At 45.1% G+C, this 128,411-nt stretch overlaps 3 protein-coding genes and 2 long non-coding RNA genes across 14 annotated transcripts; 3 read left to right on the forward strand and 2 right to left on the reverse strand.

The window, feature by feature from the left end:
* Positions 1–3,910: 3,910 nt before the first annotated feature.
* LOC148656970 (hepatic and glial cell adhesion molecule-like) lies at positions 3,911–14,973 on the reverse strand. The gene is made up of 4 exons (XM_088644406.1): positions 14,839–14,973; positions 4,603–4,914; positions 4,108–4,371; positions 3,911–3,924 (listed from the first exon to the last, which is right to left on the reverse strand). The coding sequence occupies exons 1-4, from the start codon at positions 14,873–14,875 to the stop codon at positions 3,911–3,913; spliced, it is 627 nt and encodes a 208-aa protein (XP_088500532.1). The 5' UTR covers positions 14,876–14,973.
* Positions 14,974–21,380: 6,407 nt separating this feature from the next.
* LOC148656971 (neural cell adhesion molecule 1-like) lies at positions 21,381–98,769 on the forward strand. 10 transcript variants are annotated; one of them, XM_088644277.1, is made up of 15 exons: positions 21,383–21,559; positions 24,163–24,474; positions 24,701–24,964; positions 25,915–26,178; positions 26,872–27,135; positions 61,776–62,039; positions 72,611–72,874; positions 74,141–74,404; positions 82,821–83,084; positions 84,363–84,626; positions 85,660–85,923; positions 94,863–95,126; positions 97,391–97,654; positions 97,942–98,082; positions 98,341–98,769. In XM_088644277.1, the coding sequence occupies exons 1-14, from the start codon at positions 21,523–21,525 to the stop codon at positions 98,073–98,075; spliced, it is 3,387 nt and encodes a 1,128-aa protein (XP_088500403.1). In that variant the 5' UTR covers positions 21,383–21,522; the 3' UTR covers positions 98,076–98,082; positions 98,341–98,769. The 10 variants fall into 10 exon arrangements, with proteins under 10 accessions (XP_088500412.1, XP_088500405.1, XP_088500409.1 ...); XM_088644279.1 differs by lacking the exon at positions 82,821–83,084 and having other exon boundaries at positions 21,382–21,559; XM_088644283.1 differs by lacking the exon at positions 25,915–26,178 and having other exon boundaries at positions 21,382–21,559.
* On the forward strand, positions 66,000–70,293 carry LOC148656972 (uncharacterized). Its single transcript, XR_015941054.1, has 3 exons — positions 66,000–66,152; positions 66,573–66,714; positions 69,453–70,293. It is a non-coding gene; the product is annotated as an uncharacterized LOC148656972 (long non-coding RNA).
* A 5,715-nt stretch (positions 98,770–104,484) lies between the features above and the next one.
* On the forward strand, positions 104,485–108,146 carry LOC148656973 (uncharacterized). The gene is made up of 2 exons (XR_015941062.1): positions 104,485–104,818; positions 107,160–108,146. It is a non-coding gene; the product is annotated as an uncharacterized LOC148656973 (long non-coding RNA).
* tmem132a (transmembrane protein 132A) lies at positions 107,836–118,586 on the reverse strand. The gene is made up of 11 exons (XM_088644291.1): positions 116,782–118,586; positions 115,341–115,549; positions 113,977–114,162; positions 113,350–113,885; positions 112,794–112,946; positions 112,304–112,502; positions 111,538–111,681; positions 110,491–110,693; positions 110,067–110,292; positions 109,712–109,903; positions 107,836–109,224 (listed from the first exon to the last, which is right to left on the reverse strand). The coding sequence occupies exons 1-11, from the start codon at positions 116,894–116,896 to the stop codon at positions 108,478–108,480; spliced, it is 2,910 nt and encodes a 969-aa protein (XP_088500417.1). The 5' UTR covers positions 116,897–118,586; the 3' UTR covers positions 107,836–108,477.
* Between the last annotated feature and the right edge of the window lie 9,825 nt (positions 118,587–128,411).

The following is a 128,411-nucleotide window of genomic DNA, read 5'->3' on the forward strand; positions in this document are numbered from 1 at the left end:
AGTCTCACAAAACCCCAAGGTCACATTCATAGATCTACAGGCCTCTCTTGCTGTGGTAAATTTCAGAGTTCATGAGTCCATCATCAGGAAAAAAACTGAGTAAAAATGGCTTTGATGGAAGGATGGTGTCACGACCACCAGCCAGCAGAGATCAGCTTGCAAAAGAGCTAACCAGTACCAGCAGTGGGTTAATAATAACAAGCGAGCAGCATTATTTAAACCATCCTAACCCACTTCCCACTGCTCGGTATCGAGTTAACTCCCTGAGAGCTCTACCTGGCGATTCCTAACTGTGTGTCACTCTGGATTTTGGACTACCCTTTTTTGCCTTTTGACTTCGTACCTCGCCTCTTGATTCGGATTGTTTGCCTCCAGTGACTGACCTGGATATCAACCTTCCTTCCTCTCATTGACCACGATCTCGCCTCTCAATTCGGTTTGTTTGTTGCCGCTACTCTATTCTGCAAGAAGAACATTGCTGCATGGATTACATTTGCAAAGCAGCACTTGAACAAAGAACATGACTCCTGGAACAATGTGCTCTGGCCAGATGAGCACAAAGCGGAGTTCTTCGGCTATAATGCAAATTGCCATGTTGGGCAAGAAAAAAAAACTATTTAACCAGAAGAACTGCGTACCCACCATCAGGTGCAGTTGTTGTGGGAAAAATGTGGAGTTGAACTGAAAATGGATCATGCAACAGGGCAATGATCCGAAACACACAAACAAATCTGACAGACTGACCCAAAAAGAAGATATCCAGGATTTGTGGAATCCTGAATGGTCAAGTCAAAGTCCAGACCTAAACTACATAGAAATGCTGTGGTGGGACCTATACCTACAAGAAAACATCACTGTTCTGTATGAAAGAGTGGGCTATGACCCCAGTGATATGAGAGACTGACCACCTCTTTCAGTAGATATTTGATTCAAGTTATGGTTTCTAAATGAGGAGCAAAAAGATTTATATATAGCAGGCATCATTTGCTTTTTTGCCTGAATATATTTAATACTGGTACTTTTTTTTTTTAAATATCCCACACAAAGTAGAATTTCTCTGTATTTGTCCAATAAGGTACAGCAGTTGTCAGGGAACCTAATCAGTAGAATAGGAGGATCCTTATGCATGACAGGAATCCCACAGAATGCAGAGTAGCAAAGGGACGATCCAAAAGACAAAATCCAAAGGCTGGGTCGATAAGGGAGGCAGAGAGTCCGGTAACAAGAGATGTCCAGAAACAATCCAGAAGTCAAAATCCAGGAGGCAAGATCGATAAGGGAGGCTAAGGGTCCAGCAATGAAAGATATCCAAAACAATCCAGAAGGCAAGGTCAATAGGCAGAAGCAGAAGATTCATAACAGGAGAACAGTCAAAAGGCTTAGAAACACACACTGGAGAATACTACAAGAGGCTTCTCAATAGTGAGTGTGGGAAGGTGTGTGAGGGGAGTTTAAATACTGAAAGGAGAGGGGTGTGATTGGATGATTGGCTAGGGAGTGAGAATTTGAGGAATCTGATGCATGTGAGAATGTGATGGGTTCAATCAGGGATGAGATTGTGAAGCAGAGGTTCCGGGAATGTAACGTCGTTTGCGAGGGAGAGTGTGGAATGTGACAGGGACAGAACGGTGTTTCCGAGGTAGAGTGTGGGGCGTGACAGTAGTTTTATCTACTATTATGACTTGGTGAGGATTAGGTGAATTTCACAAAGAGCTAAATACAGTATGTTTTTTGCACCACACTGTAACTATATCACTTATTCTTTAATTACATTGTTAACGGATATTCTTGGTAAGAAGACTGGCATCTACCTTGCTGGTGACTCTCTGTCAGTCTCTTCAGGATGAGCTCATTCCTCATCACAACCAGGACTGCGAACACAGTCAGCACTCCAAACACTGACACAGTTACAAAGTGGACAGCTGCTGAAATCACACTCCCACTGCTCCCAGTACCTGTGAAACAGCAGAGAGAGAGAGTAATACACAACACTACAGTACATTAACACTGCACTGAGAGAGAGGGGTTAATACAGTCCAGACACACTGACTGGACACTCCAGGACATTAACACTGCACTGAGAGAGAGGGGTTAATACAGTCCAGACACACTGACTGGACACTCCAGGACATTAACACTGCACTGAGAGAGAGGGGTTAATACAGTCCAGACACACTGACTGGACACTACAGGACATTAACACTGCACTGAGAGAGAGGGGTTAATACAGTCCAGACACACTGACTGGACACTCCAGGACATTAACACTGCACTGAGAGAGAGGGGTTAATACAGTCCAGACACACTGACTGGACACTACAGGACATTAACACTGCACTGAGAGAGAGGGGTTAATACAGTACAGACACTATGACAAATCCTTTGAATCAGTATCGCAGCCACACAGTCAAGTAGATATTGTGTCCACAGTATCTTACCAAAGCAGTGATCCTCAGGTATGACTGGGAGTGTCTCATTGCTGACTGGGTTAGAGGCCACACAGCTGTAGGAGTGAGAGAGTCCTTCTGTCTCCAGAGGGAGAGTCAGGGGGGTGTTGAGATCAGGGTTGCTGGTGTGGTTGAGTGTCTCTCCCTCTCTCTGCCAGGACAGGGTCACCTCTCTCCCGTTACTCACAGAGCACAGCAGAGAGCAGCTCTTAATGCCCCCGATTTCTTGGAATATGTGAGGTTTGGACACTCTTTCTGCAGAAACATAAAGTGCAGTGAGACCCTTCAACACTGTCAAATACTAATCAGTCTGATAGGTGCTGCTACTCAATTTCACTATAAAGACTACACTAAGTGAAGCAAGAAGAAACACAATGGATCAGCTTTTGAGCTCTTGTTTCATGTAATGAAGAGCTATAAAGCAAATGAGAACAGAGTATCTGAGTAAATAGAGGGCTGGGTGGTGTGAAGAGCTGAAATCTGTTAATGTTTTTTAAAAGAACATTAAGAGAAGAGGTAATGTCACAGATGTTGGAAGGGATAAACCGTGGAATGGCAGGAGAGTGGAAAAAGACCCTATGCGTAGCGGCGGGACGGGGGTTAACCTGCTCAGCTGTTCAGAAAATGCCATATAGAAACATATGCCCTCAGGCAGCGGATGTGGGGCGACCTGATGCTAGGTGGGTTCCTGGACATCTGAACATCAATGCTGAGCGAGAAGAAAAGCGTGACCCGGAAATATACAGCCCCAGAGAGACACACTGGAAGGACAAGCAAAGCACAGGAAATGAAACTAGGGACAGGACAGAATAGGAGTGCCCCCTAGCTGCAGAGGGCGTGACAGTACCCCCACCCTTCATGAGCGGCTCCTGACGCCCAACAAGTAAATGAGCTGCACAGCACACTGGGGGGAGGAAAAACCTCATTTAACTGAAAGGAAACCTCCTGGAGTCCATGGATGAGAGCTGCCCCCTCCTCCAGGGTAGAAACCTTTATTAGGTGGGGGGGGGGGCGGATAGAGCTCCGGAGCGTCAACAAAAAACAAGTACAAAAGCACAAACAACAAAAATAAACTTGGGAGACCAGGGTAACACACCACTCAAAACAGATAGGAACCAAGAGTGCCACGACACAGGGGTCTGGGGAACCAGAGAGAAGGGGAAACCAGGAAGTGAAAAACCAAAACACCAAAAAAAATCAATGTAAAAACACAAAAACCCGGGAATAAAAACTAGAAAAACACCGAAAACTGAGCAAAATACACGTTCAACATTCTACCACTGATATCGGAGTGGACAACCCGAGGAAAGTCAGGCAATAGACCCGTTTACAGACACGGATGTCAGGAAATGATATTCAGCAATGAGAATGGGAGAGAAAAAAAAAGCTCAACATGCTATCACTGATATCGGAGTGGACAACCTGAGGAAAGCCAGGCCGAGGCCCACTCACAGACACGGATGTCAGGAGAAGCATCCTACAATTAGAATAGAAGAACTGAAAAAAGAGCCCCCAATACTGCTGGAAAAACAAAAAGCGCTGCTCGTGGGGTCAGGAGGTGGCTCAGCATTCTGTCACGGAATACAGTACAGATTCAATTACAAATTCATTGGCTCAGTCTGGCAGCTGTCAAGAAAATGTCTTGACTCCAGTATCTCACCAAAGCAGTGAACCTCAGGTCTGACTGTGAGAGTCTCAGTGCTGACTGGGTTAGAGGCCACACAGCTGTAGGAGTGAGAGAGTCCTTCTGTCTCCAGAGGGAGAGTCAGGGGGGTGTTGAGATCAGGGTTGCTGGTGTTTGTCAGTGTCTCTCCCTCTCTCTGCCAGGACAGGGTCACCTCTCTCCCGTTACTCACAGAGCACAGAAGAGAGCACCTGTCACTGACCTGAGACACTCTGGACACCTGAGGTCTGGACACTCTATCTGTAGAGACATGACCTGAAATGTAAACTCTGTCTGTAAAGATACAACAGCTGTCAATTCGGACTTAATTCTTCACTTGCTGACAAAAAGCTGCGGTGCTCTGTACACAGAATACAGAACACTGTGGACACAAGCAACACACTGACTGACCACTGTCAGGTTAAACACTGTTAGAGACAGGACTCTTTCAGAGTGAATTTCATGCACACAGGAGATACAGGGGATACTCACTGAACACTGTCAGGTTAAAGGTTGTGGAAGTCTTCTGGGTACCCAGGCTCATCACTGTATAAACCCCACTGTCACTTGTTCTCAGATCCCTGATTTGGAAGAATCCAGATTGATTGTCCCAGGTCACTCTGTCTTTGAAGTCTGGTTGAGTGTTAGTTATCGTCCCATTAAATACTTCTGCAACCGTGCGGACAGAAGCACTATCTCCTTGTTTTAGATCTATGATCTGTGACACTTGGACACTTGGAAACGTGACAGACTCTCCCACAATGCCTTTCACTTCCCGCTGCAGAGTGGGAGACAGATGTGTCCCTGTGGAGGAGAGAGAAAGAGATAAGACTTTCTGTTCAGTCTGAACAAGCTTCAATAAAAGTCAAATACAGCACCTCTCTGTTACAAATTTACATGCCTGATTTTACATTTAACACACTGACTGGACAGGTACAAAATTCATTTGTTGGAATGAACTTTGTGAACTGCTGTACCTCTACTGACCCTCCTGCTGGCGTGTTAGATTCTCTTCATAGGCAGTGTGACTTTTTTCTCCAATGTTTTTCTTTTCATTTTTAATCCATAGTTCCTTATGAGCACTGTTTATCCAGTTGGCCTTGTTTCAACTGTGACCAGTATTGGTAGCTCCATACCAGTTTGGCCCGCTGTGGTCTGGGCTGCTGCTGTGTATAACATTGACAGTGTCTTGTCTTCATCATGGACTTTGCTGTACGTACTTCTGACTTAATGTGGCAGAAGACCTTGCTCTGGACTGGCAGTGCATCTTCAGATCACTATTGTGTTTATTTAACAGATGTAGTATTGATTGACACTTATATTAACATGTTGATTGATTACCGATTATAATTGTTTCAATCATTATATACCTTTTATGTCCTGCAATATACTGCATACAGTATGTTTGTCCTTCTTTTGTAATGCTGCTGCTTAACATTCAAATTATGAACAAGTTATGTGAAAGCTGATCAACTCTCACTGTATTATACCCATTACTGTGAGAAGGTTTAGAAATGTTGAGTTGACCTTGATGGAAACAGTATGAGTGGTACAGTAGTTGTATGGAAATATACCGGTAAGGGCTAGTAGAGACTGGTCTCATTCAATCCTCTAGAAGGGGGTATATTACCCATACAGGTTCCGGTAAGGGACATCAACATCATCAGCCCTGATCTCTGGTTGTGAACATCAAGAATAAAGATGGACAATTCACCTCACTACTGTCTCTAGTCTGATCCGTCTCTGGAGCTGTCTAGACTGCTTGCATCCAATTCTAACAAGATCAGCAACAATAATCTGATATTCTGTTTTAATAATAATAATAATAATAATTGCTTACACTTATATAGCGCTTTTCTGGACACTCCACTTAAAGCGCTTTACAGGTAATGGGGACTCCCCTCCACCACCACCAATGTGCAGCATCCGCCTGGATGATGCGACGGCAGCCATAGTGCGCCAGAACGCTCACCACACATCAGCTATCAGTGGGGAGGAGAGCAGAGTAATGTAGCCAATTCATAGAGGGGGATTATTAGGAGGCCATGACTGATAAGGGCCAATGGGAAATTTGGCCAAGACGCCGGGGTTACACCCCTACTCTTTTCGAGAAACGCCCTGGGATTTTTAACGACCACAGAGAGTCAGGACCTCGGTTTTACGTCTCATCCGAAGGACGGCGCCTGTTTACAGTGTAGTGTCCCCGTCACTATACTGGGGCATTAGGACCCACACAGACTGCAGGGTGAGCGCCCCCTGCTGGCCCCACTAACACCTCTTCCAGCAGCAACTCTTCCAGTTTTTCCAAGGAGGTCTCCCACCCAGGTACTGACCAGGCTCACACCTGCTTAGCTTAGCTTTAGCTTTAAAACTAAATTCCAGCTTAGTTTTAAAATTATTGAGTTGTATCTTCAAGGCATACTGTTACACATAGAAAAATCTTTTTATTGCCTTGACAAAGCGGCTTAGGCCTCTGTGTCAAATACAGTTAAAGCCCATTTAGTAAGAAAGACATTCCAGGACTGGAACACAGACCAGAACACAGTGAAACTGTACACTAATGCTGTTGGTGCAGCCTGGCTCCCTGCTATTTATCCCTCTTTTGGGCCAGAGGTTACGGTCCATCATCCAACAGACAATCCACCAATGAGAGACCTGTAGGATTACACCTGAAAACATCCTTACCAATCACCAACTGTGATGTCATGCCTTAAAAAGTAGCATCCAACTCATTTTTGTTGGTTATCTCCCCAACTTCTCTTCTCTTTCCAGCTGAGCTGTCAGTCAGGTTTTTCCAACCATGTGCCTGTAAGCAGTCCAACTCAGGACTTTAAATTTGTCCAGAAAGCCAGGTCAAAAGAGTGAATCAAATAGTTTTACCTGATCAACAGACAGTTGAAATATTTTTTTTGATATTCTAGATATTCAGCAAAAAGCTACAGCCTGGATGAACTGAGATTCTCTCCTCTCGTCTCACACGTGACAGGACCCAGGCAAGAAGAGTAAAGTTCACGAACGCTAACGTCTGGAAAAACTGCCCTTAGCAATATTAGACAAAGCTCTGTGTCTTCTCTTTGCACCAGGGCTAAGTGAGCAGTTGCCAAGACAGACTATGGCTCAACCCAACACTGTTTTTCCAGCTGGAAGTGTTAACATGTTAACTTGTGTTTCAGCATTAATAATGGAATTTTTATTCACGTGACGTATTAGAAAAATATTCCTTAGTAAGAATTTTGAACTAAGTTTATTAACTTTTCTTCTTTCACCACAACAGATACACAAAATAAAAAGAGACCAAACAGAAAATGATAAAAGGGGAGAAGGGGGGCTCTGTTCAAAAACACACACATTTCTTTTACAGATACTGAATTCGTGGCATTAGGAGACAGGCATATAGTACACATCATAAATACAGGCTAGCTTATCACATTTTGTAAATCACCTAATCTGCATGGCTGAGAGGTTTGGAAGAATGTTTAACAAGAAAGGTTCCTATACATCATAAAATAAGTTTTGAGTGTAATAAACAAGTGATCTGAAAAGATGTACCCCAGTCCAATCCAATGCCATCTTGCTAAGGTACAGTATCTTATCCAAGATTCACAACAAATGTTAGCATTTTGTAGTCTTTTCTTAGCCTTATTAGTTACAGATGCAGCCATTTAGAATGTTCGAGGTGCTCAGCAAGATATATAAAATAGTTTACTGTTATTACGTGTTGTGACATGATGGGTCAATTGCAACAACCTTAAAGCAGCATATTAACTGTCCAACCCATGGTTAGCTCCATGCTTAACCAGGGCGCTACCTTAAGACAAATTAGTCCGTAACACCATACTAAACCTGTTCTCATTAGCAACAAACCGAAAGTAACAGCTCCTGCCCTCTAGATGTTACTGAAGTATGGAACTAACTTAAACCACCTCTTCATGTGGTTTAAACAGCTTAGTAGCAGACTAAACGGAACTGTGGATCACATTAGTTCATTCCTGCATATAGTGAAAATAATATTGTCACTAACATATGCATCTGCCACTTAAAAATTATTGTAATATTTAATTAAAGGTGTTTTCCAGACACACCACAATTATTCATAATGAGGTTTATTAATAAAAGTGTAATTTATGAATAATGAAGTTTAATGTCTGCTTTATTAGTAGCTGTATGTAGAGCCTTTAGTATGCAGTGGTGACATTTTCTGATAACCTGGGGAGTGAAGACAACTGCAATTAAGGAAATACATATTTAAATGCATTATAAGTCTTAAATGTGTTCCGTCACATCTGGGTGTTAATTTAATATGATTTTTTTTGTGATGTGACTCTACACTTGTGATCCTCCGGGAAAAGCAGGGATATTGGAAATTCAGGAGTACAGAGAATAACTGGTGTGGGCCAATGTAAGGGTGTATTAAAGGAAAAAAAGCTTAACGTCATCTTTCTAAAAATGTTTATTTTCTACTGCTTTTTGGAACAGTGTCCCTTCTCGTATCTGTGGTTGCAGTCCCTTGATATTTGTGGTGAAACAGTCAGAAAATGCCAAAAGTCTTGAAGACGGAATAGGAGGCTCATCCAGTCAGTAGCAATGTTGTGTAGGACTGACATGCCACAGTGACTACAGTATGCTCTTACTGGACTAGTACACAGACCAGATGACAGGCAAAACGCTGTTTTAAAATGGTAAAGTCAGAGGAACAGCAATGAACACATTTATACTCTTGCAGACACAAATGCAGCTTATACATAAAACAATGTATTGGCTTATTCCTCTGAAGGATCTCTATGTGAATCTATATCATTTATCAAAGGAAATAAAAGTGTCTATAATACAAGACATGTTCAAACTTAAACCCACAGCTACTGACCGCATTCGTTTCATGATTAGTTGCGATTGAGTATTGATTGAGTGTCACATTAGTAGTTATATAACCTTATCTGGTATATTTTAACATAAATGCCATACTTAAAAAAACATTAATGCCAGGGACATTCAGTTATACATAAATTGAAGACAGAAAAAGTTATAATTCTATATTAACATGGCTGAAATGTTAATTTACTGATCATTTGAAATGAGAGAGTTTTATTGTGTAAACACTGTAGTTTTTTCCCTTTTAAAGGGTGTTTTTGAGTGGACAATCAAGAGTCAGAATCTCAGGGCTGCAGGTTCACAGGAAGAGTGAGTAACATTTGCCAACACCCCATGTTATTAAGGGGAGAGGGTGGAGGAGGTTAAAGACACAGTCCCAGAAGCTCTGCTGGAAACTGTTACAATGCACACAATGGAAACAAGGCTTTTTCTTCAAGAGAAGCATTTAATCTAGTAGCCCACTAAAAGACGATCTGGAACACTTCTATAGCTCTGGGCATTACTGCTTGTGATTGACTGCAATGCAGCTAATAAACCAGAGTACAGTACATTGTTCTTATATCTCATATGGATACAGGATGACAAAGCAGACAGGGAAAGAACCATTTTAATTTTCCTAAATAGGAGCACATCACTGGAGCCATTTTCATGAAAAAGATGAAAAAGACATACAGAGAAATCTAATCTGCATTTCAGTGAATTGTTGCTTTTTTAGTTTGGATTCCCCTTGAACACAAAATGGGATGTATAACAAAATAGAATACAACACAAACTACTGAATACATTCTCCAGAGCACCGAATAAATCTTAAAATACAGAATATGATCCACAGAATTCATCACAAGATGACACAAATTATAGAAGACATAATATACCATACAGACTACATCATACAGAATATAACACAAACTACTACACACAGTATAGAATATAACCCACAAAATATATATTTTGACACAAAAAGAGGCAGGTCCTGGTATCTCCATGTAAAAAACAGCCAGGTGTGTGAATAAACAGCAGTGAGCAGTCTGCAGTGTACAGTGTACAGTGAGCAGTATGTAGTCTGCAGTCAGTAGTCTGCAGTGTACAGTGACAGTGAGCAGTATGCAGTGTGCAGTCAGTAGTCTGCAGTGTACAGTGACAGTGAGCAGTATGCAGTGTGCAGTCAGTAGTCTGCAGTGTACAGTGACAGTGAGCAGTATGCAGTGTGCAGTCAGTAGTCTGCAGTGTACAGTGACAGTGAGCAGTATGCAGTGTGCAGTCAGTAGTCTGCAGTGTACAGTGAGCAGTATGTAGTGTGCAGTCAGTAGTCTGCAGTGTACAGTGACAGTGAGCAGTATGTAGTGTGCAGTCAGTAGTCTGCAGTGTACAGTGACAGTGAGCAGTATGCAGTGTGCAGTCAGTAGTCTGCAGTGTACAGTGACAGTGAGCAGTATGTAGTGTGCAGTCAGTAGTCTGCAGTGTACAGTGACAGTGAGCAGTATGTAGTGTGCAGTCAGTAGTCTGCAGTGTACAGTGACAGTGAGCAGTATGCAGTGTGCAGTCAGTAGTCTGCAGTGTACAGTGACAGTGAGCAGTATGTAGTGTGCAGTCAGTAGTCTGCAGTGTACAGTGACAGTGAGCAGTATGCAGTGTGCAGTCAGTAGTCTGCAGTGTACAGTGACAGTGAGCAGTATGCAGTGTGCAGTCAGTAGTCTGCAGTGTACAGTGACAGTGAGCAGTATGTAGTGTGCAGTCAGTAGTCTGCAGTGTACAGTGACAGTGAGCAGTATGCAGTGTGCAGTCAGTAGTCTGCAGTGTACAGTGACAGTGAGCAGTATGCAGTGTGCAGTCAGTAGTCTGCAGTGTACAGTGACAGTGAGCAGTATGCAGTGTGCAGTCAGTAGTCTGCAGTGTACAGTGACAGTGAGCAGTATGTAGTGTGCAGTCAGTAGTCTGCAGTGTACAGTGACAGTGAGCAGTATGTAGTGTGCAGTCAGTAGTCTGCAGTGTACAGTGACAGTGAGCAGTATGCAGTGTGCAGTCAGTAGTCTGCAGTGTACAGTGACAGTGAGCAGTATGCAGTGTGCAGTCAGTAGTCTGCAGTGTACAGTGACAGTGAGCAGTATGTAGTGTGCAGTCAGTAGTCTGCAGTGTACAGTGACAGTGAGCAGTATGTAGTGTGCAGTCAGTAGTCTGCAGTGTACAGTGACAGTGAGCAGTATGCAGTGTGCAGTCAGTAGTCTGCAGTGTACAGTGACAGTGAGCAGTATGTAGTGTGCAGTCAGTAGTCTGCAGTGTACAGTGACAGTGAGCAGTATGCAGTGTGCAGTCAGTAGTCTGCAGTGTACAGTGACAGTGAGCAGTATGCAGTGTGCAGTCAGTAGTCTGCAGTGTACAGTGACAGTGAGCAGTATGCAGTGTGCAGTCAGTAGTCTGCAGTGTACAGTGACAGTGAGCAGTATGCAGTGTGCAGTCAGTAGTCTGCAGTGTACAGTGACAGTGAGCAGTATGCAGTGTGCAGTCAGTAGTCTGCAGTGTACAGTGACAGTGAGCAGTATGCAGTGTGCAGTCAGTAGTCTGCAGTGTACAGTGACAGTGAGCAGTATGTAGTGTGCAGTCAGTAGTCTGCAGTGTACAGTGACAGTGAGCAGTATGTAGTGTGCAGTCAGTAGTCTGCAGTGTACAGTGACAGTGAGCAGTATGCAGTGTGCAGTCAGTAGTCTGCAGTGTACAGTGACAGTGAGCAGTATGTAGTGTGCAGTCAGTAGTCTGCAGTGTACAGTGACAGTGAGCAGTATGCAGTGTGCAGTCAGTAGTCTGCAGTGTACAGTGACAGTGAGCAGTATGCAGTGTGCAGTCAGTAGTCTGCAGTGTACAGTGACAGTGAGCAGTATGTAGTGTGCAGTCAGTAGTCTGCAGTGTACAGTGACAGTGAGCAGTATGTAGTGTGCAGTCAGTAGTCTGCAGTGTACAGTGACAGTGAGCAGTATGTAGTGTGCAGTCAGTAGTCTGCAGTGTACAGTGACAGTGAGCAGTATGTAGTGTGCAGTCAGTAGTCTGCAGTGTACAGTGACAGTGAGCAGTATGTAGTGTGCAGTCAGTAGTCTGCAGTGTACAGTGACAGTGAGCAGTATGCAGTGTGCAGTCAGTAGTCTGCAGTGTACAGTGACAGTGAGCAGTATGCAGTGTGCAGTCAGTAGTCTGCAGTGTACAGTGACAGTGAGCAGTATGCAGTGTGCAGTCAGTAGTCTGCAGTGTACAGTGACAGTGAGCAGTATGTAGTGTGCAGTCAGTAGTCTGCAGTGTACAGTGACAGTGAGCAGTATGCAGTGTGCAGTCAGTAGTCTGCAGTGTACAGTGACAGTGAGCAGTATGCAGTGTGCAGTCAGTAGTCTGCAGTGTACAGTGAGCAGTATGTAGTGTGCAGTCAGTAGTCTGCAGTGTACAGTGACAGTGAGCAGTATGCAGTGTGCAGTCAGTAGTCTGCAGTGTACAGTGAGCAGTATGTAGTGTGCAGTCAGTAGTCTGCAGTGTACAGTGACAGTGAGCAGTATGCAGTGTGCAGTCAGTAGTCTGCAGTGTACAGTGACAGTGAGCAGTATGCAGTGTGCAGTCAGTAGTCTGCAGTGTACAGTGACAGTGAGCAGTATGTAGTGTGCAGTCAGTAGTCTGCAGTGTACAGTGACAGTGAGCAGTATGTAGTGTGCAGTCAGTAGTCTGCAGTGTACAGTGACAGTGAGCAGTATGTAGTGTGCAGTCAGTAGTCTGCAGTGTACAGTGAGCAGTATGTAGTGTGCAGTCAGTAGTCTGCAGTGTACAGTGACAGTGAGCAGTATGCAGTGTGCAGTCAGTAGTCTGCAGTGTACAGTGACAGTGAGCAGTATGTAGTGTGCAGTCAGTAGTCTGCAGTGTACAGTGACAGTGAGCAGTATGTAGTGTGCAGTCAGTAGTCTGCAGTGTACAGTGACAGTGAGCAGTATGCAGTGTGCAGTCAGTAGTCTGCAGTGTACAGTGACAGTGAGCAGTATGTAGTGTGCAGTCAGTAGTCTGCAGTGTACAGTGACAGTGAGCAGTATGCAGTGTGCAGTCAGTAGTCTGCAGTGTACAGTGACAGTGAGCAGTATGCAGTGTGCAGTCAGTAGTCTGCAGTGTACAGTGACAGTGAGCAGTATGTAGTGTGCAGTCAGTAGTCTGCAGTGTACAGTGACAGTGAGCAGTATGCAGTGTGCAGTCAGTAGTCTGCAGTGTACAGTGACAGTGAGCAGTATGCAGTGTGCAGTCAGTAGTCTGCAGTGTACAGTGACAGTGAGCAGTATGTAGTGTGCAGTCAGTAGTCTGCAGTGTACAGTGACAGTGAGCAGTATGCAGTGTGCAGTCAGTAGTCTGCAGTGTACAGTGACAGTGAGCAGTATGCAGTGTGCAGTCAGTAGTCTGCAGTGTACAGTGAGCAGTATGTAGTGTGCAGTCAGTAGTCTGCAGTGTACAGTGACAGTGAGCAGTATGCAGTGTGCAGTCAGTAGTCTGCAGTGTACAGTGACAGTGAGCAGTATGTAGTGTGCAGTCAGTAGTCTGCAGTGTACAGTGACAGTGAGCAGTATGTAGTGTGCAGTCAGTAGTCTGCAGTGTACAGTGACAGTGAGCAGTATGTAGTGTGCAGTCAGTAGTCTGCAGTGTACAGTGAGCAGTATGTAGTGTGCAGTCAGTAGTCTGCAGTGTACAGTGAGCAGTATGTAGTGTGCAGTCAGTAGTCTGCAGTGTACAGTGAGCAGTATGTAGTGTGCAGTCAGTAGTCTGCAGTGTACAGTGACAGTGAGCAGTATGCAGTGTGCAGTCAGTAGTCTGCAGTGTACAGTGACAGTGAGCAGTATGCAGTGTGCAGTCAGTAGTCTGCAGTGTACAGTGACAGTGAGCAGTATGTAGTGTGCAGTCAGTAGTCTGCAGTGTACAGTGACAGTGAGCAGTATGTAGTGTGCAGTCAGTAGTCTGCAGTGTACAGTGACAGTGAGCAGTATGTAGTGTGCAGTCAGTAGTCTGCAGTGTACAGTGACAGTGAGCAGTATGCAGTGTGCAGTCAGTAGTCTGCAGTGTACAGTGACAGTGAGCAGTATGTAGTGTGCAGTCAGTAGTCTGCAGTGTACAGTGACAGTGAGCAGTATGCAGTGTGCAGTCAGTAGTCTGCAGTGTACAGTGACAGTGAGCAGTATGTAGTGTGCAGTCAGTAGTCTGCAGTGTACAGTGACAGTGAGCAGTATGCAGTGTGCAGTCAGTAGTCTGCAGTGTACAGTGACAGTGAGCAGTATGTAGTGTGCAGTCAGTAGTCTGCAGTGTACAGTGACAGTGAGCAGTATGTAGTGTGCAGTCAGTAGTCTGCAGTGTACAGTGACAGTGAGCAGTATGTAGTGTGCAGTCAGTAGTCTGCAGTGTACAGTGACAGTGAGCAGTATGCAGTGTGCAGTCAATAGTCTGCGGTGCACAATAAGCAGTATTTTGTGTGCAGTCAATAGTCTGTGGTAGTTTATAACAAGCAGTATGTAGTTTATAACAAGCAGTATGTAGTTTACAGTGTACAATGAGCTGTGTGCAGTGTGTAGTGTAAAATGAGCAGAGTGTACTATGTAGGGTATGATTTAGCTATGGCAGTAAAATGATTGGAAAGCAATTACTATCCTAGCGCTGTACCTACTCATACAGATAGTGCTAATAAATACATGCTTCTGTAAAGCATCACCTTGAGTTTAAGTTGCTTAAACTTAAAGAAAGAAACTTAAAGAAACTTAAAGAAGCTGTGGAAATTGTAAGCAGTGTGACAGGAGCTCATGCTGGAGTAGTTTTGCAGGTGATAGCTTAGACACAGGTAGAGGCTGTACTGTGACTTACCCAGCAGGACCAGAAAGGACAAAACCAGACAGATCATCTCTCCAGCTTAACAGTAATTCTTCAGTCACAGAAGAGAGGGCGGCAGTCTGAACACGTTGTATTGAGGCACTGACACTGAATACTGTGCGTACGCACTGACACTACACACCATACTGATGTAATGACACTGCACAATGACACTAAACACTCTACTGATGCACTTCCGCTAAATTCTTAACTGATGCACCGAAAGTGACATACTGCTGACAATTGCTGCTAACCCTCTGGTGAATATTGACACACTGAGTGTTTGATCATATGGGTGTGTGTTTCAAGAAAATAACCCAGAAACACGCTTTGGGTATGAGCTCCACCAAGTGCAGAATTACTGCTCCTACCTCGGTGGCTGTTCTGCTTCTTTGTTTTTTCTTTCAGTCTCCTGTCCACTTGTATGTGTTTATTACTGACGGATTCTATGTTATCTCCTCTCTCTCAGTGTCTCCTGTCCTGTTGTGTGTTTATTATTAAGTGATTCTCTGTTATCTCTTCTCTCTCACTGTGTCTCCTGTCCTGTTATGTTTATACCTGACAGATTCTATAATACTCACTAAGTTGCTTCAAAAAAGTATAAATGAGATCTGTGTATATAGTAACGTCACTAAGCTGTGTTTCAGTACTGTACTCATGCAGACCCTACATGTTTCACCGATGAGACCTGTGTCAGGTATTTACTAATGTCTCCAAGCTGTGTTTCAGTACTGTATACCCCACCCACATACTGTATATATAGTGCAGTATGGAATAAGCAGTATATAGTGTGCAGTAAGGAGTGTGTAGTCTCTAGTATTATCACGAACACGGACTGAAATCCATGTCAGATCTTGTAGAAGACCCTATGCGATGCGGTAAGAGCTGGAGAAAACAGGAGGCGTGGTGAAAGGGAACACACAAGGGTTTAATAGTGCACAAAATAATGGTGACAGTCCGTGAGACAGTGTACGGGGAAGACAGAACGGCATCCAAATCCAAACGGGTCCAAGGGCAGGTCAAAGCACAGTCCGAGAGCCCATCAACAAGGAATCCATCCTGGGACGCGACAAAGTTCAAATCCCCGGGAGGGGGGAGCACACGGAGAGACAAAACATGGAGGTCCAAGGGTGACGGGGCGAGATCCTCCAGACCCCGGGCTCAGGAAGCGGGAGGTGTCGGGGATGAGGCCTGTGCCCTCAGGAGACGGACGTAGGGTTTCCTGGTGCCAGGCGGGCCTCGCGGCATCTTACCCTAATGATGAGCCCCGAGGACTGGAGGAGCTGGTCTTTAAATAATAACACTAAAAGGGTACACCTGGAGAGCTTAATCACACGGACAATAATAATAATGGGAGCAGTGGAGCGCCCTCTAGGGAGGGATGTCGGGCGTGACAAGTATGTTGTAAACAGTGGGCAATGAGCAGGGTAAAGACACAAACACAACTGTAGACACAAATGTAGACACATAAATACACAAACACAAATGTAACTAGTCACAAACATACTGTCACCTGTAAAGGTATTCAAACCTTTGCCCAGTTTTCAGTCATTTAGGAGAGACAGATCTAGGTAGTATCTGAATGGCACATTACACCTTGCTATAACCAAATGATCAACTTCATTGTGTTCAATAGGATACTAAGTGACTTCATCATTACCACCATTATTTGAAGGTATATGTATAGTATACTGTGTATTGTACATAAATCCTTCTCTTTTCACATTTTTCTGCATTTTTTTGCAATAATCCATCATTTGTCCACAAACACAAGAAGAAAATTTCTTACCAGGTTTTACCACCATAAATTCTCAGAAGTTCTCCTCTTCACTAAGGGTCTCCATATTGCTGCTATGATGAAGATCTTTGTGGACTCGAACACAATCCTCCAGTACCTCATAACCAGCCAGCCATTTCTTCTCCACTCCAGTTTCTCATTTTCAACCAGCTTCGTAACTGAGTCTATTTTCTCTCATTCCTTCATCAAAGATCCAGATCTTCATGGTTCGTCAGTCTGTCGCAGGACCTAGACCTAGCAAGAGGCTGCTGTAGATGAAGCAGAGCAGGGCAAAGGCTGAGACCTGAAAAAGAAGGCTATGTAGATTTTTGCAGTCAGTGAAGCAAAGAGCCTTCTGATGTCTGGAAGCACTGCGAGGAGCTGATGGGCAAGCAGTGTCAAAGGTGGAAATTCAGGATCACAGTCTGTGCTCAGATGGACGTGCAGTGAGCAAATCATTATTCAGGACTCAATGTGGGAGCACATCCAGAGTGGTGCTTTGTACATTTATAGGGACCTGGAGAGAGACGAAAAGAAACTGGGGGACGGAAAGAAATGTCTGAGGTGGACTGTCTGAAAGGAGGTGAGTCAGACCAAGAGGCATCCACATTCTCAGCTCCATGGGAGACCCACCATTTCTCATGGGAATGTTATGGATTCCTAGGGCAACTGAGGGCTGTGAGCAGCCGCCACCCAGGCATAACAGGAGTCTAGTTAATTTTTTTTAATGCAGTATATGCTGCAGGTGCAGTACTTTGTTATTGTCCACTGGTGGGGTACCTGGAGTGGAGGTTCAGTGCACATTTCAGTAAACAGACATGAAATATTGGAGAGATCTGCCACGTCAGGGACTGAGGTAAGTCAAGGTGGTACTGTAGGTGACAGCTCTTCCTCTTTTCAGAAAAATTACATAGGCCAATATAACTGGAAGCCAGCTTCCAAGATGGCAGGTGGATGCTACAGTATGCTGCTATTCCTGGTTTGGCCCATAAAATGTGCCATGTGCCCTCTAAGTCTCAGGTGGCTTGGTTGTCGACCGAAACATTCACAGAGTCTGAGGAGAGTCAGACTGTGGTCGGAGACAATAGACGTCAAGTATCCATGAAAGACATCTGTGACACAGCAGAGAAAAATTTACTTCTATTACTACGATACCACTAGTCACCACAATAGGGCCCAAGACACCAGCAATTACAGCTCTCTAGTTTTGATCCCCGAAAGCCGTGTGAAAATCAATTTTCTTGCATCAGCACCACTGACTAAGTTGCTCATCGCAGAACCATGCCGAAAGCTCATTAGCTTGGGCACAATTTTTTTTCGCTCTCAAACTAGAGAATAATTTTGTTCCTCTCTTGATCGAGCTTTAATGCTCGCTCCTAAAACATATAAGAAGACTCAGCCACTTTGAGAATTAATCCACTACTCACAAGGTGACTGAATGGTCTCGGAAGCAGGGGGAGACTGGTGATGAGGTCTGTCTTGAACTGTTGCCAGGGTCGGTCTGGAATAGGGAGAAACTGCAGGAGTCCCACCAGGGCCAGAGGGGAGTCCTTTCCCTTGTTGCTCACAGTAATGCCACCACAAAGGCCTTCACGTCCCGTCTCAAGAACGGCCACCAGAACAATCTGTCAGTCACCTCCAATTACTCTCTCCGCACTTGTCCACTTATAACACTGAGCTCTGCAAGCACCCCCAACTCACTGTGCTTCCAGTTCCAGGTCTTTCTGACATTTTATCTATTTATCTATTCTCTTCCAGTTGCCCTTCTACCTCTATCCCTGGCACCCAATATGGTCCAATAAAAACAACATTCAGCTCATTTCCTCCTTTTTGGCCCCTGCTGCTTCTCAGCCCCAGGTCTGTCCGATGTCCTCCAGCTGTGTCAGCAGGTGTTCTACCACACCTTCTCTTTCCTGCCCCTTTTTCCAAGTTACTGTATTTTCTGTATTAGTTCCATTGGGATCACTATTTGCAATTATTTAAGGAAGAACATTTAAAAATCCACCTAATACCCCCCCTTACTACTCCACTATGAATCATGCTATTTTATACTTTTCTCCAATGCTTTTAAAATCATGCCTCTTGACTCTGGTATTTTTTTAGAACATATCCTGGTGAAATAAATTGTACTTACTGTTTGAGACCCTTTTAGCCAATGTCTGCTTGGAATTTCCTCCCCTTAAACATTTTGTCATATCTCTGCAGCAGAACACAGCAGGAGTCTGGTTCAGGTCTTAAATTGAAGCTAACCCCCTTGGCTTTGAGTGTGAGCAAATTTCTTTTATTTCTTAATGTGTTCACTCAGCAGACAAACATATGAAAAAAACATAAAAACAGCAGGTGAAAAATTGTTCAGAAGTTTCAATACTGAATACTGAAAATGCTTGTAGGCCTTGTCCTAGGTGTCTACTAACATTTGCATAAACATTTGGGACAAATTGATCAATTTGAAAAAATTCTACATAATGTTTTCTGAATACTGGAACTGGAATGAAATTTCTTGCATCCCAAAATAAATTATAAAAATAGTTGAAAGCAATAACAATAAAAGTCATTGCAATTGCTATAAAACCTTTAGACACTGCTAGAGAGCCTTTTTCTGCTGTCAGGCATTGGAAAAAAAACTCATTGCCTTCTGGTGTGAAAAAAGGACCACTGATAAGAAACTGATTGATTACCCCTTCTGAGTCAATGATTGACAGATAGAAGGCAGGTGGAATATAGCCTGAGGCTTCTAGAGGAAGTCTCACCCCCTAAGGGCTCTGAATGGCTGAAAATACAATGAATGACAGCGTTAATTCCAATCAGATTGCCTAATTTTTGGCGGTCCAGTTTCAAATATCTATTCCAAAGCCAATAACATTCAGTTTCCGCCAGGTCTGGAGTTCTGGAGGTGGGTTAGTCCAGCCTGTCGTACTTCCAAATAAGGTAAAAACATGGGATATATTCTTTTTTTTTTTTGCGGTTTTGGCTTTTGTGGTCATGTTTTGCTGGCTAATTGATTACCTTATTGATGCACTTTGGAAGTTTGCTGAAGTGCATAATCAGATAAAAAGTGTCCTTGTGATTGATTGCCTTGGTGTTTTTCGGTTCTGAAAGCGGTTTTGTAAAACTCAGAATGCCTTTTTTGATTGATAACAGGTTTTGTGTTTTGTATTGTTAAGGTTTTGTGGTTTTGTTGGTGAAAAACGATTAAATATGACATAGGTCTCAAAAGTAAATAATCACTTAGCCTGTGGTCGCAGGTGGCAACGCAGCGCACAATCATTTTTTGATTAATTACCTTGGTGTTTTTCGGTTCTGAAAAAGGTTTTGTGTAGCTCCGGTTGTCCCTTTTCGATTGATAAAAGATTTTCTGTAAAGGTTAAGTTGATGAGACGCGTCTTAAGTAAATGCTTACTTAGCCTGTAGTCGCACGCAACCATGCTGGACAGCACTAGGTACACTGGTTACAGGAGCAAATATTCAACATCTTAGCTGAAACAGTGCTGAATCCTATTCTAGACTCTTCCCTATACTCATCATTTTCTTGACAGTTTCTTTCATTCGACTATTTTCTACCTCAAGGGTCTTATTAACTCTCAACTTTGTTTTACAGTATATGTTTTACCACTGAGGGCACCTCTTGCTGTGGTGACAAATCTGGTCCATCATTGGTCTTGGAATTTTTCTCAGTTCTGAAAAATGTTTCTGCCTATGTGCTTGTGATAGAACGGATTACATTCATTTTAAAACTTTCCACAAACCTGTCATCAAAATCTTGTGCAAAGTATTGTACAGTAGGTCAGTGTATCATGTTAAACAGGATTGATTCAAAGTGAACAAAGTAAACTAAATAAGGTAAACTTGGCTACACTTGAAAGCTTTGTAGTGTTAAAATATTTTGTTTTTCCATGTACAAAATACTGTAGGAAAACAAATATTCCTCAGTCAAAATGAGATGACGAAATAATTGCTTTATGTCAACACTTCGTGGATAGAATATATATGAATCTAACATAATGAAATTTAGTTTCTACATAAAATTATTTTCAAATATGTAAAAAGTTCATTTTAATAGGATGTGAACATTTTATTCTCCATCCCAACTTCTCTCTGCTGTTACAGGCTAGTTCCTGAAACGTCACTACTTTGCGAGGAAGGACTCCTTCAGTGGAGTCCACTCTGATGCGGACTTCAGAGAAGGGATCATTAAGGGCGCATTGGGGGCGCTTGTGAGAACCCTTATGGGACACCCTAAGCTCTTGCAGAGCAGAGGAAGAATGCACATATCACATACAGTATGAAGAGCACAAGACTACAAGTGTGCACAGTGAGACACCGCCCTAGATAAACCTTCACCACAGTCAAGGAAAGGTTGAAGTGCAGAACCAAAGTACCTGCAGATGCTTCCAAGAACAACACCTCATCTGTGAAGCATGGTGGAGGTTATGTCCTGGTCTGGTCATGCATGGTCACCTCTGGAACTGGCTCTCTCGGTTTAATTGATGACGTAACTAATGATGCTGGCAGTAAGATGAGTTCTGAAGCTTACGGAAACATTTGATCTGTTTAAGGAGACGACAGCTCTGCCATATTTAATTGGAAGTATAAATGAATATACTGTAAAATAAAAATTACAGTGTACTATATAATATTTATTATTCATATTAACCTCATAATCATAAATACAAATTGTTTGACTGTAAAGTAGGAGTTTTTGCGGTCCCGTTGCATCTACACATGGTACATAAACATATTTCTGACAGAAATGTATCGTGACAGCATGTGAAGGAGGAGTCTGCAGAGCGGAGAGCAGGTTACAGAAAGCAGAAGTGCAGTGGGAGCTCTGTTCCCCTGGGGTTACTAAGCTTAGTGTCTGTGTAGAGAACTGTGCTGGAGTCACATATACATTTGATACAATGATTGTTATTCTGCTGTATGTCTGCTGGATCTCCGGTAAGAGCTCATTATTGTTGTTGTTAGCAATAGCAGCAGAGCAAGAAGTAGCAATAGTCATAGCACTCATTTCAAATACAGATTTTCATGACATTTTACAATTTTTATTTCAAAAGCTACTATGTAATATTTTAGGTAAACAATTTGGACTTCTTTGTTGTTTTTTAACAATAGAAAAACTACATATAAGTAGTTTTACATTGAAACTGCTTTAACTGCTAATAACCGCTTCACTTACTAAGAACAATTCATATTTCGAGGGCATTTTTATATCCCTGCATTCTGTAATATTATAAATATTTTTTTAATTTAAACTTTGATTTGCCCAAATAAGTCAAAGTATTGTCTAACCACAATGTCTGGATCTGTGAATGTCTTAGTAAAGAGTTGGTTCTCCAGCCGACTGATCTAGTTCTGGTCCTCCAGTTTCTTACTTACTCTGCACATAAATATCTTTGTATTTCTAGCAGCCGACAGTAAACTAAAGTGAGTTTAATGTACAGTATGATTAATGTTGGATGTATGCTCTGTTCAGTTTAAATTAATTTTGTGACAACAGATTTTTCATTACTCCAGTTCGAGCCAAGTGAATGTGATAGAGGGATGAATACTGTATGTAAGTGTAGAGTATTTGGAGTGTCTCACCCACATGTGGGAATGGCAGTCCAGCCATGAGGACAAGGCTGCCCCAACCCCCTCACTATTGATGGTGGAGGGGGAGTGAGAGAGAAAAACTAAGGGAAGACCTGGGCGCATGATTTATTCTGTATACTGTACATAGGCGAGCAGAAATGTGTGAGATTAAGATCTAACCTTCCTCCCAAATGTCTGTTATAAATTCCATCTTTGTGTATTATATCTATCAATCTTACTTTGTTATGTTAAAAGGTTTTTTGTACTTCACCGATTGCTCTACTAGTCGTAGACAGTGAAGTCATTATGAAACAAAGACAGAGATGTAGCAATCTGGGCATGACGGAGAGAAAAGTAAATTCTCCCAGGGGAGAAAATAACCCTCTGGGGCTGTAGGCCTATTGGTTTCTACCCTCTCCCCTTTGGGCAGTAAGATTAGGTAGATTATGAATTATGGACCCTCAGGCTGGCCTTCGGTAGCTCAGAAGTGACTGCACTGACGTGGAAGGAGGACTGGGGCTGGAGGACAGATGAAACAACCATGATACAGTAGGTGCAGTGGCTAGGAGCTCAACCAGTGGAGAAGAATACAGTGCAAACAGAGATTTCAGAAGAGACAAAGGAAGGGGCGAGGAAGCAGCCCTAGGGTTCCAAGGCAAGAAATAAAATCAGAAGAACTACTGTAGAAGAAAGAGCAGACACCATGGCCGGTACAGCGTCTTGGTTTTTTTCCATGCTGGTCTTATGCAATGAGAAAACTACTCCTAGCATGGAGGATGTATTCAGATCACTGAATTTGATTGTGCTAGTAAAGGCAGAGAGCATGAGGATGATGATACTGGAGCTAAAAGAAGAAAACTAGAGGAGCACAAGAGCAACAAATGTAAGTTCTCTCGAAGAAGCCCGTCTCTGCCCAGAATACATGCTAGTGTGAGAGACAATCACAAAGGGATATCCAGAAGACAGTAGAAGGCGAGATTAGAATCAAACCTTCCTCCTGAACCTCTGCTATAAACTCCATTAAGTGCGGTAAATTTTCACAAACTATTCATGTACAGTAACAGGATCCGTCAGGCTGTTTCATAAGTTTGAAAATGAACCTGATACTAAAGCATATTGACTTTGATATTAGGTGTGTCAGGTGTGTGAGGTGGGTAGAGTTCAAATTGTAGCCTCACACGTTCACTCTCCTACTTGCTGGAAGCACACAATACTCTGAGCATCTTTTCCAAGACACTCTATGTGTGAGTCTCAATGGTGACATGATGTCTCTCACACTTGGCTTTACTAAGTCCTTTTCATATTCGCCTCCTTCAAGCCAGGACAGGAGTTGTTTGTTGCCACATCTCGATCAAGCAGCTCTTCAACCTCAGATTATCCACAGAAAACAATTGTTTGCACCTCTCATGTTGTGAGCTTTTCTCTTCTAGTTCTGATGTCATCCACCTTTGCTGGAAATTTAATCAACTGTAACTGCTTCCGCTCTCTGTTTTCACTTTCTTCTCTCTTCTGCAAATCCTTCTCTCCCCTATCTCCTTTTCTCTGCTGTTTGTGGTTGAGCATCTTGACCACTGCACCTTGAGCCCCAGTCCATCTTTGTTATGTCCTCTTTCCCCCTTCCCCAGTTTTCTTTATGTGGTCACCCAAGGAGCCTCCCCTTCCCAGTCACTGACACTACAGTATGTGAGCCCACAGCATCAGTCTGTACTTCCATGACTGTAAGGGGTGACGTTATCATTATTTATAATTTGCTGCATCGCAAGCGTCAGGACCATATTTTTCATCTGATGGATACTTATTTTGTTAGTTAAAACAATTAACCCAGTACAAGGAAATGAATATAAATTTAAGTTTCACTGGAGCATTCTATACAGTACATTATTATTAAAAACAGAGAAACAATATTTGAATGTTTTTAAAGCTTGTTCAGATTAAACAGAAAGTCTCACCTCCTTCTCTCTCCTCCACAGGGACACAACTGTCTCCCACTCTGCAGCGGGAAGTGAAAGGCATTGTGGGAGAGTCTGTCACGTTTCAAAGTGTCCAAGTGTCACAGTTCATAGATCTAAAACAAGGAGATAGTGCTACTGTCCGCACGGTTGCAGGAGTATTTAATGGGACGATAACTATCACTCAACCAGACTTCAAAGACAGAGTGACCTGGGACAATCAATCTGGATTCTTCCAAATCTGGGATCTGAGAACAAATGACAGTGGGGTTTATACAGTGCAGAGCCTGGGTACCCAGAAGAATTCCACAACCTTTAACCTGACAGTGTTCAGTGAGTATCCCCTGTATCCCCTGTGTGCATGAAATTCACTCTGAAAGAGTCCTGTCTCTAACAGTGTTTAACCTGACAGTGGTCAGTCAGTGTGTTGCTTGTGTCCACAGTGTTCTGTATTCTGTGTACAGAGCACCGCAGCTTTTTGTCAGCAGGTGAAGAATTAGGTCTGAACTGTCTGCTGTTGTTCTCTGCAGAGTTTACATTTCAGTTCATGTCTCTACAGACAGAGTGTCCAAGCCTCAGGTGTCCAGAGTGTCCCAGGTCAGTGAGAGCTGCTCTCTGCTGTGCTCTGTGAGTAACGGGAGAGAGGTGACCCTGTCCTGGCAGAGAGAGGGAGAGACACTGACAAACACCAGCAACCCTGATCTCAACACAACCCTGACTCTCCCTCTGGAGACAGAAGGACTCTCTCACTCCTACAGCTGTGTGGCCTCTAACCCAGTCAGCAATGAGACAGTACCAGTCAGACCTGAGGAGCACTGCTTTGGTGAGATACAGTAGTTGAATAAAATTCATGATAGTAGCTGCCAGACTGAGTCACTTCATTTCCCCTTTGTGCATTAAACTTGCTGTGAAAGAGTAATGTCTGAAACAGTGTTTAATGTGACAGTGGACAGGCAATGTCGCCATTGTGTCCTCAGTGTTTAAATTAACAGTGGAAAGTCATTGTCTCCATTGTGTCCACAGTGTTTAACCTGTCAGTGTCTAGTCAGGGTGTCATTTGTGTCCACAGAGTTTAACCTGACAGTCCATTGTGTCCAGTGTTTAACCTGATAGTGGACAGTCAGTGTGTTCATTGTGTCCACAGAGTTTTACCTGACAGAGGACAGTAAGTGTTCCATTGTGTCCACAGAGTTTAACCTGACAGACTACAGTCAGTGTGTCCATTGTGTCCAGTGTTTAATCTGACAGTGGACAGTCAGTTTGTCCATAGTGTTTAACCTGACAGTGGACAGTCAGTGTCTCCATTGTGTCCACACTTGTTTAACCTGACAGAGGACAATAAGGGTGTCATTTGTATCCACCGTGTTTAATCTGACAGTGGACAGTCAGTTTGTCCACAGCGTTTAACTTGACAGAGGATAGTCATTGTCTCCATTGTGTCCACAGTGTTTAACCTGATAGTGAACAATCAGGGTGTCATTTGAGTCCACAGTGTTTGGCCTGACAGAGGACAGTCGGAGCGTCATTTGTGTTCAGAGTGTTATACCTGACAGAGGACAGTCAGTGTCTACATTGTGTCCCCTATGTGCATGAAAGTCTGACCGAATCCTGTCTCTTACAGTGTTTAAGCTATGCATCACTTGTGTCCACAGTGTTCTGTATTCTGTGTACAGAGCACCGCAGCTTTTTGTCAGCAGGTCCAGAACTGGGTCTGTACTGTCTGCTGTTGTCTCTCTGCAGACAGAGTTTACATTTCAGGTCATGTCTCTATAGACAGAGTCTCCAAGCCTCAGGTGTCCAGAGTGTCTCAGGTCAGTGACAGGTGCTCTCTGCTGTGCTCTGTGAGTAACGGGAGAAAGGTGACCCTGTCCTGGCAGAGAGAGGGAGAGACACTGTCCCACACCAGCAACCCTGATCTCAACACCACCCTGACTCTCCCTCTGGAGACAGAAGGACTCTCTCACTCCTACAGCTGTGTGGCCTCTAACCCAGTCAGCAATGAGACAGTCCCAGTCAGACCTGAGGATCACTGCCTCGGTGAGACACGGTAGTTTATTAAAATTCATGACAGTATCTGCCAGACTGTATCACTTCATTTCCCCTTTGTGCATTAAATTTACTGTGAAAGAGTAATGTCTGAAACAGTGTTTAACGTGACAGTGGACAGTCATTGTCTCCATTGTGTCCACAGTGTTTAACCTGTCAGTGTCCAGTCAGGGTGTCATTTGTGTCCACAGAGTTTAACCTGACAGTGGACAGTCAGTCTGTCCATAGTGTTTAACCTGATAGTGGACAGTCAGTGTCTCTATTGTGTCCACAGAGTTTAACCCGACAGTGGACAGTCAGTGTGTTCATTGTGTCCACAGTTTTACCTGATAGAGGACAGTAAGTGTCTCCATTGTGTCCACAGAGTTTAACCTGACAGACTACAGTCAGTGTGTCCATTGTGTCCAGTGTTTAATCTGACAGTGGACAGTCAGTTTGTCCACCGTGTTTAAACTGACAGAGGACAGTAAGTGTCTCCATTGTGTCCCCTGTGTGCATGAAAATCAGTCTGGCAGAATCCTGTCTCTTACAGTGTTTAAGCTATGCATCACTTGTGTCCACAGTGTTCTGTATTCTTTGTACAGAGCACTGCAGCAATTTGTCAGCAGGTCCAGAATTGGGTCTGTACTGTCTGCTGTTGTCTCTCTGCAGACAGAGTTTACAGTTCAGGTCATGTCTCTACAGACAGAGTATCCAGACCTCAGGTGTCCAGAGTGTCACAGGTCAGTGAGAGCTGCTCTCTGCTGTGCTCTGTGAGTAACGGGAGAGAGGTGACCCTGTCCTGGCAGAGAGAGGGAGAGACACTGACAAACACCAGCAACCCTGATCTCAACACAACCCTGACTCTCCCTCTGGAGACAGAAGGACTCTCTCACTCCTACAGCTGTGTGGCCTCTAACCCAGTCAGCAATGAGACACTCCCAGTCAGACCTGAGGAGCACTGCTTTGGTGAGATACTGTAGTCAAATAAATCAACTTGTACAATGCTGCAATGAGACCTGTTAGTACCTGTTTGTGTGCTATGTATATTTGTTGGGTTTTACTTGTGTAGTGCAATACAGAACCATTTTCCTTTTTATTGCTGCCTGGTTTCATCTCTTAGCACTGAGACAGTCACACTCAGATATCACAGTGACTGCTCGGGTAAGTTAATCTGAATACAGAAACAGAGGCCACAATGTGAAAGGCTTGTTTCTTGTTTACAGAGCCATTCTCCAAGTCCTACATCCAATCTCCAATCTCCATATTGTTTTTCTTGTGCACTGCTTGGTTTTGAATTGTCTTGCTTGAAGGAGTGAAAATCCTATTTGTATTGCTTAACAGAAAAGCTGTGTCAATCTACTGTATGCAACAGATGTTTTCTGTAAAACTAAAATAGTTTCTGCTGCCCCGGTGGTTGGATTGAACAACACAACACTATTCAGCACTACACAGCACAACACAACACATACTGTCTTTTGTCAAGTCTGTCAAAGTCCAATCAGCTAAATAAAACTATCATTCTCTCTTCATCATCCTCCTGTTCTGACTGACAGAGAGTGTTGTCATAACCAGGAACATTGCTAGGTAGCTTTTCTGTCCAGGTAAACAAGATGTAAAGCAGCTCTGAGTTAAAGAGAAGTGGCTCTTTTATTTACAGTGTGAGACAAAGTAAATTCCAGAACACAAACTACAGCCTATGGGCCTTTGAAGACAGACTTTGAGTCTAGGCAGAATCTCAAAGAGAACATTGAGCTTTTGCTTGGACCTCTTCAAAGCCCCTCTCTGATAATGATCAAGCAGCTACGGCTCTTTGAGAGTTTTACAAAACCCTTAAATGGCTTCTTAAAACTCACAAGCTTTCTTGGTCCCCTGGCTGGTCACTTCCTGCACATTTCTTCACTGGGGTGAATTCGCAGCATGTAGGATCTGACCTTAGTCCCCAACGGCAGGTTTTTAAGCTCCACCTGAGGACGGTAGCTCAGTCCACAAAGCATTCTGGGGATTGTGGCTCAGACCACAATCTCCATCTTGTCTGAATCTACTGCCTCCTCACAAGGTCATGCTTTCAACATTATAAATGCTAAATAATGTCATTTTCAATTATTTAGTTATTAGCTAAATTAAACTAGTTTACTGAGTAATTAGTTTCCTAGTTCAGCCAAATCCTCCTCCAGATTCATCCGCCTACTATTTTGTATGTTGTATGTTCCAGTATGAGCCAATAAATCATGTCTAATCCTGTTCATCCCAGCACTGACAGGAGTTAGTCCATTTGCTCAGAGAGGTCTGCAACACACAGAACAAGACTGTAAACAGAACTGTCTAATAACTCACTATCACTGTGGCCCTTTTAATGGGGGGCAGATTCTTGTTTGTTCCTGGAGGTATTTTCCCCTACGATGTCAGTGACACAGCAGTGTTTGGAGATGCCACACCTGTGGATTTGCCTTTACCCGAAAAGTGTAGTCTACAGTCAGCCAGTTACCTGCTTCCTGGCCCCAGTTTCCCCAGACTGACCTGAAAATAAGTGATCAAAACAGTACACTGTACTAAACAAGGATGCCACGATCAATGTGTTTTCTCAAGTTAGGAAGTTCATCATCACTTGCTTGGAGTGACAGTTTGTTGTTGTTGTTGATAAGAACACTGTTGCTCTGCAGTTCTGTTATTTAAATTTAATACTTTTCAGCTTCATCCTCTGCTACAGTACTGAAGGCTGAATAAATGTTTTAATTCCTGTTTCAGCTGAGCAGATGTGGGAGTGATTATAGTTTGACCTCCTCCTGAATTTCTATTTAACCTTCCACAGGTCACTATATTCTGATTCAAGGCTTTACAACAGCTCTTCAAACTGACAGCTGTTTAAACCTAATTTTAATAGATTTAATGGTGGATTTGTCAATGACTGTTGACAATATATTGTTCACTCACAAACCCATTTTTTCTTAAAGAATAAGGCAACGACTTAGCTTCTGGGAAGCACAGGTTAGCAGTGCTGCCTTGTAGCACTGGGGCCCTGAGTTCAATTCACATGATCTACTGGAGAGGCGTACAGGGACAGAAACAACTGCTACTACAGGACTGTCTTGCTTATTGTGTACAGAGCTCTTCTACAAACTCAGCTTCTGATTGTGGAAAGATACAGTAATAATACAGTGATGTTGTACTGGAGTGTCCAGTCAGTGTGTCTGGACTGTATTAACCCCTCTCTCTCAGTGCAGTGTTAATGTCCTGTAGTGTCCAGTCAGTGTGTCTGGACTGTATTAACCCCTCTCTCTCAGTGCAGTGTTAATGTCCTGGAGTGTCCAGTCAGTGTGTCTGGACTGTATTAACCCCTCTCTCTCAGTGCAGTGTTAATGTACTGGAGTGTCCAGTCAGTGTGTCTGGACTGTATTAACCCCTCTCTCTCAGTGCAGTGTTAATGTCCTGGAGTGTCCAGTCAGTGTGTCTGGACTGTATTAACCCCTCTCTCTCAGTGCAGTGTTAATGTACTGGAGTGTCCAGTCAGTGTGTCTGGACTGTATTAACCCCTCTCTCTCAGCGCAGTGTTAATGTCCTGTAGTGTCCAGTCAGTGTGTCTGGACTGTATTAACCCCTCTCTCTCAGTGCAGTGTTAATGTCCTGTAGTGTTCAGTCAGTGTGTCTGGTCTGTATTAACCCCTCTCTCTCAGTGCAGTGTTAATGTACTGGAGTGTCCAGTCAGTGTGTCTGGACTGTATTAACCCCTCTCTCTCAGTGCAGTGTTAATGTACTGGAGTGTCCAGTCAGTGTGTCTGGACTGTATTAACCCCTCTCTCTCAGTGCAGTGTTAATGTACTGGAGTGTCCAGTCAGTGTGTCTGGACTGTATTAACCTTTCTGTCTCAGTCAGTGTTAAAGAGGAACTGCAACCCTATTTTTAGATATCAGGGATATAACAAATCGACAATGATGGGTGAATTTCAAAGTATAAGAAAACTATCTAGTACACAGTAAGTGTACAGCTTCCAATTTACATCACAAAAGGATTAGGTTTCAATGCATGCATGGCACCATATTGCTGTCATTGTCTGTGATTCAGAACAAGGCAACTAAACTTCTGGTAATTGGAAATCAGCCCTATTACATTCTAAACATGCTGTACAACATGCAATTTTCAATATTTAATATTAACAGTAAACATTTTCATGAAATGGGCACAAACAAGGCAACATGTTTGTTAGATACTTTTAAATATTGCAAGAAAAGAGAAACCTGCCAGCCAACTAAATCTCAGACTTGCAGTGCTGCTATATGTGTGGAGTTTGTACGTTCTCACCGTGTTTGTGAGGGTTTCCAAACGATATAACTGGTCCTGGTGAGAGTCTGTGACTGTGTGAGTCCTGTGATGGACTGGCTTCTTTTAGAATGTATTCTGCAATCATTTTTGCAATAAATTCACCTACCAAATAATTGGCATAACATCATCCATCTTTTCTCAGTTTTATGAAAATCATATATATAAAATTTTAAATTATTAAAAAATAAACTAATAATTCCTGGCTTTACAGTGCCCTCCAAAAGTATTGGGGCAACAAAGTCAAAACTTTTTCTGTAATCTTGATCTTAATACAGATAGGTAAAATAGCAGGTGAAATAGACATTTGAGTCAATAACTGCACTAAGTCTGTTACCCACTCAGCTCACTGAATGATATGTGTGATAAGAAAAGATGCAGCTTCTAAGAGTTCCTGCCTGTTCTTAGGCTCTGTCCTGACATTTTTTTCCAAGTATAAAATGCTGCTAAATTGTATTTTATCTGGAGATGGATTTGGCCACTCTAAGATTTTTTGATTGTTTCTCCTTATGAACCCTTTTGCACTGGACTGACATGCTACATCTTAAAGCACCTCATAGCAAGTATGAAAACATCCAAACTCCTCAGTAAAGATGAGTGAACCAGTTCCAAAGGTAGCCATCATGACCTTGCCTTCACCATGGGCTCATCTGTCCATAAAATTATTTCAGAACCCTCTTGGCTCATCTTTGTTCTTCCCACCAAATTCTGAAGTATAATGGACATCCATGGCCACCTGTGAAACTTGCACAAGCTAAAAGCAAGTTTTCCCCAGACCCAGAGTCTTTAAGCTGCATGGGCCTGCCCTGGGATCCATGTAGCTATACTGGCTGTGTACACACCAGGATGACCTACCGGCAACAAACCAAAGTGACAAACATGGGGGTGACTGTATCTGTCAGTCCTGATGACAGTCAGTGTGGAGAGTCTAGAGAGGAGCTGCAGTAATGTGTCTCTGTGTTACAGGGGCTGATGACAGAGTCCTTCTATACGCTGGGGCAGCTGGTGGAGGAGCTGTGTGTTTGGGAATTGTGGCTCTAGTGCTGTACTGCAGACTCCGAGGTAATCATCATCATCATCATGTTACTAAGGACAAGTTTTATTAAACTTATATAGCAAAAACACAATGAAGATATGTGTTCATTGAACACCTACACTGGCCAACAAGAAAGACAAACCTGTCTTCTAAACCAAACTGAATAAAACCTACAGTTAATTCTCTCTCTATATAAATTCCACAATCTCTATTTATATCTAAAAATACATCAACCTATCAGGAGAAACTGTCTTTAACCTAGAGATCTTTTATAAAAGAAAACAGTTTCCTAAAACAACAGAATGGCAAGCATACAAATAAAAAGTACTTTCTTTGATCAATGTGTCCCGGCCCCCCTACAACTCAGCAGAGCCCTTGTCACCCCTCACACTTCTGTGTTCAGGCTCTCTGAACCAACAGCTAGTCACCAGTCCAGACCCTGGTCGCTCCTCACACTGTTGTGTTCAGGATCACTTAACCCTCAGCATCTCACCAGTCCAGAGCCCTTGTCACTCCTCACACTGCTGTGTTCAGGATCACTTAACCCTCAGCAGCTCACCGTTCAATAGCCCTTATCACTCCTCACACTGCTGTGTTCAGGGTCTGTGAACCCTCAGCATCTCACCAGTCCAGAGCCCTTGTCACTCCTCACACTGCTGTGTTCGGGATCACTTGCAGACTATTGCTGTTTAACTGTGTGTTCAGCTACATTCTCCAGAATCACTCACTCAGGTCTCTTTTCTCTTGACAGGTAAAAAGCCCAGAGATGAAGACAGGTACTGTGTAACAGGTCACACAGAGAATGTTCATATTAATTTGCTCACTATTTAATAAAAATGGCAAATTGGCTTCAGTATTCTGCCTGATATTGATATGAATTAGCTTAGAAAGCAGAATTGTCAAAGGCAATGTCTAATTGTGCTTTGTATATATGAATTCCAAGTAAGTGGCAATGGAAATGCTGTAGAAATGACCAGATTTAATATTAATATATCCCATAATTCATAGAGAATGCTCTTGCTCTTAAAAACAACATGACCCTGAAATATCTCCTTGTAAGATACATGGACAGATGGGTGACTAGATAATTTGACAGGATTTGGAGAGGGGGCTATGAGCTCCCTTTAGCATCATTCATGCAGTGATTCCCAGTTTGTTATTTTGAAAGGAATTGTGGTTTAAAGGAATAATGTTCATTTAATAAAATATTTATCTTTTATTTTTGTCTTTTTTCACAGTTCTCCTACCAATAATGGAGCTTTGGGAAGTGTAAGTACTGTATATGGTCTCTGCTCTAATTACAGACTCTGGATTAGGACCCTGACTGTGATATCCAGGCATTAAGGGATTGAGATCTCTACACTCTAGACTTTATACTGGAGAGAAACAGGCAAAGGTCAAAATAAAAGATTTATCTGCTGGTTCCCCTCTCTCACACACACCTGAAGAGGGCTCCACAACCGAAGCGTTGTGTTTCTTTTATTTTCCTTTCAGCATGGAATAAACCCCTATCCGTTCCTTTAGAAATCACCAAAATCTTCTAAATCTGCCTTAAAAGAGCTCAAGAAAGAGCATTGAAAGATCGTGATCAGGAATGAGCTCCTGCTTCAGTCCTAAGAAGAACCATCGCTGGGATGTTTCACATTAGCAACATGAATGAACTTCACTTTGTTTAATTTCTGAACACTGAAGATTGAAATGGCCTGATCAAAGTGTTTCACTTAATCAAAGACATGGATCAAGTAATCAAAGAAATGGATCAAGTCAAACCAGTGGACATCTTCAGAATCAACAGTGATAAATGAACTACAATATCAAGCATCTTGAGGATCATCTGGGTTTTAGAAAGGAAGGCAGAGGTGAAAACACAGCAGAACAATCACCAATGGTGAAAGTGAGAGAACCATATTACTCATCTGATCTGAGGGCAGCATCCACAGACAGCCACAACCAGATATCAGAGTCCTACAGTCTTCTCGGGACCAGACTCCTAGCAGCCAGTGCAATAATACCATAATACCTTGCACTATCACACCTCTCACACTTAGGGTTACAGAGGGGAACTGTTTCACATTAAGTGTAGGTTAATTACAGGTTAATTACACACTAGAAAAAAGGTGTTTTGGAGCCTCTTCAGGTGTTTTGTATACTAACATCAGTGACGGGACAGGAATGATGCTCCCTTGACTCCTTTTTTTCTTTGATCACTAAGTGGACCAACAATCCTAGACTCTCATCCAGTCTTGCTTGAGGGATCCCAGAGAGCCAGCCTGAGTGGAGGGACAGGCAGTGTGTTCTCTCAGCCCACAGCTCTCTGGGTAAAGAGCAGCTGTGGGTCTGGTCTTGGTTCTGCTCCTATTCACGGACTCTCTGGGCCCTCTAGGGCCGTCTCACTGCCGGGCTCTGAAATAGTGGAGACCAGAAGACCATTCAAGATTTGAATCAGTGTTCTTCTGAATTGTGGAATGATTATCTAAATTCAGAATCTTCTGAATTGTGCAGTGATTATCTCCTTTATTTCTCTGTGTTTGGGGGCCCTGCAGGGTCCAGCAGAGGTGACCTATGCAGCTTTGGACATGAAGAGACTGAAAAAGCCCACCTCAGTGCCCCCTGCTGGAGAGGACCACACAGTGTATGCAGAGGTAACGGGTGGAGGGAGGATGCAGGGGAGCCATTACGCACCAGAACCCCCTCCTGCTGCTGGAACCCTGGCCAGCGAGTGCACAGAGTATGCCAGGGTGAACTTCAGGAGGAAGACCAGGAGAGCGCAGGATGCAGTCCTGTACTACTGAGATGCAGCACACTGTCAGGTTTCTGTATCACTCTCATTGTCTAGTGAATGACATGGTGAGATCAGTCCCCTGTTCTTTTCTACTTGGGTACAGTGTGTCTCACTGTCATCTCATTTTTACAAGAAAACCTGAGGAGAACGGGAATCTGTTCTTGTCCACTGAGACAACACAGTCGAAAGAAACCCAATCAGATATAAAGAAAGTGGATATATCCACAATTTTCACTGGGTTTTCATATGTGCCTCAATATATTTTTTAGTCCATGTTTTTTTTATGTTTTGCGAACTTTGTAGAAATACGTTACAGAAGTGTCTCTTCCAGGGGCTGAACACCTCTGTCACTGCTGCATTGAATGCATATCAGCAAGCTGCTGGGTCTCTTTGCTTTATGGACCAACATCATTTACTTATGTTCTTTACATCAGTGTGATTTTAATAAAAAAACTGATCTGAACAGATCTTCACTGAGATTTTTCATTGGTGAGACCAAACAATTCCTCCCCAAACGTTTTTTGTTGACACAATGAAACCTAAGCAACACACTCAACGTGGAAAGGCTTGCCCACTGCCATCAGAATCCATTCAGCCTTTTCATGACCTAGTTTTAGATCACTAAAACCATCATCATCCATCAGTGTGTAGCTGTCTCCATCATGTTCTTATTTTCAGGGAATAATACTGAAGCTGTTTGGGATCTGGATATGAAGTGCAATCTGCCTCTTGGGAATTCAGGGTGTAGAAACACATCTTTTAACATCCTGAGGCATGTTCTTGATTCATTATTTGGTGAACATCATAGGTTAATGTTCATTTTATAACATGAGGTGTGTTGGAGGGTATCACCATGTTTAACTTCACATCACAGTACCCCATTCTTTACAAAATAAGATAATCAGATGTAGAGCATTCTCTGGAAGATTTACTCAGCTTCCCTGGTCCTATCCTGTCCTTGAGTTGGTCACAACAGCCTATAATCCAAGTGGTTTGATCTTGTCCTTGAAGCAGTAAAAATGGTCTACATTTCAGACAATTGCTCTCATTCTGAACCTCTGGTAGATCACGAAGTCAGCCTACTTACAGAGCTGGTGCAGGAGGTGAAGGGTTAAAATCCAGCATGTGGTAAGAATGACAGAGGACCTTGAGACCCAGACAGACAGCAGAGGCAAGCAAACTGGTTACCAGTATGGGCCTTATTCTCTTATGCGCCTTAACAAATCCAGCCTTAGTAGGAATGCAGGTAAAAGATAAATGTATACAAGCTGAAGAAAACATTTATTCTGTAGAGTTATGATGCTGCAGTGGCTCAAACACATTGTAAAATTGTCAAGTTTTGGGGTAATTTACTAGATAGTAGCCTCTCCAAGTGAATCTGGGTGGGGTGAAAGTCAGTCAAGCTACTGTACCTCTACACAGTTCCAGTAAATACAGGTGAAGAGTTTCCATATTCCTGTGTCCTAAAATTAATCCTTCCTACAACACTGCATAGGAAAAATCATCCCAGAGACAGTATAGAATACAATAATCAATAATACAATACAGTAATCAGGATGAAGGATTCAGAGTAGACAGGAAAAAAAGAAGAACAATGTTATGGCTCTTTCATAGCGAACCAAACAACAGAACACCAGTCCAGGTACTCTGAGTACTGTAAATTACAACACTAGTTTTAGTTGAGGGATTGTTGGCTTTTATCAATTGTAGAATAGCCCTGATGTAGCCAATAGCCTTCCAAATCACACAACATCTCCACCTGTGTAAACGTTTAATGATTATGATGCTTTCAGAACAAAAGCAGCTGTAAATTTAGGTCTCTTCTGCTGGTTGGTCCATCTCAAAGAGTTTTTCTTTGAAGGTCTTAAAGGCTTTTCTGACAGAGACTGGTCAGTGTGTACATGTCACAACACTATCCCAGGCTCTGCAAAAGCCTGAGCTGTAGGGGCAGGAAGAAAACCACAACTCCAAAAAGCCCAGATTGATTCATGTGAGAGGTGTGCCAAGCAGCACTGTGGCGATTCTGAAGCCCTGTGTTTTTATGGTCTGATGAAACCAGGTTGGGACTTTTTGGCCTAAATCCAAAATGTTGAGCTTGGTGAAAACTCGGAATTCACTGCTTTCCTTCATTCTTTGTTAATTAATAAACAAGGCCAGAGCTGATTTCTCCCTACCTTCCCAGGCCATGAGCAGATCCCTCATCAGGCCCTCGAGTACAGTTTCCAGGAGACACTGATCACTGATATCTAACCCCCAAACCCTTCAGTGTCAGTATTGTGGACGAGAGGACAGGGCTCTGGATACAAGATTGGAAGGTTGTGGGTTCAGATCCCAGATGCTGTTGTATTGCTCAACAAAGTTCTTCACTCAGAGTAGGCTTATCAAATTTCTTGCTCTAATATGTGTACAAAATTAGCTAAATGAATAATATTTCAGTCTTTTGTTTTTACTAATATGCATGTTTATACCTGGACATTTATTTTCGCAAGTGGTAAATGTTTTTACAATATTAGTTTTCAACAGGTAGCAGATGTATGCAGTTTACAATAAACACATTTACAATATTTATATTTTATTAAAATATCATATGATATATATAGCAAATATATGTATTTGCTATATATAGCAAAGCTCAGTGCGTTTGTGTGAAAGAACCCACTTCTGTTTAACTGGACCCCATCAAGGCAGCAGCAGTTTATTTCTGTGAACAGAACTGGGAAGTGGTCACACTGCAGGCTTGAACAGGAAATGATCTGACAGAATCAGCTTTTAGACGGGCAGAAAACAAGCCCACACTCCAGCCTCTACAGTAAAACGTGTAAGAGGAACTGCTTTCCCAGTTTCACAGACCAGTAATTAAAGCTCAGAAACAAAATAAAATTCATTGACAGTATAGAAAAAAATTACAAATTTCAAATTAAGTACAAAATCATGAACTTTGTGAAAGGACTGTAATTTGTCATGTCATCGCAAACCCCTGGTCTCACCACAGGCAAGAGCAAGAGTTTGCACGAATTGCGATGTGATGTGGCCCTTCCTGCTCCCTAGTCACTGTAATGACTAATGTAAGGTGATGTTCAAGCGAAGTAAGTATAGGTTGTGCAGCAGATTCTGACTTGAGGGCTGTAAGACCATCATTGTGGGGAATTCCTTTTATAACAGCCGATAAATTAATTACATTGCACATACTACAGTACAGTGTTGAGCAGAGAACAGGCCCATAGATTAAAATACACTATAAAACACTGTACTGAAGTAAACAACACAAAAAATGGGTTTAGTGAAGTGGCAATGTAACATATTGGAATAAATGGGTAAAGTGAAAGTACAGTAAAATAGTTCTGCTAGAACATTCTAGGATTCTGTTTGACCACTTTCAGGGCAGACTGAGTTTTGTGGCACTGCACATACCATTGGAAATTACATCTATTTTGTGATGTAAATTGGGGGTTTTCTAACCTCCAATGTAAAAGTACATTTTACTTTTATTGAGGTTTGAAATGCACTCATCAATGCCAATTCTTTCCAATCCCAAAAGATAAAAATAACATTGCAGTTCCCCTTTTAACATTCCCCTTACAACACCTGATCAATCAATTGCACTGCACATACTACAGTACAGTGTTGCACTTGAGAACAGACCCATAGTAAAAGACTTAATAAATTACAGAACTGGGCTTTTGTGAAGTGGCAATGTAACATATATAGGAATATATGGGTAAAGTGACAATACAGTTAGCAATTCTGCCACAGCGTACTAGCATTCTGTTTTAACCACTTTCAGGGAAGACTGAGGGTACTCCTGTCACCTTCAGGTCTTCTCTGGTCTTTTGCCTCATACACAGCCCCTAACTCATCATACTCACACTTAGAGCACTAACAGTTCACTGGGCACAGAAAGGTTCACACTCAAAACTCACTACATGATGTCCAATTTTCTTGCTCTCTTCAATAACTTCTTACATCAGGAGGTATAGATGTACTCTCTTACGCCAGCTCTCTTACTCTTCACTATTTATTCACATCACTAGGCATAGACTTAATCTGCAATTGAATTTAATAATAATAATAATGTTTCTTTATTAGCCCTATACAATTTCTTGCATTAGGAATGCGTCTTTTCACATACCCCAGCTTTTCTCCAGGGAGACACAGACACAGAGACAGGGAGAGAAGCTTGGGGTCAGAGCACAGGGTCTGCCATTGTACGGCGCCCCTGGAGCAGTTGGGGTTAAGGGCCTTGCTCAGGGGCCCAACGGAGTAGGATTCCTCTGCCGGCCGCGGGATTTGAACCGGCAACCTTCCGGTCACAGGCGCAGATCCTGAGCCACAGAGCCACCTCTCCGCCCGTTTGTATATATAAAGCATCCCAGTTATTTAAAAAAGATTGATTTCAATTAAACAAGGGCATTGTGGTAATAAATTGTAATTTCCATAATTATTTGTATGTTTTTGGTCAAATTGTTTTTGGTGAAAAAATAGGCTGATGAATAATAAGGTTTTGTGTTTATTACTTTGGCTTTAAGTTCCCTGGCTAAGGAAATGAGAGTGCTGGTTGGAGATGAGTGCTGTCACATCCCCCAAATACTGATGGAGATTTCAAACACTAATCTCAGAGCAAGTCAGTTCAGCTGTGCTTTCACCCAAACTGAGCAGAAAATGATGACTGAAAAACATGTGGGCAGTGGAAGATGCTCCGGCAGCAGGAAAAGTAGACTAATGCGGAAAATGGAAGAGAACTGAGGCTACACAATTGTGTTCACTACACAATAAGAATGTATTTGAGCTGTACCCCCGAAAATAATAGGAATATCGGCTACAGCTGAAGGCTTTAGGAGAGGGGAAAGAGTTAAGGGCCAACACCAGCCAGTTAGACACCAAACGAAAAGGGGAGGGTAAAAGAGGGAGATGCCCTTAATGGCAGCCTCATAGGCCCACACTAGGGACAGTATGGGGGTTAATAATAATAATAATAACAATTGCTTACACTAATACAGCGCTTTTCTGGACACTCCACTCAAAGTGCTTTACAGGTAATGGGGACTCCCCTCCACCACCACCAATGTGCAGCATCCACCTGGATGATGCGACGGCAGCCATAGTGCGCCAGAACGCTCACCACACATCAGCTATCAGTGGGGAGGAGAGCAGAGTAAAGTAGCCAATTCATAGAGTGAATTAACTTAATGAGAAAGCCCAGATCCAGTGCAGACTGACACCATGCACGTGTACCCGTGAGACGGAGTGTGTATCGGTGACCAGGGGCTCCTGAGGTGGATACTGAAAAGAAGTGGGGGAGTGAGGAAGAAATGAAACAACAGATATAGGCTGGGGCAGCAGGTGCAGTGGGTTAGACGCTCAACCAAAAATAAAGAAGTGGGAGGAAGGAGAAAGGAATGGGTGATATTAAGAAGAGAAAGAGAAGGGGACAAGGGACAAAACTGACGCAGTTTCCCTGAAGCTTCTGGAAGGTTTGCTGACATCAGGAGGCCTGTAAAAAAGAACACAGATGGTATGGTGGACACAAAGCCACTTGTTTCTGGACACTGAGACACTACCTCACTAAGGGAGAAAACCTTAAAATCTCACTAAAGATACTAAGAAAAATAACCACTGATGCCTCTGGGGACTCAGAGGATATGACTTTATTATTAAACTGTGTCACATATGTCTGTAATTTGTGTTTTACAATTATTGCAAAATTCTATTAATATGAGATTCTTATTTATATGCATATCTGTTAACAGTCATGGGTAGTGGCCACACTCCAATTGCAGAATTGAAACTGCTCTTTAGTGTGTAGTGGAAAGGCATATTATTACACATAGAATGAAACATTGTGAAAATTGTCTAATAATCTTTCTGCTGCCTTGCCAATCAGCACAGGCCACTGTGTGAAAGCAGAGAGATGCAGCTAAAGAGGCCCATCTGATAAGAGACATCGTAAAGCTGTGTCCATGCTGAACCACCCTCATGATATACAGTGTAGCCTGGCTACTCTCAGTCTGCTCTTCCCTTTGTGACAAAGACAATGGTCAGAGGTCACTGCCCATCACCCAAAGGGTGATTCACCAATGAGGGAGCTGCAGAGTGAATAGCAGAATTATACTTCATAACATCCTAACCAATCAGCTGTCATATTGTACCTTAAAAGCCAGCATTAAACTCAGTTTTGTTGGTTAACTCACTCGTTTTCTCTCTCCAGCTGAACTGACGATTTCATTTTACCAACAACGTACCTGCAAATAGTCTGTCAGTACTTTAACTTTCTCCGAGACACCAGTATGAATTGTGGCTGCGAACCCACTGATATTTTTGTCTGACCAAAACAATGACAACAGTTTGGCTCTTTTTGTCGACATCCTGAATATCCAGGTACAGCATATTCAGCAAAAAACTATAGCCAAGACAAACCTGTTTACTCCCACCTGTCTTACCAGAGGTGGACTCAAGCAGACAAATGAGCACAGACTGTTTTAAAGCCTGAAGTTCGAAACGTTAACTTCTTGCAGTTCTGTCCTGAGCAATGCTAGGCAACGATCTCTCTTTTGTTTGCACCGGGATACTAACAGCACAGAGCAAGCAGCTGCCACCTCAGACCACTGACCCACAGAACCCAACTCCATCTTTCCAGCAGGAAACTTATCAAGGATATTCCATCAACGGATCTTTGAATATAAAACTTCTCCACTCACATTCTCAAGAGCTGAGATTATTATCCTATTATCCCAAACACAGGTGATAATTTGTTCATGATAGTAAGTGCATATTTACTTGTATCTGAGAATAATAATATGATTTAACTATATGAGACTGATAAAATCTATGTGTTTGACACATTATAGCTGATAATATGTATTTTAACTCTGAATTTATTAAGTCTGATATTTTTAATCCCTGAAAGAACGATCAACCTGTCGTATCCCAGCAAATCATTTCACAAATATATTCTATTACATTTGTTGTTTGTTAGGCCTGTTTTGGTGTAATATCAATGAATAGTGTATTGTATACATACTGTACAATCCATTCTGAGTCTGTGGATTATTATGTTTGATTAATTCCTAACAATTGTCAAAGCACTCTCGCAATGTTCTGTTCAAATTAATCATTTTTGTCTTAAAACCTTCACATATGTACAATTGGCACAACTGCACTGGTCACAGGCACCAGTGTCCACACAGAGAAGACTCACACACTCATCTCAAAGGACAGGCAGGTCACAGGCACCAGTGTCCACACAGAGAAGACTCACACACTCATCTCAAAGGACAGGCAGGTCACAGGCACCAGTGTCCACACAGAGAAGACTCATACACTCATCTCAAAGGACAGGTAGGTCACAGGCACCAGTGTCCACACAGAGAAGACACACACAGCTCATCTCAAAGGACAGGCAGGTCACAGGCACCAGTGTCCACACAAAGAAGACACACACAGCTCATCTAAAAGGACAGGCGGGTTACAGGAAGCCAAAGGCAGGGTCTTGAAGATTTTATCTGGACATGGGTCAGAACTGTTGCTAAACACTCAAGAGTTTCTCTAAACTGTGTTTCTCTAGGTAGTAGAGTTTTTCCTTGCTGGGCAGATTAATTTTTATTTTTTATTTTTAATAAAGTCTAATATAACCTTGTGTGATTTGTGATACTCCATGGAGCGATAACAGTAAAGTTTATCACACCAACATATTAAATATAATATTTACTCCCATCATCCACCCTTATGACTGAAAATAAAGCAAAAAGCTTGAAATGTATAATAACTGTGTATCAGAGCCTGATGCTGTTCAAACAAAGTGTTTTGTTTTTATTAAAATTGTTTTAGAAAATACTTGAATTATTTACTGTTACTATTACTGTGGCACCAAAAGTTAAATTAATAGGACTTGCCCAATGGACAAGGCACTCTACATCCATATAGAGGCAAAAACGATTCTGTAAATATAATTTTACACACTTTAAAAAGTATTTACTGAAGTATTGATTCTTGCAGTGGTCAGCTTTGTTCCCACCGTCGTGAACTAAACAAGACACTTGGACAGCTGTCAGCAGGAACCACAGAGAAAAGCAGTTGGTAAAAAGAAAGAACACAAAAGCAGAAGTGAAACTAAGAAGAGCGAGACATGGAAGAAGAGCTGCTGGGTCACATACACTGTACCCGTGTGATGGAAACACTTATTGTTGCCAATGGGAGGTTATGAAAAAAGAGAAAATCAGGAAGCAACCAAGCGGAATAGTTCAAAATATGATATTCATAAATATCAACTTGTAAATAATTCATCTAAAACTATAACCGAGAGGTCGGTACAATTAGAGGCGTGTGAATTCTCATTCTCTGTTCTCTGTCACAGCTGTGGTGAAAAGAGTAATAATCCAGGCACACTTGGTTAAGCAAATATCTATTAACAATGACAGAGACACACAGTACACTGCACACAACGTAAACATACAACACACCAGTTACTGTATTTACGAGTTTACAGACAAGGCATTTCAGAGACCTTCAGTTAGTCCACCCAGAAAACCCCAGGCTGCTACCGAGTATCTGACTCTTTAATAATACCTACAGAGGCCAGAGACGAGAAGCTGCCTTCTAAACTAAATGCAATACAGCCTGCAGTTAAATCTCTCTCTGCAAATCTGGATTCCAAAAAATAAATCAGGAACCTATCTCCCTATTCTAAAAATGCACTCCCGTGCAGGAAAAAACGCCTTTAACCAAAATACTCTTTACTCAGGAAACCTAATTTCCCCAGAAACACAGAACTACAGGCTCTCTCTAACAAGGTTAAAATACTTTGGTCCAATTGTTTTGTTCAGAGGATCATGGCGTAGGGACTCTAACCTGGCACAAGCTTCAAATTCCTCACCTCTTCTCTCTCTCTTGTGGCGTGACCTTCTTTCCTCCTTTTTCTCTCTCCTTTGCTTCTCCTGATCTGATCTTATACGGTGTGTTTCTGGACTGTTGATTGACACTTAATCATTTACCCAGATCATTAATCAATCATTAATTAAGGTCAACTTCATGATTTGCTGGACTCCCTACATCTCAGCAAACATCCCCTCTGCTTTGAAGCTAGCAATGTTTACACTACGAGGTGTCACAAACTTTATCTAGATTCTTAGACACCTCCCTTGTGGACTAAAGTACCTAAGCTTGTACCGGTTACTCCTCCCTTAAAAAATAATTATTGTCTCAATAATTGCTTTCATCAAGTGATAAAGTTGAGAGGTCATTAAAGGGGTGAAGGGAAGGTAACAGATCTCTGCTTTTACCTGAAATATATTTCAGTATTAAGACTTGTAATTTTAAATCTCCCAGTTAAGAGAAAACCAGTAGCTCTTACTGACAGAAAAAGTGTTTCTTTATATGTTTTTCCAATTGATTCCCCTTAATCACAGGCTCATCATGAGGATGTCCAATCGGCAGCATTAGGACAAACACTTTCGTTCTCTTGCGAGTGGTTTTTGCAAAACATAAATGCGAAACCTTTGCATAAAGTTTCCCCAAGTGCACCCAACCAAACTGTACTGAACAGTGGAAGACACCGTTATTTAAGCGATTCACACAGATCGGGGTCCGGTACAGGAACGGGGAGATTAAAAGGGGTCACGAGGCCAGGCGCTCCAAGGCACAATGTCACGCCCAGTGCACCTAGAGGGCGCTCTCCTTCTCTCCTGTTCCTAGTTCCCTGTGATTATTCATGTCTTTCTGGTGTCTCTTGTTGTGTAGCCTATTTACTTCCTGCTTCTGCTCTGCTCCTTCGCTCAGCATTGACGTTCGGATGTCCTGAGACCCCCCTAGCACCAGGTCACTCCTGTCCATGGCCTGAGGGCATAGGTTTCTTACCGACATCGTCTGACCCCCTGAGCCTGGGCTGACCCCCGTGTGGCCCCTTTTACCACTACGCATACTGCTCTCCTGCCATTCCACAGCTTGCCCTTCCGACATCCGTGACCCACAGGGCACACTGGTGCAGTGATCAGCATTGCTGCCTCACAGCACTGGGGACCTGGGCTCAATCCCAGACCTGGGGTGCTGTCTGTGTGAAGTCTGTATGTTTCCCCCTGTTCCTCCAGATGCTCTGGTTCCCTCCCACAGTCCAGAGACAAATTGGCAGATTCATTTGCTTCTGGGAAAACTGTCCCTGGTGTGACTGTGACTGTGTCTGTGTCTGTGTGTGTCCTGTGATGGGCTGGCATCCCATCCAGGATCTATCCTACCTTCCTCCCACTGCTTGCCAGGAAAGACTCCAGCTCCCCCACAGATGAAAACATCTTTAAAAATCAACAAAATGGTCAAAGAACAGATACAGAGAGTAGGGTGTGATGAAGTGTGACAAGAACTAACAGTCTGTATGAGGCTGGGTGAGTGTGGTCTAGAGGTGTCTGAGGGTTTCACTGGTATCTCTGCTTCAGACTGGGCAGTTTCACATGTTGAAGGAGCAGTGAGGTCACAGTGGTGATTTGGTCAAGACCAGAGCTTTTATACAGACCTGACCACTATTTCAACATGATAAGAAAAGACAGATTGGAGTAATCTTCCAAATAAGATCAAGTTCAAATTCCAGTCATGCAATTAACTGAATGTCAAAGACTGGATAAAGAAGGTCATCAACAGGCATATGAACAGAGCTGTGCTTCACGCAATATCCCTGCTATTTCTGTATTAAACTGGACACAGTGACCTGACAGTGTCTGGACATCACTAATCACACACAGGACACACTGCTGTGGAGCTGGGCCAGTCTGAGATCAGACTCCTGTGCAGTCCTGTACTACACTGGACACAGTGACCTGACAGTGTCTGGACATCACTAATCACACACAGGACACACTGCTGTGGAGCTGGGCCAGTCTGAGATCAGACTCCTGTACAATCCTGTACTACACTGGACACAGTGACCTGACAGTGTCTGGACATCACTAATCATACACAGGACACACTGCTGTGGAGCTGGGCCAGTGTGAGATGAGTGTCACTGTGTCCAGGTTAATACAGAGACAGCAGGGATATTGCATGAAGCACAGCTTTGTTCTTACAGCCATTACAACAGTAACGGGTAAAAGAAGAACAGCTGTTTTTCTGCATGACTGAAATTTCATTTTCATCTTAGTAGGAAAATGACTCATGTGTCTTTTTTGTCGTGTTGAAATAGCGGTCAGTTTTGTGTAAAAGCTCTGGTCTTGACCAAAATAACACTGTGTCCTCACTGCTCCTTCAACATGTGAAACTGCCCCAGCTTGAAGCAGAAATACCAGTGAAACCCTCAGACACCTCCAGACCACACTCACCCAGCCTTATGCAGACTGTTAATTCCCACCCCACTTCGCAGGTTCACACTTCATCACCCCTGCTATCTACTGTACATCTCTCTCTTCACAAGGCTTCAGACAATTTAAATGTATTTTTATTAGTGAGTTCAGGCCCAGGCCTTCACATAATGCTGATGGAGAAAGTAGAAGATAGAGAACAACACAATATCTGAAGCACAACCAGTAATACAGAGTTGTTTCTTCTGGAGGTGTCCAGTTCATAATTCATCACTCTCGCTCACTAATGGCCAGATCATGTTTAAAGAGTGTGGTCAAGGCTCTGAACGTGGGACTGGAGGATTGTGGGTTCAAACCCACAGCCAGCTCTGTAGTTTAAAGGACACTGAAAACATGGACGCGGGGATACTGAACATACTGAACAAGGCCTTCCTGTACAGTGCTATATAGTACTGGACAGAGGAACATTGACCACAGTGAACAAGGTCTTCCAGTACAGTTCTGTACTGTACTGAACACAGAGACACTGGGCACAGTGAACAAGGTCTTTCTGTACAGCTCTCTACTGAACACACCGAACAAGGTCTTCCGGTATAGTTCTGTACTGTACTAAACACAGTGAAGGTCTTCCTATACAGTTCTTTACTACACTTCACACAGTGACACTTGTGACATGGAGGCTACAGGACAGAGCTCTATGTCCTTCTGAAGTCACCTGTCACTATTGAAAAGTTAACACGCGAGGTGTCTTTCAGGAGTCCCCAGCTATGGAATTAGGAAAGAGATTACCTGCATGGGTTAATAAAGCTCAGGGTCCTGGTTCTGCTAGATCTGTACTAGACAGCACCACTCAGGAAGCAGAGACAGTCTATGTTTAGAGGCAGCAGGCAGCAGTGGGTGGTACAGTAACTATTTCATATCTTCAAATAGCAGTTTTAAAAACAGCAGAGAGAAACCTACTTCTTGTTTTCCAGGAACTGTAGCTTGAGAAGGCATCACATTAAAAAAATACCTCTATTTTCAACCAAAAGAAATTAAACAGACATCTAACACAACTGCAGGATAGACAGACTTGATTTTCTTTAAAGTTACTCGGCCTTATCAACAGTCTATAAAAGGGAAAATTGAAACCAATCTTCAGAGTCAAGCATGGCTGGAGAGAGACAATGTGTGAACTTGTTGCACAGTGAATGAAATGCAGCCTGTATGCTGGTTAGTATCCAGCTGATCCCAGGATCTCATCCAGCTGTTTACTGAAACAAACCAGTGTATGGGCTTCAACAACACAGCTGTGCAGCTTGTTCCACACTCCCATCACTCTTTGTGAAAAGAACTTGTGAAAAGAGTATGCCACTTTGAGCCTCCCTGCTCTCAGTTTCAAGCGTGCTTTCCCTCTGTAGAGCATGCAAGAAGTCACAGAAGAGTTTAGTGGAGGTTTGAAATGAGTTTTAATTTGTTATGGAAAAGGTCGTTTTCTAGAGAACACCCAAGTAGACACACAACGTGTATCCTCCATGGTGCTCTGAATCCAAGCGGGTTTAAGGCAGTTTTGTTGTCTGATTACAGCTCAGGTCATTCTCTGCCACCACAAGTAGCAGTGACCGTTGCAACCTCTGCATATGCATTAGAACTGTACAACATATTTCCACACTTGGCACAGTGGCTGTTTCTAAGAAGTTTATCCCTTCCTTTCGGTCATTCCCAAACTGTCACACACTCAGGCCAGGTCTTGCACCTTAGTTTCCACTTGTGCTCTCTGGATTGTGAACGCTGCTCATTCTCAGGGTTACTGTTAGAAGGACAGTAGACGTGCTCTGTTCATCTAAAACAACATCTGTCCTTGGAAACAAATAAGATAATGCAACTTTTTTTGTACTGGGATGTAAAAGCCCTCAGATAATCAATAGCTATAAAGGGAACACACATTTTATATTAACCAGGATGGTGTGAGACAGTTTATTCCTTGACAAATTGAAGATGCACAAAGACTCAGCCCATGCTGTTGCTGGTGTAAGGAGAAACAGTGTTTAAACAAATAACCCTGCAACACTGAGGCTCTTACCTCTGAAAGCCAGTAATGAACAGGAAAAGAAGACATTACCACTCAAATTTAATTTATTTCCTCTCTCAGTGATAGGACTCCTGCATGAAGGTGTGAAACAGTGTAAAAATGACAATGTTTAGGGTAAAAGATGAGGAGCTGGGTGAGCCCACAAGGTAAGAAGCCCTCCCCATTCATGGGATACTGGTTTCTGAGATCGGTGTCCCCTCTGCTGGTCTTGTGTGGTACTGCAAGCAGGGGACAGGGGGAGCTGAGTAATACAGTACAAGTAGGAACCTGCGTCAGGCTGCGAAGGAACGGGTAAAGTTTTATTCCATGTTGAAAAGAAAGGAGATTACTTTTCAACTGTTGAGTTTTATTAGCAGTACCACATTTGGCTTATTTATAGGCATAGCAATTACAATTTAAAGCAATAATATTTTTAGCTTTTCTATACGCACAACATGTTTTAATGTTACTGCTGGAAATGTTAAATCTCTCATTACAGTAGATCAGGTCACTGTAACATCCTGACTGCATCAGCTTGAGCTGGTGCTTCACTCCTGGAGACAGGCTGTTATGATGGAACAGATGGAAAGAGACCTGGTCTTGATGGAATTAGCACCCATTAATCAGTAATTGGTGATTATATACCGTTAATCAGTAATCGGTGATTATATGCCATTAATCAGTTTTCGGAGGCAGGTGATTGGGGGAATTGGCCTGAGAGAGTCCGCACCGCCCTGGGAGGAATTAGACTCCTCGTACAGGTGTGCCTGGTTTCCATGGAGACCGAGGATTGTGAGCTCTTGCTGGCTTGGGCATAAAACAGACCATGTAAATACTAATCAATATCTTTACATTAAAATACATTTTAAAATTAGCACAATTTATCACACGTTCAGTTTGACACTGAAATGTCATTAGATCAGGTAGTGATTGGTGTGTTCTAATCACACACAGGACACACTGCTGTGGAGCTGGGCCAGTCTGAGATCAGACTGCTGTACAGTCCTGTACTACACTGGACACAGTGACCTGACAGTGTCTGGACATCACTAATCACACACAAGACACACTGCTGTGGTGCTGGGCCAGTCTGAGATCAGACTCCTGTACAGTCCTGTACTACACTGGACACAGTGACCTGACAGTGTCTGGACATCACTAATCACACACAAGACACACTGCTGTGGAGCTTGGCCAGTCTGAGATCAGATTCCTGTACAGTCCTGTACTACACTGGACACAGTGATCTGACAGTGTCTGGACATCACTAATCACACACAAGACACACTGCTGTGGTGCTGGGCCAGTCTGAGATCAGACTCCTGTACAGTCCTGTACTACACTGGACACAGTGACCTGACAGTGTCTGGACATCACTAATCACACACAGGACACACTGCTGTGGAGCTTGGCCAGTCTGAGATCAGATTCCTGTACAGTCCTGTACTACACTGGACACAGTGACCTGACAGTGTCTGGACATCACTAATCACACACAGGACACACTGCTCTGGAGCTGGGTCAGTCTGAAAACTGTCTTCCTGCAACTAAAGCCTGTAATGTTTCACACCCCTGTAGTTCAATCAGAGAGAAATGAAACAGATTGCAGGTTGCGGATTGCAAATGGGAAATTCTTGTTCTGTTTGTGTTTCACAGACTTCTGAAATTTTTTCGTGGCTCGTATGTTTCGTTGATATGGTAAAGTCTCAGCTACTGTCACGACCACCAGCCAGCGGAGATCAACACGTAAGCGAGCCAATCAGCACCAGCAGCGGATTACTACTAACAAGCGCCGCCGCACGAGTTAACACACCTGCAATTGCTCTACCGTGCGGCACGCCGGGTTATTTATACCATTCGCACCTGATTCCCGTTGCTCGGTATTGGGTTCTCTTCTTGTTGCTCAGCCTAGCGTTCTCACCCCTCTTTTGCCTTCCTGGAATTCTGCCTGCACCTTTTGCCTTCGGACTTCGGATCTCGTCTCGCCCTTTGGATTGTTTGCTATCATTGCCTGTTTTGGATTTGACCCTGAAGCTCTCCTTTCGACTACGATTCTGTCTCACGTTTTGGATTGTTCGCCACCAGTGCCTTTACCGGATTTCGACTTACCTTCGCCTTCGGACTACGGCTCAGCTCCTGGATTTGCTCGGTACGTTTACTTACCTCCCTGCGACTCCTGCATCTGCATCGGATCCTTTTCACCTCTACAGAGCATCGTTACAGAATACCGAGCCCGATTATGGATCCCGCAGACGCACAGACCCTTCGTTCCCTTCTCCCGCAGCAATCCCAGACCATCGCCCAGCTTCAATCTTCTCTCCAACTGCTCACTAACCAAGTCGCCTGGCTTTTTTCTTCCCCTGTTTCGCCGGCTCCCGCACCGATTCCTACAACGCCTTTTTTACAAACACCTGCTCCAACCACCGCGGCCCCGCCCACCACTCCCTCAACTTTACCATTTGTTCTCCCGGAGAAGTATGACGGCAATCCTGCAGGCTGCAGGGGCTTTATTGCCCAGTGCTCCCTGGCTTTTCAGCTGCAGCCTGAGCGTTTTTCTACTTCTCGACAGAGGATCGGATTCGCACTTTCCTTGCTCACAGGCAAAGCATTGGATTGGGCTGCAGTATTGCTTGCTAGAGGAGAGCAGCTGTTCTCTGACTTTCAGCTTTTCGCTGACCGTCTCCAGGCGCGTTTTTCTCAAAGCAACCCGGATTTGACTTGCCTTCGGCTTTCCTCTCTTCGCCAGGGCGACAGACCACTGCAAGATTATGTGGCTGAATTCCAAGCCCTCGCCACGGAGTCTGCCTGGAACCCGGAAGCTTTGGTTTGCCTCTTCGCTAAGGGTCTCTCGGAGGATCTAAAGGACCACCTGGTGCTCATGTCCTTACCAACCTGGTCTCTAGAGGCGGCTATCGCTGCGGTAGTTGAATTGGACACTCGCATTCGGCTGCGGAGAGCGGAGAGACACCCAGGAAGCAGACCTGTGCGGCCCATGGGTCCTCCCCTCGTGGCGCCCACCCTGCCACATGCACCCCTGTCCTTGGAGGAAAAGGAAAGGCGCCGTCAGGAGGGGCTGTGTCTGTACTGCTCTGCGTCGGGTCACCTGCTCGCTACTTGTCCTTTGAGACCCCCACATCCACCTCGAGCTCCCCCACTGCCTACTGTTAGTGTCAGTAGTGCTGTTTTTTCACAATCCTCTTCAGGGCCTTTATTCCCAGCTGAGATTTCCTGGATGGACACGCACCTTCCCCTTTCGGTTTTGGTGGATTCAGGGGCAGCTGGGAATTTTATGGATGCCTCTTTTGCTAAGAAGTGGGATATTCCTCTTGCTCCGCTTTCACCCCCTATCTGCATTCAAACGTTGGATGGGTCACCGATCGCTCCTGGACGTATTTCCTGGCAGACCATTCCCCTATCCCTTACTGTTGGTGCCACTCATGTGGAGGACATTTCACTCCTTCTCCTGGACTCCCCTGCTTACCCTGTGATCCTGGGCCTTCCCTGGCTCAAAAAGCATGATCCCCACATCTCCTGGGCCAAGAATGAGATCATTGCCTGGAGCCAGGCCTGTCGTGACAACTGTTGTCGTCCTCCACTCAAGGTTGCTGCTTCAGTAAACCTCTTGGAAGAACACTATTATTCCCCCCCAATATGCACATTTGAAGCAAGCCTTTGACAAACAGAAAGCTCTATCGCTCCCCCCTCACCGCACCTATGACTGTGCAATAGATTTGCTTCCAGGAGCACTCCCACCCAAAGGACGGATCTACCCGCTCACTCAGACGGAGAATGAAGCCCTGCAGGATTATATCAAGGAGGCCCTGAATTCTGGTTTTATTCGTCCCTCCTCGTCCCCAGCCTGTGCTGGGTTCTTCTTCATAGGGAAGAAGGACGGCTCCTTGAGGCCGTGTATTGATTACAGAGGCCTGAACTCCATTACAGTCAAACATCCCTACCCCTTGCCTTTAATCCCAGCCGCTCTGGAGTCCCTACGTGGAGCCTCCATTTTCTCAAAACTAGATCTACGAGGGGCTTATAATTTAATCAGGATCCGTGAAGGGGATGAGTGGAAGACAGCCTTTATGACCACGCACGGCCACTATGAATATCAGGTGATGCCTTTTGGACTCGCTAATGCCCCGGCAGTCTTCCAATCCTTCATAAATGACATCTTCAGGGACATTATTGGAAAATTTGTCTTGGTATACTTGGATGACATCCTCATTTTTTCCACCGACCCTCAGGAACATGTCCATCACGTCCAGGAGGTCTTGTCCAGACTCATCGACAACCAGCTCTACGCCAAGCTTGAGAAATGCATTTTTCATGCTTCTAAGATTCACTTTCTGGGCTACATTATTTCTCCTCTTGGAGTCGAGATGGACTCAGCCAAGGTGGCAGCTATCAATGATTGGCCTGTGCCACGTAATTTGAAGCAAATCCAACGCTTTCTAGGTTTTGCCAACTTCTACAGGCGATTCATCCGGAACTTTAGCTCCGTGGTGGCGCCCATTACGGCTCTGACCCGCAACCGTCCTAGTCGGGGTAAATGGAATCCGGAGGCTAACCAGGCATTCCTGCGCTTGAAACGTCTCTTCAGCTCCGCTCCTCTCCTACGGCATCCGGATCCCTCCCGGCCTTTCATTGTTGAAGTTGACGCCTCTGCCCATGGGGTTGGTGCAGTCCTCTCCCAGCGCCTCGAAGAGGATCGCCTCCCTCATCCATGTGCTTTCTTTTCCAAGAAGCTCTCTCCTGCTGAGGTTAACTATGATGTGGGCAATCGGGAACTCCTAGCTATCAAGCTGGCCCTCGAGGAATGGAGACACTGGCTGGAGGGGGCTCAGCACCCCTTTGTCATTATTACGGACCATAAGAACCTGTCCTATATTCAATCTGCCAAGCGCCTCAACTCGCGTCAGGCCCGTTGGTCACTTTTCTTTTCTCGTTTCAATTTTGTCATCACTTACACTCCTGGCTCGAAGAATGGGAGGGCTGATGCACTCTCTCGGCTCCATGACCCCCCAGACCTGGACGACACACCTGAACCAATCATCTCTCCTAACAGAATCGTGGCAGCGATTCATTGCTCCATTGAAGATCAGGTCAGGCGTGCCCTCAACGGAACTACAGTTCCTCTGTGCTGCCCCCCGGATAAGCTTTTCGTCCCGAACAACTTACGTTCTGCGGTTTTGCAGTGGGGACATGATTCCCGGTTTGCCGGCCACCCGGGATGCAGACGCACTCTGGACCTCCTCACCAGGGACTTTTGGTGGCCTTCCATGCGATCTGATGCAGCAGAGTACGTCCGGGCTTGCCCGGTCTGTGCCAGGAGCAAGACTCCGCGCTCTAGGAAGGCTGGCCTCCTTCACCCCCTTCCAATCCCACACCGCCCTTGGTCCCACATAGCTGTTGACTTCATTACGGACCTTCCTAACAGTCAGGGTCATACGGTAATCATGGTGGTCTCCGATCGTTTTTCCAAAGCAGCCCATTTTGTCCCCCTCCCAGCATTGCCCACAGCCCAGGAAATGGCATCTTTGTTTGTACAACAGGTCTTTAGGATACATGGTTTGCCTGATGACGTTGTCTCGGACAGGGGACCGCAATTTATCTCGGCCTTTTGGAAGGCTTTCTGTCAAACTCTAGGGACTCATGTATCTTTGACTTCTGGTTATCATCCTGAAGCCAATGGTCAGGTGGAAAGGACCAATCAAAGCCTCCTGACCTTTTTGAGAGCCTTCACCTCCAGCTCACAGGATGATTGGTCATCACTACTTCCCTGGGCAGAATATGCCCACAATTCTCTTACCTCCTCCTCCACAGGTCTCTCTCCCTTCCTTTGTTCTTTAGGTTATCAGCCCACTCTCATCCCTGTCACACCTCCACTCACGGCAGTGCCGTCCGTGCAACAATATATTGCCAAACTGCGAAGGACCTGGAAAATGGCGAGGACAGCTCTTATTAAGTCAACCCAGCGCCACGCCAAATTCGCCAACCGACACCGCAGACCAGCCCCTCGTTTTCGGAAAGGACAGTTTGTTTGGTTATCTACACGGAACCTACCTATACATCAGCCTTCCAAAAAGCTTGGGCCTAGATATATTGGTCCCTTCCGGATTCGTTCCCGGATCACCCCGGTTACCTTCCGTCTTGCTCTCCCCCCTACCCTCAGAATCCACCCCTCATTTCATGTCTCCCTCCTGAAACCTGTTTACCGCTCGCCCCTTGCGGCTCCCCAACATCGCCCGCCACCTCCTCGTCGCATTCAGGGGCGCCCGGCTTATACGGTCCACAAGATCATTGACTCCAGATGGAACCGCGGTACCCTGCAGTATTTTGTCGACTGGGAAGGTTTTGGTGCCGAGGAGAGATCTTGGGTTCCAGAGAAGGATATTTTGGACCCTACACTAATCAGTGACTTTCACAGGGACTATCCTAATCGGCCGTCTCGGGCGTCGGGAGCCGCCCGTGAAGGGGGGGGTACTGTCACGACCACCAGCCAGCGGAGATCAACACGTAAGCGAGCCAATCAGCACCAGCAGCGGATTACTACTAACAAGCGCCGCCGCACGAGTTAACACACCTGCAATTGCTCTACCGTGCGGCACGCCGGGTTATTTATACCATTCGCACCTGATTCCCGTTGCTCGGTATTGGGTTCTCTTCTTGTTGCTCAGCCTAGCGTTCTCACCCCTCTTTTGCCTTCCTGGAATTCTGCCTGCACCTTTTGCCTTCGGACTTCGGATCTCGTCTCGCCCTTTGGATTGTTTGCTATCATTGCCTGTTTTGGATTTGACCCTGAAGCTCTCCTTTCGACTACGATTCTGTCTCACGTTTTGGATTGTTCGCCACCAGTGCCTTTACCGGATTTCGACTTACCTTCGCCTTCGGACTACGGCTCAGCTCCTGGATTTGCTCGGTACGTTTACTTACCTCCCTGCGACTCCTGCATCTGCATCGGATCCTTTTCACCTCTACAGAGCATCGTTACAGCTACCTGTATCATATAAAAGGAAAAGTGTAACTTCAGTTGAGCGAGCATATTTACCGAGTGTGAGGGGAGCCCCTGACTTGGTGATATGCTCCCCGTCAGCTGATTGAATAAAGATCTCTGTTTGACAATCTCCCAACCTGAGTGAAGACTGAGTTTTCTTTGTCAACGTATACCATAATAACAAACAGGAATTAGCATATTGTTCAATTAATGAATAGAATGAAAAATAATAAAGATACTTTCCTAAAAAACAGAATAGTCAGTTATATTCCTACCTGAGCTGGAGCAGAGAAGAAGGGGCTCTTCGATTCCTGACATGCGGCTGCGATTCCCACAATCTCACAGAGAGAAGGAGGGATTTTGGGAAATATCCTCCGACACGCCCTCCTTCCTGCCGGTCTCATCCCTACTGAAGCATCAGTGCCGAGTGGAGGCTCGTCCTTCAAATTTGCCTCAACAAGCTGTGTTGGCCTGAACACAGCACTGTGCAGTCGCAAGTACTGAGGGCCACTAGGGGGCACCCTGTAGCTGAAAGTCAGGACCACTGATCAACTTGTGCAACACCGCCTCATAACCCTTGATGGAGACAAATATAATCAATAGGATTCTAACACAAATGTAATCATATTCCAACCTACACAAGAATACATATACAAATGACTAATTGACTCATACAGTGTAAGACCAAACCTAACCCCATGGTGTTGGGAGGCTGCAGGACACCCAGTGCCGATGTGACTGGGAGAGTCACAGTGGGGTGAGAGTAGGGTCCTCTCAGGCTGTAGACAATGTCTGGGAACCTCTCACTGTCTTTTCTCAGAGTCTCTGTAAGACAAGAATACCTGAGCTGATGGGGTTCAGGAATGTGAGCAGGTTTGTGTTGAACTACATCACCTTTCAATTGTTCAGGTTAAGACCTGTTCTGATTGGTGTTAAATGTATCAAACTGTAGAGGAGAGGCAGTGGGTCAGATATGGATCATGAACTCTTGGTTAGACGTATCGAGACGAGCGCTCCTGGCTGGCCTACAGGGTGGGGAAATACAGGCTGATGGACAGTTTTATTGCCCCGCTCATCACAGCGGGGTGAGCTAGTGACAGAGCTGGTAAGAGCAAGAGAGGCAGAGAGAGAGCAGACATACTCAGGACTCAGAGGAGAGAAAGAGAGGAGCTTTACAGAGGGAAACAGAGTGAATCTGGGGTAAAAGGAGAGATTTTTGTGCCAGTTTTCAGACGTCAGAAATTGTTGTGGAGTTTGCATCACTGTTAAGCACTATCATTTATTTGAAAGGTTACAATAATTAAACTGTTAAAGTTAGCATTATTTACAGTACAGAGGAAAAGGCATGTCAGTTTCCCATAATCGTCACTGGAGGGTATGAGACTGGAGTGCCTCTTCTGTCCAGCAGCAGTAACAGCTGATAAAGGGTCACTGAACGCTTCGAATTTGTAATTTTCCAAATCGACAGTCCTTTCTCAGGTTCAATAGCTTCAGACATGAATTTCAAGCCCTTTACGTGCGTCTACATTGCAGTTCTTACTGAAGTTCTTAATCAGGTAAGTGCGATGGACTTCTTGCAATCTGTCTCTAAGTAAGAGTAGATCTATGCTTTCCCAGGATCACTGTTGGGGTGCATATTAACATGAGCAGGGACAAATGAAACTGCTGGTGTCATGATACCGTAACACTGAGCTCAGATCAGTGAGACAGAGCCCTGCTGGAGGAATCAGAGACTCATGTCTGGTCTGGACTGCAGTGTTGACCTGTTTGAGATCTTTAACCTCATCCAAAGCAGCCTTCGGTCTCTCTCTAATCTCTCTCCCTTCCCTCTGAAGCTGACCTCTTCCATTACTTGCCTCAATTCAACCATATTTCTTTGAGTCCTCAAATCTTAGGAAGAACTTTTTCTGAAGGACAGTACATCCCATTTTGTCAGTGTCTCATTTCATACCTCACAATAATATTCTTTTCATTTTTCAGTTCCTGATGTTCGATATTCATTGGGATTAACATGCTTGGTCTGGCGAGGTTTCATGATGACGTTGGAGGTCCCAGAGATGAAAACAGCTAGAGCTGAGTGAAAAAGACAAGTGCACCAGTTCTAGAGCAGCAATACATGTTCACCCACATTTTGCTCAGAAATGGTGTTGTTTTACAGAAGCTCAGGAGAAGGTCAAATGTTATCATTGTTTCTACACAACTTTGCACACATCTTTTCTAGCTGCCCTCCCTCCACCCAGCCACACCCCTGCAGCAGCTCCCTGTGGAGTAGGGTTGGGACGGTGTTGCTGATATTATAGCCAGTGCTGTCATTTCTTCACCCAGGTGGGTTAATCCCAGAGTCGGCTATCCCTACCTCTCTACTATCTCTTTATATTGTACTGACTATTGAGAATGACAGAACTACTAAAATACAAAAATGACAAAGAAGAGTTTTGGAACAAAGATTTAAGACAGGTGTGACTAAGACAAACCTTCAGCAGAGTGACAGAGAGGTTAAAGTGTGGAGGAAGATACTCCAGTGTCACCTCCTCCTCTGTGCAGCATGGTGGAGCTCATATCATGGCCTGGACACACATGGCTGCTTCTGGGCTTGACTCTCTCATCTTTATTGATCACGTAAGGAACGATGGCAGTGTTAAGGACCCTAAGCAGAATCCTCTGAACTCTAAAGTACCAGCAGGAGTTTATCCCAAAATGTGGGTCAGGAGGTCAGGGTAAAAAAACAGTAAATACATAATAACCAAGTAGAGATTCAAGGCAGAGACAAAGCCAGGGGTCAGAACCAAAAACCTAGAAATCTTGGGGAACGGGGAACGGGGAACGGGGAATGGGGAACGGTGCAGCTCTAGCTTGGTGAAACCCGACACTGAGCAAGGAGTGGCGTGTCAGGCTGGTTAAAGTAGGCAGGTAGAAGGTGTGTCTGATTATTTAATTGGAAACGGCACTGGAATGTGCAACCAGACTTTTAAACTCTGAAACTGACTGACAGTGAACGTGTCCGAATACTTCAGGTTACTTGAAATCACTGGGTTGAACCTATCGTACGATGACGTGTTAATGTGACGATGTGAAATCTGTCTTGAATTGCTCTAGTCATTCATATGAATTCCGTCATCAAAAATACAAATTGTTGGGACTGTAGTCTACACCTGTCCTGATACGTCTACAGAGGCCTGGTAAATATATTTCTGACTGAAATGTATCGTGACAGCATGTGAAGGAGGAGTCTTCAGAGCGGAGAGCAGGTTACAGAAAGCAGAAGTGCAGTGGGAGCTCTGTTCCCCTGGGTCAGTGTGAGCTCTTCAGTCTTCAGTCTGTGTCTGTCGCTGTATTGGAGTCACACATACGTTGAATACAATGAGCTTTATTCTGCTGTATGTCTGCTGGATTTCTGGTAAGAGCCCATTATTAGTAGCAGCTATAGTATTATTAATAAGGCTGATGATATTGTTAGTAGGGGCAGCAGTACTGATAGTAGTAATAGCACTCATTACATTTTATAAATTGTATTAAATGTATTACTGTATAACTGTATGTTGGAGTATTTTGTGTTTGACTTTGCTTGTGGGTAGTTTCAGATTGATCATCACTTTCAGATACAAACGACCCCACCATTTAGAATAATATATGTTCATATTTCAATTACAGGAAGTAAGAAAACTGCACGACAACACTGCAGTCCATTATTATACTTTTGTATTTAAATTAATCGGAAGGGTAGAAAATCATAAAATTATCACTTCTTTGTGAGAAATTCTACTGTGATCTTTCCTGGAAGCTTCAGTCATTTTAGCCAGTTTGTTTTCTTACAGCAGTTAATCCTGATAGAGCTGTGCTTTGTAGAACAGATAATGTCCTTCTAGCTCTCCCATTGTCTCCAAACAAACACCTGACTACTCCTCCAGTAGCTCCTTTCTTTTTCAAGACAATCCATCCCAGGGCCTTGAGCATAGGTGAGCTAGACGACTGCCAGGGGACCCCTCAATGTGCAGCATAACATATTCTTAATCAGCTTGTTCAAGTGTGAGTGAAAAATTCCTGCTGTTGATCATCCTAATGTAAACCCCGTCAAAAAAATGACCTATTATAATCAAGTACATAATGTTTCTGAAGTGCAGAAACCTGCAGCTCCCATCTGGCAGCCCACTGAAGCTCAGCAGGAGGGAGCCTGGCCAGTTCCTGGAAAGCTAAGGTTGCTGCTGGAAGAGGTGTTAGTGGGGCCAGCAGGGGGCGCTCACCCTACAGTCCATGTGGGTCCTAATGCCCCAGTATAGTGACGGGGACACTACACTGTAAAAAGTCGCCTTCCTGCGGATGAGACGTAAAACTGTGGTCCAGATTCTCTGTGGTCATTAAAAATCCCAGGGCGTTTCTCGAAAAGAGTAGGTACAGTATGTTACCCCAGGATCCTGGCCAAATTTCCCCCTGGTCTTTACCCATCATGGCCTCCGAATAGTCCCCATCTCTGAACTGGCTTCATCACTCTGCTCTCCTCCACACTGAGAGCTGGTGTGTGTCATCCAGGTGGGGCTGCACACTGGGGGTGGTGGAGGAGGGGGTCCCCATTATCTGTAAAGCGCTTTGAGTGGAGTGTACAAGTGTAAGGAATTATTATTATTATTGTTATTGTTATTGTTATTGTTATTGTTATTAAATTTGAAATTCTACAAGGGTAATTATCTTTTAACTTAGAACATTAACATTTTAAAAGTACCTAGGTAAAAAGCATTATTTCCAACAATTGTATTAAAAAAATGCTAATCACAATAGACAAAATCTAAAACAATGGTTAACAACTTGTTTTTAAAAAAACTGTTTTAAAAAACCACTGTAAACCCCATCTGTCCATCTTCTAGCTGCTTCATCTAATTCAGGGTCACAGGAGAGTTTGGACAGTAAAAACTCAACTGTGTGAAATAAGGAAATAATAAATGCAAGAAACAAACTAATTACATTTTTAGATATTACATTAAGTCTTCCATCTGTCATCAGCAATCAACTAAGCTCAATTGTTGGCCCTCCCGAGCACTTATTTCCTTCAAAATAAATATTTGGATTTTTCTTAGTATATTTACTTTTTCCATCATTTTATAATTAATATGTGAACCCGACAAATACATAAGCACCCTTTTTATCCTTTTAAACAAAAACACCCTTAAATGACTTGTCTAAGACAACCCTGGCCCTCAGATAATTACTGAGACTGATGGACAAAACAACACTGATACTGCAGTCAGAGTAATACAGTAAATTTGGAAATATAAATCAGAAATCAGTGAAATATTATAAACTGAACTATTCCTAATGGCTACACCGTATTGCAAGCTTGGTTGATGCTTATTACTGCTGTTGCTTGTTGCAAAACCATGAGAACATTTCTCAGCTGGATTGAGAACTGGTCAGCGATGACAAGACACCACCTACTTCCCAGAGTGCAGTTCACTCGTGTACCAGAAGTATACCAGGAGCAAGAGAGGTGCCTTTTGCAAGGAGCCAGACTGTCAGTGATCTGTGCTGGGGCATCACTGCGAAGAGCTGAGCTACACTGAGGGCAGGTGTGAATCTCCTCTCCCACACGAGCTGAGTTCACCTGTACCTTCAGAGAACAGAAGGCCAGTCCACTTACTGTCAGCTGTCAGGTCCAGTAAGCAGGCTTGTGGTCAGAAAAGTCCAGAACATGTTTGCAGGTTGAAAGTGCAATAAAGAAGCAACAGGAAGTGTACAGTAGTTTAGGGGAAATACCAACAGAGGATGAGGTGAACTCAAAGGAGGTAACATTCTGCACAGGACCTCAGTGATGAATGACTGCTGAACCCGTCATGACCACAGCTGTGATTCCCTCAGTGTAGCCCTGTCCAGCAGGAGTAATCTCATCCAACAGCAAACAGTCCTCCAGGTGACACTATCAAGAGAGACAGAGGAAATCCACTTTCCACACAAAGATACTGTACACTCTTCTGGACTGAGAGAATCAGAGCCACCAGACTTTAAACAAATACAAATCTAGCAGAGATCATTATCAAAGAAGTGTTACATTCAGAGTCAGTACAGACAACCCTGGCACTCAGATAATTACCGAGACTGATGGAGAGAAAACACTGATACTGCAGTCAGAGCTGCTATTACAGACTAAATAACTGACCAGAGCTCTGACTGTGTTCAGAGACACACTAATACTGCAGTCAGAGCTGCTGTTACAGACTAAATAACTGACCAGAGCTCTGACTGTGTTCAGAGACACACTGATACTGCAGTCAGAGCTGCTATTACAGACTAAATAACTGACCAGAGCTCTGACTGTGTTCAGAGACACACTGATACTGCAGTCAGAGCTGCTAATACAGACTAAATAACTGTCCAGAGCTTTCACTGTGTTCAGAGACACACTGATTTTAAAATTAAAAGTAAACATTTGAGAAAAGATTCACACTGCCGATGAAGAGCCTCTTTGACTAAAAAGTCATTGAACTTCATACCTGTAGTATAAAATTTGTTCAAACTTACGATGGTTTCAATAAAAAATATCAGGGATGTAATTTTATAATAGAGAGATATTGTTTTTGACTTTAATTAAAGCTGAACAGTCCCTCCTTCTCTCTCCTCCACAGGGACACATCTGTCTCCCACTCTGCAGCGGGAAGTGAAAGGCATTGTTGGAGAGTCTGTCACGTTTCCAAGTGTCCAAGTGTCACGGATCATAGATCTAAAACAAGGAGATAGTGCTTCTGTCCGCACGGTTGCAGAAGTATTTAATGGGACGATAACTAACACTCAACCAGACTTCAAAGACAGAGTGACCTGGGACAGTCAATCTGGATTCTTCCAAATCTGGGATCTGAGAACAAGTGACAGTGGGGTTTATACAGTAGAGAGCGTGGGTACCCAGTTGACTTCCACAACCTTTAACCTGACAGTGTACAGTGAGTATCCCCTGTATCCCCTGTGTGCATGAAATTCACTCTGAAAGAGTCCTTTCTCTAACAGTGTTTAACCTGACAGAGGTCAGTCAGTGAGTTGCTTGTGTCCACAGTGTTCTGTATTCTGTGTACAGAGCACCGCAGCTTTTTGTCAGCAGGTACAGAACTGGGTCTGTACTGTCTGCTGTTGTCTCTCTGCATTTCTCTGAGTTTACATTTCAGTTCATGTCTCTACAGACAGAGTGTCCAAGCCTCAGGTGTCCACAGTGTCCCAGGTCAGTGAGAGCTGCTCTCTGCTGTGCTCTGTGAGTAACGAGAGAGAGGTGACCCTGTCCTGGCAGAGAGAGGGAGAGACACTGACAAACACCAGCAACCCTGATCTCAACACCCCCCTGACTCTCCCTCTGGAGACAGAAGGACTCTCTCACTCCTACAGCTGTGTGGCCTCTAACCCAGTCAGCACTGAGACACTCCCAGTCAGACCTGAGGAGCACTGCTTTGGTAAGATACTGGAGTCAAATAAACTTCTTGACAGTAGCTGCCACACTTGAGTCACTTGATTTCTTATTTTGTCTGTACTGTATTAACCCCTCTCTCTCAGTGCAGTGTTAATGTCCTGTAGTGTCCAGTCAGTGTGTCTGGACTGTATTAACTGCTCTTTCTCAGTGCAGTGTTAATGTCCTGTAGTGTCCAGTCAGTGTGTCTGTACTGTATTAACCCCTCTCTCTCAGTGCAGTGTTAATGTCCTGTAGTGTTGTGTATTACTCTCTCTCTCTGCTGTTTCACAGGTACTGGGAGCAGTGGGAGTGTGATTTTAGCAGTTGTGCACTTTGTAACTGTGTCAGTGTTCGGAGTGCTGACTGTGTCCGCAGTCCTGGCTGTGATTAGGAATGAGCTCATCCTGAAGAGGCTGACAGAGTGAGAGGCAGGCAAGTGTATTACAGGCTCTGGAGTTTGTCTTGAGTTTGGAGGGTCCTCACCTCTAGTTCAGTCTTTACCCTCTATGGGTACTATAGTCGCAGCAGTCCACTGCCGAGACCCTCCACTGCTCGGGAGAGTGATGGAAGAGGAGCTGTGTGTGCTGACTGCCCCCTTTCCCCTCAGGATACTGCGCAGTGTGTGCTGGACTGCTCTGTGTCCAATGATGTCCACTGATATATTGCTCTGTCTTTGTGTGTTTACTGCAGGACAGAGGAAAGAGAAGTGAAAATCCACCCAATATATCGCAGAACACCTAAAAAACAAAAGCAAAAAACAACAAAACACAAAATGGAATTGAACAGTGTTGGACCCTGGATTCAGTTCCTGGGATGCTATCTGTGTGGAGCTTGTGTGTTAGCCCAGTGTTCCCACAGCCCAAAGACATACTGGGAGGCTAATTTGCCTCTGTGTGTCTGCCCTACAGTGGACTGGTGTCCTATCCTGCTCTGTGCCCGTTGCTTGCTGGGACGGGCTCCAGTCCCCACGACCCTGAGTCACTTTACAAGCAAACGTTACAGTGTGTATTATCTCCTGCCTCACTAAGCTGTAATATTTCACTTGTGTATGTAACTTGCTTATGTTCATTGTTTGAGTAATTCAATCTCTTTTGAAATAAATGGTTTGATAACTTGACTGGAGTTTTATTACAGTCTGATACATAACAGGGGTTTAAGATCAAGAGTTTGTTACAGTATAATATACTTGTACAGCACAAATAGATACAGACCCACAGTAGTGTGAGATTACAATTCCAGAGACAGAGGGAAGAGGAGACATCAAATAGACTATTCAGATTCAGGAACCAGGAGTCTCTGAATCTGTGGGGGTCAGACTCCTGTACAGATCAAACCTAACTCCATAACCCCATGGTGTTGTGAGACACCCAGTGCCGATGTGACTGGGAGACTCACAGTGGGGTGGGAGTAGGGTCCTCTCAGGCTGTAGACAATGTCTGGGAACCTCTCACTGTCTTTTCTCAGACTCTCTGTAAGACAAGAAAACCTGAGCTGATGGGGTTTGTGTTGAACTTCATCACCTTTCAATTGTTGAGGTTTAGACCTGTTCTGATTGGTGTTAAATGTATCAAACTGTAGAGGAGAGGCAGTGGGTCAGATATGGATCATGAACTCTTGGTTAGACGTATCGAGACGAGCGCTCCTGGCTGGCCTACAGGGTGGGGAAATACAGGCTGATGGACAGTTTTATTGCCCCGTTCATCACAGCGGGGTGAGCTAGTGACAGAGCTGGTAAGAGCAAGAGAGGCAGAGAGAGAGCAGACATACTCAGGACTCAGAGGAGAGAAAGAGAGGAGCTTTACAGAGGGAAACAGAGTGAATCTGTGGTAAAAGAATAGTAGTTTTATAGAGGGAAACAGAGTGAATCTGGGGTAAAGAATAGTAGTTTTATAGAGGGAAACAGAGTGAATCTGAGGTAAAAGGAGAGATTTTTGTGCCAGTTTTCAGACGTCAGAAATTGTTGTGGAGTTTGCATCACTGTTAAGCACTATCATTTATTTGAAATGTTACAATAATTAAACTGTTAAAGTTAGCATTATTTACAGTACAGAGGAAAAGGCGTGTCAGTTTCCCATAATCGTCACTGGAGGGTATGAGACTGGAGTGCCTCTTCTGTCCAGCAGCAGTAACAGCTGATAAAGGGTCACTGAACGCTTCGAATTTGTAATTTTCCAAATCGACAGTCCTTTCTCAGGTTCAATAGCTTCAGACATGAATTTCAAGCCCTTTACGTGCGTCTACATTGCAGTTCTTACTGAAGTTCTTAATCAGGTAAGTGCGATGGACTTCTTGCAATCTGTCTCTAAGTAAGAGTAGATCTATGCTTTCCCAGGATCACTGTTGGGGTGCATATTAACATGAGCAGGGACAAATGAAACTGCTGGTGTCATGATACCGTAACACTGAGCTCAGATCAGTGAGACAGAGCCCTGCTGGAGGAATCAGAGACTCATGTCTGGTCTGGACTGCAGTGTTGACCTGTTTGAGATCTTTAACCTCATCCAAAGCAGCCTTCGGTCTCTCTCTAATCTCTCTCCCTTCCCTCTGAAGCTGACCTCTTCCATTACTTGCCTCAATTCAACCATATTTCTTTGAGTCCTCAAATCTTAGGAAGAACTTTTTCTGAAGGACAGTACATCCCATTTTTGTCAGTGTCTCATTTCATACCTCACAATAATATTCTTTTCATTTTTCAGTTCCTGATGTTCGATATTCATTGGGATTAACATGCTTGGTCTGGCGAGGTTTCATGATGACGCTGGAGGTCCCAGAGATGAAAACAGCTAGTGAAAAAGACAAGTGCACCAGTTCTAGAACAGCACTACATGTTCACTCACATTTTGCTCAGAACTGGTGTTGTTTAACAGAAGCTCAGGAGAAGGTCAAATGTTATCATTGTTTCTACACAACGTTGCACACATCTTTTCTAGCTGCCCTCCCTCCACCCAGCCACACCCCTGCAGCAGCTCCCTGTGGAGTAGGGTTGGGACGGTGTTGCTGATATTACAGCCAGTGCTGTCATTTCTTCACCCAGGTGGGTTAATCCCAGAGTAGGCTATCCCTACCTCTCTACTATCTCTTTATATTGTACTGACTACTGAGAATGACAGAACTACTAAAATACAAAAATGACAAAGAAGAGTTTTGGAACAAAGGTTTAAGACAGGTGTGACTAAGACAAACCTTCAGCAGAGCGACAGAGAGGTTAAAGTGTGGAGGAAGATGCTCCAGTGTCACCTCCTCCTCTGTGCAGCATGGTGGAGCTCATATCATGGCCTGGACACACATGGCTGCTTCTGGGCTTGACTCTCTCATCTTTATTGATCATGTAAGGAACGATGGCAGTGTTAAGGACCCTAAGCAGAATCCTCTGAACTCTAAAGTACCAGCAGGAGTTTATCCCAAAATGTGGGTCAGGAGGTCAGGGTAAAAAAACAGTAAATACATAATAACCAAGTAGAGATTCAAGGCAGAGACAAAGCCAGGGGTCAGAACCAAAAACCTAGAAATCTTGGGGAACGGGGAACGGGGAACGGGGAATGGGGAACGGTGCAGCTCTAGCTTGGTGAAACCCGACACTGAGCAAGGAGTGGTGTGTCAGGCTGGTTAAAGTAGGCAGGTAGAAGGTGTGTCTGATTATTTGATTGGAAACGGCACTGGAATGTGCAACCAGACTTTTAAACTCGGAAACTGACTGACAGTGAACGTGTCCGAATACTTCAGGTTACTTGAAATCACTGGGTTGAACCTATCGTACGATGATGTGATAGTGTGACGATGTGAAATCTGTCTTGAATTGCACTAGTCATTCATATGAATTCCGTCATCAAAAATACAAATTGTTGGGACTGTAGTCTACACCTGTCCTGTAGCTGTCCTGATACGTCTACAGAGGCCTGGTAAATATATTTCTGACTGAAATGTATCGTGACAGCATGTGAAGGAGGAGTCTTCAGAGCGGAGAGCAGGTTACAGAAAGCAGAAGTGCAGTGGGAGCTCTGTTCCCCTGGGTCAGTGTGAGCTCTTCAGTCTTCAGTCTGTGTCTGTCGCTGTATTGGAGTCACACATACGTTGAATACAATGAGCTTTATTCTGCTGTATGTCTGCTGGATTTCTGGTAAGAGCCCATTATTAGTAGCAGCTATAGTATTATTAATAAGGCTGATGATATTGTTAGTAGGGGCAGCAGTACTGATAGTAGTAATAGCACTCATTACATTTTATAAATTGTATTCTATGTATTACTGTATAACTGTATGTTGGAGTATTTTGTGTTTGACTTTGCTTGTGGGTAGTTTCAGATTGATCATCACTTTCAGATACAAACGACCCCACCATTTAGAATAAAACATGTTCATATTTCAATTACAGGAAGTAAGAAAACTGCACGACAACACTGCAGTCCATTATTATACTTTTGTATTTAATTTAATCGGAAGGGCAGAAAATCATAAAAATATCACTTCTTTATGAGAAATTCTACTGTGATCTTTCCTGGAAGCTTCAGTCATTTTAGCGTTAGTTTGTTTTCTTACAGCAGTTAATCCTGATAGATCAGGTGGGTAGCTGCGTCAGCATGCGTAGGCTGCAAAGGAACAAGTAATAGGTTTATTCCATGCTGAAAAAAGAAGAAAGAGAACACAACGTTTCGGCCGTGGAGCCTTCTTCAGGTGTGAGAGGTAAGGTAAAGGAGGAGTGAGAGGCGGGAGCAGGGGACAGAAAGAGAGGCCAATCAAGAGGTGTGAAGTCAGAATGGGTGCAGAGAGGTGTGAAATGAAACTTCCAATGAATGGAGAAAATTTAAAAGAACAGTAATCTGTCGTTAAGGGAAGGGAGAATGTGTGATCCTAACTGCAGAATAATTTTAGTTTCGGTGGTCTTTCTGATGTATGAGTTCGGAAAACCGTCTTTGAGAACACAGACGGAGAGATTAGAGTGGTCGTGGCCGTCAGAGGTGAAATGAGAAACAATGGGCTTGGAGAGATCTTTAATCTTCACAGCCCTGACGTGTTCTCTGAAGCGGTCTCCGAGTCTCCTTCCTGTTTCTCCAATGTAGATGGCTGGGCATTTACTGCAAGAGATACAGTAAATAAGGTTGCTGGAGGTACAAGATGCTGTCTCGGTGATCTGGAATTGTCCTGAGGGGCTTTGAATGAGTGTGGTGGTGGCTGTGTACTTGCAGGTGATACAGCGAGCTCTGTTGCAAGGGAAAGTGCCTGGTGTGGATGGTTGTTGAGGGCGGTCAAGGGAGCTGTTAACAAGGAGGTTACACAGATTAGGTGGTCGGCGATATGAGATGATAGGGCGATCAGAAAAGAGGGCCCCAATGGAGGGATCATCCTGTAGGATGGAAAAGTTCTGGTTAATGGTCCTGGGGATAGGAAGTGTGTTAGGGTGGTAAGGAAGCACCAAGGGAATGCAGTTGTTACGGCGGGAGTTCCTGATCGGGTTGATGGTCCGGGGGGTGTTTTTGGCTCGGGCAAGGGCCCTGTCAATCACACTGCTGGGATATCCTCTGTTGATGAAAAATGAGTACATTTCGAGGGCTTGGTTCTCAAAGTCCATGTCGTCGCTGCATAATCGTCGTAACCTAAGGAACTGTGAAAAAGGAAGAGAGTTTTTAGTGTGGTTGGGGTGAAATGAGCTGTACAGGAGGTAGCTGTGTGAATCCGTGGGTTTGTAATAAACTGAAGTGGACAGTCGGGGGTAGTTGATAGACAAGTGGATGTCTAGAAACGGAAGAGTAGTGGAAGATATGTTAACTGTATATTTGAGGGATGGGTGGAAGTTGGTGAAATGGTGCAGGAAGAACTCAAGCTGATCGTTGGAGCATGTGGCGGCACCGACGCAGTCATCAATATATCGTTTGTAGAGGTCAGGGACATAGCCAGTGTAGGAAGCGAAGAAGCGTTCTTCTACCCAGCCGACAAAAATGTTGGCATAGCTGGGTCCCATTCTGGTGCCCATATCAACTCCACTGACCTGTTGGTAAAAAAGATTATTGAAAGAGAATGCGTTCAGTGTGAGGACCAATTCTGCAAGGCGTACCAGGGTGTGGGTGGGTGGATCAAGCACTGTGCGTTTGTCCAGCGTGTGCTTGAGGGCTGTAAGGCCGTCATTATGGGGAATGACGATGTACAGAGATGTGATGTCCATGGTAAAAATGTGGCATTCGGTACCCTGAAATTGGAAATCATTGAAAAGTTGGAGCGCGTGGTTGGTGTCTTTGATGTATGAGGGAAGATCTTCAACCAGCGGTCTCATGAGGCTGTCGAGAAAGGCTGAGATGTAAGTAGTTGGACAGTTACATGCTGATACGATGGGGCGTCCAGGGGTGTCCGGTTTGTGGATTTTGGGGAGGAAGTAAAATTGAGATACCTGTGGATGTTCCATGATGAGCCGGTTTGCCTCCTGGGGTAGCTCATTACTGCTGATAAGAAGAGAAATGGTGGATACCACTTCCTTTTGGTAGTCAGTGGTAGGGTCCTGTTGGAGAGGGAGGTAGGCAGAAGTGTCAGTTAGTTGTCTAGAGGCTTCAAAGATATATAGATCCTTACGCCACACCACAACAGCACCTCCTTTGTCCGCTGGTTTGATGACGATATCATCCCTGTTGCGGAGAGACTGGAGCGCCTGATTTTCTCCTTGGGTGAGGTTAGACCTATGTTTACTGGGTATAGAGAGTGCCTTGGGAGTTTGATTAGTGCATTGGTTGATGAAAAAATCAACTGGTGGAAAACGGCCAGAGGAGGGAGTCCAACAGCTCTGTTTGGGATTAATGTTATTAATGACATCAATAACCGGGTTGTTATCAGCTGCCTGTGAAGAGGAATTGTCGGCAAAATGTGCTCCGAGACGGATCCTGCGGTAAAAGCTGTTAAGGTCGACATTGGTCTGGGGGATGTCCAGCTTCCTGGGAACTGGTACAAAACTGAGCCCTTTGCTGAGGAGGGATCACTCATCCTGTGAAAGGGAAAGGTCAGAAGGTATGGTGACAACAAGGTTAGGGTTGGTGAGGGTGTTCGGGGTGTTGATGGTTTTCTTCTGTAGAAGATGACTGAGTTTTTTGTCCTTCTCTGTAGTGAGAAACTGGTAGAGTTTAGAGTTGAGAGATCTAATGAGGTTAGTTATGAAGTGAAGATGATGTGGAGCTGTCAGCCGTAGAAATTCCTTAGCCTCTTTGATGTTGTTGTCGGAAAGGATAATCTGTTTTTTGAGGGAGAAAATGGTAGAGAGCATTAGTTTCCTAGAAAATTGTTTTAGAAGTCTCTGAGTGTTACTCTGGGTGGTATCAGACTCAAAAGAAAAGGTATTAAATTTAAGGCGAAATCCTTTAGGGATGATATTATGTCGACGGCATCTGTAAAGGAATAGAAGGTGGTTAGAAAACCTGGTCTTGGAACAGATAGCTGTGAAGAGACGGAATGCTGGTTTAGTGAGAGAAGCGGGCAAGTGGCCCAGGGAGAAAGAGAAGGTATGACGAAGAGATCTAGAAAAAGATTTGGAGGAAGGCATAATGGGTCGCAGCAGCTGTAGGCAGTAGTAGTTCAGGTGGGTAGCTGCGTCAGCATGCGTAGGCTGCAAAGGAACAAGTAATAGGTTTATTCCATGCTGAAAAAAGAAGAAAGAGAACACAACGTTTCGGCCGTGGAGCCTTCTTCAGGTGTGAGAGAGACAGGGCAGTAGGCAAAGGTAAAGTAGCAGGAGAACAAAGGTTGGGAGGGAGGAGGAGTGAGAGGCGGGAGCAGGGGACAGAATGAGAGGCCAATCAAGAGGTGTGAAGTCAGAATGGGTGCAGCTCTAATCCTGATAGAGCTGTGCTTTGTAGAACAGATAATGTCCTTCTAGCTCTCCGATTGTCTCCAAACGAACACCTGACTACTCCTCCAGTAGCTCCTTTCTTTTTCAAGACAATCTATCCCAGGGCCTTGAGCATAGGTGAGCCAGACGACTGCCAGGGGACCCCTCAATGTGCAGGATAACATATTCTTAATCAGCTTGTTCAAGTGTGAGTGAAAAATTCCTGCTGTTGATCATCCTAATGTAAACCCCGTCAAAAAAATGACCAATTATAATCAAGTACATAATGTTTCTGAAGTGCAGAAACCTGCAGCTCCCATCTGGCAGCCCACTGAAGCTCAGCAGGAGGGAGCCTGGCCAGTACCTGGAAAGCTAAGGTTGCTGCTGGAAGAGGTGTTAGTGGGGCCAGCAGGGGGCGCTCACCCTACAGTCCATGTGGGTCCTAATGCCCCAGTATAGTGACGGGGATAGTATACTGTAGAAAGTCGTCTTCCTGCGGATGAGACGTAAAACTGAGGTCCAGATTCTCTGTGGTCATTAAAAATCCCAGGGCGTTTCTCGAAAAGAGTAGGTATGTTACCCCAGGATTTCCCCCTGGTCTTTACCCATCATGGCCTCCGAATAATCCCCATCTCTGAACTGGCTTCATCACTCTGCTCTCCTCCACACTGAGAGCTGGTGTGTGTCATCCAGGTGGGGCTGCACACTGGGTGTGGTGGAGGAGGGGGTCCCCATTATCTGTAAAGCGCTTTGAGTGGAGTGTACAAGTGTAAGGAATTATTATTATTATTATTATTATTATTATTATTATTATTATTAAATTTGAAATTCTACAAGGGTAATTATCTTTTAACTTAGAACATTAACATTTTAAAAGTACCTAGGTAAAAAGCATTATTTCCAACGATTATATTAAAAAAAATGCTAATCACAATAGACAAAATCTAAAACAATGGTTAACAACTTGTTTTAAAAAAAACTGTTTTAAAAAAACACTGTAAACCCCATCTGTCCATCTTCTAGCTGCTTCATCTAATTCAGGGTCACGGGAGAGCTTGGACAGTAAAAACTCAACTGTGTGAAATAAGGAAATAATAAATGCAAGAAACAAACTAATTACATTTTAAGATATTACATTAAGTCTTCCATCTGTCATCAGCAATCAACTAAGCTAAATTGTTGGCCCTCCCAAGCACTTATTTCTTTTAAAATAAATATTTTGATTTTTCTTAGTATATTTACTTTTTCCATTATTTTATAATTAATATGTGAACCTGACAAATACATAAGCACCATTTTTATCCTTTTAAACAAAAGCCACCAGACTTTAAACAACTACAAATCTAGCAGAGATCATTATCAAAGAAGTGTTACATTCAGAGTCAGTACAGACAACCCTGGCACTCAGATAATTACCGAGACTGATGGACAAAACAACACTGATACTGCAGTCAGAGCTGCTATTACAGACTAAATAACTGACCAGAGCTCTGACTGTGTTCAGAGACACACTGATACTGCAGTCAGAGCTGCGATTACAGACTAAATAACTGACCAGAGCTCTGACTGTGTTCAGAGACACACTGATACTGCAGTCAGAGCTGCTGTTACAGACTAAATAACTGACCAGAGCTCTGACTGTGTTCAGAGACACACTGATACTGCAGTCAGAGCTGCTGTTACAGACTAAATAACTGACCAGAGCTCTGACTGTGTTCAGAGACACACTGATACTGCAGTCAGAGCTGCTATTACAGACTAAATAACTGACCAGAGCTCTGACTGTGTTCAGAGACACACTGATACTGCAGTCAGAGCTGCTGTTACAGACTAAATAACTGACCAGAGCTCTGACTGTGTTCAGAGACACACTGATACTGCAGTCAGAGCTGCTGTTACAGACTAAATAACTGACCAGAGCTCTTACTCTGTTCAGAGACACACTGATACTGCAGTCAGAGCTGCTATTACAGACTAAATAACTGTCCAGAGCTTTCACTGTGTTCAGAGACACACTGATTTTAAAATTAAAAGTAAACTTTTGAGAAAAGATTCACACTGCCGATGTAGAGCCTCTTTGACTAAAAAGTCATTGAACTTCATACCTGTAGTATAAAATTTGTTCAAACTTACGATGGTTTCAATAAAAAATATCAGGGATGTAATTTTATAATAGAGAGATATTGTTTTTGACTTTAATTAAAGCTGAACAGTCCCTCCTTCTCTCTCCTCCACAGGGACACATCTGTCTCCCACTCTGCAGCGGGAAGTGAAAGAAATTGTGGGAGAGTCTGTCACGTTTCCAAGTGTCCAAGTGTCACAGTTCATAGATCTAAAACAAGGAGATAGTGCTTCTGTCCGCACGGTTGCAGAAGTAATTAATGGGACGATAACTAACATTCAACCAGACTTCAAAGACAGAGTGACCTGGGACAATCAATCTGGATTCTTCAAAATCAGGGATCTGAGAACAAGTGACAGTGGGGTTTATACAGTGCAGAGCCTGGGTACCCAGAAGAATTCCACAACCTTTAACCTGACAGTGTTCAGTGAGTATCCCCTGTATCTCCTGGGTGCATGAAATTCACTCTGAAAGAGTCCTGTCTCTAACAGTGTTTAACCTGACAGTGGTCAGTCAGTGTGTTGCTTGTGTCCACAGTGTTCTGTATTCTGTGTACAGAGCACAGCAGCGTTTTGTCAGCAGGTGAAGAATTAGGTCTGTACTGTCTGCTGTTGTTCTCTGCAGAGTTTAATTTTCAGTTCATGTCTCTACAGACAGAGTGTCCAGACCTCAGGTGTCCACAGTGTCCCAGGTCAGTGAGAGCTGCTCTCTGCTATGCTCTGTGAGTAACGGGAGAGAGGTGACCCTGTCCTGGCAGAGAGAGGGAGAGACACTCAACCACACCAGCAACCCTGATCTCAACACCCCCCTGACTCTCCCTCTGGAGACAGAAGGACTCTCTCACTCCTACAGCTGTGTGGCCTCTAACCCAGTCAGCAATGAGACATTCCCAGTCAGACCTGAGGATTACTGCTTTGGTGAGATACGGTAGTTGAATAAAATTCGTGACAGTATCTGCCAGACTGTATCACTTTATTTCCCCTTTGTGCATTAAATTTACTGTGAAAGAATAATGTCTGAAACAGTGTTTAATGTGACAGTGGACAGGCAATGTCGCCATTGTGTCCACAGTGGTTAAATTAACAGTGGACAATCAGTGTGTCCATTGTGTCCACGGTGTTTAACCTGTCAGTGTCCAGTCAGGGTGTCATTTGTTTCCACAGAGTTTAACCTGACAGAGGACAGTAAGTGTCTCCCTTGTGTCCACAGTATGTAACCTGACAGTGGACAGTCAGGGTGTCCATAGTGTTTAATCTAACAGTGGTGTCACGGATGTCCAAAGGGACTGACCGTGGAGAGCAGGAGAGCGGAAAAAGACCCATATGCGTAGCGGCGGAACGGGAAAAAGGCCCGGGCTCGTAGTGCAAAGAGTTCAGGAGTGCCGTATAGAAACCTATGCCCTCAGGTAGCGGACGTGGGGAGACCTGGGGCTAGGCGGGTCTCAGGACATCCGAACGTCAATGCTGAGCGAGGGCAGAGTGCAAGACCCGGAAATATAAAGCCCAAGGGAAAGAGAGGGACCGGAAGGACAGCAGGCAGGAAACTAGGGACAGGAAAGAGTAGGATCGCCCTCTGGCTGCAGAGGGCGTGATAAGTGGACAGTCAGCATCTCCATTGTGTCTACAGTGTTTAACCTGATAGAGGACAGTCAGTGTCTCCATTGTGTCCACAGTGTTTAACCTGACAGTGGAAAGTCAGTATGTTCATTGTGTCCACAGTATTTAACCTGAAAGTGGACAGTCAGTGTGTCCACCGTGTTTAACTTGACAGAGGACAGTCAGCATCTCCATTGTTACTACCGTGTTTAACGTGACAGAGGACAGTAAGTGTCTCCATTGTGTCCACAGTGTTTAACCTGACAGAGGACAGTCAGTGTCTCCATTGTGTCCACAGTGTTTAATCTGACAGAGGACAGTCAGTGCTCTGTCCAGTGCTTAATCTGACAATGGACAGTAAGTAGCCCCTGTATCCCCTGTGTGCACTAAATTCACTCTGAAAGAGTCCTGTCTCTTACAGTGTTTAACCTGACAGTGGTCAGTCAGTATATCACTTGTGTTCACAGTGTTATGTATTCTGTGTACAGAGCACCGCAGCTTTTTGTCAGCAGGTCCAGAACTGGGTCTGTACTGTCTGCTGTTGTCTCTCTGCAGACAGAGTTTACATTTCAGGTCATGTCTCTACAGACAGAGTGTCCAAGCCTCAGGTGTCCAGAGTGTCCCAGGGCAGTGAGAGCTGCTCTCTGCTGTGCTCTGTGAGTAACGGGAGAGAGGTTACCCTGTCCTGGCAGAGAGAGGGAGAGACACTGTCCCACACCAGCAACCCTGATCTCAACACCCCCCTGACTCTCCCTCTGGAGACAGAAGGACTCTCTCACTCCTACAGCTGTGTGGCCTCTAACCCAGTCAGCACTGAGACACTCCCAGTCAGACCTGAGGAGCACTGCTTTGGTAAGATACTGGAGTCAAATAAACTTCTTGACAGTAGCTGCCACACTTGAGTCACTTGATTTCTTATTTTGTCTGGAGTGTATTAACTGCTCTCTCTCAGTACAGTGTTAATGTACTGGAGTGTCCAGTCAGTGTGTCTGTGCTGTATTAACCCCTCTCTCTCAGTGCAGTGTTAATGTACTGTAGTGTTGTGTATTACTCTCTCTCTCTGCTGTTTCACAGGTACTGGGAGCAGTGGGAGTGTGATTTCAGCAGCTGTGCACTTTGTAACTGTGTCAGTGTTCGGAGTGCTGACTGTGTTCGCAGTCCTGGCTGTGATTAGGAATGAGCTCATCCTGAAGAGGCTGACAGAGTGAGAGGCAGGCAAGTGTATTACAGGCTCTGGAGTTTGTCTTGAGTTTGGAGGGTCCTCACCTCTAGTTCAGTCTTTACCCTCTATAGGTACTCTAGTCTCAGCAGTCCACTGCCGAGACCCTCCACTGCTCTGGAGAGTGATGGAAGAGGAGCTGTGTGTGCTGACTGCCCCCTTTCCCCTCAGGATACTGCGCAGTGTGTGCTGGACTGCTCTGTGTCCAATGATGTCCACTGATATATTGCTCTGTCTTTGTGTGTTTACTGCAGGACAGAGGAAAGAGAAGTGAAAATCCACCCAATATATCGCAGAACACCTAAAAAACAAAAGCAAAAAACAACAAAACAACAAATGGAATTGAACACAGTGTTGGACCCTGGATTCAGTTCCTGGGATGCTATCTGTGTGGAGCTTGTGTGTTAGCCCAGTGTTCCCACAGCCCAAAGACATACTGGGAGGCTAATTTGCCTCTGTGTGTCTGCCCTACAGTGGACTGGTGTCCTATCCTGCTCTGTGCCCGTTGCTTGCTGGGACGGGCTCCAGTCCCCATGACCCTGAGTCACTTTACAAGTAAGCGTTACAGTGTGTATTATCTCCTGCCTCACTAAGCTGTAATATTTAACTTGTGTATGTAACTTGCTTATGTTCATTGTTTGAGTAATTCAATCTCATTTGAAATAAATGGTTTGATAACTTGACTGGAGTTTTATTACAGTCTGATACATAACAGGGGTTTAAGATCTAGAGTTTATTATAATATACTTGTACAGCACAAGTAGATACAGACCCACCGTAGTGTGAGATTACAATTCCAGAGACAGAGGGAAGAGGAGACTTCAAATAGACTATTCAGATTCAGGAACCAGGAGTCTCTGAATCTGTGGGGGTCAGACTCCTGTACAGATCAAACCTAACTCCATAACCCCATGGTGTTGGGAGGCTGCAGGACACCAAGTGCCGATGTGACTGGGAGACTCACAGTGGGGTGGGAGTAGGGTCCTCTCAGGCTGTAGACAATGTCTGGGAACCTCTCACTGTCTTTTCTCAGAGTCTCTGTAAGACAAGAAAACCTGAGCTGATGGGGTTTGTGTTGAACTTCATCACCTTTCAATTGTTGAGGTTTAGACCTGTTCTGATTGGTGTTAAATGTATCAAACTGTAGAGGAGAGGCAGTGGGTCAGATACGGATCATGAACTCTTGGTTAGACGTATCGAGACGAGCGCTCCTGGCTGGCCTACAGGGTGGGGAAATACAGGCTGATGGACAGTTTTATTGCCCCGTTCATCACAGCGGGGTGAGCTAGTGACAGAGCTGGTAAGAGCAAGAGAGGCAGAGAGAGAGCAGACATACTCAGGACTCAGAGGAGAGAGAGAGAGGAGCTTTACAGAGGGAAACAGAGTGAATCTGGGGTAAAAGGAGAGATTTTTGTGCCAGTTTTCAGACGTCAGAAATTGTTGTGGAGTTTGCATCACTGTTAAGCACTATCATTTATTTGAAAGGTTACAATAATTAAACTGTTAAAGTTAGCATTATTTACAGTACAGAGGAAAAGGCGTGTCAGTTTCCCATAATCGTCACTGGAGGGTATGAGACTGGAGTGCCTCTTCTGTCCAGCAGCAGTAACAGCTGATAAAGGGTCACTGAACGCTTCGAATTTGTAATTTTCCAAATCGACAGTCCTTTCTCAGGTTCAATAGCTTCAGACATGAATTTCAAGCCCTTTACGTGCGTCTACATTGCAGTTCTTACTGAAGTTCTTAATCAGGTAAGTGCGATGGACTTCTTGCAATCTGTCTCTAAGTAAGAGTAGATCTATGCTTTCCCAGGATCACTGTTGGGGTGCATATTAACATGAGCAGGGACAAATGAAACTGCTGGTGTCATGATACCGTAACACTGAGCTCAGATCAGTGAGACAGAGCCCTGCTGGAGGAATCAGAGACTCATGTCTGGTCTGGACTGCAGTGTTGACCTGTTTGAGATCTTTAACCTCATCCAAAGCAGCCTTCGGTCTCTCTCTAATCTCTCTCCCTTCCCTCTGAAGCTGACCTCTTCCATTACTTGCCTCAATTCAACCATATTTCTTTGAGTCCTCAAATCTTAGGAAGAACTTTTTCTGAAGGACAGTACATCCCATTTTTGTCAGTGTCTCATTTCATACCTCACAATAATATTCTTTTCATTTTTCAGTTCCTGATGTTCGATATTCATTGGGATTAACATGCTTGGTCTGGCGAGGTTTCATGATGACGCTGGAGGTCCCAGAGATGAAAACAGCTAGAGCTGAGTGAAAAAGACAAGTGCACCAGTTCTAGAGCAGCAATACATGTTCACCCACATTTTGCTCAGAAATGGTGTTGTTTAACAGAAGCTCAGGAGAAGGTCAAATGTTATCATTGTTTCTACACAACGTTGCACACATCTTTTCTAGCTGCCCTCCCTCCACCCAGCCACACCCCTGCAGCAGCTCCCTGTGGAGTAGGGTTGGGACGGTGTTGCTGATATTACAGCCAGTGCTGTCATTTCTTCACCCAGGTGGGTTAATCCCAGAGTCGGCTATCCCTACCTCTCTACTATCTCTTTATATTGTACTGACTACTGAGAATGACAGAACTACTAAAATACAAATGTGACAAAGAAGAGTTTTGGAACAAAGGTTTAAGACAGGTGTGACTAAGACAAACCTTCAGCAGAGCGACAGAGAGGTTAAAGTGTGGAGGAAGATGCTCCAGTGTCACCTCCTCCTCTGTGCAGCCTGGTGGAGCTCATATCATGGCCTGGACACACATGGCTGCTTCTGGGCTTGACTCTCTCATCTTTATTGATCATGTAAGGAACGATGGCAGTGTTAAGGACCCTAAGCAGAATCCTCTGAACTCTAAAGTACCAGCAGGAGTTTATCCCAAAATGTGGGTCAGGAGGTCAGGGTAAAAAAAACAGTAAATACATAATAACCAAGTAGAGATTCAAGGCAGAGACAAAGCCAGGGGTCAGAACCAAAAACCTAGAAATCTTGGGGAACGGGGAACGGGGAATGGGGAACGGTGCAGCTCTAGCTTGGTGAAACCCGACACTGAGCAAGGAGTGGTGTGTCAGGCTGGTTAAAGTAGGCAGGTAGAAGGTGTGTCTGATTATTTAATTGGAAACGGCACTGGAATGTGCAACCAGACTTTTAAACTCGGAAACTGACTGACAGTGAACGTGTCCGAATACTTCAGGTTACTTGAAATCACTGGGTTGAACCTATCGTACGATGATGTGATAGTGTGACGATGTGAAATCTGTCTTGAATTGCACTAGTCATTCATTATGAATTCCGTCATCAAAAATACAAATTGTTGGGACTGTAGTCTACACCTGTCCTGTAGCTGTCCTGATACGTCTACAGAGGCCTGGTAAATATATTTCTGACTGAAATGTTTCGTGACAGATTGTGAGGGAGGAGTCTTCAGAGCGGAGAGCAGGTTACAGAAAGCAGAAGTGCAGTGGGAGCTCTGTTCCCCTGGGTCAGTGTGAGCTCTTCAGTCTTCAGTCTGTGTCTATCGCTGTATTGGAGTCACACATACGTTGAATACAATGAGCTTTATTCTGCTGTATGTCTGCTGGATTTCTGGTAAGAGCCCATTATTAGTAGCAGCTAAAGTATTATTAATAAGGCTGATGATATTGTTAGTAGGGGCAGCAGTACTGATAGTAGTAATAGCACTCATTACATTTTATAAATTGTATTAAATGTATTACTGTATTACTGTATGTTGGAGTATTTTGTGTTTGACTTTGCTTGTGGGTAGTTTCAGATTGATCATCACTTTCAGATACAAACGACCCCACCATTTAGAATAAAACTTGTTCATATTTCAATTACAGGAAGTAAGAAAACTGCATGGCAACACTGCAGTCTATTATTATACTTTTGTATTTAAATTAATCGGAAGGGTAGAAAATCATAAAAATATCACTTCTTTATGAGAAATTCTACTGTGATCTTTCCTGGAAGCTTCAGTCATTTTAGCCAGTTTGTTTTCTTACAGCAGTTAATCCTGATAGAGCTGTGCTTTGTAGAACAGATAGTGTCCGTCTAGCTCTCCGATTGTCTCCAAACGAACACCTGACTACTCCTCCAGTAGCTCCTTTCTTTTTCAAGACAATCCATCCCAGGGCCTTGAGCATAGGTGAGCTGGACGACCGCCAGGGGACCCCTCAATGTGCAGGACAACATATTCTTAATCAGCTTGTTCAAGTGTGAGTGAAAAATTCCTGCTGTTGATCATCCTAATGTAAACCCCGTCAAAAAAATGACCTATTATAATCGAGTACATAATGTTTCTGAAGTGCAGAAGCCTGCAGCTCCCATCTGGCAGCCCACTGAAGCTCAGCAGGAGGGAGCCTGGCCAGTTCCTGGAAAGCTAAGGTTGCTGCTGGAAGAGGTGTTAGTGGGGCCAGCAGGGGGCGCTCACCCTACAGTCCATGTGGGTCCTAATGCCCCAGTATAGTGACGGGGACACTACACTGTAAAAAGTCGCCTTCCTGCGGATGAGACGTAAAACTGAGGTCCAGATTCTCTGTGGTCATTAAAAATCCCAGGGCGTTTCTCGAAAAGAGTAGGTATGTTACCCCAGGATTTCCCCCTGGTCTTTACCCATCATGGCCTCTGAATAATCCCCATCTCTGAACTGGCTTCATCACTCTGCTCTCCTCCAGACTGAGAGCTGGTGTGTGTCATCCAGGTGGGGCTGCACACTGGGGGTGGTGGAGGAGGGGGTCCCCATTATCTGTAAAGCGCTTTGAGTGGAGTGTACAAGTGTAAGGAATTATTATTATTATTATTATTATTATTATTATTATTATTATTAAATTTGAAATTCTACAAGGGTAATTATCTTTTAACTTAGAACATTAACATTTTAAAAGTACCTAGGTAAAAAGCATTATTTCCAACGATTGTATTTAAAAAAATGCTAATCACAATAGACAAAATCTAAAACAATGGTTAACAACTTGATTTAAAAAAACTGTTTTAAAAAACACTGTAAACCCCATCTGTCCATCTTTTAGCTGCTTCATCTAATTCAGGGTCACGGGAGAGCTTGGACAGTAAAAACTCAACTGTGTGAAATAAGGAAATAATAAATGCAAGAAACAAACTAATTACATTTTTAGATATTACATTAAGTCTTCCATCTGTCATCAGCAATCAACTAAGCTCAATTGTTGGCCCTCCCGAGCACCTATTTCTTTCAAAATAAATATTTTGATTTCTCTTAGTATATTTACTTTTTCCATTATTTTATAATTAATATGTGAACCCGACAAATACATAAGCACCCTTTTTATCCTTTTAAACCAAAACACCCTTAAATGACTTGTCTAAGACAACCCTGGCCCTCAGATAATTACTGAGACTGATGGACAAAACAACACTGATAATGCAGTCAGAGTAATACAGTAAATTTGGAAATATAAATCAGAAATCAGTGAAATGTTATAAACTGAACTATTCCTAATGGCTACACCGTATTGCAAGCTTGGTTGATGCTTATTACTGCTGTTGCTTGTTGCAAAACCATGAGAACATTTCTCAGCTGGATTGAAACTGGTCAGCGATGACAAGACACCACCTACTTCCCAGAGTGCAGTTCACTCGTGTACCAGAAGTATACCAGGAGCAAGAGAGGTGCCTTTTGCAAGGAGTGTCAGTGATCTGTGCTGGGCAATCACTGCGAAGAGCTGAGCTACACTGAGGGCAGGTGTGAATCTCCTCTCCCACACGAGCTGAGTTCACCTGTACCTTCAGAGAACAGAAGGCCAGTCCACTTACTGTCAGCTGTCAGGTCCAGTAAGCAGCCTTGTGGTCAGAAAAGTCCAGAACATGTTTGCAGGTTGAAAGTGCAATAAAGAAGCAACAGGAAGTGTACAGTAGTTTAGGGGAAATACCAACAGAGGATGAGGTGAACTCAAAGGAGGTAACATTCTGCACAGGACCTCAGTGATGAATGACTGCTGAACCCGTCATGACCACAGCTGTGATTCCCTCAGTGTAGCCCTGTCCAGCAGGAGGAATCTCATCCAACAGCAAACAGTCCTCCAGGTGACACTATCAAGAGAGACAGAGGAAATCCACTTTCCACACAAAGATACTGTACACTCTTCTGGACTAAGAGAATCAGAGCCACCAGACTTTAAACAAATACAAATCTAGCAGAGATCATTATCAAAGAAGTGTTACATTCAGAGTCAGTACAGACAACCCTGGCACTCAGATAATTACCGAGACTGATGGACAAAACAACACTGATACTGCAGTCAGAGCTGCTGTTACAGACTAAATAACTGACCAGAGCTCTGACTGTGTTCAGAGACACACTGATACTGCAGTCAGAGCTGCTGTTACAGACTAAATAACTGACCAGAGCTCTGACCGTGTTCAGAGACACACTGATACTGCAGTCAGAGCTGCTATTACAGACTAAATAACTGACCAGAGCTCTCACTGTGTTCAGAGACACACTGATACTGCAGTCAGAGCTGCTGTTACAGACTAAATAACTGACCAGAGCTCTGACTGTATTCAGAGACAGACTGATACTGCAGTCAGAGCTGCTGTTACAGACTAAATAACTGACCAGAGCTCTGACTGTGTTCAAAGACACACTGATACCGCAGTCAGAGCTGCTATTACAGACTAAATAACTGACCAGAGCTCTGACTGTGTTCAGAGACAGACTGATACTGCAGTCAGAGCTGCTGTTACAGACTAAATAACTGACCAGAGCTCTGACTGTGTTCAAAGACACACTGATACTGCAGTCAGAGCTGCTATTACAGACTAAATAACTGACCAGAGCTCTGACTGTGTTCAGAGACACACTGATACTGCAGTCAGAGCTGCTATTACAGACTAAATAACTGACCAGAGCTCTCACTGTGTTCAGAGACACACTGATACTGCAGTCAGAGCTGCTATTACAGACTAAATAACTGACCAGAGCTCTCACTGTGTTCAGAGACACACTGATACTGCAGTCAGAGCTGCTGTTACAGACTAAATAACTGACCAGAGCTCTCACTGTGTTCAGAGACACACTGATACTGCAGTCAGAGCTGCTATTACAGACTAAATAACTGACCAGAGCTCTGACTGTGTTCAGAGACAGACTGATACTGCAGTCAGAGCTGCTGTTACAGACTAAATAACTGACCAGAGCTCTGACTGTGTTCAAAGACACACTGATACCGCAGTCAGAGCTGCTATTACAGACTAAATAACTGACCACAGCTCTGACTGTGTTCAGAGACACACTGATTTTAAAATTAAAAGTAAACTTTTGAGAAAAGATTCACACTGCCGATGTAGAGCCTCTTTGACTAAAAAGTCATTGAACTTCATACCTGTAGTATAAAATTTGTTCAAAGTTACGATGGTTTCAATAAAAAATATCAGGGATGTAATTTTATAATAGAGAGATATTGTTTTTGACTTTAATTAAAGCTGAACAGTCCCTCCTTCTCTCTCCTCCACAGGGACACATCTGTCTCCCACTCTGCAGCGGGAAGTAAAAGGCATTGTGGGAGAGTCTGTCACGTTTCCAAGTGTCCAAGTGTCACAGGTCATAGATCTAAAACAAGGAGATAGTGCTACTGTCCGCACGGTTGCAGAAGTAATTAATGGGACGATAACTAACACTCAACCAGACTTCAAAGACAGAGTGACCTGGGACAGTCAATCTGGATTCTTCCAAATCTGGGATCTGAGAACAAATGACAGTGGGGTTTATACAGTGATGAGCCTGGGTACCCAGTGGACTTCCACAATCTTTAACCTGACAGTGTACAGTGAGTACCCCTATATCCCCTGTGTGCATGAAATTCACTCTGAAAGAGTCCTGTCTATAACAGTGTTTAACCTGACAGTGGTCAGTCAGTGTGTTGCTTGTGTCTACAGTGTTCTGTATTCTGTGTACAGAGCACAGCAGCTTTTTGTCAGCAGGTCCAGACCTGGGTCTGTACTGTCTGCTGTTGTCTCTCTGCAGACAGAGTTTACATTTCAGTTCATGTCTCTACAGACAGAGTGTCCAAGCCTCAGGTGTCCAGAGTGTCCCAGGGCAGTGAGAGCTGCTCTCTGCTGTGCTCTGTGAGTAACGGGAGAGAGGTGACCCTGTCCTGGCAGAGAGAGGGAGAGACACTCAACCACACCAGCAACCCTGATCTCAACACCCCCCTGACTCTCCCTCTGGAGACAGAAGGACTCTCTCACTCCTACAGCTGTGTGGCCTCTAACCCAGTCAGCACTGAGACACTCCCAGTCAGACCTGAGGATCACTGCCTCGGTGAGACACGGTAGTTGAATAAAATTCATGACAGTATCTGCCAGACTGTATCACTTTATTTCCCCTTTGTGCATTAAATTTGCTGTGAAAGAGTAATGTCTGAAACAGTGTTTAATGTGACAGTGGACAGGCAATGTCGCCATTGTGTCCACAGTGGTTAAATTAACAGTGGACAATTAGTGTGTCCATTGTGTCCACAGTGTTTAACCTGTCAGTGTCCAGTCAGGGTGTCATTTGTTTCCAAATGAGTTTAACCTGACAGAGGACAGTAAGTGTCTCCCTTGTGTCCACAGTATGTAACCTGACAGTGGACAGTCAGGGTGTCCATAGTGTTTAATCTAACAGTGGTGTCACGGATGTCCAAAGGGACTAACCGTGGAGAGCAGGAGAACAGAAAAAGACCCATACTGTATGCGTAGCGGCGGAACGGGAAAAAGGCCCGGGCTCGAAGTGCAAAGAGTTCAGGAGTGCCGTATAGAAACCTATGCCCTCAGGTAGCGGACGTGGGGAGACCTGGGGCTAGGCGGGTGTCAGGACATCCGAACGTCAATGCTGAGTGAGGGCAGAGTGCAAGACCCAGAAATATAAAGCCCAAGGGAAAGAGAGGGACCGGAAGGACAGCAGGCAGGAAACTAGGGACAGGACAGAGTAGGATCGCCCTCTGGCTGCAGAGGGCGTGACAAGTGGACAGTCAGCATCTCCATTGTGTCCACAGTGTTTAACCTGGTAGAGGACAGTCAGTGTCTCCATTGTGTCCACAGTGTTAAACCTGGTAGAGGACAGTCAGTGTCTCCATTGTGTCCACAGTGTTTAACCTGACAGTGGAAAGTCAGATTGTTCATTGTGTCCACAGTATTTAACCTGAAAATGGACAGTCAGTGTGTCCACCGTGTTTAACTTGACAGAGGACAGTCAGCATCTCCATTGTTACTACCGTGTTTAACGTGACAGAGGACAGTAAGTGTCTCCATTGTGTCCACAGTGTTTAACCTGACAGAGGACAGTCAGTGTCTCCATTGTGTCCAGTGCTTAATCTGAAAATGGACAGTAAGTAGCCCCTGTATCCCCTGTGTGCACTAAATTGACTCTGAAAGAGTCCTGTCTCTTACAGTGTTTAACCTGACAGTGGTCAGTCAGTATATCACTTGTGTCCACAGTGTTCTGTATTCTGTGTACAGAGCACCGCAGCTTTTTGTCAACAGGTCCAGAACTGGGTCTGTACTGTCTGCTGTTGTCTCTCTGCAGACAGAGTTTACATTTCAGGTCATGTCTCTACAGATAGAGTGTCTAAACCCCAAGTAAACAGAATGATCAGAGTCAGTGAGAGCTGCTCTCTGTTGTGCTCTGTGAGTAATGGGAGAGAGGTGACCCTGTCCTGGCAGAGAGAGGGAGAGACACTGTCCCACACCAGCAACCCTGATCTCAACACCCCCCTGACTCTCCCTCTGGAGACAGAAGGACTCTCTCACTCCTACAGCTGTGTGGCCTCTAACCCAGTCAGCAATGAGACAGTCCCAGTCAGACCTGAGGATCACTGCCTCGGTGAGACACGGTAGTTTATTATAATTCATGACAGTAGCTGCCAGACTGTATCACTTCATTTCCCCTTTGTGCATTAAATTTACTGTGAAAGAGTAATGTCTGAAACAGTGTTTAACGTGACAGTGGACAGGCAATGTCGCCATTATGTCCTCAGTGTTTAAATTAACAGTGGACAGTCATTGTCTCCATTGTGTCCACAGTGTTTAACCTGTCAGTGTCCAGTCAGGGTGTCATTTGTGTCCACAGAGTTTAACCTGACAGTCCATTGTGTCCAGTGTTTAACCTGACAGTGGACAGTCAGTCTGTCCCTAGTGTTTAACCTGATAGTGGACAGTCAGTGTCTCCATTGTGTCCACAGTATTTAACCCGACAGTGGACAGTCAGTGTGTTCATTGTGTCCACAGAGTTTTACCTGACAGAGGACAGTAAGTGTCTCCATTGTGTCCACAGAGTTTAACCTGACAGACTACAGTCAGTGTGTCCATTGTGCCCAGTGTTTAATCTGACAGTGGACAGTCAGTTTGTCCATAGTGTTTAACCTGATAGTGGACAGTCAGTGTCTCCATTGTGTTCACACTGTTTAACCTGACAGAGGACAGTAAGTGTCTACATTGTGTCCACAGAGTTTAACCTGACAGAGGACAGTCAGTGTGTCCATTGTGTCCAAGATTTAACCTGACATTGGACAGTCATTGTGTCCTTTGTGTCCACAGTGTTTAACCTCTCAGAAAACAGTCAGTTTGTCCATTGTGTCCAGTGTTTAATCTGACAGTGGACAGTCAGTTTGTCCACCGTGTTTAAACTGACAGAGGACAGTAAGTGTCTCCATTGTGTCTCCTGTGTGGATGAAAATCAGTCTGACAGAATCCTGTCTCTTACAGTGTTTAAGCTATGCATCACTTGTGTCCACGGTGTTCTGTATTCTGTGTACAGAGCACTGCAGCAATTTGTCAGCAGGTCCAGAATTGGGTCTGTACTGTCTGCTGTTGTCTCTCTGCAGACAAAGTTTACAATTCTGGTCATGTCTCTACAGACAGAGTGTCCAAACCTCAGGTGTCCAGAGTGTCTCAGGTCAGTGAGAGCTGCTCTCTGCTGTGCTCTGTGAGTAACGGGAGAGAGGTGACCCTGTCCTGGCAGAGAGAGGGAAAGACACTCAACCACACCAGCAACCCTGATCTCAACACCCCCCTGACTCTCCCTCTGGAGACAGAAGGACTCTCTCACTCCTACAGCTGTGTGGCCTCTAACCCAGTCAGCAATGAGACAGTCCCAGTCAGACCTGAGGAGCACTGCTTTGGTAAGATACGGGAGTCAAATAAACTTTTCGACAGTAGCTGCCTCACTTGAGTCACTTGATTTCTTATTTTGTCTGGAGTGTATTAACTGCTCTCTCTCAGTGCAGTGTTAATGTCCTGTAGTGTCCAGTCAGTGTGTCTGGACTGTATTAACCCCTCTCTCTCAGTGCAGTGTTAATGTCCTGTAGTGTCCAGTCAGTGTGTCTGGACTGTATTAACCCCTCTCTCTCAGTGCAGTGTTCATGTCCTGTAGTGTTGTGTATTACTCTCTCTCTCTGCTGTTTCACAGGTACTGGGAGCAGTGGGAGTGTGATTTTAGCAGCTGTGCACTTTGTAACTGTGTCAGTGTTCGGAGTGCTGACTGTGTCCGCAGTCCTGGCTGTGATTAGGAATGAGCTCATCCTGAAGAGGCTGACAGAGTGAGAGGCAGGCAAGTGTATTACAGGCTCTGGAGTTTGTCTTGAGTTTGGAGGGTCCTCACCTCTAGTTCAGTCTTTACCCTCTATAGGTACTCTAGTCGCAGCAGTCCACTGCCGAGACCCTCCACTGCTCTGGAGAGTGATGGAAGAGGAGCTGTGTGTGCTGACTGCCCCCTTTCCCCTCAGGATACTGCGCAGTGTGTGCTGGACTGCTCTGTGTCCAATGATGTCCACTGATATATTGCTCTGTCTTTGTGTGTTTACTGCAGGACAGAGGAAAGAGAAGTGAAAATCCACCCAATATATCACAGAACACCTAAAAAACAAAAGCAAAAAACAACAAAACACAAAATGGAATTGAACAGTGTTGGACCCTGGATTCAGTTCCTCTGATGCTATCTGTGTGGAGCTTGTGTGTTAGCCCAGTGTTCCCACAGCCCAAAGACATACTGGGAGGCTAATTTGCCTCTGTGTGTCTGCCCTACAGTGGACTGGTGTCCTATCCTGCTCTGTGCCCGTTGCTTGCTGGGACGGGCTCAAGTCCCCACGACCCTGAGTCACTTTACAAGCAAACGTTACAGTGTGTATTATCTCCTGCCTCACTAAGCTGTAATATTTCACTTGTGTATGTAACTTGCTTATGTTCTTTGTTTGAGTAATTCAATCTCTTTTGAAATAAATGGTTTGATAACTTGACTGGAGTTTTATTACAGTCTGATACATAACAGGGGTTTAAGATCAAGAGTTTGTTACAGTATAATATACTTGTACAGCACAAGTAGATACAGACCCACAGTAGTGTGAGATTACAATTCCAGAGACAGAGGGAAGAGGAGACATCAAATAGACTATTCAGATTCAGGAACCAGGAGTCTCTGAATCTGTGGGGGTCAGACTCCTGTACAGATCAAACCTAACTCCATAACCCCATGGTGTTGTGAGACACCCAGTGCCGATGTGACTGGGAGACTCACAGTGGGGTGGGAGTAGGGTCCTCTCAGGCTGTAGACAATGTCTGGGAACCTCTCACTGTCTTTTCTCAGACTCTCTGTAAGACAAGAAAACCTGAGCTGATGGGGTTTGTGTTGAACTTCATCACCTTTCAATTGTTGAGGTTTAGACCTGTTCTGATTGGTGTTAAATGTATCAAACTGTAGAGGAGAGGCAGTGGGTCAGATATGGATCATGAACTCTTGGTTAGACGTATCGAGACGAGCGCTCCTGGCTGGCCTACAGGGTGGGGAAATACAGGCTGATGGACAGTTTTATTGCCCCGTTCATCACAGCGGGTGAGCTAGTGACAGAGCTGGTAAGAGCAAGAGAGGCAGAGAGAGAGCAGACATACTCAGGACTCAGAGGAGAGAAAGAGAGGAGCTTTACAGAGGGAAACAGAGTGAATCTGTGGTAAAAGAATAGTAGTTTTATAGAGGGAAACAGAGTGAATCTGAGGTAAAAGGAGAGATTTTTGTGCCAGTTTTCAGACGTCAGAAATTGTTGTGGAGTTTGCATCAATGTTAAGCACTATCATTTATTTGAAAGGTTACAATAATTAAACTGTTAAAGTTAGCATTATTTACAGTACAGAGAAAAAGGCGTGTCAGTTTCCCATAATCGTCACTGGAGGGTATGAGACTGGAGTGCCTCTTCTGTCCAGCAGCAGTAACAGCTGATAAAGGGTCACTGAACGCTTCGAATTTGTAATTTTCCAAATCGACAGTCCTTTCTCAGGTTCAATAGCTTCAGACATGAATTTCAAGCCCTTTACGTGCGTCTACATTGCAGTTCTTACTGAAGTTCTTAATCAGGTAAGTGCGATGGACTTCTTGCAATCTGTCTCTAAGTAAGAGTAGATCTATGCTTTCCCAGGATCACTGTTGGGGTGCATATTAACATGAGCAGGGACAAATGAAACTGGTGTCATGATACCGTAACACTGAGCTCAGATCAGTGAGACAGAGCCCTGCTGGAAGAATCAGAGACTCATGTCTGGTCTGGACTGCAGTGTTGACCTGTTTGAGATCTTTAACCTCATCCAAAGCAGCCTTCGGTCTCTCTCTAATCTCTCTCCCTTCCCTCTGAAGCTGACCTCTTCCATTACTTGCCTCAATTCAACCATATTTCTTTGAGTCCTCAAATCTTAGGAAGAACTTTTTCTGAAGGACAGTACATCCCATTTTTGTCAGTGTCTCATTTCATACCTCACAATAATATTCTTTTCATTTTTCAGTTCCTGATGTTCGATATTCATTGGGATTAACATGCTTGGTCTGGCGAGGTTTCATGATGACGCTGGAGGTCCCAGAGATGAAAACAGCTAGAGCTGAGTGAAAAAGACAAGTGCACCAGTTCTAGAGCAGCAATACACTGATGTGGCTGTCTCTATTCTATCTAATTGCATCTCTGACATAAAAATTTGGATGACTCAAAACTTCCTTCATCTTAACTGTGACAAGACTGAAGTCATGCTTATTGGTACCCCCCATCAACTTCGTAAAGCCAGTCCTGTAACCCTGTCTGTAGATGGCTCTGTACTTGAGCTCCAATCAAAATTGAAAAACCTTGGGGTTATATTCGATTCTGGCTTAACATTCGACCCACATGTACAGCATACTGTCAAAACATCTTTTTTTCACCTTAGAAATATCGCAAGACTACGCCCTATGCTATCATTAACTGTGGCTGAAAAACTGATCAACATATTTGTATTCTCTCGAATTGACTACTGCAATGCTCTGCTCCCTGGGGTATCTAAATCTACTCTGAACAAGCTGCAGTATGTCCAAAATTCAGCAGCCAGAATCCTGACCAGATCTAGTGCAAGTGTTCACATTACTCCTATCCTGGAGTCCTTGCACTGGCTTCCGGTCAAATTCCGCGTAGACTTTAAAATCCTCATGCTCACCTACAAGGCTTTACATGGCTTGGCACCTCAATACCTGTCTGAACTTTTATCGCCCTACTCCCCACCTCGCAACCTCCGCTCTTCAAATTCTGCCCTCCTTACTGTCCCCCAAGCCCGTCTACATTGTATGGGCGACAGGGCCTTCTCCTGCTATGCCCCCAAGCTCTGGAACTCTTTGCCCAAGGATATTAGAGAGTCACCTTCTCTAAACTCCTTCAAATCCAGACTCAAAACCCTCCTTTTCAGAAAAGCCTTTACTTAACTGGTTCCATTCTTCACCCCTCTGCTCTTCTTAATACCATCTTCCACGGTCTCCTCTATTGTTATTGTTGTGTTGTTGTAATTATAATTGTGTCCTGTCTTGTGAAATTTTCTTATTTATTGTTGTAGTCTTCTTATTTATTGTTATTGTCATCCTGTAAAGCGCTTTGAGAAGCCACCTTTAAAGGCGCTATATAAAATAAAGTTTATTATTATTATTATTATAATACATGTTCACCCACATTTTGCTCAGAAATGGTGTTGTTTAACAGAAGCTCAGGAGAAGGTCAAATATTATCATTGTTTCTACACATCTTTTCTAGCTGCCCTCCCTCCACCCAGCCACACCCCTGCAGCAGCTCCCTGTGGAGTAGGGTTGGGACGGTGTTGCTGATATTACAGCCAGTGCTGTCATTTCTTCACCCAGGTGGGTTAATCCCAGAGTCGGCTATCCCTACCTCTCTACTATCCCTTTATATTGTACTGACTACTGAGAATGACAGAACTACTAAAATACAAAAATGACAAAGAAGAGTTTTGGAACAAAGGTTTAAGACAGGTGTGACTAAGACAAACCTTCAGCAGAGTGACAGAGAGGTTAAAGTGTGGAGGAAGATGCTCCAGTGTCACCTCCTCCTCTGTGCAGCCTGGTGGAGCTCATATCATGGCCTGGACACACATGGCTGCTTCTGGGCTTGACTCTCTCATCTTTATTGATCATGTAAGGAACGATGGCAGTGTTAAGGACCCTAAGCAGAATCCTCTGAACTCTAAAGTACCAGCAGGAGTTTATCCCAAAATGTGGGTCAGGAGGTCAGGGTAAAAAAACAGTAAATACATAGTAACCAAGTAGAGATTCAAGGCAGAGACAAAGCCAGGGGTCAGAACCAAAAACCTAGAAATCTTGGGGAACGGGGAACAGGGAACGGGGAACGGGGAACGGGGAATGGGGAACGGTGCAGCTCTATCTTGGTGAAACCCGACACTGAGCAAGGAGTGGTGTGTCAGGCTGGTTAAAGTAGGCAGGTAGAAGGTGTGTCTGATTATTTGATTGGAAACGGCACTGGAATGTGCAACCAGACTTTTAAACTCTGAAACTGACTGACAGTGAACGTGTCCGAATACTTCAGGTTACTTGAAATCACTGGGTTGAACCTATCGTACGATGATGTGATAGTGTGACGATGTGAAATCTGTCTTGAATTGCACTAGTCATTCATATGAATTCCGTCATCAAAAATACAACTTGTTGGGACTGTAGTCTACACCTGTCCTGTAGCTGTCCTGATACGTCTACAGAGGCCTGGTAAATATATTTCTGACTGAAATGTATCGTGACAGCATGTGAAGGAGGAGTCTTCAGAGCGGAGAGCAGGTTACAGAAAGCAGAAGTGCAGTGGGAGCTCTGTTCCCCTGGGTCAGTGTGAGCTCTTCAGTCTTCAGTCTGTGTCTGTCGCTTCATTGGAGTCACACATACGTTGAATACAATGAGCTTTATTCTGCTGTATGTCTGCTGGATTTCTGGTAAGAGCCCATTATTAGGAGCAGCTATAGTATTATTAATAAGGCTGATGATATTGTTAGTAGGGGCAGCAGTACTGATAGTAGTAATAGCACTCATTACATTTTATAAATTGTATTCTATGTATTACTGTATAACTGTATGTTGGAGTATTTTGTGTTTGACTTTGCTTGTGGGTAGTTTCAGATTGATCATCACTTTCAGATACAAACGACCCCACCATTTAGAATAAAACTTGTTCATATTTCAATTACAGGAAGTAAGAAAACTGCATGACAACACTGCAGTCTATTATTATACTTTTGTATTTAAATTAATCGGAAGGGTAGAAAATCATTAAAATATCACTTCTTTATGAGAAATTCTACTGTGATCTTTCCTGGAAGCTTCAGTCATTTTAGCCAGTTTGTTTTCTTACAGCAGTTAATCCTGATAGAGCTCTGCTTTGTAGAACAGATAGTGTCCGTCTAGCTCTCCGATTGTCTCCAAACGAACACCTGACTACTCCTCCAGTAGCTCCTTTCTTTTTCAAGACAATCCATCCCAGGGCCTTGAGCATAAGTGAGCCAGACGACTGCCAGGGGACCCCTCAATGTGCAGGACAACATATTCTTAATCAGCTTGTTCAAGTGTGAGTGAAAAATTCCTGCTGTTGATCATCCTAATGTAAACCCCGTCAAAAAAATGACCTATTATAATCGAGTACATAATGTTTCTGAAGTGCAGAAGCCTGCAGCTCCCATCTGGCAGCCCACTGAACCTCAGCAGGAGGGAGCCTGGCCAGTTCCTGGAAAGCTAAGGTTGCTGCTGGAAGAGGTGTTAGTGAGGCCAGCAGGGGGCGCTCACCCTGCGGTCCATGTGGGTCCTAATGCCTCAGTATAGTGACGGGGACACTACACTGTAAAAAGTCGCCTTCCTGCGGATGAGACGTAAAACTGAGGTCTAGATTCTCTGTGGTCATTAAAAATCCCAGGGCGTTTCTCGAAAAGAGTAGGTATGTTACCCCAGGATCCTGGCCAAATTTCCCCCTGGTCTTTACCCATCATGGCCTCCGAATAGTCCCCATCTCTGAACTGGCTTCATCACTCTGCTCTCCACACTGAGAGCTGGTGTGTGTCATCCAGGTGGGGCTGCACACTGGGGGTGGTGGAGGAGGGGGTCCCCATTATCTGTAAAGCGCTTTGAGTGGAGTGTCCAGAAAAGTGCTGTATAAGTGTAAGGAATTATTATTATTATTATTATTATTATTATTATTATTATTATTAAATTTGAAATTCTACAAGGGTAATTATCTTTAACTTAGAACATTAACATTTTAAAAGTACCTAGGTAAAAAGCATTATTTCCAACAATTGTATTTAAAAAAAGGCTAATCACAATAGACAAAATCTAAAACAATGGTTAACAACTTGTTTTAAAAAAACTGTTTTAAAAAAACACTGTAAACCCCATCTGTCCATCTTCTAGCTGCTTCATCTAATTCAGGGTCACGGGAGAGCTTGGACAGTAAAAACTCAACAGTGTGAAATAAGGAAATAATAAATGCAAGAAACAAACTAATTACATTTTTAGATATTACATTAAGTCTTCCATCTGTCATCAGCAATCAACTAAGCTCAATTGTTGGCCCTCCCGAGCACCTATTTCTTTCAAAATAAATATTTTGATTTTTCTTAATATATTTACTTTTTCCATTATTTTATAATTAATATGTGAACCCGACAAATACATAAGCACCCTTTTTATCCTTTTAAAGAAAAACACCCTTAAATGACTTGTCTAAGACAACCCTGGCCCTCAGATAATTACTGAGACTGATGGACAAAACAACACTGATACTGCAGTCAGAGTAATACAGTAAATTTGGAAATATAAATCAGAAATCAGTGAAATGTTATAAACTGAACTATTCCTAATGGCTACACCGTATTGCAAGTTTGGTTGATGCTTATTACTGCTGTTGCTTGTTGCAAAACCATGAGAACATTTCTCAGCTGGATTGAGAACTGGTCAGCGATGACAAGACACCACCTACTTCCCAGAGTGCAGTTCACTCGTGTACCAGAAGTATACCAGGAGCAAGAGAGGTGCCTTTTGCAAGGAGCCAGACTGTCAGTGATCTGTGCTGGGGCATCACTGCAAAGAGCTGAGCTACACTGAGGGCAGGTGTGAATCTCCTCTCCCACACGAGCTGAGTTCACCTGTACCTTCAGAGAACAGAAGGCCAGTCCACTTACTGTCAGCTGTCAGGTCCAGTAAGCAGCCTTGTGGTCAGAAAAGTCCAGAACATGTTTGCAGGTTGAAAGTGCAATAAAGAAGCAACAGGAAGTGTACAGTAGTTTAGGGGAAATACCAACAGAGGATGAGGTGAACTCAAAGGAGGTAACATTCTGCACAGGACCTCAGTGATGAATGACTGCTGAACCCGTCATGACCACAGCTGTGATTCCCTCAGTGTAGCCCTGTCCAGCAGGAGTAATCTCATCCAACAGCAAACAGTCCTCCAGGTGACACTATCAAGACAGACAGAGGAAATCCACTTTCCACACAAAGATACTGTACACTCTTCTGGACTGAGAGAATCAGAGCCACCAGACTTTAAACAAATACAAATCTAGCAGAGATCATTATCAAAGAAGTGTTACATTCAGAGTCAGTACAGACAACCCTGGCACTCAGATAATTACAGAGACTGATGGACAAAACAACACTGATACTGCAGTCAGAGCTGCTGTTACAGACTAAATAACTGACCAGAGCTCTGACTGTGTTCAGAGACACACTGATACTGCAGTCAGAGCTGCTATTACAGACTAAATAACTGACCAGAGCTCTGACTGTGTTCAGAAACACACTGATACTGCAGTCAGAGCTGCTGTTACAGACTAAATAACTGACCAGAGCTCTCACTGTGTTCAGAGACACACTGATACTGCGGTCAGAGCTGCTGTTACAGACTAAATAACTGACCAGAGCTCTCACTGTGTTCAGAGACACACTGATACTGCAGTCAGAGCTGCTGTTACAGACTAAATAACTGACCAGAGCTCTGACTGTGTTCGGAGACACACTGATTTTAAAATTAAAAGTAAACATTTGAGAAAAGATTCACACTGCCGATGAAGAGCCTCTTTGACTAAAAAGTCATTGAACTTCATACCTGTAGTATAAAATTTGTTCAAACTTACGATGGTTTCAATAAAAAATATCAGGGATGTAATTTTATAATAGAGAGATACTGTTTTTGACTTTAATTAAAGCTGAACAGTCCCTCCTTCTCTCTCCTCCACAGGGACACATCTGTCTCCCACTCTGCAGCGGGAAGTAAAAGGCATTGTGGGAGAGTCTGTCACGTTTCCAAGGGTCCAAGTGTCACAGTTCATAGATCTAAAACAAGGAGATAGTGCTTCTGTCCGCACGGTTGCAGAAGTATTTAATGGGACGATAACTAACACTCAACCAGACTTCAAAGACAGAGTGACCTGGGACAATCAATCTGGATTCTTCCAAATCTGGGATCTGAGAACAAATGACAGTGGGGTTTATACAGTGATGAGCCTGGATACCCAGTGGACTTCCACAACCTTTAACCTGACAGTGTACAGTGAGTATCCCGTGTATCCCCTGTGTGCATGAAATTCACTCTGAAAGAGTCCTGTCTCTAACAGTGTTTAACCTGACAGTGGTCAGTCAGTGTGTTGCTTGTGTCCACAGTGTTCTGTATCTGTGTACAGAGCACCACAGATTTTTGTCAGCAGGTGAAGAATTAGGTCTGAACTATCTGCTGTTGTCTCTCTGCATTTCTCTGAGTTTACATTTCAGTTCATGTCTCTACAGACAGAGTGTCCAGACCTCAGGTGTCCAGAGTGATCAGAGTCTGTGAGAGCTGCTCTCTGCTGTGTTCTGTGAGTAACGGGAGAGAGGTGACCCTGTCCTGGCAGAGAGAGGGAGAGACACTCAACCACACCAGCAACCCTGATCTCAACACCCCCCTGACTCTCCCTCTGGAGACAGAAGGACTCTCTCACTCCTACAGCTGTGTGGCCTCTAACCCAGTCAGCAATGAGACACTCCCAGTCAGACCTGAGGAGCACTGCTTTGGTGAGATACAGTAGTTGAATAAAATTCGTGACAGTATCTGCCAGACTGTATCACTTTATTTCCCCTTTGTGCATTAAATTTACTGTGAAAGAATAATGTCTGAAACAGTGTTTAATGTGACAGTGGACAGGCAATGTCGCCATTGTGTCCACAGTGGTTAAATTAACAGTGGACAATCAGTGTGTCCATTGTGTCCACGGTGTTTAACCTGTCAGTGTCCAGTCAGGGTGTCATTTGTTTCCAAATGAGTTTAACCTGACAGAGGACAGTAAGTGTCTCCCTTGTGTCCACAGTATGTAACCTGACAGTGGACAGTCAGGGTGTCCATAGTGTTTAATCTAACAGTGGTGTCACAGATGTCCAAAGGGACTAACCGTGGAGAGCAGGAGAACAGAAAAAGACCCATATGCGTAGTGGCGGAACGGGAAAAAGGCCCGGGCTTGAAGTGCAAAGAGTTCAGGAGTGCCGTATAGAAACCAATGCCCTCAGGGAGCGGACGTGGGGAGACCTGGGGCTAGGCGGGTCTCAGGACATCCGAATGTCAATGCTGAGCGAGGACAGAGTGCAAGACCCGGAAATATAAAGCCCAAGGGAAAGAGAGGGACTGGAAGGACAGCAGGCAGGAAACTAGGGACAGGACAGAGTAGGATCGCCCTCTGGCTGCAGAGGGCGTGACAAGTGGACAGTCAGCATCTCCATTGTGTCCACAGTGTTTAACCTGATAGAAGACAGTCAGTGTCTCCATTGTGTCCACAGTTTTTAACCTGGTAGAGGACAGTCAGTGTCTCCATTGTGTCTACAGTGTTTAAACTGACAGTGGAAAGTCAGTATGTTCATTGTGTCCACAGTATTTAACCTGAAAGTGGACAGTCAGTGTGTCCACCGTGTTTAACTTGACAGAGGACAGTCAGCATCTCCATTGTTACTACCGTGTTTAACGCGACAGAGGACAGTAAGTGTCTCCATTGTGTCCACAGTGTTTAACCTGACAGAGGACAGTCAGTGTCTCCATTGTGTCCACAGTGTTTAACCTGACAGAGGACAGTCAGTGTCTCCATTGTGTCCAGTGCTTAATCTGACAATGGACAGTAAGTAGCCCCTGTATCCCCTGTGTGCACTAAATTGACTCTCCCTCTGGAGACAGAAGGACTCTCTCACTCCTACAGCTGTGTGGCCTCTAACCCAGTCAGCACTGAGACACTCCCAGTCAGACCTGAGGAGCACTGCCTCGGTGAGATATGGTAGTTTATTAAAATTCATGACAGTAGCTGCCAGACTGTATCACTTCATTTCCCCTTTGTGCATTAAATTTACTGTGAAAGAATAATGTCTGAAACAGTGTTTAACGTGACAGTGGACAGGCAATGTCGCCATTGTGTCATCAGTGTTTAAATTAACAGTGGACAGTCATTGTCTCCATTGTGTCCACAGTGTTTAACCTGTCAGTGTCCAGTCAGGGTGTCATTTGTGTCCACAGAGTTTAACCTGACAGTCCATTGTGTCCAGTGTTTAACCTGACAGTGGACAGTCAGTGTGTCCATAGTGTTTAACCTGATAGTGGACAGTCAGTGTCTCCATTGTGTCCACAGTATTTAACCCGACAGTGGACAGTCAGTGTGTTCATTGTGTCCACAGAGTTTTACCTGACAGAGGACAGTAAGTGTCTCCATTGTGTCCACAGAGTTTAACCTGACAGACTACAGTCAGTGTGTCCATTGTGTCCAGTGTTTAATCTGACAGTGGACAGTCAGTTTGTCCATAGTGTTTAACCTGATAGTGGACAGTCAGTGTCTCCATTGTGTTCACACTGTTTAACCTGACAGAGGACAGTAAGTGTCTACATTGTGTCCACAGAGTTTAACCTGACAGAGGACAGTCAGTGTTTCCATTGTGTCCAAGATTTAACCTGACATTGGACAGTCAGTGTGTCCTTTGTGTCCACAGTGTTTAACTTCTCAGAAAACAGTCAGTTTGTCCATTGTGTCCAGTGTTTAATCTGACAGTGGACAGTCAGTTTGTCCACCGTGTTTAAACTGACAGAGGACAGTAAGTGTCTCCATTGTGTCCCCTGTGTGCATGAAAATCAGTCTGACAGAATCCTGTCTCTTACAGTGTTTAAGCTATGCATCACTTGTGTCCACAGTGTTGTGTATTCTGTGTACAGAGCACTGCAGCAATTTGTCAGCAGGTCCAGAATTGGGTCTGTACTGTCTGCTGTTGTCTCTCTGCAGACAGAGTTTACAGTTCAGGTCATGTCTCTACAGACAGAGTGTCCAAACCTCAGGTGTCCAGAGTGTCTCAGGTCAGTGAGAGCTGCTCTCTGCTGTGCTCTGTGAGTAACGGGAGAGAGGTGACCCTGTCCTGGCAGAGAGAGGGAGAGACACTGACAAACACCAGCAACCCCGATCTCAACACCCCCCTGACTCTCCCTCTGGAGACAGAAGGACTCTCTCACTCCTACAGCTGTGTGGCCTCTAACCCAGTCAGCACTGAGACACTCCCAGTCAGACCTGAGGATCACTGCTTTGGTAAGATACTGGAGTCAAATAAACTTTTCGACAGTAGCTGCCACACTTGAGTCACTTGATTTCTTATTTTGTCTGGAGTGTATTAACTGCTCTCTCTCAGTGCAGTGTTAATGTCCTGTAGTGTCCAGTCAGTGTGTCTGGACTGTATTAACCCCTCTCTCTCAGTGCAGTGTTAATGTCCTGTAGTGTCCAGTCAGTGTGTCTGTGCTGTATTAACCCCTCTCTCTCAGTGCAGTGTTAATGTCCTGTAGTGTTGTGTATTACTCTCTCTCTCTGCTGTTTCACAGGTACTGGGAGCAGTGGGAGTGTGACTTCAGCAGCTGTGCACTTTGTAACTGTGTCAGTGTTCGGAGTGCTGACTGTGTTCGCAGTCCTGGCTGTGATTAGGAATGAGCTCATCCTGAAGAGGCTGACAGAGTGAGAGGCAGGCAAGTGTATTACAGGCTCTGGAGTTTGTCTTGAGTTTGGAGGGTCCTCACCTCTAGTTCAGTCTTTACCCTCTATAGGTACTCTAGTCTCAGCAGTCCACTGCCGAGACCCTCCACTGCTCTGGAGAGTGATGGAAGAGGAGCTGTGTGTGCTGACTGCCCCCTTTCCCCTCAGGATACTGCGCAGTGTGTGCTTGACTGCTCTGTGTCCAATGATGTCCACTGATATATTGCTCTGTCTTTGTGTGTTTACTGCAGGACAGAGGAAAGAGAAGTGAAAATCCACCCAATATATCGCAGAACACCTAAAAAACAAAATCAAAAAACAACAAAACAAAAAATGGAATTGAACACAGTGTTGGACCCTGGATTCAGTTCCTGGGATGCTATCTGTGTGGAGCTTGTGTGTTAGCCCAGTGTTCCCACAGCCCAAAGACATACTGGGAGGCTAATTTGCCTCTGTGTGTCTGCCCTACTGTGGACTGGTGTCCTATCCTGCTCTGTGCCCGTTGCTTGCTGGGACGGGCTCCAGTCCCCACGACCCTGAGTCACTCTACAAGGAAGCGTTACAGTGTGTATTATCTCCTGCCTCACTAAGCTGTAATATTTCACTTGTGTATGTAACTTGCTTATGTTCATTGTTTGAGTAATTCAATCTCTTTTGAAATAAATGGTTTGATAACTTGACTGGAGTTTTATTACAGTCTGATACATAACAGGGGTTTAAGATCTAGAGTTTATTATAATATACTTGTACAGCACAAGTAGATACAGACCCACCGTAGTGTGAGATTACAATTCCAGAGACAGAGGGAAGAGGAGACATCAAATAGACTATTCAGATTCAGGAACCAGGAGTCTCTAAATCTGTGGGGGTCAAACTCCTGTACAGACCAAACCTAACTCCATAACCCCATGGTGTTGTGAGACACCCAGTGCCGATGTGACTGGGAGACTCACAGTGGGGTGGGAGTAGGGTCCTCTCAGGCTGTAGACAATGTCTGGGAACCTCTCACTGTCTTTTCTCAGAGTCTCTGTAAGACAAGCAAACCTGAGCTGATGGGGTTCAGGAATGTCAGCAGGTTTGTGTTGAACTTCATCACCTTTCAATTGTTGAGGTTTAGACCTGTTCTGATTGGTGTTAAATGTGTCAAACTGTAGAGGAGAGGCAGTGGGTCAGATACGGATCATGAACTCTTGGTTAGACGTATCGAGACGAGCGCTCCTGGCTGGCCTACAGGGTGGGGAAATACAGGCTGATGGACAGTTTTATTGCCCCGTTCATCACAGCGGGTGAGCTAGTGACAGAGCTGGTAAGAGCAAGAGAGGCAGAGAGAGAGCAGACATACTCAGGACTCAGAGGAGAGAAAGAGAGGAGCTTTACAGAGGGAAACAGAGTGAATCTGGGGTAAAAGAATAGTAGTTTTATAGAGGGAAACAGGCGGAGAGAATTAATCTGGGGTAAAAGGAGAGGGGTTTTATAGAGGGAAATGGGGAAGGAGCGAAGGCAAGAAGGAGCTGGTGCTGTAATAATAATAATAATAATAATAATAATAATAATAATAATAATAATAAACTTTATTTTATATAGCGCCTTTAAAGGTGGCTTCTCAAAGCGCTTTACAGGATGACAATAACAATACATAAGAAGAGTATGACAATAAATAAGGAGAATACACAAGATAAGACACAATTACAATATACAGAGGAGACTGTGGATGGTGGTACTAAGAAGAGCAGAGGGGTGAAGAATGGAACCAGTTAAGTAAAGGCTTTTCTGAAGAAGAGGGGGTTGAGTCTGGATTTGAAGGAGTTTAGAGAGGGTGACTCTCTGATATCCTTGGGCAAAGAGTTCCAGAGCTTGGGGGCATAGCAGGAGAAGGCCCTGTCGCCCATACAATGTAGATGGGCTTGGGGGACAGTAAGGAGGGCAGAATTTGAAGAGCAGACCTCTTGGACTGCTGGTGAATAGATCCTCCACTTCTGGGGATGACCCTGCTCGTCCCTTCAGGAGGTGTCCAGTGAGCCTTTATACAGCCTTCACAGCTGCGTAAGGTCGTTGTTATTTTTCTTCTTCTTTTTGCCTGTCCTGCTATGTACCTTTATCAGGGCAGGCATTTTGTTTGGTTTTTCACCCTTTTTGTGGGTTATTTTTGGTTCATGCTAACCTCACATCAGTGCCTCCGTCCCTCAGTTAGGGGCGTTGACTTCTTACAAGTGCTTGCCGCGGCGCCGCCCACTCCCACATTGTTACATTATTTTTCAACAGGTTGCAGATGTCTGTAGTTTACAAGAAACACAACTACAATATTTACAATATTAATGATGCAAAACACCTTTTCCCATAGTGAAGTTATCTTTCTCAATTGCTGTAAAATAAACAGTGAAAATACCATATGATATATATATATAGCAAAGCTCACTCCGTTTGTGTGAAAGAACCTCCTTCTGTTTAACTGGACCCCAACAAGGCAGCGGGAGTTTATTTCTGTGAACAGAACTGGGAAGTGGTCACACCGCAGGCTTGAACAGGAAATGATCTGACAGAATCAGCTTTTAGACAAGCAGAAAACAAGCCCACACTCCAGCCTCTTCAACAAAAGGTTTAAAGAGGAACTGATTCCCTGCTTTCTCAGACTTGGTCATTAATTCTCAGTAACAAAATAAATATCTTGACAGTATAGAAACATTTTGCAAATTTCGAATTAAGCACAAAATCATGAGCTCTGTGAAAGGACCATAAGTCATCATGTTGTCGCAAACCCCTGGTCTCACCACAGGCAAGAGCAAGAGGTTGCGCGAACTGTGATGTATTGTGGCCCTTTCTGCTCGCTAGTCGCTGTAATGACTAATGTAAGGTGATGTACGAGCAAATTAAGTTCAGGTTGGGCAGCAGACATTTCACTCAGAAATGTTCCGACAAGATTTGCATGCAGAGTTAACACAAAGGTAGTATTTGTCAGCAAAAATTCCTTGAAGTTGAGATTAATATTTCTATTGGATTAAAAGAGAGGTGTTCACAAGCCTCATTGTTTACAATGTCATAGGGCTGCTTCACCTCACCGGACGTTTTATTGCCCCGTTCTGGATTGCAGAACATGGCACTGCACATACTGTACCATCGGAAATTCCATCTATTTTGTGATGTAAATTGGGGGTTTTCTAACCTCCAATGTAAAAGTACATTTTACTTTTACTGTGGTCTGAAATGCACTCATCAAAGCCAATTCTTTCCAATCCCAAAAGATAAAAATAAAATTATAGTTCCCCTTTAAACATTCCCCTTACAACACCTGATCAATCAATTGCACTGCACATACTACAGTACAGTGTTGCACTTGTGAACAGACCCATAGTAAAACACTGAATAAATTACAGAACCGGGCTTCTGTGAAGTGGCAATGTAACATATATAGGAATATATGGGTAAAGTGACAATACAGTTAACAACTCTGCCACAGCATACTAGCATTCTGTTTTAACCACTTTCAGGGAAGACTGAGGGCACTCCTGTCACCTTCAGGTCTTCTCTGGTCTTTTGCCTCATACTGTACACAGCTCCTAACTCACCACACTCACACTTAGAGCATTAACAGTTCACTGGGCACAGGAAGGTTCACACTCATAACTCACTACATCATGTCCAGTTTTCTTGCTCTCTTCAATAACTTCTTACATCAGGAGGTATAGATGTACTCAGCAGAGCCCAGCTCTCTTACTCTTCACTATTTATTCACATCACTAGGCATAGACTTAATCTGCAATTGAATTTGTACATATAAAGCATCCTAGTTATTTAAAAAAGATTGATTTCAATTAAACAAGGGCATCATGGTAAGGAATTGTAATTCCCATAATTATATGTATGTTGTTTGGTCAAATTCTTATAATGAAAAAATGAGCTGATGAATGATAAGATATATCGTATCGTATCAATTGGCACAACTGCACTGGTCACAGGCACCAGTGTCCACACAGAGAAGACTCACACACTCATCTCAAAGGACAGGCAGGTCACAGGCACCAGTGTCCACACAGAGAAGACCCACACACTCATCTCAAAGGACAGGCAGGTCACAGGCACCAGTGTCCACACAGAGAAGACTCACACACTCATCTCAAAGGACAGGCAGGTCACAGGCACCAGTGTCCACACAGAGAAGACCCACACACTCATCTCAAAGGACAGGCAGGTCACAGGCACCAGTGTCCACACAGAGAAGACCCACACACTCATCTCAAAGGACAGGCAGGTCACAGGCACCAGTGTCCACACAGAGAAGACTCACACACTCATCTCAAAGGACAGGCAGGTCACAGGCACCAGTGTCCACACAGAGAAGACTCACACACTCATCTCAAAGAACAGGCAGGTCACAGGCACCAGTGTCCACACAGAGAAGACTCACACACTCATCTCAAAGAACAGGCAGGTCACAGGCACCAGTGTCCACACAGAGAAGACTCACACACTCATCTCAAAGGACAGGCAGGTCACAGGCACCAGTGTCCACACAGAGAAGACTCACAGAGCTCATCTCAAAGGACACGCAGCTCACACATGCATATTTATATACACTCCCATACGCACACATCTATACTTACACACTCCTACACATGTACATGTTTTACCTGTGTTTCTCTTGTATAGATTTTGTCCCTTCACCTGTCTTCTGTGTATTGTGCACTTCCCCTCTGAGGGAGCCAAAGGCAGGGCCTGGAGGGTTTTATCTGGACTTTTACTTTTTCCTTGCTGGGAACAGTTCAGCATTGATTTGTTTTACTATGCGTTTTTAATAAATCCTAATAAAACCTTGTGACCTTAGTGATACTCTATGGAGCTACAAAAGGAAGGTTTATCACACCAACATATTTGTCAGGAGGAACCAGATATGCAGACAAACCACGGAAAAAGAAACTGGTGAAAAGAAAAATGATAAAAGCAAAACCTGAATTTGAACTTGAACTTGAACTTTATTGCCATATGTAACCGGTACTGGTACAATGGAATACTTACTTACAGAAAGTCTCTCGATTGTAAAACAAGTGTAAAAAACAAGACAAAGTGCAAACAGTGCATCAAGACAATGTACAAACAAACAATAGACAATGTGCAAGTAAACAAGTAAACAGTTTGAATGTAAACAATACAGACATGTAAACAATGACTGGAGATGTGCAATAGATAAGAAATCATAAAGAGGTAGATGGTGATGGTGTAGGTGTGGTCCGAGGGGCATGGCTAAATGTGTTCGCCAGTCTCACTGCCTGTGGATAGAAGCTGTTGAAGAATCTAGTGGTCAGTGTCCGTATGCTCTTATATCTCTTGCCTGAGGGCAGTGGGGTGAAGAGCTCATGCCCGGGGTGGTGACTGTCCTCTGTGATGGCCAGAATTCTACCACGGCAGCGGTCCTCATAGAGCTGTTTAATCTGGATGAGAACGCAGCCGATGATCTTCTGGGCCATATTGACCATTCTCTGCAGTGCCTTTCTTTCTCGCGAAGAGGTGTTGCCATACCACGCGGTGATCCCGTTGGTGAGGACGCTCTCGATGGTGCAGCGGTAGAAGTTCACCAACACATGTATTGGCATCCCCCATCGCTTGAGGCACCTCAAGATATAAAGGCGCTGCTGAGCCTTCTTCATGATAGAGTCAGTGTTCACAGTCCAGGTTAGATCTTTAGAGATGTGAATTCCCAAAAACCTAAAGCTGGTGACTGTTTCCACTTCCGTTCTATCAATACTGAGTGGGCTGTGAGTGTGTGGCCTGTGTCTCCGAAAGTCCACTATTAGCTCTTTCGTTTTCTTTATGTTCAAGTCCAGGGACGAGTGTATCTGCTCTCACTGTGTCAGATGTGAGTCTCACAGTCCAGCGTCTGAGGGAAGAGGGTATGTGTTCTCACTGTGTCAGACGTGTGACACACAATCATTACAGCTTGCCTGCAGGTCATGAAACATGACATGGATCTAAATTTACTGCACAATCCTTTCATAGCGCAGGACCAGACTTTGCTCAGTCCAGCACAATGGAGGGAAACACAGCTGACATGCAGTGCAGTGGGACAGCAGCAGTGCAGGCAGCAGCTGTGAGGCAGGAGCAGCCTGCAGAACCGACAGAGCTGACTGTAAGTCATACCAACATTAAGCCCACTGCTGTAATTATTATAAGCATTATTATTAATTTACATCTGAACTGATCATTTTCTATTTTTGTAAACAGAACTTGTGTATCAGAATTATCTGACAAATTATAAGAGAAAAATATAAGCCAATTCATAAACACTGGTGTGCTATGTGCATGGAGATTGTATGTTCTCCTGTGCTCATGTGGGATTCCTATGGGTGCTCTGGCTTCCTCCCACAGTCCAAAGACATGCTGGTTGGTTAACTGGCTTCCTGGAAAACTGGCCCTGGTGTGAGTGTTTCTTCACCAGACTGGGGAGGAACAGTGAGGAGACAGTGCTGCTTTGGTCAAGACTGGGGCTTTTACACAGAACTGACTGCTATTTCAACACAAGAAGAAAAGATACATTGGAGTAATTTCCCCACTAAGATTAAATTTAATGTCTCTGTATTAAACTGGTGTAAAATGACCAGGGGAAGGGCCATCCAGGACAGGTATTTCAGGAACGACCTGCTCAATATACTCGACTTAGACCTGAGCAAGATGGCCGCCAAGAAAACCCAGCTGACCTGCAGATAGAAAGGGCGTATTCCGAAAAATAACGAGACACAGGTGAGTCTCGTCAGGAAACAAAATATAAATGCCCCGGAAGTGGTGAACCGGCGCCGAAGTTTGTGAGGCGATAGAGGAATCAGCTTGGTGTTACGAAAGGATGGAAGAATTATGGTTTACGGATTGTGGCTTTGATATGGCGCAGATTTGTGTTATTTTAGGGACTTTGTAATTCAGATAGAACAAGGATTGAGAGAACGGATCACAGACTGGATTTGGAAGATAAACGGACAGGCGAAACAGAGTAAAACTCCACGGAAATTAAGAGGAAAAAATGTGGTGTGAGTAATTTTACGTAACGGAGATAACTTTTCCCCCGGAGACACCACACTGGACACAGTGACCTGACAGTGTCTGGACATCGCTAATCATACACAGGAAACACTGCTGTGGAGCTGGGCCAGTCTGAGATGAGTGTCACTGTGTCCAGTTTAATGCAGAGACAGCAGGGATATTGCATGAAGCACAGCTTTGCTTTTACAGCGGTAATGGGTTAAAGAAGAACAGCTGTTTTTCTGCGTGGCTCCTATTTAAATGTTCATCTTAATAGGAAAATGACTCAAATGTATCTGTATCGTGTTGAAATAGCGGTCAGTTGTGTATAAAAGCTCTGGTCTTTAACAAGCAGCGCTGTCCTCACTGCTCCTTCAACATGTGAAACTGCCCCGGCCTGAAGCAGAGATACCAGTGAAACCCTCAGACACCTCCAGACCACACTCACCCAGCCCCATACAGACTGTTGGTTCTCACACTTCATCACCCCTGCTATCTACATCTCTATCTTTACAAGGTTTTGAAAAATTTGACTGTTTTTATTAGTGAGTTCAGGCTCAGGCCCTGACATTGGGTTGATAGTGAAAGAAGAATGAGAGAGAGAGAAAAGCACAATGAAAACTTTTTCTGTGTTGTTCACCAGTAACAGAATCGTTTCTATTTGAGGTGTCCAGTTCATCCTTCAGAACTCGCTCATCAACGGCCAGGAATGTCATTTCGTGTGGAATTCTAAGATGTTGAGAGCTTGGGTGACTATACTCACTCAGGGCAGTTAAAGATGAAATGAAATAAACCCAGAAGGTGTGGAACACTGTATAGGTCAGGATTGATCAAATCGGCCAGGTTGTGCGCATATTGAAATGAGCTCAGGAAGCTGATGGTTCTGTCCTGCTGGGAATACGAATTCACTGGTTAAGTGGCTGCTGTGGTGGTTTGTGCTGAGTGAACTTAAAACTATAATGGATGCTTTGGGGCTCCCCTCTCTTTTACTTCATAAACCTGGGGTCTCCATCAAGACGGGTACAACAGGCGCCGTCCTTCGGATGAGACGTAAAACCGAGGTCCTGACTCTCTGTGGTCGTTAAAAATCCCAGAGCATTTCTCGAAAAGAGTAGGGGTGTAACCCCGGCGTCTTGGCCAAATTTCCCATTGGCCCTTATCAATCATGGCCTCCTAATAATCCTCCTCTATGAATTGGCTGCATTACTCTGCTCTCCTCCCCACTGAGAGCTGATGTGTGGTGAACGTTCTGGCGCACTATGGCTGCCGTCGCATCATCCAGGTGGATGCTGCACATTGGTGGTGGTGGAAGGGAGTCCCCATTACCTGTAAAGCGCTTTAAGTGGAGTGTCCAGAAAAGCGTTATATAAGTGTAAGCAATTATTATTATTTTATTATTATTATTGGCATAAAGATTCCTGGGAAAGCTAAGGTTGCTGCTGAAAGAGGTATTATTGGAGCCAGAAGGGGGCGCTCACCCTGCCATCTGTGTGGGTCCTAATTCCCCAGTATGGTGCATTAGGACAAAAAAGGCGATGTCCTTCAGATGAGACATAAAACCGAGGTCCTGACTCTGTGGTCATTAAAAATCCCAGGGTGTTTCTTGAAAAGAGTAGGGGTGTCACCCTGGGGTCCTGGTCAAATTTCCCCCTGGCCTTCACCCATCACGGCCTCCTAATAATCTGCATCTCTGAAGTGGCTTCATCACTCTGCTCTCCTCCCCACTGATAGCTGATGTGTGTGAGCAGACTGGAGCATCATCCAGGTGGGGCTGCACACTGGTGGTGGTGGAGGGGATCCCCATTACCTGTAAAGGGCTTTGAGTGGAGGGTCCAGAAAAATGCTATATAAGTGTAAGCAATTATTAAATTTATTATAAGCTATTGGCAGACTTTCCTTAGCTTGCTTTGTCTTTAAGTCAAACCTGCTCAACATGCATGAACGCTCTCTGTCTCGCCCTGCTTGCGTGCAGGGACAGACGAGGTGCCACTCAATTTCATCAAACTGCAAGTGGAATTATTTTTAATATTATTTTATTAATTATTTTATTTTTAATAATTCCCTGCAGACGTACTTAGCCACTGGAGAAGACGCATCGGCAACACAAAGTATTTTGACTGTGAGCCGAGTGACCGGCGAGTGCTGGGACACGAGGGCGTCCCGTTACCCTCTTTACAAGGGTGCACCTCGAATTCTCGCGCACTTTCCACACGTGCTCTACAGCACAGAGGAGCTGACTGGGCTTGTGGTGCAGTGGCTCTGTGGCTAAGGATCTGGGCCTGTGACTGGAAGGTTGCTGGTTCAAATCCCGCGGCCGGCAGAGGAATCCTACTCCAGTGGGCCCCTGAGCAAGGCCCTTAACCCCAACTGCTACAGGGGCGCCGTACAATGGCTGACCCTGTGCTCTGACCCCAAGCTTCTCTCCCTGCCTGTGTGTCTGCTTTTCTCCATGTGTCTCATGGAGAAAAGCTGGGGTATGCAAAAAGACAAATCCCTAATGCAAAAAAATTGTATAGGGCTAAGAAAGAAACATTATCATCATTATCATTACATTAAAGTGGCTTCTGGGACATAGCCACCGAGTGGAGGTGCGTCCCTCACATTCAAACTCAGCTTTATTGGCCTGCCCACAGCACCCTGTGGCTGCAATACCAAGAAGGCCACTGGGGGGCACCCTAAGGCTGAAAGCCAATTGAGCAACACCATCTTACATCCCTTAAGGGAACCCAAGATAATCAACAGGATTCTAACAAAAAATTTAATATTTTCAAACCTACACAAGAAAACATATACAAACATTAAATTATTGACTCATACGTGTAGTACTTCCCATTCCTAAACCTATTTGTCATTCAGTCATTTCATCCTTAAACCTTAGGAAAGAAAGAGAATTCCTAAATGTATTCCACAGAGAATAAACAAAAATGATATGCAGTTATACAGAATTAATTATGACAACAATATTGTAACAAACTATAGACTTTAAAGTATCTGAAGTGAAATTATATGAATTTATGTAGTACATGATTACTCAATAAATGTATTACTGCATTAACCCCTCTCTCTCTCAGTGCAGTGTTAATGTACTGTAGTGTCCAGTCAGTGTGTCTGGACTGTATTAACCCCTCTCTCTCAGTGCAGTGTTAATGTCCTGTAGTGTCCAGTCAGTGTGTCTGGACTGTATTAACCCCTCTCTCTCAGTGCAGTGTTAATGTACTGGAGTGTCCAGTCAATGTGTCTGGACTGTATTAACCCCTCTCTCTCAATGCAGTGTTAATGTCCTGTAGTGTCCAGTCAGTGTGTCTGGACTGTATTAACCCCTCTCTCTCAGTGCAGTGTTAATGTACAGTGTGTTCAGTTTCTCTCTATCTCTCTCGCTCAGAGTCTTAAGGGTTGTGTGGCTGGTCCTCAGCCTCCTCATTCTCTCTCTGACCCTCTCCCTCTGTCAGGCTCCTCTTTGTCCCTCTATCCCTTCCTGTCTGTCTCAGGGTGCAGGGCACGCAGTTGACGAGGAAGAGGAGGGCAGAGAGGCAGAGCAGAGAGAGCAGAGCTGCCAGCCCCACCTTCAGCTCCTCTGTTTCATGCTTTTTCCCCTCCCTCGGCACCAAAGGTACATCGGAACCGTTCGGTGCAAACACTCCGTTCTCCACGTGATGGGGACTCAGCACAGCGCTCTCTTCCCTCTGCGTATGTCCTGGGTGGCTGTCATTAGCTGGAATAGCAAAGGATTCCTGATCCATCTCTGAATCCGGTTCTAAGAAAAAATCGGAAATCTCCAGGAGCTCGAAATCCATGTCTTCGGCCCCAGCCGGCCGGGAGGGGTGGTCAAGGTTCACCCTGACCCAGCCAGACCCGCGGGCCAAGGGCAGACCTGCACCCACTTCCCCAGTGCTGGGCGGCTGGCTGGGACAAGCCCTGGGGAGAAGCTCCGCCCTCAGCAGAGGCCCGCCCCCATCACCCCGAGCAACCACCCGGGGCAGGACAGACGGCTGAGAGCCAGGAGGAGCGGTTACCACGGACACCACAGATTCAGCCAGTGAGGTAAGGCGCAGGGAATAGGAGATGGCGTCGTAATAACCCAAAGGGGCAAGTGTGTCATCACTGAACTGTAGCCATATGCTGAGAGAGGCTTCCTGCAGGAAAAGAGGGAGAGGGGTTAATACAGTCCAGACACACTGACTGGACACTACAGGACATTAACACTGCACTGAGAGAGAGGGGTTAATACAGTCCAGACACACTGACTGGACACTACAGGACATTAACACTGCACTGAGAGAGAGGGGTTAATACAGTCCAGACACACTGACTGGACATTACAGGACATTAACACTGCACTGAGAGAGAGGGGTTAATACAGTCCAGACATACTGACTGGACACTACAGGACATTAACACTGCACTGAGAGAGAGGGGTTAATACAGTCCAGACATACTGACTGGACACTACAGGACATTAACACTGCACTGAGAGAGAGGGGTTAATACAGTCCAGACATACTGACTGGACATTACAGGACATTAACACTGCACTGAGAGAGAGGGGTTAATACAGTCCAGACACACTGACTGGACACTACAGGACATTAACACTGCACTGTCCATACACTGCACACTCACCTGTCCATATGTGTACAGGATGTGTTGCGCTGAGACAGTTGCTGTGATGACAGAAGGGTGGGAGGGACTGGCAGTGATTGACAAGGTCAGCCCACTCACTAGCTGGACCTTGAGGTCACCAAGTTTCACAGGGTCAGCTGATACTGTGACCTCTGACTCCCCTAGCACACTGTCCCACTGGCTGGACACTACCTGGAGAGAGAGAGACAGACGGAGCCCCAGCCCATTATAGATCAAACTGGTCATAGGAGAGGGCTGGCCGGACAAACACTCAGAAATAGGTGCACGAGTATACAGCTGTTATTAAGAATCATTGCCCTGTATCTCAAATTATCTGACACAACGTCACAATTACCTGCAGTGATGTCACTCCTGGCTCTAAACCAATCAGAATGCCGTGCTCATCAAGACTGGCAACTCGGGGGTTTTCCACTCTCAGCCCGTGACGGGCAAGCGCTGTCACATCCACAAACCAGTCAGGGGAGCCCAGCAGGTACGTCACCTGACGTCGGGCATCCACTGGCATAGCAGCAAACTGAGCCCAGATCTGAACTGTGGACCGCTGGTACACTGGAGAACAACTGAGAGAAATGGTGGAAAATTACTTCACTGGCTGTTACACGACGAACAGATACAACACAGCACAGACCATACAGATCGCAGTACTCTACGGTATAGGCACACTACAGCACAGCCATCACAGTGCTCTACAGTACAGGCACACTACAGCACAGCCATCACAGTGCTCTACAGTACAGCCTCAGGGCACAGACACTAACCCCGTCTCAGTGTGGGCTGTCCAGCCGTCTATCTGACTGAGCTGGGAGTCGGACAGTGCAACGGTCAGGGGAAGCTGTGGAACCCACACCGACAGGCAGAGGGAGGCGGAGAACGAGCCCAGGGAGAACTCCACCCCTGCACACACGCCCCCTCGCCCTGATTCGCTCCCGTCTACAAAGAGGGTGGAGCAGTCACTTGACACCTGCCAATAGCGGAACAGGAGCGGAGTCACAAAACAAGTGACATAGGAAGATGAGAAAGATTTCAAACAAGAAGAAGAAGGCATTTGCTCCATCTTGCCTGTATGCGAATAGTTAATTGACCCAAAGTTCGCATTTAAAACTCGGCTTTTTCTAGACTCCCACAAACTTCTAGCCTTGAACAATGAAAACCACGAGGGTGTCCTCAGTCAAGTAACTAGTAAAAACGAAATGGGTTTCTGGGCCTCCTCTCATTGGTAACATGTTTTACATTCTAAACCTTGGTGTACAGACGTGCTTTCTGCTTTGACTGGAAGATCACCAGCTGTTTCTTGAAAGAAGCCAGGGTATCGCCTTCAGCAACATGGCTGGACGGCCTGTTCCACACTCCCACACCCCAGTCCCTCGGTTTGACTGTGTTGGCTGGCAGGGTGTGGTCTGTATAACAGCTGGTGTGAGTGTGATGGACAGATCCTCACTCCTCCCAGCCTAGCAACTCGTTCTGGGGTAATGCCACGGGACTTTGTGCTTTTCTCTGCCCCAGAAGAACGTGCTGATGACACAGAGGTCATGCAGAGTGCAGGAATTTAATAGTGATGGCCTACTTTTGGAGACCCTACTGATTTAAGACATAATGGCCATGTGCTTCATCCAGAGCTTACACTGGCACTGGAATTAGCAAGCTGGCATGCTGGTGTACCAGGGATGATCTATTTCTGATTTACTCCTGCTATGAGTTACTACCTAACTGTTCCTGTAGGTAAACATACTACCCCTTGTACCACTATTGCTACTTCTAGTACTAGTGCGTCAGCAGCCACTGAACAGTCATATAGTTAACAGGACCTTAATGATGTCCTCATCAGCAGAGTGACAGGTGACGGCACTGGTAACGTCAGACACCTTCCCATCATGCCCCACAGCAAGGACGGTCACAGGAAGTGACACGGGCTGGCCAGTGAGAATGGCCGTGTTGATCAGAGAAGCGGTCTGTGTGGGAAAGCAAACACAAACTGGCACCACCTTGGCTCACGGCACTGTTATGCTGCTGAAAAGGGAACTTCTAATCCAAAAGGGAGAACAGGCAGACTTCACCTTACTGCACACTAAAACACAGACATAATGAAACACCAGGCAGAAAATCACTCAAAGGTGTCATAGACAAGGTATGGCAATGGAGCACCTAAGAAATTCCTGCAGCGGTACACACCTACTGGCCTTAACACATGGGCATCATGTCGGTATACATGGGCAACTGTGAAAAACAGAACTCTTGTCTCCCTAGAGAATTAATACTGATGTTTCAGCATGTTAATAAGAGAAATCTGAGATCTCAACAGGAAGTGGGTTTCAGTTTCAGGCACTGAGCGTTTTGATTATGAAAAGGAACAATGGCACTGTGGAGCACTTTCCTCCCGGGCCAGAACAGACCCAATAATAGATCTCCATGGGGCCACAAGGGCCACGAGTGGTGGGCTGATATTTCAGTCCCTGTGGTGCTCATGTGGGCATTTCTACTGGACACTTCTAATGACTGACAGGAGACCGATACATAGCAAGGTGCGAAAACAGGAGGACCGACAAGCACCATCGGAGAGCGTCGGTACAGTACCTCGGTGATCGGTGCAATGCCCACTATGTCTCTGTGGGAGAAGGTAAACAAGGATGCGGTGCCCCCCAGAGGTGGCATGGGGTTATTGTGTCCTGAGTACTCCACCCTCCAGAACACCCTGCGACTGACCGCACCCTTGGAGACAGAGTCCCCTTCGCACTGGAGAGAGATGCAGGCCACCTCCTGATAGAGAGAGGAACTGAGAGACGCACACACACAGAGTGAGGGGGGTCAAACAGGAAACACACTGACCGACTGCAGATACACTACGGACATGTACAGTTAAAAAAATACATATATACAAGTAGAGGATTAAGTACTGTATTGGAATATTCCCATAGCTGGGGCTGCTCTCCTCTCTGATGATCGTTAAGATTAATTGCATGTGTGGGGCCAATTAAACCTTCCATAACAGGAGCTCATCGGCTGACAGCTGTGCAGGGTTCTCAGTAGCTCAGCGGACTGTTAAACTGCTCCTCTGCACCTGTACCTGAGTGTCTGGGTGAGTCCCTTCAGGCGATGGCAGATCAGTGATGTTGTTTCCTGTTTTGCTCCCACAGATTTCTCCATGGCAACGACCCAAAGGCCAGAGGTCATGACTGGAACTGTCAAAACTGTCATCTGCCCTTTCTTAACCTTTAACCTTTGAAGAATAAAGCAAGAGAGAGGGGTTAATATTTTGTACTGTATTAGCCCCTCTCTTTTTGAAGGGTTAATACAGTAGAGACAAAGACAACAGAGGGAGAGAGGTGTAAATACAGACACACTGACTGGACACTACAGGACATTAACACTGCACTGAGAGAGAGGGGTTAATACAGTACAGACACACTGACTGGACACTCCAGTACATTAACACTGCACTGAGAGAGAGGGGTTAATACAGTACAGACACACTGACTGGACACTACAGGACATTAACACTGCACTGAGAGAGAAGGGTTAATACAGTCCAGACACACTGACTGGACACTACAGGACATTAACACTGCACTGAGAGAGAGTAGCTACTTTACATCACTGAAAACATAAAGCACGTCCAGCACCTTATCACCACGAAATCAGCGCTGAAGTTGGACCGCAGGCGGACAGAGACGGCTACCGGCTGGCTGAACCTCGCCGGCCCCCTCTGGTATCTAATGAACACATCGGGATCCAGCCAGAGCTCCTCCTCCGCCTGCTGCAGAGAGGGGGCATCCTCCTGTTTGTCTGAACCAGCTCGGTCCTGGGCCCCAACACAGGAGCCAGGAGGCTGCCAATCATTCCTCATTGTGTTCCTGGCTCTCTCGCCCCCCGTCAGCCTCACTGCTCCCGTGTAATACAGCTTGCTCTGAGAGCGCTCCAGTCTGGCCTCCAAACAGCTAGGTGGCGCCCCGTCCATTAGCGCAGGAGGGCCGTCGTCGGAGTAATAGAGCTGCACTTGGGCGTCCATGGGGCTGGAGCCGCTAGCTGCGCTGCCTCTGTGGCGCCTGGGCTTGTGTCTGTGCGCCGGTGTGTGTTTCTGCGCGGGCAGGACGGGGTCCCGGGCCTTCAGCCACGAGCTGGGGAGAGAGAGGGAGGCCACACACACCCCCAGTGGAGCCTGGGGCAGAGAAGAGGTGAGTGCTGACTGAGTAGCAAAATCCCAGACGCAAAAGCCACGTTCAGACAACGTTGCGTGCTTTTCTTTTTACCTCTGTGAGACAGGCAGCCCTCAGTTCTTGGGTTGCTTTGAATGCGTGCAGAGTCACACAGCGCCCCCTGCTGTCAGCCCCCCGCCAGTGAAATAACACTCGGACCAGAAACCCATTCTCTTCTCCGGCGGTTAGGAGAGACGCTGAGAGAAGGGGGGACAGAGGAAGGAGAGACCGGGAGTACTCCTACAGAAAGGAAAGAGAGTTGATTCTGCAGAAAGTGAGTACACAACTGTAGAGACACACCTCTCTCAGAAACCTTGGCACACCTCTACAGACACTGATCAATACACACCGCTCTCATGAACCAGCGGCACCTCTCTACAGACACTTGATTACCTGTGAGACAGTGTGCAGCAGGCTGAGCTCACACAGGGTACCTGTGAGACAGTGTTCAGTGGGCTGAGCTCACACTGGGTACCTGGTCGACAGTGTTCAGTGGGCTGAGCTCACACAGGGTACCTGTGAGACAGTGTTCAGTGGGCTGAGCTCACGCAGGGTACCTGTGAGACAGTGTTCAGTGGGCTGAGCTCACGCAGGGTACCTGTGAGACAGTGTTCAGTGGGCTGAGCTCACACTGGGTACCTGTGAGACAGTGTTCAGTGGGCTGAGCTCACACAGGGTACCTGTGAGACAGTGTTCAGTGGGCTGAGCTCACACTGGGTACCTGGTTGACAGTGTTCAGTGGGCTGAGCTCACACAGGGTACCTGTGAGACAGTGTTCAGTGGGCTGAGCTCACACAGGGTACCTGTGAGACAGTGTTCAGTGGGCTGAGCTCACACAGGGTACCTGTGAGACAGTGTTCAGTGGGCTGAGCTCACACAGGGTACCTGTGAGACAGTGTTCAGTGGGCTGAGCTCACACAGGGTACCTGTGAGACAGTGTGCAGCAGGCTGAGCTCACACAGGGTACCTGTGAGACAGTGTTCAGTGGGCTGAGCTCACACTGGGTACCTGTGAGACAGTGTTCAGTGGGCTGAGCTCACACAGGGTACCTGTGAGACAGTGTGCAGCAGGCTGAGCTCACACTGGGTACCTGTGAGACAGTGTTCAGTGGGCTGAGCTCACACTGGGTACCTGTGAGACAGTGTTCAGTGGGTTGAACTCACACAGGGTACCTGTGAGACAGTGTTCAGTGGGCTGAGCTCACGCAGGGTACCTGTGAGACAGTGTTCAGTGGGCTGAGCTCACACTGGGTACCTGTGAGACAGTGTTCAGTGGGTTGAACTCACACAGGGTACCTGTGAGACAGTGTTCAGTGGGTTGAACTCACACAGGGTACCTGTGAGACAGTGTGCAGTGGGTTGAACTCACACAGGGTACCTGGGAGACAGTGTTCAGTGGGTTGAACTCACACAGGTTACCTGTGAGACAGTGTAGGGCCCGAGTGAAGCCTGGACTGTGGGTGGTCCCGGTGGCCCCGCGAGGGGCAGTAGGAGCAGAGGCTGTGAGCAGGACAGCAGGCTGGAGTTCCCGAAGAGATCCTGCTGGGCCTGGGAGAGGGGCAGGGGGCTCCAGGGCCCCGACACCGAGACCCGGGCTTGGAGAGAGAGGGGAGAGGGCTGGCCGAAGACTGGGGGAGACAGGAGACAGACGACAGCGTGAGATCGTGATCTGTCATTCAGCAAACACCTGCGAGTCAGGGTCCGCGCCCACAGTCTCGGTTCAGACCCGACAGCCCAACGTCTGGCTTTACGATTCAGGAAAAGCTAACCCTGGAACTGGTCTGTGGAAACCGTTAGCACCTCTAGGGCATTAACCCAGGTCAATCCCCAGTCACCCCGCTGAACAGTTTCAGACAAACGATAGCGGTACGTATGTAGATACATATCTGAGAATGAACACCGTTCAAGTCAACAAAAGCAGTTGTTAAAGGCTTAAAATACATCTCATACATCTGTGTCAATGGCTAAATTTATCTGTGCCACGCTGATGTCAATCTAATAAGCATGAAACAGCTCTCTGTGACGTCTAGGATGAACTATGTGCAGAGTCAGAGACAGCTCTGCCTCCTGTAACGTTTCAATTGGATAAAGAGCTAATTCATGTTCGACACATCCCTCATAGACAGGTAACAGTGCTCAAACAACGTTGTCAATACCTATTGCGTCAAGGCCCTGCAGTGATTGTGGCTGTTGTGTTTGTGTATGGTGTACACTACTGACTTATTGTCAAGACTTATTACTGGACTACTGATACTGCTGCTACACTGATACTGCTGCTAGTATCACTACTGCTACTATATTAATACTGCTGCTAGTATCACTACTGCTACTGATACTGCTGCTAGTATCACTACTGCTACTATACTAATACTGCTGCTTGTATCACTACTGCTACTGATACTGCTGCTAGTATCACTACTGCTACTGATACTGCTGCTAGTATCACTACTGCTACTATACTGCTGCTAGTATCACTACTGCTACTGATACTGCTGCTAGTATCACTACTGCTACTGATACTGCTGTTAGTATCACTACTGCTACTATACTGATACTGCTGCTAGTATCACTACTGCTACTATACTAATACTGCTGCTTGTATCACTACTACTACTTATACTGCTGCTAGTATCACTACTGCTACTGATACTGCTGCTGGTACCACTACTGCTGCTTATAGTATTACTACTAATAATAACAATAATAACAATGATAATAATAGTAACAACAGGAGCTTCATTAGTCAGTAGTAACGGACTCCTTTATCTAACAGTGCTGTTACCACGACCCCGCGTGTTTTTATCCCAGTGAGTTTAGCAGTATTACTACTAACAGCAACATCGCCGGTCTGCACACTCACCAGACAGTGACACGCAGCAGAAGAGCACGACTCCACACGAGTGTCCGCGGCCAATCCGTGACCCGGCCGCCTCTCCCTTCTCAGAGGTCCCGCGGCGGCGCGAGCGGCTGTCCATCCCTGCCGCCTGCACCTGCGCGGGGCGCGAGGGACCCGAGAGCACGCGTTCAGTGAGATGCACACGCGAGCGCAGGTACTCGAGGGGCGGGGGATTCACTGCGCGAACACGCGCCTCCCGCCCGGTCTGCAGCCCGCAGCTCTGCCCCTGGAGAGCGTCATTCACACCGCCGAGCACATCCGCTTTCCTGCACCGCCCGAGAGAGCACGTCCACAGCGCGACTGCCGCCGCCACTGAGCGTTAATGATATAACATGCTCACACCAACCGCCAGAGGCTGGTCCAGAGGACAGGGCTGTGTCCGAGCAGGGGCTGGTCCAGTGGACAGGGCCGTGTCCGAGCAGGGGCTGGTCCAGTGGACAGGGCCGTGTCCAGTCCGGGTCAGGTCCAGTTTAGTGCTCCGTGTCCGCTGAGAATCTGGTCCAGTTTAGAGGTCCGTGTCCGCTCAGGGTCAGGTCCAGTAGACAGGGTCGTTTCCAGTCCTGGTTTGGTCCAGTTTAGAGCTCCGTGTCCTCCCAGGGGCTGGTCCAGTTTAGAGGTCCATGTCCGCCCAGGGACTGATCCAGTGGACAGGTCTGTGTCCAGTCCGGGTCTGATCCAGAGGACAGGTCCGTGCCCGCTCTGGGTCAGGTCCAGTGGACAGGTCTGTGTCTGCTCGGGGTCAGGTCCAGTGGACAGGTCCGTGCCCGCTCAGGGTCAGGTCCAGTGGACAGGGCCGTGTCCAGTCCGGGTCAGGTCCAGTGGACAGGTCCGTGCCCGCTCAGGGTCAGGTCCAGTGGACAGGGCCGTGTCCAGTCCGGGTCAGGTCCAGTGGACAGGTCCGTGCCCGCTCAGGGTCAGGTCCAGTGGACAGGGCCGTGTCCAGTCCGGGTCAGGTCCAGTAGACAGCGATGACCCGCACACTGCTCGCTGTCTGTGCCCGCGGGGGGCCGTGCCGCGCGGGGAGCGCCGTCAGGTGTCGGGCGTGACGGCGATGCTCAGTCCTGCGCGCGCCGAGCTCTCTCGTGCGGGCGGGCGCTGTGACAGTGACCGTCACTACTGCTGCCTGCGGCTTCACCGCCTGGTCCGACAGGAGCGTATCGGTAAAGACTAGAAACTACACGGATAGCAGACAAGTACGACACGCCCTTCTCGCTCCCAACTGAGAATGTAGAAGACGACTTTTCTTTGAAAAGGCTTTCTCCGATATTAAAAATAAAAAACGAAATACAAAAGCAAGGTATTTTGTGTTAGTTTTAATAAATACCTTCAAATAAAATTCCAGAAAACGACAATCGTTTTGTTATAGTGCTTGGTAAAATTAGACAAACATCCCACTCAGTCTCTCCCGTCTACCTCTTCAACGGGAAAAAAAACATTATCATTTTCCACATGAACCAAATATTCACTGTATAAACCCCTCTCTCTCAGTGCAGTGTTGATGTACTGTAGTGTCCAGTCAGTGTGTCTGGACTGTATTAACCCCTCTCTCTCAGTGCAGTGTTAATGTCCTGTAGTGTCCAGTCAGTGTGTCTGGACTGTATTAACCCCTCTCTCTCAGTGCAGTGTTAATGTCCTGTAGTGTCCAGTCAGTGTGTCTGGACTGTATTAACCCCTCTCTCTCAGTGCAGTGTTAATGTACTGTAGTGTCCAGTCAGTGTGTCTGGACTGTATTAACCCCTCTCTCTCAGTGCAGTGTTAATGTACTGTAGTGTCCAGTTAGTGTGTCTGGACTGTATTAACCCCTCTCTCTCAGTGCAGTGTTAATGTCCTGTAGTGTCCAGTCAGTGTGTCTGGACTGTATTAACCCCTCTCTCTCAGTGCAGTGTTAATGTACTGTAGTGTCCAGTCAGTGTGTCTGGACTGTATTAACCCCTCTCTCTCAGTGCAGTGTTAATGTCCTGTAGTGTCCAGTCAGTGTGTCTGGACTGTATTAACCCCTCTCTCTCAGTGTAGTGTTAATGTCCTGTAGTGTCCAGTCAGTGTGTCTGGACTGTATTAACCCCTCTCTCTCAGTGCAGTGTTAATGTACTGTAGTGTCCAGTCAGTGTGTCTGGACTGTATTAACCCCTCTCTCTCAGTGCAGTGTTAATGTCCTGTAGTGTCCAGTCAGTGTGTCTGGACTGTATTAACCCCTCTCTCTCAGTGCAGTGTTAATGTCCTGTAGTGTCCAGTCAGTGTGTCTGGACTGTATTAACCCCTCTCTCTCAGTGTAGTGTTAATGTCCTGTAGTGTCCAGTCAGTGTGTCTGGACTGTATTAACCCCTCTCTCTCAGTGCAGTGTCAATGCCCTGTAGTGTCCAGTCAGTGTGTCTGGACTGTATTAACCCCTCTCTCTCAGTGCAGTGTTAATGTACTGTAGTGTCCAGTCAGTGATTGTCTGTTATATTACCTCCTCATTCTCTCCTTCTCCCTCTCTTTCACTCCTCTCATCTTTTCCTTCTCTCTCAATATTCTAATCCCCTGATCGTTGATTAAATAATCACAGATCAGGACATGGCCTCCTTAATCCTCTTTGCTTGAAAAGCAGCCAAACAACTGTCACTTTGTCACATTGCGGGGATCCTGCACTGATGTACCAGGTACCTACCACTGTATCTATTCCTGGCTCCAGTCTTTACCACTAACTCCTACTCTGGTCTTACTACAGAGATTCCCTCTTTTATACTGGCAAGAGAGGTTAAAACATGTCCGCAGTCTTCTAATATGGAGAGGTCAAAAACCACCTCACTTGCACCTAGAATTCCAGCAGACTGTTGAAAAATGTTGACAATTTCAAGATCAGCTGTCGACCAGAGGACACAAGTTGAAATGAAGTGTTTAAGACAGGAAACAGGGCGGATGTCTTTACACAGAGAGTGGTGGGTGTCTGGAATCCATGTTGCTGATGGTGACATCCTAGGAATAATGTTGTGAATAAGGTTGCATTAACTATGGCTCTTCACACACAGAGTTAATGAGACACAGAACAGGAGCTGGAAAGCTGCTGTTACAATAAACACCCTGCAAGAAGCGACAAGCATCCCCATTAATGACATCCGCTCGAAGGCAAATGCCTACGTCTCTCCAGTGTCACTAACAGAAAGGAGAGTCGCCTTTAACGCCGGGGTGTCCAGAGGTGGTCCTAGGGGCCCCAGAACAGTTATCCTCATAGGTCACCCTAAACCTGGCGTCTCAAAACCTGGTCCTGTGGAGCCCCAATATTGTTAACCTCATAGGTCAGCCTAAATCTGGGGTATCCAACCCTGGTGTCAGGGAGCCCCAATATCATTATTCTTATAGGTTAATGTACCCCATAATCTGGGCTCTCCAACCCTGGTCCAGGGTATCCCCCATCCAGTTATTCTTCTGGGTCACCTTTCATCTGGGGTCTCTAACACTAGTCCAGGGTATCCCCAGTATTGTCCTAATAGGTAACCCTGAATCATATTGGTCACCCTGTTACTTGAAGATCACTAACACTTCTGTACGCCACTGATCAAGCGAGCAGGTGATGTTAAACCAGTGAACGCTGCTCGTCCAGGCTTGAGTCGTGTTCCGATTTCTGTTCCAGCTGATCTCTAAGTGATTTAAACCTGCTGGACTGGGGCTCCCCAGGACCAGGGCTGGAGACCCCCACATGAATCCGTTCCGGAGGAATGGAGGAGGGCATCAGGAGGGTCAGGGTTCGAGCACACAGGCCCAGGCAGGGAATCCGACAGAAGCTCCTGCAGAGCTCTCACGCCGTGGGGTGGAGAGTTTAATCCTTGCACGCATGTGGCCCGTCCACATGCATGTGGAGCTCGGTGCCATTGGGAAGTGTGGGGCTGGCACCCTTGACGAAATGGAGGAATGAGGCCTGGACAGAGCTGCCCTGCTGTACCCTCTCATACTCTTCTCCTTAGTCATCGAGGAAGCATGATGCTTCTCTGTGCTGGAGGTCTTGGGATGAGCAGTGGTTTAGCAAGATGCAACCCTGCGGCGTGATTCACCATACAGTACAACCCTGTAGTGTCGTGTACTTTTCCCATACAACCCTGCGGCGTGATTAACCATACAGTACAACCCTGTAGTGTCGTGTACATTTCCCATACAACCCTGCGGCGTGATTCACCATAGAGTACAACCCTGTAGTGTCGTGTACATTTCCCATAAAACCCTGCGGCGTGATTCACCAAACAGTACAACCCTGTAGTGTCGTGTACATTTCCCATACAACCCTGCGGCGTGATTCACCATACAGTACAACCCTGTAGTGTCGTGTACATTTCCCATACAACCCTGCGGCGTGATTCACCATACAGTACAACCCTGTAGTGTCGTGTACATTTCCCATACAACCCTGCGGCGTGATTCACCATACAGTACAACCCTGTAGTGTCGTGTACATTTCCCATACAACCCTGCGGCGTGATTCACCATACAGTACAACCCTGTAGTGTCGTGTACATTTCCCATAAAACCCTGCGGCGTGGTATAGATTGACCAGGTTTGCAGCAAGCCTGTGCACATGGACTGACAGCAGGTTAATGAAAGACTTAAAATTAGGGGAGACAACTAAAACCAGGCTGAGGGAATAAGTGGTGTCTTACTGCTGCTCCTTCTGTCTAAAATTCATGGCCAGCATTCTAGTCACCCATCATTCAGTTCATTCAGCCTAGAAGCTAGGAGAAAAACACATGAGCTCCCTAAAGTGCCTGAACTCCCTGATGTCCTCTTCAAGACAGCAACAGCAAAGGAATAAGGGATAGGAGACACACAGACAGAGGAGGTAATGGAAATCAGAGCAGGTGACAAAGACAGTTACAGTACATGACAGTAGACACAGTGAGAGGAAATAGCAGGAATAAAGCAGGTGATACAGAAACAAGTCTTGATATAAAATGGTGCCGTGTTTCAGTTCTATAGCACAGAGGCGCACAGCTGTCACTTATGTTACTGCTAATCCTCTGCTGTTTAATAATGCAGGATCTAAAGAACTGTGTCAGTGAGAGAGGGAGAAAACAGAGGAATTCAAATGAATATTATAGTGCCCTAATCTTGTGTTAATGGATTGTCATGTCCACTTAGTCCCTCTGCTGGTACTATATTAAGACTCATCACCCCCTCTCCCCTGTCTCATATCTGTAATCTGCAGGTAATCCATTGTCATCTGTCATTGTTATTCCCAGAGAGACATTAATTTCATATAATCCCACTGACCTCAACTGAACAGGCACACAAACACATTTAAACACAAGTCTTTAAAAGTGTTCTCTACAAATACACACTCTCTCACGTGCACACAGACTCACACACTAACCATGTCACACTCAGATGGGAAACAATAAGAGTATTTGACACAGACTTGTAGTGCTACCGAAGTTTGCCACTAGAGGGAAACCATGTACTTTCGATTTAGGCCTCAATGACAGACGAAGTAAGATGCAAGTGTTGCAAAGGGACGAGCAAAGGTTAATTCCACCTGGAGAAACAGCTTCTTCGGGTGCTCTTCAGGGCACAGGTGAAATCAGGTGTCTTCAGGTGCTCTTCAGGGCACAGGTGTAATCAGGTTTCTTTAGTCACTCTTCAGAAGATAGGAAACTTCAGGTGCTCTTCAGGGAACAGAAGAGTTCAAGTGATCTTCAGGGGACAGGAGAGTTTAGGTGTTCTTCAGGTGATCCTCAGGTGCTCTTCAGGCAACAGGAGAGTTCAGGTGATCTTCAGGTGCTCTTCGGTGTACAGAAGATTTCAGGGGATCTTTGGGGTACAAGAGAGTTTAGGTGTTCTTCAGGCAATCTTCAGTGAACAGGAGAGTTCAGGTGATCTTCAGGTGATCTTCAGGAAACAGGAAAGTTCAGGTGATCTTCAGGGGACAGGATAGTTTAGGTGACTTACAGGGGACAAGAGAGTTTAGGTGTTCTTCAGGTGCTCTTCACGGCACAGAAGAGTTCAGGTGATCTTCAGGGAACAGGAGAGTTCAGGTGATCTTCAGGGGACAGGATAGTTTAGGTGATCTACAGGGGACAGGAGAGTTAGGTGATCTTCAGGGGACAGGAGAGTTTAGATGTTCTTCAGGTGCTCTTCATGGCACAGAAGAGTTCATGTGATCTTCAGGGAATATAGGAGAGTTCAGGTGACATAAGGTCCTCTTCAGGAGACAGGCAACCTCAGGTACGTTTAAGAGCTCGGGTGCTCTTACGGGTACAGAAGACATCAGATGTCTTCAGCTATTCTTCAGGGGGGAAGATTGAGGTCAGGTGCTCTTTAAAGGTCAGGAGAGTTCAGCTGCTCTCCAGGGGACAGATGACTTTGTGGTAAGAAGAAGCTTTGGTGTTTTGCAGATGGTGATGAAGAGTTTGGTTTGTGCATCTTCACAGACCCACAGGTCATGTTCAAAACTACACATAGATTATCTACAGGCTTTGTAAGGGGAGTCTCCCTCTCAGGGGCATCAGCTGGTGATGATAACTCATACTGTTTGACAGTTGGCAACACTATTGGAGTACAGTAATGGTGGACAGAGGGGCTCTAAACATCCTGGAGAAAAATGTTTCTTCTTCCAATGTCCCAGAGGGAATACAAAAAGTGCAGTACACACTCTGAGGTCTGCAGCATCTGCAGTACACACTCTGAGGTCTGCAGCATCTGCAGTACACACTCTGAGGTTAGTAGTAGCAGCAGTAGAGACTCTGGGGTCAGCAGCAGCTACAGTGGAGACTCCAAGGTCAGCAGTAGCAGCAGTAGAGACTCTGAGGTCAGCAGTAGCAGTTGCAGCCAAACCTATGAGGTCAGCAGTAGCAGCTGCAGTAGAAGCTCTGAGGTCAGCAGTAGCAGCTGCAGTAGAAGCTCTGAGGTCAGCAGTAGCAGCTGCAGCAGCTAGAGCAGAAACTCTGAGGTCAGCAGTAGCAGCTGCAGCAGCTGCAGTAGAAACTCTGAGGTCAGCAGTGCAGCTGCAGTAGAAGCTCTGAGGTCAGCAGTAGCAGCTGCAGTAGAAGCTCTGAGGTCAGCAGTAGCAGCTGCAGCAGCTAGAGCAGAAACTCTGAGGTCAGCAGTAGCAGCTGCAGTAGAAGCTCTGAGGTCAGCAGTAGCAGCTGCAGCAGCTAGAGCAGAAACTCTGAGGTCAGCAGTAGCAGCTGCAGCAGCTGCAGTAGAAACTCTGAGGTCAGCAGTAGCCTCAGTTGCACTATAATTTTTTATACCAGTGGCAGCTGTAGCAGCTGTCACCCACAGCCACACACAAATGCACATAAATGTATACAACAATGGAAAATCTTGGTAAAACCCACTTCCTCTAAATCTATATACAGAGCTGTAGTGGTTATAAAAAGCACACACAAATGCACATTGTAGTAGCAATGCATGTTATCACACCTCATTTCCTTGCTTGCACCACTTCTCTCTCAAGCAACCTGGACCTCTGACTTTCCCAACCACATAATTGCAACCAGTCCGATTCAAGACTTAACCTTTTCTGACAGGAAACTGCAGAACAGTAGCACTGCACTGAGAGAGAGGGGTTAATACAGTCCAGACACACTGACTGGACACTACAGGACATTAACACTGCTCAGAGAGAGAGGGGTTAATACAGTCCAGACACACTGACTGGACACTACAGGACATTAACACTGCACTGAGAGAGAGGGGTTAATACAGTCCAGACACACTGACTGGACACTACAGGACATTAACACTGCACTGAGAGAGAGGGGTTAATACAGTCCAGACACACTGACTGGACACTACAGGACATTAACACTGCTCAGAGAGAGAGGGGTTAATACAGTCCAGACACACTGACTGGACACTACAGGACATTAACACTGCACTGAGAGAGAGGGGTTAATACAGTCCAGACACACTGACTGGACACTACAGGACATTAACACTGCACTGAGAGAGAGGGGTTAATACAGTCCAGACACACTGACTGGACACTACAGGACATTAACACTGCACTGAGAGAGAGGGGTTAATACAGTCCAGACACACTGACTGGACACTACAGTACATTAACACTGCACTGAGAGAGAGGGGTTAATACAGTCCAGACACACTGACTGGACACTACAGGACATTAACACTGCACTGAGAGAGAGGGGTTAATACAGTCCAGACACACTGACTGGACACTCCAGGACATTAACACTGCACTGAGAGAGAGGGGTTAATACAGTCCAGACACACTGACTGGACACTACAGGACATTAACACTGCACTGAGAGAGAGGGGTTAATACAGTCCAGACACACTGACTGGACACTCCAGTACACTAATACTGCACTGAGAGAGAGGGGTTAATACAGTCCAGAGGTCCTGTCTGAGTAGACAGTAAATATAAGCCCTGGAGACCTGGACCAGTCTGTCTGTGATGTAGAAAGATTGCAGTTCATGGTGCTAATCTGCTCCTGCCTGCAGAGTCTGGAGGGGGCGTTGCCACGTTCTGCTCTCTGCACTGCTGTGGTTTCCTGCTCCGCTTCAAGCACATCCTGTTTGTGATATTTCCGTCTGAGTTTCTAAATTCACATCAGTGTGTCTGTCCCTCCTGTCTCTGAGTCCCCTCGTGTCCCCTCTCACTTCAACGCTCTTCACTTCAGGTGCAAAACCGTTGGATCAGATTAAATAATACCTCAGAATTATGTAGCATTTTCCCCAGAGTATCTCAAAAGGGCACTAGCACCTGCACCTGCCCCATCAGCCCCTCCAGGGAGACACACAGCCCCCTCCTGCCCCAGTGGCCCCACCTGGGAGACACACAGCCCCCTCCTGCACCAGCAGCTCCACTGCACACAGTTCAGGGGAAGGAGAGAGAAACTGCTGTTCCAACAGTCAGGACACTGGGGTCAACACCCCTACTCTCACTGACAGTGTCCTGGGTCTGTAATGACCAGCAGTCAGGACACTGGGGTCAACACCCCTACTCTCACTGACAGTGTCCTGGGTCTGTAATGACCAGCAGTCAGGACACTGGGGTCAACACCCCTACTCTCACGGACAGTGTCCTGGGTCTGTAATGACCAGCAGTCAGGACACTGGGGTCAACACCCCTACTCTCACGGACAGTGTCCTGGGTCTGTAATGACCAGCAGTCAGGACACTGGGGTCAACACCCCTACTCTCACTGACAGTGTCCTGGGTCTGTAATGACCAGCAGTCAGGACACTGGGGTCAACACCCCTACTCTCACTGACAGTGTCCTGGGTCTGTAATGACCAGCAGTCAGGACACTGGGGTCAACACCCCTACTCTCACTGACAGTGTCCTGGGTCTGTAATGACCAGCAGTCAGGACACTGGGGTCAACACCCCTACTCTCACTGACAGTGTCCTGGGTCTGTAATGACCAGCAGTCAGGACACCGGGGTAACACCCCTACTCTCACTGACAGTGTCCTGGGTCTGTAATGACCAGCAGTCAGGACACTGGGGTCAACACCCCTACTCTCACTGACAGTGTCCTGGGTCTGTAATGACCAGCAGTCAGGACACTGGGGTCAACACCCCTACTCTCACTGACAGTGTCCTGGGTCTGTAATGACCAGCAGTCAGGACACTGGGGTCAACACCCCTACTCTCACTGACAGTGTCCTGGGTCTGTAATGACCAGTAGTCAGGACACTGGGGTCAACACCCCTACTCTCACTGACAGTGTCCTGGGTCTGTAATGACCAGTAGTCAGGTTAATACAGTACAGACAAACAGAGAGAGGAATTAGTACAGTACATCTGTAATGGAAAAAAAAGACACTAGAATGGAGCAAATGTATTTTTAACAAAGCACACTCTCCTTCACCCAATATCAAAGAGAAGCTGGCAGGTGACCCCTCCATCTCCCCCCACACTCTCACACACAGTCCCACCGCAATCAGAACTGCAGGTCTCACTGCCGCCCCCCGATCGTGCTGCCCCCCTGTACGAGACCCTTTCACGGAGCTGAGCCCCGGACTCGAACACGCTTTCTCTGGACCGCAGCACGCACTCTGGGGCAAGACGGGGACCGGCTGAGTCGAAGTGCACTGCGACCCCCCAGAACAAGGGAGGGGAACAAGAGGGGAACAAGAAGAGGACAAGGACGCTCTCTGCACGGTCCCCCACAGTGCCTCATGGCAGTACACACCCTCCAGCGGGCCCAGGATTGCACTGTGACAACGTCTTCCCCTTGTGTATAATTCACTGTGCACACAGACATCCGACTCCCACACAACAGCACCATGCTGCCCGGCCCAACACCCTGAGTACTGCTCACTGCTGCTGCTGGTGTCAATCCAGCTCCAGCCGGGCCCTGAGGACACATCCCCAATGAAAGCAGTGTTGTAAACTCGCAGGCAGGTAGGGGGGGGTTTTCTCTAAATGTCTGTCGATGTTAATTGTATTTGTTTTTTGCTTTGGCAACACTGCTTTTACACATTGGTCATGCCAATAAAGCACCTTGAATTGAAATGGAATACTGTAGGCAGGGAGAGTAAGACAGGCAGACAGAGAGAGAGAGACAGACAGTCAGGGAGACCGAGAGAGAGAGAGAGACAGACTGAGAGGGAGAGACGGAGAGACGGGCAGACACAGGGAGAGAGAGAAACAGTCAGAGACAGACAGAGAGAGACAGACAGAGAGACAGGCAGTCACAGGGAGAGAGACAGGCAGTCAGGGAGACAGACAGAGAGATGGGCAGACACAGGGAGAGAGACAGGCAGTCAGGGAGACAGACAGAAAGACATGCAGACACAGAGAGAGAGACAGTCAGGGAGAGAGACAGACAGGCGGACAGACATGCAGACACAGGGAGAGAGAGAGACAGTCAGGGAGAGAGACAGACAGGCGGACAGACGGGCAGTCACAGGGAGAGAGACAGACAGTCAGGCAGAGAGAGAGTCAGACAGAGAGGCAGAAATTCGGACAGACACGTTGACGGGATAATAGATACCTTGATAGATTTTTAAGTTTTAAAATCCCCTTTAATTCAACCATTTAATAAAATCAAACAACACTCGTTCGGCACGCCACACTTCATCAATCCTACAGGCACTGAGTTAATGCTGCTCTCAATCAAAACAGTTAGAACCACAACAACATCATAATAGATTTTCGTTGTTGCACTTAACCATAACGAATCCATTGCATTTAAAAACAGCTAGAGAGAAATATCGCTATATCAGCAAGAAGTCTTAATTAAACTAGTTTTTATATATTGAATTTGACTTTCGTGATTCTATTGTCTTTTTTTTTGTGATTAAAAGTTGTTACTGTGTTCATATTTTTCTTCGATAGTTTCGATTCTAATTTAATTAGATAAATATTTTTCTCTTGTAAGAAACAAAGTTTATCATTTATTTTTTTAAGTTTCGTTTGTGTTTGTAGACTGTTTATTTTATTTATTTTATTTTTAAACAAACGCGTGTGTTTGTACGAATTTAAGATGACTCACTCCCTCCTGTTATTACGGAATGAAATCTGGCTGCATCGCTTTGTATTCTCTGGTATATAGGAGAATACTGCAAAAATTCCACTGCAATAAATTTATAAACTATACCAAAAACACCTAGTAAAAACTAATATTTTTAATGTTACTAAAAGTGACAAAT

Source organism: Lepisosteus platostomus, chromosome 8 (assembly GCF_059453375.1).
Source record: "Lepisosteus platostomus isolate fLepPlt1 chromosome 8, fLepPlt1.hap1, whole genome shotgun sequence".
NCBI lineage: Eukaryota > Metazoa > Chordata > Actinopteri > Semionotiformes > Lepisosteidae > Lepisosteus > Lepisosteus platostomus.

Coding starts and splice junctions, on each gene's coding strand:
- LOC148656970 (XM_088644406.1), bottom strand. CDS start 14,875: ATGATCTGTCTGGTTTTGTCCTTTCTGGTCCTGCTGG. Junction 4,915..14,838: donor GTCCTTTCTGGTCCTGCTGG/GTAAGTCACAGT, acceptor TCTCCTCCACAG/GGACACATCTGTCTCCCACT. Junction 4,372..4,602: donor CTTTAACCTGACAGTGTTCA/GTGAGTATCCCC, acceptor ATGTCTCTACAG/ATAGAGTGTCCAGACCTCAG.
- LOC148656971 (XM_088644277.1), top strand. CDS start 21,523: ATGATTGTTATTCTGCTGTATGTCTGCTGGATCTCCG. Junction 21,560..24,162: donor GTATGTCTGCTGGATCTCCG/GTAAGAGCTCAT, acceptor TCTCCTCCACAG/GGACACAACTGTCTCCCACT. Junction 84,627..85,659: donor ACCTGAGGATCACTGCCTCG/GTGAGACACGGT, acceptor ATGTCTCTACAG/ACAGAGTGTCCAAACCTCAG.
- tmem132a (XM_088644291.1), bottom strand. CDS start 116,896: ATGGACAGCCGCTCGCGCCGCCGCGGGACCTCTGAGAAGGGAGAGGCG. Junction 114,163..115,340: donor GGCCCTACACTGTCTCACAG/GTAACCTGTGTG, acceptor TCCTTTCTGTAG/GAGTACTCCCGGTCTCTCCT. Junction 110,694..111,537: donor CTGATGAGGACATCATTAAG/GTCCTGTTAACT, acceptor CGCTATTGGCAG/GTGTCAAGTGACTGCTCCAC.